Source organism: Arctopsyche grandis, chromosome 8 (genome assembly GCF_051622035.1).
Source record: "Arctopsyche grandis isolate Sample6627 chromosome 8, ASM5162203v2, whole genome shotgun sequence".
NCBI classification, from domain to species: domain Eukaryota; kingdom Metazoa; phylum Arthropoda; class Insecta; order Trichoptera; family Hydropsychidae; genus Arctopsyche; species Arctopsyche grandis.
Window position 1 is genome coordinate 26,776,740 of NC_135362.1, and position 136,832 is coordinate 26,913,571.

At 35.9% G+C, this 136,832-nt stretch overlaps 12 protein-coding genes and 1 pseudogene across 16 annotated transcripts; 7 read left to right on the plus strand and 6 right to left on the minus strand.

Moving 5' to 3' along the window:
* The first annotated feature begins 441 nt into the window (after positions 1–441).
* nAChRalpha7 (nicotinic Acetylcholine Receptor alpha7) lies at positions 442–11,684 on the plus strand. Its single transcript, XM_077436870.1, has 10 exons — positions 442–459; positions 3,517–3,561; positions 5,882–5,991; positions 6,069–6,249; positions 6,326–6,401; positions 7,260–7,454; positions 7,534–7,730; positions 7,805–8,000; positions 8,059–8,198; positions 11,532–11,684. Exons 1-10 carry the CDS (start codon positions 442–444, stop codon positions 11,682–11,684), a joined length of 1,311 nt encoding a protein of 436 aa, XP_077292996.1.
* A 5,108-nt stretch (positions 11,685–16,792) lies between these two features.
* nAChRbeta1 (nicotinic acetylcholine receptor beta1) lies at positions 16,793–20,052 on the plus strand. The gene is made up of 8 exons (XM_077435979.1): positions 16,793–16,864; positions 16,942–17,096; positions 18,462–18,552; positions 18,624–18,971; positions 19,052–19,245; positions 19,328–19,492; positions 19,568–19,787; positions 19,888–20,052. Exons 1-8 carry the CDS (start codon positions 16,808–16,810, stop codon positions 20,050–20,052), a joined length of 1,395 nt encoding a protein of 464 aa, XP_077292105.1. The 5' UTR covers positions 16,793–16,807.
* Positions 20,053–24,490: 4,438 nt separating this feature from the next.
* Positions 24,491–35,428, plus strand: ari-2 (E3 ubiquitin-protein ligase ari-2). The gene is made up of 7 exons (XM_077435978.1): positions 24,491–24,896; positions 29,605–29,884; positions 29,962–30,137; positions 30,228–30,410; positions 30,495–30,680; positions 32,186–32,455; positions 32,526–35,428. Exons 1-7 carry the CDS (start codon positions 24,663–24,665, stop codon positions 32,664–32,666), a joined length of 1,470 nt encoding a protein of 489 aa, XP_077292104.1. The 5' UTR covers positions 24,491–24,662; the 3' UTR covers positions 32,667–35,428.
* On the minus strand, positions 35,145–39,101 carry PIG-T (phosphatidylinositol glycan anchor biosynthesis class T). Of its 3 annotated transcripts, none has more exons than XM_077435975.1 (4): positions 39,042–39,092; positions 38,741–38,948; positions 37,371–38,663; positions 35,145–35,736 (listed from the first exon to the last, which is right to left on the minus strand). In XM_077435975.1, exons 2-4 carry the CDS (start codon positions 38,901–38,903, stop codon positions 35,441–35,443), a joined length of 1,752 nt encoding a protein of 583 aa, XP_077292101.1. In that variant the 5' UTR covers positions 38,904–38,948; positions 39,042–39,092; the 3' UTR covers positions 35,145–35,440. The 3 variants fall into 3 exon arrangements, with proteins under 3 accessions (XP_077292101.1, XP_077292102.1, XP_077292103.1); XM_077435977.1 differs by having other exon boundaries at positions 35,167–35,736; positions 38,741–38,970; positions 39,042–39,101; XM_077435976.1 differs by having other exon boundaries at positions 38,741–39,089.
* Positions 39,102–39,821: 720 nt separating this feature from the next.
* Positions 39,822–42,095, plus strand: Atac1 (Ada2a-containing complex component 1). The gene is made up of 7 exons (XM_077436054.1): positions 39,822–40,068; positions 40,140–40,253; positions 40,323–40,472; positions 41,270–41,473; positions 41,547–41,648; positions 41,717–41,851; positions 41,922–42,095. Exons 1-7 carry the CDS (start codon positions 39,940–39,942, stop codon positions 42,060–42,062), a joined length of 975 nt encoding a protein of 324 aa, XP_077292180.1. The 5' UTR covers positions 39,822–39,939; the 3' UTR covers positions 42,063–42,095.
* A 15-nt stretch (positions 42,096–42,110) lies between these two features.
* On the minus strand, positions 42,111–53,532 carry Polr2A (RNA polymerase II subunit RpII215). Of its 2 annotated transcripts, XM_077436056.1 has the most exons (7): positions 53,207–53,532; positions 48,650–48,919; positions 48,257–48,575; positions 44,456–48,175; positions 44,196–44,378; positions 43,493–44,111; positions 42,117–43,429 (listed from the first exon to the last, which is right to left on the minus strand). In XM_077436056.1, exons 1-7 carry the CDS (start codon positions 53,282–53,284, stop codon positions 42,970–42,972), a joined length of 5,649 nt encoding a protein of 1,882 aa, XP_077292182.1. In that variant the 5' UTR covers positions 53,285–53,532; the 3' UTR covers positions 42,117–42,969. The 2 variants fall into 2 exon arrangements, with proteins under 2 accessions (XP_077292181.1, XP_077292182.1); XM_077436055.1 differs by having other exon boundaries at positions 42,111–44,111.
* A 2,303-nt stretch (positions 53,533–55,835) lies between these two features.
* On the minus strand, positions 55,836–59,308 carry Ccs (Copper chaperone for superoxide dismutase). Its single transcript, XM_077436871.1, has 7 exons — positions 59,174–59,308; positions 58,682–58,759; positions 58,498–58,612; positions 58,266–58,426; positions 58,083–58,190; positions 57,519–57,574; positions 55,836–56,380 (listed from the first exon to the last, which is right to left on the minus strand). Exons 1-7 carry the CDS (start codon positions 59,186–59,188, stop codon positions 56,209–56,211), a joined length of 705 nt encoding a protein of 234 aa, XP_077292997.1. The 5' UTR covers positions 59,189–59,308; the 3' UTR covers positions 55,836–56,208.
* Positions 59,309–60,604: 1,296 nt separating this feature from the next.
* LOC143915357 (uncharacterized) lies at positions 60,605–64,173 on the plus strand. 2 transcript variants are annotated; one of them, XM_077435969.1, is made up of 5 exons: positions 60,605–60,798; positions 60,872–61,626; positions 62,376–62,546; positions 62,859–63,051; positions 63,851–64,173. In XM_077435969.1, the coding sequence occupies exons 1-5, from the start codon at positions 60,652–60,654 to the stop codon at positions 63,965–63,967; spliced, it is 1,383 nt and encodes a 460-aa protein (XP_077292095.1). In that variant the 5' UTR covers positions 60,605–60,651; the 3' UTR covers positions 63,968–64,173. The 2 variants fall into 2 exon arrangements, with proteins under 2 accessions (XP_077292095.1, XP_077292096.1); XM_077435970.1 differs by having other exon boundaries at positions 60,615–60,783.
* Positions 64,174–65,543: 1,370 nt separating this feature from the next.
* phr (deoxyribodipyrimidine photo-lyase photorepair) lies at positions 65,544–73,361 on the plus strand. Its single transcript, XM_077436872.1, has 7 exons — positions 65,544–66,226; positions 67,805–68,166; positions 68,233–68,431; positions 68,500–68,692; positions 68,774–69,015; positions 69,088–69,529; positions 72,883–73,361. The coding sequence occupies exons 1-6, from the start codon at positions 65,767–65,769 to the stop codon at positions 69,252–69,254; spliced, it is 1,623 nt and encodes a 540-aa protein (XP_077292998.1). The 5' UTR covers positions 65,544–65,766; the 3' UTR covers positions 69,255–69,529; positions 72,883–73,361.
* On the plus strand, positions 65,804–67,649 carry LOC143915545 (uncharacterized). Its single transcript, XM_077436242.1, has 3 exons — positions 65,804–66,495; positions 66,617–67,484; positions 67,559–67,649. The coding sequence occupies exons 2-3, from the start codon at positions 67,237–67,239 to the stop codon at positions 67,647–67,649; spliced, it is 339 nt and encodes a 112-aa protein (XP_077292368.1). The 5' UTR covers positions 65,804–66,495; positions 66,617–67,236.
* Positions 71,654–106,916, minus strand: LOC143915913 (uncharacterized). Its single transcript, XM_077436734.1, has 14 exons — positions 106,406–106,916; positions 82,157–82,429; positions 80,192–82,084; positions 79,808–79,938; positions 78,766–78,977; positions 75,520–75,648; positions 75,422–75,453; positions 75,073–75,171; positions 74,509–74,562; positions 74,117–74,266; positions 73,754–73,971; positions 72,068–72,238; positions 71,846–71,995; positions 71,654–71,764 (listed from the first exon to the last, which is right to left on the minus strand). Exons 2-14 carry the CDS (start codon positions 82,407–82,409, stop codon positions 71,708–71,710), a joined length of 3,549 nt encoding a protein of 1,182 aa, XP_077292860.1. The 5' UTR covers positions 82,410–82,429; positions 106,406–106,916; the 3' UTR covers positions 71,654–71,707.
* Positions 106,917–119,813: 12,897 nt separating this feature from the next.
* On the minus strand, positions 119,814–120,330 carry LOC143915915 (glucose dehydrogenase [FAD, quinone] pseudogene; annotated as a pseudogene).
* Positions 120,331–127,235: 6,905 nt separating this feature from the next.
* Positions 127,236–133,196, minus strand: LOC143915916 (glucose dehydrogenase [FAD, quinone]-like). The gene is made up of 9 exons (XM_077436735.1): positions 133,066–133,196; positions 132,960–133,012; positions 132,331–132,423; positions 132,191–132,241; positions 131,710–131,937; positions 130,047–130,268; positions 128,809–128,941; positions 128,542–128,661; positions 127,236–128,472 (listed from the first exon to the last, which is right to left on the minus strand). Exons 1-9 carry the CDS (start codon positions 133,194–133,196, stop codon positions 127,236–127,238), a joined length of 2,268 nt encoding a protein of 755 aa, XP_077292861.1.
* Between the last annotated feature and the right edge of the window lie 3,636 nt (positions 133,197–136,832).

Here is a 136,832-nt window from a genome sequence, read left to right on the forward strand (position 1 = left end):
CCATAAGTATTTTATATACAGTGGAAATGATCCACAGTTTCTTTTTTCAGGCATTAATTCGAACTTAAACCTACATATATATACATGTATGTATATCATTTTTTTTAAATGCCTTAAATTAGAGGACATTACATCCTGGTTATGGAGATGAGACATTTTATGACAGTAGATTTTGTGAGCTAAACGCGTAATACACCGCAGTTACACTATCAGTCAGTTGGTAGTAGCAAATAGTAATCTCTAACTTCTACTGCTAAATAAAGTGTTGGTTGACGATGTTTTGTTCTTATATCTACTATAACTACATTGTATCTTTCAGGTGCACGAGGTGGTATGCACGAGAAGCGCCTACTGCACACCCTGCTAGACCACTACAATGTTCTGGAGCGGCCGGTGGTCAACGAGAGCGACCCACTTCAGCTCTCATTCGGCCTCACGCTTATGCAGATCATCGATGTGGTCAGTATAGTAATCTTGAACCACCCCTAACAACCCTCCCTACTTTTATAAACGTTTACTTAAGAAAGATGCTGTCCTAATGAGACTATAATGAATTCTAGAGAACTTTTCAGAGTAGTGTAAGTTAGAGGAACCTTCAGTTAGCTGCTCATCAACTTCCAATAGAAAAAACGATCAAAATAAAGAGAAGAAATAGCACGTAAAGCTCGAAAGTCCAAATTACGTAAGTCTGTGCCAGGTGCCATATAGCGCCTCGTGTGCCAAAGTGCTCCAAACCAATTTAAGTGAACGACTGAAGAAAGGTGGCACGTGCTCGGTCCTTCTCGCTTTTGAGACTTTATTACTGACGTGCCGAACTGTGTATCTACCCACACTGCCACTTTAGTCTAGCTCTCTTCAAATTTAATTGTAGTAGAACTCATGGGTCGAAACTTGTGTAAGTAGATACATACATACATATAAAGCGATTCGAGCCTAGAGTTTTGGCGAGTTGGCCGCTGGTCGTGCGTTACAAGACCGGATTAGAACACTAATTAGAACGTCGCAAAGGATTAACCGTGATTTCGGGACTCACATGTGTATGTATATTATGATATATACATACATATGTACATACATATGTGTGTTTGCGGTTAAACCATTGTCGCAAAATGGAGGATTAATTTCAATAGCATAAAGTGTGGGATGAAAGTCACCGTATGATTTGATGCTCTCTAGTTTGTAACTGAAACTATGAAACAAGAAGACTTGCAAAAATTAATAGATTTTTGGTAAAAGTATACACAGAATAGACGTATAGTGGGAAAACTTACTTTTTTTAATTAAAAAGCTTCAATAAAATTGACTTGGGTATGTTCTACGGATGAATGTATCAAAATAGGGATCGACGGACTTTTGACTTTTAAAGGAATAAATACAATAATAATCTGCAACGACGTTTTATTTTATTTATCCTTTTTTCATATTAGAAATAAATTACTTCAATATTAAGGATCGTGACCTCCATAAGTTGGTTTGTGGTCAACGACTCTTCTTCAATCTTTTCTGGAAAGAAGAAATTTCTAAATGCATCGACGACAGAACAGCCAAAAGTCGACATGGTTAGTTCACCGTATAGGAGATCTTACTCTTAGAAATAAATTTAAACAATTAAAAATTTAATTCTACCTAAAGTCCGTTGACTAATTTCCATTCGGCCAAAAGTCCGTTGGCCAAGTGTCCATTCGGCCAAATGTCCGCGCACGAATATATATGATAGAAGAACTTGGATGAATAAATTAAAGAAGGAATGCTTTATGATCACATGATCTCAAAAGTGATGCAGAACATGTTCTCCTCAAGAAGACAAGTTTATGTAGGTTGGCGTTTTGAACTACTGACTCCAGTATCATAACAAGATGAATTTGGAGGATATTTAAACTATCCTCATCATCATTTCATGCTGATTCGATGGTTTAAACATTATTCAATTCTATCTAATTCTATCTATTCTATCATAGATAAAACGATTTGTCTGTCGTAAAGATATTAAATGAAAAACCTGCTACTATACCACTTTCTAGTTTGTCACTGTAATAAATCACCCAAATGATTGTCCGACATGTCGTTGCTTTTATGGGCCCTTATCCTGAACAACTTTCACTCTGGTACACATATAATATGTATTTCCTTTATTTCAACCACCGAATGTCCACTTTATCTTCGTTACATTCTTCATGCATCCCCTTGGGCACCATTTGAGTACTTCCTTTGTCTCTAAACTAGCTTTGTATCTAACCATTTTAAACAGACAGTTATTTTTGCCTTAAACATTGAAAATTTTATCTATCAACATGTATCCGTGCAGTGTGTGTTTGTTAGTTACAACTCAATGGAAAGTATCATATGATACTTCCATAAATATACAGCAAGGGTTATGTGATATACATATGTATGTACGAATAAATACATACGATACGTACATATATGTTCTGTGTTTCTCAAAGCGAGTGATAGCACACTTCGGTGAGCGATTTTTCAGCATGTCTGACGAGATGAGAATTACTCTGCAGATAGTCAGTAAACTTGCATTATATTAAAATATTCCCTTTGATACGTGCTCCTCCGAATTGTATTGTTTTTTTTTATTAAATATGGGTTTCATAGTAGTTTTGCCTTTGAAAATTGTCTGGTGCTAAAATTGAGACAGAAATATGGGCTTAATTCAATTTAGAGCGAGCTTTGCTTTTGCACATTTTAACAAATAGTAGAAAGATTTATACATCACAGCTTTGTATAATGAAAAGCTTAATAAAATTAAGCAAATTTTGAACTACTGAGTCTCTAAGAAGTTCAAAATTGTGTAAATGTATATGACACGTTAGTATAAATTTGTTCGGACGTAGCCAAAAGTGAAACGCTACACGTCACGCGCTTGTTTGCACAGCCTCTCATTAAGTTATGTCCAGAGATCCCCGGAAAAGTTGCTTTTGACCACAAAAAATGGTTCTCTATTATTATTTACTATTGTCAACTTTTTTTTGCTCTCTTGCTTTGTAGGACAATACTGAACCATTTTTTGTGGTTCAGTATTTTCCTATCTCTGGTCATGTATCTGACAATAATTCAATAATTAGAATTTGATTAGTTTCACTTTTATTGTATGTGACTTCACTCACCCGGTTTATTCCTTATAATAAAATCAGATGAATTGAACCTGTGATACATTGATAGAAATCTTATTTTCTTTTTTATTTACGTTGAGTAAGTCCCCAAATTGGTAATCTTATTTCATAGCCTCATTTCCATTTGCTTGAATCTTTCAGAGTTAATTTATTTAAAAGGATTTTCTTTGTATATATGTCTCGATGCGGATGGCATACAACGTTTCAGCTGAAAAGAGTCTTGTTTACAATGCATTCGACGAACATATTTGACTGCTTATGTAAATAATGATGAAGACGAAAAAAAATTAAATTAGACGAGAAGCTTTGAGCCAAGATGAAACGAGCGACTCAAATAATGAGAGTACTATGTACAAATATTCCATTTGATTTATGACATTTGTGAATTTTTCAGGACGAGAAGAACCAACTGCTGATTACGAACATCTGGCTGAAACTGGTGAGCTCTCAAAATTGCAATCTTATACTGTACATTATTTATATCGGTTTATATTCGGTGTAAGCACGTTTACACAGGGGCGTGCGACGTATAACGAAAAAATAATCAATATCATATTATTGCAAAATTTTCCTTCGACGTACCGTCGTCTGAGACAATAAGATAGAGAGAGGGGAGTGAGAGAGAGAGCGACAATGTTATTATCTCCAAAACCCTGCAGGGAATGAAAATATCTCTTTTTGGCACGAAAGTCTCCTCGTGAAAATTACAGCGAAAGCTACTGTCGTTGTCGAGGAAGCTCCCAAAGCTCACGCGGAATCTTATTACCTCTTCCTTATTTTTCGCTCATCTTCACCTTTGTCTCGTTTCGGGTTTTCCTTCGTTTACAATACAAATTAAATAGATTTACGGTGGCCGGGGGCAAAAAAAGAGGAAAAGGTGTCAAATTTTCAATCTACGAACGGAAATAATACAACCTTCGTAATCCTTTCAAAGTATGAGAAAAGGGTCGATTATATAGAAAAATCGTCAACACAAAGGTTTATCCAATTGTTTCTTAGGCGCGTCGTGAAAATTATCTATATAAGATAATTTCCTTATCATAGCAAGCAGTTATTTATTCTTAAATGACAACCACTACATTTATAAAAGGATAAGGTTTCTAGTTGAATTGTCTGGCGTTACTTGGCGAAAATTTTGCATTGCACTTCTAATCCATTTAAAACACATCTTCAAATTAAGTTATGTACCATGTGATAGAATATCAAATTAGATGGTCCTTACTTGAGAACTGTAGATTTGCATAGCGCACAAACAAATGCCTATATAAATATTTGCATGTTGAAGAGAAAACCTTTGAAACAAACATTTATATATGTACTTAGTGATGCTAAGTACATATATAAATGCTTCACTCGGAAAATGGAAATTAAATGAAAACCATGAAAAAAATCTTCATTTGTTTTATTATTAAATTTATTTTAATTGAACGAAATTAATATTACTTAACGACCAACCAACCACAAACGCATTTGACCAATCCAGCCAATCAGAAACGACTTTGACGACAGCCAATCAGAAACGACTTTGACAACAGCCAATCAGAAACGAATTACAGACGCCGTTTCAATTTTATATACATATGTACATATAAGATATAATACATAAGCCGCTATATTATAAAGTGGCGGAAGTCCAATTTTCAGTCCAAAAAACATTATTTCTGTTTGACTTAGTTCACAAATTGCTATCACTTCTTTTAATTCGATGTTTCCAGAATCTCGGAAAAGCAGAATAATCGTATCACAGCCCACCGGTATTTTTAAATACCGTAAAACGCAAAAAAATGTATTTAATATTTTGCGAGATACAAAAAAAAATTCAAAGTATTTTATTTTACTTCTTGTATAATTAATGTTAAAATTTGTATATTATAATGTTGATAATTCGATATGCGTGCCATGGCCAATACGGTAACAGTTACTTGTGACGTCTCTCCTCTAAACAATCGATCTTTGTTTTCAACTCTCTGATTTAGATTGATTTTGGACTGAAAGCGCCTATTTGGAACTTCAATATTTTACGAACTTTATATTATACTATTTTATATAATCTTTTTTATTGAAAATTCTTTTTTCTTTTTTACTAGCCTCTTCTTACTTCGCTTTCGATTTTTTCGTCTGATTTCGTCTGACGAAATTTGGGTTATTATCCGATCGTTTTCAAACTTTGCCATTTTGCTCGGTTTGGTCATCAATATATGTGGAAATCAAATCCGCCATTACGATGGTGAAAAATAATCGTAATAGACACGTTTGAAAATACTCCATTCTCGTTCTCGGTGATGTCTATTTTCCGTATTTATCCACGTTGCTGGATTTACCCACACTGTTCCGACCGTTTTTTCCCTTTTCGCCACCATCTCGCTATGTCATATTTTAATTGTTTAAACGCCTATAACTCTTTCATTTTTCACTCTATATTTTTCTTGAAAAGTTTTTCCTGAGCTTAAAAATTCTGAAAAGTCAAACCGATAAATCATTGTGTATATTGACTTAAGCTATATTGTAACAGTAATAATTATAACAATAATTATCAGTAAATATTTCGAGATAAAAGTTGTGTAATAAAATTCGATGCAGAATCGTGTACCCCTTGTAGGCCTTGAAGTAATTGTCAATTTTCAGAAGAAGACAAATGTTTCTGGAGTGTCAAAGTTGTGGTAGCCCTAAAACAGACACGCTCGTACCTTCTTATTTTCCCAATAAATTGTAGAGGTAGATTTATTGTGTTTTCGCTCACGAAGTTTGTAAATCTTCAGGAATGGAACGACATGAATCTTCGGTGGAATACGTCCGACTATGGTGGCGTAAAAGATTTACGAATACCACCCCACCGACTGTGGAAGCCAGACGTTCTTATGTACAACAGGTAGGCAACTTCTAAAAAGAAGCTGAAGATAAATATTATTCAAAAAGAAAAGTTTAAAATTATTAATATGTTTTCAGTGCGGACGAAGGTTTCGACGGCACCTACCCTACCAACGTGGTGGTGAGGAATAATGGCTCTTGTCTGTACGTTCCACCTGGTATATTCAAGAGCACGTGCAAGATCGACATCACCTGGTTTCCGTTCGATGACCAACGCTGCGAGATGAAGTTTGGCAGTTGGACTTACGACGGGTTTCAGGTTCGTTGGGTCAAGGTTACAAGTTATTCTGTCTGAATTTGTGCTGATTGTTTTGTTCGGTGTGTTTCATGTGAAGCTGGATCTTCAGTTGCAAGATGAGACAGGAGGCGATATCAGCAGCTTCGTCACCAATGGAGAATGGGAGCTTATCGGTATTTATTTCATTCTTCCATTGGAAATTAGAATCAATTAGTTTGTCCATATCAGAGTATGTATGTAGCTTTTTGGGTACCATTTAACCATCTCGAACAATTTACTCTGTTGCTTTTTCATATTGAGCTCTCTTCTCAGTTATAGTTATGGATTGTATTGTCTTTCTAATGAACTGTATTATATGTGTATCAGCTTCCTTTGTTTTGTCCTGATTATCTTTGTTTGTATCCCTTTGAACCCAGCCACCTCGAGTGGTTTTGTAACCCAAGCGTAATTGCTCGTGGTCACTCTTGGTCATCCAACTTGGGCAACCAGAAGCGACCAAAGAATCAGTTCACTCATACCTACATATGTATGTATAAGAGTGTTCTCATACATTATATAATTTTGACGAGTCGCGCCAGTTTCTCAAACAAAAAAATCAACGTGACCAGACCGAACGCCAGAAACCGATCACACTGGTCTGTTGACTTACGGCTTGAGTTACCGATGAGTTTCCCGGTGTGGCATGCTCCACATAGCTGTACATTTGATCTGGTCGCGCAACAAAATCACCCACTAAATCATGATCAGTATGATGACATATTTAAAACATTATTATATTTAAAACTCGAGCTGAAGGTATCAGAATTTGAAGGTACATTTTGGATAACTGGTGCATTTTGGATCAAGAATGTGATCATACTGATCATGACTTTAATATCCTTCCTCCATGTGGGTGGAACTCATTTTACATGAGATAAATCTTTGAGAACTCGAGCAAAAATTACCATTTTCCGTGATTTAATTTTATAACATGTTCCAAAACTTGGCACATTTTGATATTTTTACTTAAATTTGGTATTTTTTGGTTTAAGGTGTGCCTGGCAGGCGTAATGAGATCTACTACAACTGCTGCCCCGAGCCCTACATCGACATCACCTTCGCAATCGTCATCAGGCGCAAGACTCTTTACTATTTCTTTAACTTGATCGTCCCCTGCGTTCTTATCGCTTCAATGGCCCTCCTCGGGTTTACACTGCCACCAGATTCAGGGGAAAAACTTTCTTTAGGTAGATACCACCATAAATCTTACACATACTTCATAACGAAAGATTTACATGTGCTTATATCCGTTTCAATCTTTTACAGGTGTTACTATCTTACTGTCGCTCACTGTCTTCCTGAACATGGTAGCTGAGACCATGCCAGCTACGTCAGACGCCGTGCCACTTTTGGGCACATACTTTAACTGTATCATGTTCATGGTGGCCTCTTCTGTCGTCTCTACAATCCTCATCCTCAACTACCATCATCGCAACTCTGACACCCACGAAATGAGTGATTGGGTAATTGCAGTGATGATTTTAATAGCTCCTTTCATCTTAACTGCTCTTTTTTTCTGCAACTTGGTTTATTTCAGATTCGCCTGGTGTTTTTGTACTGGTTGCCGTGTATTCTGCGTATGAGTCGTCCCAACCCCCCGGCGGAAACGACCAATGCGCCGAAGCCTCCAGATGCTGAGATGCGAGAGAGATCATCCAAGAGTCTCTTGGCAAACGTGCTCGACATCGACGATGATTTTCGTCATAATCATCGAGCACCGTACTATCGCACACTCTATAGGTGGTTGTTTAAACTTTTTTAAGGTTTGTTGGGTTGGATTTTGGTTTCAATTTGATGATCTTTGTATTGGTTTTAGGGGGGGAGAAGAGAATGCAGCAGCCCGACCTCCCGATCCACCAGCGCCTACATGCCTCGGAGCAGACTATGAACTAGCGCTCATTCTCAAAGAACTTAGGGTCATCACTGACCAGGTATGCATATTGATTAATTTAACAAAATTATAAAAGAAGAAAGATCAGAGTGAAGGAAAGTAGTTTTTTAATAATAGTAGTAGAAGCAACGGCTGTGATGTGAGTAGTAGTTTAATGAAAATTTTCGGTAGCAAGCTCTCACACCTATCTATCTTTCGTGTTAGATAGAATCGAACTCGTGATGATGAAGTGGTCTGTGCTGACGGATGCTCGCAAGAATGATGTATTGAAAAGTGACTGCAACACTTAAGCAAAGTTAAAAAATTTTAAAATGTGGATATTTTGTTTGTATATTTATTAGATACATATCTACGTTTATGTTAATGGTGTAATGGATTAATGACTATTTATATGGCTACTTAAGTCTACTAATTTTATCTTAACCTACATATATAAATATAATTTAACCTACATACAACCAACAGCGTGGACCAGTAGTTAGCATATTATTCTTGATTATATTAGCAGAGTGGTCACGGGTTCGAGTTACGCTGGTGGCTGCTGGCCAGACCTTGGTTTGTGGCTCCAGGTCGACGAGTTTGCCAATTTGGGAGAGAGAATTTTACCGCACGCCACTGATATATGTATACATAGGGGTTCCAAAAAACCACCCGAAAGATAAAGCCGGTTTTCGATTTTTTTATAAATAAAAAGCCGGTTGGCCGACTTTCACCGGTTTTAGAAAATTAAGACTTTTTTTAAGTTTAAAATTTTATATCGAAAAAAAAATGTAAATATATATTATACATATTATTCAAAAAAGATAGTATTTTATGAATTAAATTGAGTTATAAGCATTATGAACTTTCATAAGATCATTATTATATTTTTATTTTTTTGTTTTTTTTTACATATATACTAGGAAGGCTTTACAGGTAAATCCCAATGCGCCTTCCTGGCCAATTACAAATACAAATGCAGCATTTTTTTATTATAAGTCGTTGAATTGCGAGACACTGAAAAAACTCGCAAATTAACGAGACATCTATGAATTGTACATACATTTTTATTGTACATCCATCAAATTTCAAATATTGGTGACATAGTAGGTAGGAAGGATTTTTAGCCAATTTTTTTTTTCCGGGAACCGTTTCAACAATGAAATCAGAGAAAATTGGCAAACTCTGATAGGAAACGATCAACCTGGAGTCACAAATCCAGGTCTGACCAACAGCATACTCTGAAAAATTCATTTTTCATTCAGGGATAGAACCCGGCACCTTCTTGACGGTAAGCAGAAGCTTAACGTCCGAGCTATGCTGCTGGCTATATATTATTATTACAAATATTACAAATAATACAATTTGTATTATATGTACATCACAGCCGTAAAATGGAAGATCTTAAATACGCACAAATAATTAAATGATTTAAATAAGCTACTATCAAGAATATATTATTAAAAAAATAAAGTGTAACCTCGCAGAAAAACTATAATTGTGGAATCGTGAATAGATATTAAGAACTGCTAAGATTCACTCTGAGGTTCGTTCAACGTTGAAATATTTCCATCTTTCGTTGTTTTTTACGCATCTGCTTTAGCTTAAAAATCCAAAAGCTTTACAAACCGTTGCAAATTTCGGAAACAAATTCATTGGCATATCGATATCACAAACACAATAATAATGTTTTCTATCTGAAGTTGGGTAGGTCATTGAAACTACATACATACTTTCAATAATTCAACAATTATCTTCGTCCATTACAAATCTCAAAGAGACCGCCAAGTACCTTTTTTTTATATTCAAAGAAATATACGCCTTTTACCTAAGAGAGTTTAGATATATATACATTTATTTTGATCTTTCATAGAAATTTTAAATTCGTAATTGTTAATTTTGAGGAAAAAATTATTAATTAAAGAAAACCTTAAAAAGCCGGTTGATCGAGCCAAAAAGCCGGTTTTCGGTTTCTTGAAAAATGGTCAAAAAGTCGGCTTTTCGGTTTCGGTTTAAACCGGCTTGTAACAAACTTCCCTTCAATATCCTAAAGTGTCGGGTCATTTCTTACTCTCGTTCTCGTTCTCCTATTAAATATCCGTATAAATTTCATGATTCTCTTCTTCAGAGAGAATTATTTATATCTGATCTGGGAATAGTCTTCGAAAATAGTTGGAGTTTCAACATTCACATTGAGAATATCTGTGATAGGGCAACAAAAATCCTTGGATTCGTAATCCGTAATTCGTCCGAACTAGGGCTCACTGCCATTCGTCTCTTATATTGTACACTAGCTGTATTACCCGGCTTCGCTCAGTGTTTATAATATAAACCGCTTAAACATGACTAAGCTAATTTAATTTAAAAAAAAACACGACGATAACGACGACCAAGGATACTTACATACATACAAAGTCTCTTTCCAAATTATAGATTAGATTAGTTCGCAGTGTGCTCGAGTTTGGCTCCATTATATGGTCTCCCTATCAACTTCGTTACTCTCTAATGTTGGAACGAGTCAAAGGAAATTCCTTAGATTTTTTATATCTGAAGACATTTGGATTTTATCCATATCTGTTCCCTAGTTAGTGCCTTTGTCTTGGGATCTTTGGGTTTCAACTCCCTGGCAAAGAGAAGAGATTTATTTCTTGGGAAACATTTCGTAAAATTACTTAGAGGAGAGATTAACAATCCCGCTATCCTGGAGAAACTAAAATTCTGGGCCCCGGAATATCATAGAGTTTTAAGAAAACATGATATATTTTTGCCAATTAGGGCTAAATCAAACGTGCTCATGAACTCCCCCCTCTCGAGAGCTGTTCGACTCCTTAACTTACTGGCACATTACTTGGACCTCTTCGATGCCAGTTACGTATGTTGAGTTGGTGGAACACATCCTAAATAGCACGATATAAATTTTTCAATCTTATTTCTTTGTTTTTATTTTGTGTACATATTTTTTACTTGATTTTTATTATTTTTTATCATGTTTTTTTTTATTTATGATTTTTATTATTTTTTTATGAAGTTTTTTTTATAATTTTTATGATTTTTACTATTTATATTATAATCACATTGACGCTTTGGGGCAACCTGTCAAGTCTCTGTGGTATTGATTTTTTTAAATAAAATAAAATAAAATATACTAACCGTTTTTCATATATATGCATGGCAAACGAACATTTTCGATTTTTTGACTGTCGGTGCGGTGACGGTCACCCCCCGATACCTCATTGGCCGTTGAGCGCAGCTCGCTCACTGGCCGTTGATTCCCGATCGCTGATTGGCCGATAAGCGCTGCTCATCCACTTGTCGACGAGCCTCCTTCACGGAGGGATTCCTTCGCACGTCAATGTTATCTTGTCACTTAACCGCTGCTTTTGTTTTGTTGCAGTTGCGTAAGGAGGACGAAGGCGCGGACGTGTCGCGCGACTGGAAGTTCGCCGCCATGGTGGTGGACAGACTGTGCCTTATTATCTTTACCCTGTTCACCATCGTGGCGACGCTGGCGGTGCTGCTGTCGGCTCCACACATCATGGTGTCGTAGCGCGGCGGCCGGAAGGCGGCGGCAGGCGTGCCCGGAAGTCGCGCCCAACACCGCCAACGCCTACGCCATCGCCCTCACCATCGCCATCGTCATCGCCATCGCCATCGCCAACGCCATCGCCTACGCAATCGCCTACGCCTACGCCAACCACCAACGCAACACACGTTGACTATTTCTAGACGACACACCCGCGGGCTACACACCCGCACCCTCACCACACACACACAACAACACATACGACACTCGACACATACACACATACACACATACACATATATATATTATGTATATCTACATGTAATGATTCTGTGATAAAATAACAAAAAAAATGCATACAAACCGGTTAATTGTTAAGTTATGATTTGCAAACAAACGAGCCAATCGAGCGGATTGGCGCGACGTGACTCTAGGTAAGGCTAGTTATGGTAGTTAAGTGTCTGGCGGGGCGGAGGCGCGAGGTCGGCGCCCTCGCCCGCGCCCCCCGACGGCCCATTGGAAGTTGCAGCCGGACGGGGGGCGCAGCCGCAGCCCCCGTCGCCCCCACGCCTCTGCGCCCGCTTCGTCGTTCGCTCACTGCCGCTCTATCACGCCAGTTTTATGGTGTCGCTTCTCGTCGCACGGACAACCATTCATTTACATATATCAATAATCGTTGCCCATGTCGTCCATGGTAGGAAGAAAGTATGGTGTTTCTACCTGGCGTCACTGTATTCCGAAATCCTAAGCTTAAATTTATTCAAACAAAATTTATTCGGTGGAGCCGTCTTTCATGTCAACTCTACATAAAAAGTTCTCAACCAAAGTCTTTTGGGGTAAAATCACATGGGAAGGAACGCGGCACATGGTTTTTTTTAGATAATTTTAAACATGCGAAAATTTGTGGCATGCCTTGCACATATTCATGGCAAGCCCAGCACACACCGTCCTAAAATTACCCCCTGGAGTGTTTTCGGTAATATTTTATCCTTGTATTTAACCTTGCTTGACAATAATCGATAACGGTGTATCCCATATTTTAAGAAATTAAGGAGAATCCTCACAGCGGGGAGCCAAACACACGACGTGCCGTTCTTCCCTGTGTGATTTCGTACATAGACACGGTCCCAGTATGCCAAACCCCTTCCACTATAGACTCGCCCTCGAATAAACGTCCACCAATAGGGCGCTCGCAGAAGCCATTCGAAGATTTATCTCAATTTTACTTTCTTGGTTTATTAACTAGATTTTGAATGCTTCCTCTAAACCTACTAAACAGCTCGTTGAACAGCAAATCTACTGCGTCTTCCCTAAATAACGATACCATATAAACAACATCTTTGGGATTTGAGATTTGATGTCGTTTATTGTCCATATGCTCGAATAGTTTTGATGCAGTCTTACAACAAACTGAACAGATCTGTCTCGCGCACTGACATCCTAACATATAACTACGACAGACCATAGATATAAGGTTGTGTCGTTTATTGCCATTTCAGTCTACATATAGATATATGCATATAATCGAATTTTTTGTCAATTTATCGTAAATAAGCTCCTAGACGATGCAGCCGTGTCTTTCAACTGCACTGTACAAAAATCTGTCATAAATTTTCTACACATAGACGTACTGACCGTAGACTTACTGACATTGTACCATACAGCTGCGAAAAATCGTTGAACAAACGATTGTATCGTTTATGGCCGTTTCAATGTAGAGGTTAACTTAATGGAATAGTCTTTTCTGTCAATTTATCGTAAAGCAACCCATAAACGATGCAACCCCCTCTTCCAACCCCACTGTCAATATTTTCTTCACACAACGAGACCACAAACCATTGTATCGTACGACAAATAATGATATCTACGACAGACAGTTGAACTAATGGTTGTATGGACCGTTTTAGTCAATGAAGACGATTTCTCTCATAATACGTGAATTTTCACTGGGGATTGTTTGCAACATGTTGCTGACAGCACTGCCACCTAAAAATTGACCTAAAACATTTATGTCGTAATTAATCTCTTACGAGTTATTTGGCATTTTTAAGGATATGTATAAACTTAAGTAATAAAATGATTTATTCAGGGTATAAAATAATATATCTAATTCTGAACCTACTAGGTGTACCTACAGACATTGTATATTTATTAAGGATTTCGAAAAAAGAGAGCAATTCGTGGGAAGCATTCATATTGAGCAGTTGCCGCCATTGACGAAGCAGTGATGCTAGGAGAACCAATAGAAGTTTCGATTTGGCCATAAGCAACCGCACGAACACACTTTATCCTTTCTACCATGGCTCCGTTAAAAACCGCGCGGCGAGAAATGCACGTATAAAAGTGGCCTTAATACTACGCCCCATCTACACCTCTCCTCTTCATCCAAAAATCGTGACAATCCCGAAAATAACAACAAAATAAATAAAAAGTAAACGGACGATAAACAAACGGCGTATGTTTCCCCAAAAAATTCATCCCCTTCCCTTCCAGACCTCCTCCCCTCCGTTCGGATCACCCAGGACGAAAAGGGGAGGTCCGTTCCATTTGTGGGCGGATGTGATTCACTCGAATAAAAAATAAATTAATTAATGTGCAAACCCGATTCCGTCCCCGGTGGTGGTAAATTCATAAACGCCGGGGACGCAATCAGAGATGTGCATATTTTATTCAAAGTGTGAAAAAAATCAATTTTCTCTCTCTTTCTCTTTCTCTCTAAATAGATATATTTGTTTATATCAAGGTTGTGATAATTTTTCGATCTCCTAAAAAGTAAAACGGTTAGAAAAAATTGAATTGTTATATCGATGAGAATAATATTTTGCAAATTCGCTAAAGTTTTGGCGTTTGTACGAATTTAAAATTATTAAAAAATAAATAAAAAAGAAACACATTTAATTCGCATTGAATGTTTATTATTATTATTATTATTATTATACATAAATATTAAAAAAAAATTAAAAAGCAATCGGATCTCTTTTTTAGAGGTTCGTTTCAGCAATATACTTGTTATCGCCGAATTCGTTTTTTTAAAAATTTAATGAAAAAAAAAAGTAAAAAACAATGATCAGGAAGTTGATCGTCGTTTTGTACTTTGAAAATTTTTCGTGTTAAAAACACAAAAAAAAACTTGTAACCCCCCGACTCAACCCGAAACGGTTTGAAAGTATTAACAATCGAAAAAAATTAAAGGAATTAAAAAATTAACAAAAAATAATAATACAAAATGATTCTTTCTAGTCGTATATCAGAAATCAAGAACGACCGAATTCAAAATTTGTCGTTCTAGGTGCACAAAAGGTTGTACAAAATATTTTTGAATTCTGTAACGCAATTATTAAAAAAAAATCAATTAATGAGATGAAACAATAAAATAAACTTGTATATAATAATGATACATTAAAAACATACTTTAAGAAGAAAAAAATATGTCAAACCTGTTGAAACGGAACATCATGTTTCCATGGATTGTACTTTGTTTATTTAAATACAGAAAAGCGAAAATATTACATTAAAACTATTTATTTCACCTACCCATTTACAAAATCCCATCCTCATGTAGAAAACTTCAGACGATTAAAATTCCTATTATAATCTTATTGGACTCTAACAAGAAACAATAACAAATAATGTGGATGAAAATTTCTAAAAAAACAAATACTCAAAAAATCCTCAAAATATCACCTCCACATTGAAAGATTTACTATTTATATGTACATACTTATGTATGTATATGTATACGAGTATGTATTAATAAAGCATATTCATCAAATTTTATATAATCACAAAATAAATCAACAAAGCTGTTTTCTAAATCAAAATGAATAATAATGGATCTTTTCTAAACCTTAATCGAAATCATTTTCTATCATTATAAATGTGTATATAAAAAGTAAAGAAATTTAATTCTACCTCAATAAAATTTCAATAGTTTCTTTCCCCTATTTTACTCAATTATAGTAACTAAATTTGTAAGTCCTTTTAAATGAAGATAATTGCTTGATTGATTTTCTAATAAACAAATATACATATCGTGAATAAATAGCCAAATTATATTTTATACATATGTATGTATGCAAATTATATTATATACATACATATGTTAGACATCAAAAAATGTATGTATGTAATATGTACGAGTATATTTTGGTAAACGGATTATTCCGGATTGTTCCGTGATCGAGACTTTGGTGACTTTCGCGAGATTGCTTTTTGCAGAATAATCACCAAGCCGTATATTTTACTACATACATTCATAATGATGAAATTGTTTAATTTTCCATTATGTAAATGTAGTTTTCAATTTAGATACACAAAACTTGATATACGTACTATCTCATGGTAACCGTAGACGGTTTTTGGAAGGGGTTGGTGCCCCATAAAAAATACCCTGCTAAAGTTCCATTTATACATTTTCACTAGCATGGACAATTCGACAATTATCGAATACATACATACATGTAGGAAATGGTATATCCTGATGGTGCCAAGTATATACATACATACGTATAAATATGGGTGTACATGAGCTTATCTGAAATGGTATCGAAACGTGATGTAAGCATTTGCTAATACGGCATCTGTATGTGCTGAAACCGCCGACTGCATTATCTGAAAACCGTAATGGGTCATGGATCGATAGGAGGGTAGCTGCGCCCGAGGGAGGGTCGGGGGCTTGTGGGAGGGCAGGCTTTACAGTTCGCAGAGAGTAGAGGGAGATAAAGTGGGTAAACAGGGAGGACGGGAAGAGTAGGATGGAAAACCAAGGGGGAGGAAAGGTGGTGAAAAGCTACCAGTAACACCCCGAGCGCCATGCTGCGAGGACTGTGTGCCTTGCCGGCGCTCCTGCTCCATCTACTTCTACTTCATGGTGATTTTTCGTAGCCAATTCCTATAAACACTATCTGCTACAATCCTAACAATCCCTAAAACAGACGATCAATCAAAATTTCAATCCGCGAACAATAGAACACTTTGACAATTCAAGTGCCACTCCCATCTAGCCCATCCTACATGCGTACCGATCCTACTATGTACATGCGTTTTATTCGATCGAAATTTCAGGAGGTAGAGGCTCCGAAGATGAGGAGCGACTGGTCAGAGATTTGTTCAGAGGCTACAACAAGCTGATCAGGCCTGTGCAGAACATGACGCAAAAAGTAGACGTGCGCTTTGGTTTGGCATTCGTCCAATTGATCAACGTCGTAAGTGCAGCGTTTCATATCTACCCGAATTAGCCTTTTTGGGATCGATTTTAATTTTTTTATCGATTATCTTTTAGAATGAGAAGAATCAGATCATGAAGTCGAACGTGTGGTTGAGACTGGTGTGGAGTGATTATCAACTGCAGTGGGACGAGGCCGACTATGGAGGTATTGGAGTATTAAGACTGCCGCCTGATAAAGTTTGGAAACCAGATATTGTACTGTTCAATAAGTAAGTTAATTGTTTAATAATTATAAATTAACCTACTCTTTGTTGTATTTCTCCCCTAATATGACTTATCATTAAAGAAAATATACCTAGTTTAAAAATATCATACTACAAATTAATAAATAGCATAGTTATTACTAAAAACCAAAAAAAAATTAATTCATCTCCATATTCACCAATAATCGTTGGTAATTAGACTTCCAACATCAAGCTTTATGATCTAACTTATAATTATAACAATCCATATGAAGTAATCCTGTGCTTATAATACTGAATGAAGATGGGTAGCAGTCGCAGCAAGAAGTTATTTGGCAGAGAGGTACATAAACACGATGACGTAAGGGGGGGGGGGGGGAGGCTGTTCTCATTCTGTACATACATAACAAACAAAACACAAATCCCCTATTAGCTTAAAAAGGACTAACAGTCCCAAGCGCCATTTAATTATCATATCATGTATGTATCTAATATCGCTATTCTGTCTGTCTGTCTGAGATAACGCTCGCCATACTATAATAGTCGTTTCGATTCGACATACATATGTTCGTCACAGCTATATACGAATACGAATACAATAATAAAAGAAAGAAACTTATATATATATACTATTTGCTACCAATGTTTCCTCTTGGCAGAGAATTTACCGCCATCCATTGAAAATTTATTTAATAAATTAATTCTTCTATTGAAGTTTTATATTGTTTATATATAGGTAGGTAGGTAGTTTTCACCTTTTTTTTCATATAAAATAATTAAATATAAATACTAAATGTATTTAAAAATTATTTGAACAAATTCGACCGCGTGCGGATCTAACCGACATATTTCTTTTAATTTTTTTTATTTAATAACTTAATATGCTAACACTCATGCGATGATATTTCATAGGGTACAACACTAGTCATCATATATGTATATAATATCGATATGCTGTGTATCTGTGTATCTGTGATAACGCTCACCGTACTATAATAGTCGTTTCGGTTCAACATACAAATGCACGTCACAGCTAAAACACTGCCAACAAAATGTATGGATATAATAACAAAAGAAAAAAAACTTCTATATATATATATACTGTTTACTACCAATGTTTCCTCTGGGCAAGTCTCTGAGCATTTATCGCCATCTATTGAAAATTTATTTTTTCTATTGATGTTTTATATTGTTTATATGTACATACATAGGTAGTTCATATTAAACAATTAAACATAAATATTAATTTAAATATATTTGAAAAAATACGACCGCGTGCGGATCGAACACAAGACCGACACATGTCTTTTAATTAATAGCTTAATATGCCAAAACCCATGCGATGATATTAAATCGGGCACAACACTAGTATATATTAATCATATTTTACAGCGCCGATGGTAATTACGAAGTGCGTTATAAGTCCAACGTCTTGATCTACCCCACGGGAGAAGTCCTCTGGGTACCACCTGCTATTTATCAAGTGAGCCTTCAAGTTTTTAATAATAATATCCATTCCAACGCATTAATTCACCATCGATAATTTTTTTCCAGAGCTCTTGCACAATTGATGTCACTTATTTTCCGTTCGATCAACAAACTTGCATTATGAAATTCGGCTCTTGGACTTTCAATGGCGATCAAGTGTCACTAGCTCTGTACAATAATAAGAATTTTGTCGACTTGTCTGATTACTGGAAGTCTGGAACCTGGGATATCATAGAAGTGCCAGCTTACTTAAACATCTACGAAGGAAATCATCCCACCGAGACCGATATTACTTTCTATATTATAATAAGAAGGAAGACACTCTTCTATACTGTCAATTTGATCCTGCCTACCGTACTGATTTCGTTCCTCTGCGTTCTAGTATTCTATCTTCCAGCTGAAGCTGGTGAAAAAGTAAGTTCAAAACCATCCAAAAATACTTGGATACATGTAATATGCATTCAAAAGTAATATTAATTCAAATTCTCCCCTAGGTAACATTGGGTATTAGCATTTTACTGTCACTGGTTGTGTTCTTGCTCTTGGTATCTAAAATTTTACCACCGACTTCACTTGTGCTTCCTCTCATTGCCAAATATTTACTGTTCACTTTCATCATGAATACTGTGAGTATTCTCGTGACTGTTATCATCATCAACTGGAACTTCAGAGGACCTAGAACTCATAGGCAAGTGTATTTTCTTCAATACTACAACTACATATGTACATGCTTCAGTAGTGCTTATACTTAATCACTATTAAAATTTCAGAATGCCTCTTTGGATCCGAAGTGTATTTTTACACTACTTGCCAGCTATTCTGTTCATGAAACGTCCACGCAAAACTCGTCTACGTTGGATGATGGAAATGCCAGGAATGGGAATGCCTCCTCATCCATCCTACGGCTCTCCCACTGAAATACCCAAACATATTAGGTAAATGATCGTTGTAATCAATTGCCATGCTATTTTATATTGAGAATAAGATTTTAAATTACAATTTGTTTGCAGTAAAATGGAAGTAATGGAATTGTCAGACTTGCATCATCCTAATTGTAAGGTAAATCGCAAAGTGAACTCGGCTGAATTAGCCGGAGGACTTGGTGGTGAGGGTTGTCGTCGTGAGTCAGAAAGCTCAGACTCATTGCTTTTATCTCCAGAAGCTTCCAAAGCCACAGAAGCAGTTGAATTCATTGCTGAACATTTAAGGAATGAAGATCTTTACATACAGGCAAGGAATATGATAACAAATAATTGATCCACTCTTATCTAATATATTAAATAAAATTACTTCTATTTTATTAATATACATTGTCTTTCTTTATTTTTAGACTAGAGAAGATTGGAAGTACGTTGCCATGGTAATTGATAGACTACAGCTATATATATTTTTCATTGTAACAACTGCAGGAACGGTCGGCATACTAATGGATGCTCCTCATATCTTCGAATACGTCGATCAAGACAGAATTATAGAAATATACCGTGGAAAGTAAATCAAAAGAATGTTACTTTTGAAATTTCATCTGTATTATTTCTCATTAGTAAGGGCTTCCATATACATTTCGGTCAAAAGTAAATAGCCTCATGTGAGTGGTTCTTTGTTTCCCCTGTTTTGTTTTATATTAAATTTTATAACTTCTATATACATATTTATATATGTATATATAGTTACTTACATATTATTATTATATTTAACTAAAATGATTAATTAACTAGATGTTAAATGTGTAATTTTTGTTGAAGTAAAATAGTTTATATTGATTTACGAATTTAGAATGTGGGTAGTGTTTCTGGCCTAATGTACTACCTAGAAAAAATAGCAATGTGCGATTTAATTGCATATATGCAACAAATATGTTTATGAATATGAAATTTTAAAACGTTTAATACGTGTATTTATTAGGTGTGTATCGAGTCATCGATTTTTTGTAAAACAATTATTTTATATATAAATTCTAGACTTAAAGTATCTAATAATAACTATTTGTATATGCATTGGGAATTTAACGTAATGTAATAATTTACATATTTGATATGCACATATGATAAATAGTATTGCAAAAAAAAAATGTATGTCACAATTAAAAACTTTAAATTCTTGAAACAAATCAAAACGTGTACCTAAAATTAAACGAATACTTAATTTTTATTTTAAAGATTTGCATAATAAAAAAATTCACAATCAGATTTATAGAACATTGCATCATGAAAGTATATATATTATAATAATGTAAAGAATAATCGTCTAAAATTAAGTCAAAATATGTTATATTTAGCATAAATAATAAATATTCCGTTCACTGTACAACAAAAATATTATATGTCTAGTTAGAATTATGAGCTTTCTTATTTTTTCAATCCATTTCAAAACTCGCATTATACTGAAAAATTTCAATTAGATTATTTTAATTGTAATTTTTATTAAAAATGCTCCCCTTCTACTTGAAAAATTTAATTATAAATTATAAATCCTGATACCTATCCATACTTATTAATTTATTAAAAAATTGAAAATCAGTTTTTTTTATTATTTATCAAATCCTTACTAATTTTTTAACTAATTAGAGCCGCAAAGACTTCCAAATTGCAATGAAAAAATATTGCTATCATTGAAAATACCTAGTATTTACAACAACTTATCTTTGCAGATAAGGATTTTCAACTTCTATGAACTTAAAAACAAAAGACTGAAATAACTAAAAGACAATTTCTAAATTGTTATAACATCAAAAAGTCCCAATTTTTTTTGTTGTATCAAAAATCGAATGGCATCAGTTTTCCAAAATCTACCATATATGTATAATAACTTGAATTAAACAAAAAAAAATCGGTTAATAGTGAACAAGAACATTATTTTCTGGTGACAAAATAATAATAAAAAGCATTTAGTGTCAAATTGGATTAACCTGTGAAGACACTGTGGTATATGTTTGTTAAAATAAAATAAAATATATGCGACATAAACCGTCATAAGCAGATTGTGAATTATTTCTTCATCTTTTCTAAGAAAGCAACGATGAATGACTCTTCGGCTTGAAATATCTTTCAATCCAACCAACAGATAACTCAAAGAAAAAAATGGATATCTAAACAAAAACAAAAAAAATACTATAAGTAGAAAGATGTCTATACCCTTCACATATAAACACAGATTACCTTAATACAATCTGCTTTGGATCGTCGACTTTTAAGAGTCTTTAGTTTAGATATTATGTTCATATAAAATGTACTATGGACAGTTATAGGAATTTTAAATATGTTTTTAAGCTTTTTTCCTATTATGCTGTACACCATTATAATTTTAAATAAATATTTTTTTATAAACTATACATAGAATGATCACTAAATCAAAAACTATTATAATAGACCTAGATGTGATTTGCATTGTAAACAATAAAAAGCGTTTCAAAATAAAACTACTGTAATATACTAAGGTATATTACAGCTACTTTCTTTGTCTCTTACTAAGAAAGCGTTGATATATTCTTGGACTGCGATACCTGATCACCTGAATCAATAAAGGGCGTGATTTTAAGAAGTATGTAGCCGCAGTCTTTTGCCTCATCACTTGCCCAACAAACGACATCATCAATACAACAATCAAAACGCATATATACTCCATTTGTATTTCTGATTAGTGCTCATAGGAATTAAATTATTATTCTCCTTCAAATGCCGAATCCGTATTCGGACGTAGGCGACTACCATGTGCAGAAATGGTTTATGGCCCCTGCAAATTCTGTCCTATCATGGGATAAGTCGAAACAAATTTTCGAGTCCGAGTCCCATCCATGACCTGAACTAGCGGCGTGGACTAATGGTTAGCATATTATGCTTTCGAGCAGAGATTCACGGTTTCGATTCCCACTGCTGGCCAGACCTTGGTTTGTGACTCGAGGGCGATCGTTTCTTATCAGAGTTTGCCAATTTTTCTGATTTTCATTGAAACGGTTCCTGTAAAATTGTCATCTCCTTTCCTATCTCTCTTGCTAATCTCAAATTGTTCAGTGTCTTGAGGTTCAACAATTTGATTATTAAATGCTGCAAAAATTTCTTCATAGATGTCACTGTGGATGTTTGTATGAATTCGCATTGTATAAAATGCTAATATATTGTATTGATTGATTGACTGTATTTATCTATTTATACATAGTGCACTCGTCGCTTTGGAGCAATCTGTAAAAGCGAGTGTTCATGTACTATGAAATAAAATAAAAATAAAAATCAATATATTTTCTGGAGCCAAGAGAGCTTTTTTCTCCCAAGCCACCGTTTACCTTTTATTTTCTACCCTCTATGATTATTTGTAGAAGGCGATATTTGGGACCGCGAATAGCGTGGCCAAATATTCCATCTTACGGCGCTTTACCGAGTCAAGAAGCTCTTCATTTTTATGAAGAAGCTGGAAGACCGGGAATTGAATTAAAATACAATATTTTTAAGAAACAAAACATTTATTTTATACTACAGGGCTGTAGCCTTATAGATTAAGGTAACTATTCTTACTGTTTTTACCAGTACACTACTGATTTTTTGAGTATTTGTCCTGGTAAGTCGTACGATAAAACCGGTTCTGTGATTACTCGTCAAATGTGAACCGGTCACAAGACAACCGATTGCTCTAGATCGGTCACACGTGATCACCCGTCACACTGAAACTGGTCACGAGAAAACTAGTCACACCCTAAAATTGGTCACGAGAAAACTGGTCACACCCTAAAATCGGTCAATCAGTTTTCTCGTGACCGATTTTAGGGTGTGACCAGTTTTAGGGTGTGACCAGTTTTCTCGTGACCAATTTTAGTGTGACGGGTGATCACGTGTGACCGATCTAGAGCGACCGGTTGTCCTGTGACTGGTTCACATATGACTAGTAGTCCGTTTACCATTTTCATGATATATATTAAATATTTTAATAATAAATAAATTGTCTATAAATAATTTTTTATATTTTTTTACCATATGCATATGAATAAAATTAATAAATTAAATAAATAAAGATCATAAATAATATTATAGAACAGGTGGTCGAGTGAAAGGTTTCGACCGTTTCCCGGCCTATGGAAATTCAGTTGAGTTTGAAAGAGGATCGTTTATTTGCGTTCAATTGGTACAATGGTTATTGTATGTACGAAGAGGTTTCTTCGGAGAAGTGATCTGTTTGAACTCCAGAGGCTCACTCTGCCGGTGGAGGTTGCTGCGTTGCTTTATAAACGTTTTGGGTTGAAGTGTGTCGTGTGCACATCTTTTGTTCTTGGTACTCGCGCTGACCTAGTTATGCTGCGAGCGTGATTTTATGGGTTCATACGCCTGGACGTAGTTCGTGGTTTTTATTGGTTCAGTGTGTTCTTCCTTTGTTTCCCAGATACGTGTCGACCTTTTGACGAGGCGAGCGTGTGCCATGCATTAATGACTTTCCTGGATATGTGTCGCAGTGACCTGATGAGATCATTTCAGTTGTACTATATGCCTACAATATGATTCCTATTAAAACTATTTGGAGCACGAAGCAGAGCTGGAGGGGAGTTGGAGCAAGTACTTTGGTATCGGAGTGGAGCAACTAAAAAAAGTGGTCGCTCCAGATCCCTGATCTTAATATAGATGGGTCGTGGCTGAACGTTGTATCATATATTTCAACGCGTAGAAAACGCTCCTCAATAAATTTGCGCAAATAAGAGGCATATTTTTCAGACAATTTTTGCCATGAAAATCGCGAATACACAATATTTGGCACTCAAGTTCTCGTTACTATGATAGTTATCGTTAGTATGATGGACTTTTCGGTTGCCAGATGTTCCGACTTTGTGACGAGTAATTTGTGACCAGTAATCGCCGAACCATTTTTACTAGATTATGCAGTAGATTGGCGCGCCTGCAGTGACAAGGGCGAGTTGGTGAGATGGCAGCCGTGCGTTTGACAGTAGCGAGCGTCAGTGTGGGTGACGACGAGTGGCGAGTGACGATCGACGAGTGTCGATCGAAGAGTAGGGAGACGAGAGTCGGTGAGGAGGGCGAGGAGGGCGAGGAGGGCGAGGAGGGCGACGAGGGGGACGAGGGCGAGGAGGGCGGGGAGGGCGAAGAGGCCGAGGACGAGGGTGAGGAGATGTCGGAGTCGGAGATGGAGCTGTCGGAGGGTTCGATGGACGGGGGTTCGGCGGACGAGCGCGACTACTACGAGGGGGTCCACGAAGACTGCGAGGCGGAGGCTGCCGAGAGGGCGCCCGACCCTGACTTCTTCCTCTACAACTGCCTCACTCCAGACCTCGTCGACAAGATGCTCAACGAGTCCATCGAGAGACTCACCGACACCTGTCAAGTCACGCCTTCTCTGGCCAAGGTACCCCACACACATACATAACAATATTGCTATCTAATAACAACAACAAAAACCATTTTTTCAACATGCATATCATTTCATCATAACTAGTCAATTCATTTCAGCTTTACATATTAAAATATTGTTCAATTATATTCCAGCTATCCTAGTACTATACATGGCATACATGAAAGAAATGGTAATAGATTTTCAAATTTCATACTATTATAATTTAAAATTTTGGATTAAACCCGGCTCCGGTCGACGGACGACCGCTCAACAGTGCGCAATAGGCCTAGGTGTCGGAGCGGAGCAACTCATAAAGGTGGTTGGTAAACGTAATAATTCTATCGGTAAATGTTAATGATGTGTACTGAATATGATTGTTTAAAATTGTAAATATTGTATAGGTACGTATAATAATTGCAGTTCGGTGCTTATTGGTCACAAAGCGCTCGCCCAAAAGTCACTAAAATATCTATAACGGAACATCTGGCAGCCGAAAAATCCATCATACTAATGATAACTATCATACTAACGAGAATTCGAGTGCCAAATATTCCATATCCGCGATTTTCATGGCAAAAATTGTCTTTGGGGCGATTGTTATGTGACTAATATTCTAATTACCATAATTGCGCACTGTCGACCACGGCGTTTTCTTCTGCACTGGAAATACTTTACACTTACATACAATAGCCACTGTCCCGTGTCTCGGGTTTAACCTCATATATTGACTATCTTACTCAAATGAAACTTCACCTCCTGGATGAAAACCGAATAGGAAATGATTTTAATTTTAATTTTAGAATGGTGAACTTAGAATGAGATAAATTTTAACTTTATTCTGCTGCTTGATGTATTGACTGTCACTCTTGGGGGGTCCTGCAACAAATTGCTCACGGACCTAACACTCAACGACATATCGCTCACAGTTTCACGCGACATTACGCTCACGAGACAAAACGACCACGTGACAAATCGCTCACAGAATAATTCGTACGTACAAAAACGTTACTTTTTACAGCAAGTAATTATGAAAACCTAATCGATTTAATTAGTTATTATTACATAAAACCTTGATTTCGTCATGTTTAAATTTTTCTATAACTTTCTATAAAATTTCTATAAAATTTTTTAAATAACTAATTAAATCGATTAGGTTTTCATAATAACTTGCTGTAAAAAATAACGTTTTTGTACGTACGAATTATTTTGTGAGCGATTTGTCGCGTGGTCGTTTTGTCTCATGAGCGTAATGTCGCGTGAACCTGTGATATCTGTGAGCGATATGTCGTTGAGTCTTAGGTCCGTGAGCAATTTGTTGCAGAACCCCAAGAGTGACAGTCAATACATCAACCAGCAGAATAAAGTTAAAATTTATCTCATTCTAAGTTCACCATTCTAAAATTAAAATCATTTCCTATTCGGTTTTCATCCAGGAGGTGAAGTTTCTGTACTTTGTGATTGAATTGACGTTTAACTGGTTTGTATATATTTTATTTATTTATCTGTGATAGGATAGTGTGTTAATTCGTCACGATGCGATTAATTTAATTGTGGAATAATTCTTGTGTGAAAATTAACGTTTTTATACGTACGAATTATTCCGTGAGCGATTTGTCGCGTGCGCGTAATGTCCCGTGAGCCATTTATCAGTAGGTGTAATGTCTGTGAGTGATTTGTCGTGACACCTACTCTCGGAGTCTCGATGGTAATGACTGACTTATTTATTTATTGAAATATCAACAGGCCTCAAATGTATAAATTCATAAAAATAAAGAATAAATATAACAAAATAACATCTGAGCCCAATTATAGATTTATAAAGAATACATTATATATCTAGTATATATGGACAAACAGATGAAAAAGAAAAGAATAAAAACTAAAATATGACTAAATAGGACAATGCAAAATTAAACATAAAGTGATATAATATAATTGGATAAAGAATATATACATATAATTAGAAATGGATCAATCAATCAAGACTCTCCTAATGGCAGTCCTGAATTGATGTAAGGAAACACCGAATAGATCAACCTCATTCAGATCCTCATTAAGCATACGATAAACACGCTGTAGATAGGAATATTTGAGGGAATTGGTTTTGAAAGGATTAAGTGAAAAGAGTGCAACGTGTCTGGAATACCTAACTGGGATCCTGAAACCAACCTTACTCAGTAAATCGGAACAATCAAGGAAACCATTTAGGAGCTTAAAAAATAATGTAGCATCAGTTAGTCGTCGCCTGACAGAAAGATTGTTAAAGAATAGGATTTTTAAAATATCGGGAACAGTAGTATGGGCGTAGGTAGGAAAACGGTAGCGTAAGGATTTAATAAATTTTAGTTGAACTTTTTCAATACAATTAATATGGGATAAATAAAAAGGTGACCAGATATGTAAATAATTGAGACAAATTCAAGATGTGACCTTACAAGGGAAAAATAAAGTAACTTAAGTAGATAAGGATCATTAAAGGATTTTGTTGAGCGGAGTAGGAATCCAAGAGATTTATACGCTTTATTAGTAATGAAGGAAACATGTTCAAAGAAATCGAGTTTATTATTAAGTATTACACCAAGATCCTTAATAGAAGATGACGCATTTAGAATTGAATGGTTTAATTGATAATAGATTTATTTCTGGTAAAATTTAAAATAGAATATTTTTCTTTATTAAGAAAAAGATCATTATTTAGCAAATCTTCCTGCAGCTTATGACAATCGTCCATAGTGTGAATAGGTTTATAAATTTTTGTATCATCAGCATACAGAAGTATAGAGGAGTGTTTAAAAATGTACGAAATATCATTAATATAGAGTAAAAAAAATAAGGGACTGTTATTTGCAGAGTCCATGATAATGACTGACACTCTCGGAGTCTATGGTAGTGACTGAATAATGCGTTCCAAGCCCGATCTATATTAATGATTTATTATCGATGTTTTGAGCAGTCTGGCATTCCTATGTTATCTGAATATCCTCTTACAAGAATTTTTATTATAGGTTTGCCATTCACGTACATGAGCGTGTGAAAAGTGAATTTGATACTGTGGGAACTAGAGCGATAAGCGAGGTACATAAAAGTATGTTTAGTTATCGAATTTGGTTTTTTATTCTTCTTATATTCCTCAAATACATATGTAGATAAAGTCGTGGGTTGGTCACTTCCGTTTTATTTTTTTTAATGGAAAACACAAATTGATGACTTAGTATGGCTGCATTTTTTGTTTTTATAGTAGTCTTAAACTTAATGATAATACGTTTTTCGTGATTAGTTCAAAATTTTGAAATACAAATACAATATAATATAATACAAATATCGTTAGTATTATACAAAGTACATGAATACACATCAATTAATATCCACAGAGACATCTATGGTCAAATTTGTAAATTTGCAGCATTTTATACAATTCAGTGAAATTCGAGATTGCTGAAAACTTGAGATTTTGCGAGAAAATGGATAAGGTTGCCAATTTTTTGGAACCGTTTCAATGAAAATCAGATAAATTGTCAAACTCTGATAGGAAACGATTGACCTGGAGTCACAAATCCAAGGTCTAGCCATCAGAAACCAGTGGGATTTTAACCCGTGACTACTATGTATGTTCAAAGCATTATATGCTAACCACCGGTCTATTCTGTTGGTTAATTCGATATGTCCAGAATCTCGGGAAAGTATAATAAACGTATTACAGGCCACCGGTGTTTTTAAATTATGTTAAATGCAAAACTAAAAGTCTGTCCATGTAACCTTCACAATGAGGACTTGTCCTCCAATAAAGCTGAACAACGCAGTGATCCCACAGGCAGAGGAGGCAAAATACCTGGGCGTGTACCTGGACCGCAGGTTGACCTGGAGGAAGCACATCTGGACAAAAAGGAAGCAACTAAACTTCAAGTTCCGGAAACACTACCGGCTAATTGGAAGGAGCTCAAAACTGAACACGGAGAACAAACTCTTGGTTTATAAGGCCATCCTCAAACCAATGTGGATGTACGGGATACAGCTATGGGGGTCAGCGAGCAAAACGAACGTCGAAATAATCCAAAGGTTCCAGAACTAAATCCTGAGAATTATACTGGACGCTCCGTGGTTTGTCCCAAACGACATAATCCACCGAGATACAACGAGGATGGCAATGGTCATTGAAGAGTCAAGCTCTGCGATCTCAAAATATAAAGAAAGGCTTAGGAACCACCCCAACAGTCTGGCCGGGGAGTTATTAGATAACAAGCCAATAAAAAGACTCAAGAGAGGTGATCCCTTGGACCAGTAACAGAGAGTGAATTGCCAATGGGCATTTCACCCACAAGCTATATAAACAATAAGAAAGGAAAGAAGAAATGCGCCGAATGTCCCGAGGAAGACAGATAGCTGCATGTAAATTGGAAATAAAAATGCAAAACATTATATCTAATGTATAATTTCGAAAGAGACTTTGTAAGTTTGTAAGTATTGTTGGTTCGTAAATCCGTGACGTCATCGAACAAATAAATATTCAAATAAATTGAAATAAAATACAACTATTCAAATAAATTTAATAAAATGTTTACTGTTATTAGATTGTTTAAGCGGTTTATATTACAAATACCGAGCGAAGCCGGGTAAAAAAACTAGTTTCTTATAATCCTTTCACCGATACCCCATATGTGTAAATTTGTATGGACTTTCAAAGCGAATGAATTTTATCGTATTATTTTGTTTGTACTTCAAGGTGATGCTGCACGCTTACAAGTGGAACGAGCAGGAGCTCATCCAAAAGTATAAGGAGAATGCCAGGGTGGTGCTCATATCTTGCAAGGTGAAGCCGGCCATCGAGAGCAATGCGGGCGGGTCCAGCGATCAGGGTAGTAGCTCCTCCGACACCAATTCGTCCGACATGTGTTCCGTGTGTGCCTCCATTACGCTCTCGTCTTATCGGCGAGCTCTCGCCTGCGGTCATTCTTTCTGCAACGACTGCTGGGCGATGCATTTCGAAGTTCAAATCATGCAAGGTATCTAACAATTCACTTTCGATTCGTTATGCTTTGTAATATAAAGAAAATTGTAATGATATTTGTGTTTGTTTCAGGCGTTTCTACTGGTATAGAATGCATGGCTACGAACTGCGAAGTGAGAGCTCCGGAAGACTTTGTATTAGCGCTAGTGCACAAACCATCCCTCCGCGACCGTTACCAGCAGTTTTGCTTTCAAGATTATGTTAAGAGTCATCCCCAACTTAGATATTGTCCCGGTCCTAATTGTCAGGTTTGGATCAGATAAAATTTTAATCTATAGTATTCTTTCTCATACTACCGTATATTATGTTGGATTTAACTAATGAATGTACACATTCAGGTGGTGATACAAGGTAAAAGCACTCGCGGCGGTCAAGTCGTGTGCGGAACTTGCGGCAGTCGGTGGTGTTTCAGATGCGGTGCACAGCCTCATGCTCCCGTCGACTGTTCTTTAATTAAACGTTGGCTTACGAAGTGTGCCGACGACTCCGAGACTGCCAACTACATCAGCGCTCACACCAAAGTACCACACCGAATATCGCCAATGATGTATTTATTTATGTAACTTGATGTCAATTGCTAATATTATATTCTTCACCACTTTCAGGATTGTCCTGCTTGTCAAATATGCATAGAAAAGAACGGTGGATGCAACCACATGCAATGTTATGCTTGTCGGCACGACTTCTGTTGGATGTGTCTCGGCGAGTGGCGAACTCACGGCTCTGAATACTACGAATGTTCCAGATATCGCGAAAATCCCGGCGTCGCTCATGACTCTCATCATGCTCAAGTACATATATCTCAAACCACACATAAAGGGAAAAGCTCCTGGAAAATTTATTTTGTCTTATAAGCCCTTCTTGTAGTACGATTTTAGCATACATCGTGATTAAAGTTTGCTTAGATTTGATTGATCTTACAGATATGCCTAATAGCAATAACACTCTAAAAAATTCGGATGTGACCAACCCATGACTTTATCTATGTATTGTATTTCATGAATATAAGAAAGTCACAAAACAAAATTCTATAATTAAACATAAACATAGAGCATTTTCTGTGCAAATTGAGCGCAAATGTAGGGAAACTTAGACAAGACAAAAGTTCTACTTCCGTTTGTCAGATTTTGTTCATTTTTTTTTATTACTTAAAATCACTATCAGTATTATACACATTAAATATCAAGAAAATAAAAATAATTTAAAAGGTCAAAATAAAATAATGAAATATTGTTTAAAAAAAAAATACTACTTCCGGTTTACGAATTTTAACCAAAACCTTTTCAGCTCCAAGTTAGTACATAAGGAATACAAATATAAATTTTCAGCTAGATTCGCTCAGGGGTGTGGAAAGAATAGTGGCCACAACATTTTTGACCTTTCTAAGAGGAAAAATTTTTAATTTTTTTTTATTTTCATCAAATTAATACATGATTTTTTTGTCAAGAGCACACATGTTTAAGGGGTGGAAAAAAATAGTGGAAGAAAAATCGAACAAGAGTAAACTGCCACTTCCGGTTGACGGATGCTTACCAAAATTTAAACATAACTTGATATTAAGCTTATACTTCTAGATATGAAATTTTAGTTCAATAATACAAAAGATTTCTGAAAAAAACATAAAAAAACCTCGATCCTCTAGAGTAAAAGTACTACTTCCGGTTGAGGTTAAAATATTTTATATAATCTAATGCGTCACTGTAACCAGATATATAAGCATAATGCAATATTATAATACTATATATATGAGAAAATTAGCGAGACATCTACATATGTTATAGATTTTAAATTTTTGAAATCATATTCAAATAGTGGCGACATGGTGGGTAGGATGGTTTTTGCCAATTTGATGGAGTAACCGCTTCAATGAAATCAGATTAATTGGCAAACTCTGATAGGAAACGATCGACTTAGAGTAACAAATATCCAAGTCTGACCAACAGCATTAAAGATTATACTCAAAATAAATTCTTTTCAATCGAGGTCAGCTCACGGGATCGAACCCGGCGAGCTCTCGGTGCTTAGGATCAATGCAACCACCGAGCCATGCTGCTGGGTGCTGGAATCTTACGCCATGCACATGCTCGTGGTTTCCATCTGGGAAGGGTGTTTCAGGTCATTCAGACAAGTTCCTCCTAGATTTCTACACCTTAAGCTTTAGCTATCGTTTGCACTGTTATTTGCTTATTAACAGTATATACTTTCTTCAGAAGTTAACAGTCTTTCCAGGAGTTTTTCCAACACAACTTACAAAATACATAAACATGAGCTTCTAACAATAATACCGTCCCAACAGGCACGCGAGGCTCTAAAGAAATATTTGCACTACTACGAACGTTGGGAGAACCACGCCAAGTCTCTGAGGTTGGAAGAGCACACTCTGGAGAGCCTCCGGAACAAGATCAACGAAAAGGTATCGAGTGGAAACGGCACATGGATCGATTGGCAGCCGTTGTTCGACGGAGCCGCACTATTGGCACGTTGTCGCTACACGTTACAGTACACGTATCCCTATGCTTACTTCATGGAGCAAGGACCCCGTAAAGAGCTGTTCGAATACCAACAGGTTCAGTATACACCGCATTCCGTGTAATATCCCGTTCCGTGTATTAATCTTGGTGCGACTTCGATTGCAGGCTCAATTGGAGGCCGAGATCGAGAATCTGTCTTGGAAGATCGAGCGTGCGGAGACCACCGACAAGGGCGATCTGCAGAACCAGATGAACATCGCAGAGAAGAGAAGAACGACATTGCTCAAAGAATTCTTAGAATTGTGAATTATGAATACTGTATAAGTGTGACGTTATGTATTTATAGAATATATTTTTTTTTCGATAAGTGTGTGCGTAGTTGTGTATGTTTGTATGTAAGGAGAAAATTGCAAAATGCTCGTCTCGTGTGTGGACGTGGCCGTATGTTTAAGCGAAATTGGATCTTATTAACCGTGTGATTTTTACCGTATAATATATATGTATGTATGTATATTATGTTATGTACGATGATATCAGGATACGTTCGCAGTATTCGTTTTGAATTTCGAATATATAAAATATGTACGTTTGTATTACATATTTCAATTCTACATTGGTATAGAATTTTATTCCTCGAATGGCAAGCAACTTTTAGCACTCCGATACAAGTCTACCGATTGCTAATATAGAATACGAAGAACATACTATCTAACGTCAACCGACTCTCAAAGAACAAGTGAGCACTGATTCCAGCAGCTCATATCTGCCATTTTAATATAAATGTACCTTATTTGCCTCAAGCTGGAAATTTTCAGTCAAAAGTTGTGTGTTATGACCTTTAAAACTTCATTTGTTCCGTATTGAGTATCATGATATGGTGTTGTGTGATTCTTTGACAGTCTTAGACTTTTCACTCCAAAAGTTTTGTGTTATGAATTTTCTAATATAGGAATATAGCACAACTTGTACTATCCCGAATCGAAGTCGATGGTTTCACCTATTTCCCCATCGAACTCGAGCTATACAATTACATCATCGCGTCCTGTACGAACACGTTAAGTCAACCTTGGCCGAAATACCCTCGTTCGAACTAGGCCAAAGTCACCACCAGCTCGCTCCAGATACGCAATCACGAGTACACGGAAACCCCCCGAGACGATGATCTCACTACATAGCTATGCACCAACCAAACCTTGAGGCACAAAGGATAACCTCGACCCCGTAGGAATCTTCCAGAATATGATCTCACCAGCCAAGCTACGCGTTGCACAATTAATTAGTATATAAACCAGCGCATCATCCCCAGATGCCAGAAAGCTTCAGGAGCTCAGCCTGCTCACTCCTCCGAAACAACTACACCTGAATTAACTGAGCAATAAAGATCCTCTTCCAAACACACACGTGTTTCTATAGGCTGGGGCACGGTCAATATATCTTCCCTGCCTACAGTAACTCCATTTGTTCTGTAATAAGTATCATGCTATGCTATTGTGCGGTTCTTTGAGAGTCATATAGAACTAAAGCGGTATGTGATGCCTTTCAAACCTCCAACTTTTGGCAAATTCTGTCGCTTTAGTTCGTCTTGAGATGATCCAAGATCTTTTAATGTGGCAATACGTATTATCACAGTAGTCAATACATAGAGAAGCAATCGGTAGCCTGTCGTGCATGCTAAAATGTGGACCTTGCTAATATGTATTTATATTTTCCGTTATGTTCTGTTCACTCCAATAAATATATATATCTATCTGTCTTTATCGCAATTATTAACATTAGGACATGTTTAATATTGTGCCATAATTAATATTATAGCAAATACGTACGGCTAGAATGTCGGAATTGGTTAGAAAAGAGTATTGTCGTGAGATGTTATTGTGTAGCGTTGTGATGGATGATGTTTTTAGATACATAACGGCTCAAATGTGTCTTGTTTCGAGTTGTTAAGACGTATGATACCATCACGATTGTATCCCGTGAGGTTTAGAACTGTCGTTGCACTCCTACTTAGGGGCGAGACCTTCTAAAACTAAGTGCTATGAGTAAAGCCTTTGTAATTATACATACAAAGTCTGCTCCGATACGAGAACATGTTGAATAGGACACTCGCACTCAATACAATGCAGGCCCAATTTATTATCTGTTTTTATTTTGTTGTCGTTAGATCGGTAAGCGTCTGATGAATGGATCCAATCTGACGGTCCGCTTGGTCTTCTTCGATTCTGCACCATGTTAATCTCGCCGTATGTTTCTTCGATGCATTTTTTTTTTGTTTGTCTAGCAAATTGATCTGTGATTGGTAGATTGTAATATTTTCTCATGTGCATATATGTATGTATGTATTATTATGATTTTCTGAAACCGTTTATTTATTTATTGTTACATTGAGGCAAATGATTAGTTCTTATTCGAGGCGTATAATATTTTGGTTACGATTGAAGCGGTGTAAAAATTTCTACAAATACTTATTGTATGTTAGTCGTAATTATTCTAACATTAAATTCAATATTGTTTTGTGATAGATTTAGATTAAATTTACTTACTTTAAATTCTATCATACCTATATAATGATATAAGTTAAATATATTGTTTTTATATTATACATATATAATAATATAAATGAGATGACTATTGTCATAAGTATGCATTTTTACTTTATTTTAAATGAATGTGTATCTGGAAATTTTATAGTTTGTTAAAAAATATCTCTTCAAATTTTCTTTTACTTTTCAAATCATTCCAATTATAATAGATTTCATTTATTAAAAAAAAAAAACAAAAGAATTTAATAAAAAACGATATATTTTTTATTAAATTTTATTTTCAAACCACACATACAAAATAACTTAACACTAAACACTTATAATTTACACGAAAGCTGACTCAGTTCACTCTTCAGCACGAGAAAATTTTCACCGCCTCTTTGTTCACCCGAGTGTGTATGTGATTATGTTGTGTGTGACGTGTTTATTTGCAAATTGTGCGAAATCTCACTACTCGGTATTCACACTACTATATATAATATATGTAAATAGTATTGTATATGTAATAAATATTATTCACAAAGCATTCTCGGTGCATTTTCATTTCACTATCTTTGGACTGTCGCTCTCGACTCTCAGCGCTTGGTCAGTGACCTCGGGCTCGATCTTCTTCAGCTTCTTGCAGAACAGCTTCTCCTTGATGATTTGAAACATGCTTTTGTCGCCGTCGCTCGTGTCCAAACGCAAGTATAAAGACTTTGTCGTGATGTTGTGCAACGGGCCGAAAGCGAGGGCCACTACGGTGCACGCTAAACAGATGACATTATACGGCATGCTGAAATCTGGAGTCGGCAATGTTATTATCATGTTTTCAGTATGCATTTGAACGATGTAACCTGTAAATTAAAATTTTATTATAAAAACCATTATAGAATTTTACCACTTTTATGAACGATGTAAGTCAATTTTTCAAATTAAAAAAGTTATTTAGTAATTACAAAGTTAAATTTCGAGATTTTATAAAAAAAAAAAATTAAGGTCATCGAGCTTTTAATGAAATTTTCAATTAAAAAACAGCCATTACTAAAATAAGTCTACTTGTTTTATTTTCTCGGATTTAAAGCTGATACAATTACATCTGCAATAAAAGATGATTGCAAATATGTACAACGATACGTCTCATCAACTATTGGGTCTGGTATTGAAACGACTCCTTTTACTAAGCATTATATATAAAAAAAATAGTTAAGAAGTTGAAAATCCGTCTGGTAATATGCAGATATGGACATTTTAAATGCCTTTGAAATGTAGTGGACTACAATAAATACAAACGTCTTCTTCCTCAAAGAGCTGACAGTTTCAGAGAATGCACAATGTGTAGAAAAATGATCCTTTCCTACTTTGGTCATATCGCGATTAAATCTGGAGTGCCCTAGGGCAGTGTTCTTGGCCCAATTTTGCAAGTCGTTTTGAATGCCCCGTAGTTTGTCCCAAATTGTATAATCCACAGGGATATGAGGATACCGACAGTGACAGAAGGCAAGAGTCGCAGTCTCCAAGTATATAAACAGACTGGAGATTCATCCCAGGGAGCTTCTGGCCAGGGAGATGCTAACCAGTAAAGCTACAAATAAGCTTAAGAGATGGGTTTTGGATCTCTAATACTAGGTGAAGTACTAATGGGCACTTGACCCACAAGCCAAGAGGAAGGAAAAGAAAAAAATGCGCCAAATGTCCTAAAAAGGACACATACTTAATATGAAAAACTGGTCATATTGCCAAGAAGAATGTGGAGACTCGACAAGCTGGTAGTCACCGTAACATTAGAGGGAAGACAAGCAAGAGGACAGTCTCCCACAGCTTAGTACACTGATAGATCTATTACATACCAGTAGAGATCGTGGGTTCAAGTGCCGGATAAATATGATGCTGGCGAGATCTTGTGGTTATTAAAACACAGATCGACCATCTGTTAGAATATTACGATTTTTCTAGCTTAATTATTGTGACGGATCCAATAAATCAGTATCCTCCCGCTCAGTTTATCGCAAATTCGAATTATTATCATCTGGAATTTGTTGAATCTTATAAAAATGCTGCCTAGATAATGTATTTCTCGCAAACTTGTTGGTTGTTCATAGATGTCCAGTTATGTTTGGAAAATTGTTAGTACTTATGTACAAAAGTTTTGGGGTAAATACTGTCATGGCACATACTATGTATGTACATATGTAATGAAAAATAAAATAAAATGGTCGGATCAAATTAAAGAACTGACGGGATTGTCATTAAACGCTGCTTAAATAAGACTGGAAGGAAACGAGGCGGATTATCCACCGAATCCAAAATGATGGAAATCACCATAACGCTCAGCATTGAGCAAACGAGAAAAAATAACATAATAATAAGCTTAACGTTAAATTTTAATTGTAAGATTATTATATGTATATGTAATATGCAAAATAAATTAGATATTTTAATCAAAAATTGACTTTTATCCCAACTTTATTAAGAAACGGTATTAATTTACCAGGTCTTGGAGTTTTGATCGAAGAGTTCAAAGTATCAAAGTACATGAATGAACTTGTAAAATTCCTAGCCACGGGCAGCATGGCGGTTACGACTGCAGATCCAATGTAAAATCCATGATTAGCATCCGGAGGATACTCTTGCCATTTCATGAAGACATAATCAAAATCTATAGACACTGTGGTGGTGCTTTTTGGCGGCAGACGTAAAGCCAACTCCAAATAGTACGGACGACTCTTCCCCTTACCCGGAATGTAGTATTTCGCTTTTGGAATTATTTTCTGGACGCTATTCTCAATGGACAGAGTCTGCAGATAAACGGGAAGGAACCACGGAATATTTTCCAATAGTACGACATCGATCGGCTGCCAATGGTTGTTATACATCTGTGTGACAATGGCGCTTATTTCTTGTCCGTACCCTGCAATGTATCTATTAACGTGTAGTGGAGGAGGGATCGGAACTCGGACCCGCTGAGGCTGTGAATGGATGGCAGCTATGTTGAACACTTGCGTCTTCCTCTGGTTCAGATCGAAAATGGCCAGATCTACTTGGACACCACCCCGCACCGACGTATCCAATCTATCATAGCTCGGCACCAGGGTAAACGGTGTAGTGTCATTGGAAGACGTGTCTACGTATATCAAACTGGTAACGGCTAAAGGACATGGCCCCATGATTCCTTGTCCGAAGAGCTTTTGGACAGACCAGTCGCGGCTGCCGATTATCTCAGCATCGTAAACTAGCGACATGGTCTGTTTCAACTCGTAGGATTTAGTCGTGCATTTATCATCGCCACAGACTGATCTAAAATGAATGCCTAAAGAGTGGTAGTTTGTATTGTGCAATCTTCCGGAATTGAGAAGCATCGCCAGACCCTTTTTAGAATCGCACGGCAGCAACTTCTTCCACGGAGTCAAGTTTTCAGTGCACACTATCTCTCTCGGAAGTGTTGCGTATCGTACAAATGAATTGTTGCTCTGAAAGTTTTTATATACACCTGACGGCCTGAAAGATAATTGAGGCTGCAAAGAGTTTGATAGGTCTATGAAATTCAAAGAAGCGCAAAATAGTCCCGACATGCTCTCCGTAAGAAGCTTCCATTGTGTATCAACGTCCTTTGTATCTGGAGAAAACCAAGCATACATTTCAGCTCCGGATGGAGCGTCTACTACGGGATAGCCCCAATGTAAATGTTTCCATAGGCCTTCCGTTAAACTCAGATGCAACTCGTCAATTTGGTATCGTGCTATTATTTCACCGAACGAACGAGGAAATAGATGGGTGTGATGCTCTGAAAGTATAATGCAAGTTTTGGTAAGTCATGTTTTATGGGATTGTAGTTTTAAATGGCTGAATGAATTATCTCACGTAAGGCGTCCGTTGACCACGTTGTTGTAAATTGAAAATAGGTATACACGTGATTGTTGGAGAGTGGTTTGATTAAAAGTTCTTCCGTAAAGGAGTCTGCATTGCCTCGGACATATTTCAAGAATAGTACGGGAAGAAACAACGCCCAAGCAGGTGTCAGCATTTTGAAGTTTCTTTGCTACCCAGCATATGATTAATAGTATATAGCCTTAGAAATAAATGATATTAGACTGATTAGGATTTGGCTATACGGTTCTATTGAGAGCGTATTTCATAGTAAAATCGAACTGTGCAAACCCACTTCTAAATGACAGCCGGTAATCGCGCTAGTGTTGCCAGCACTGACTGTGACATTAGATATGTATGGCATTTTTATATAATGGAAACATTGTAGTTTCTGACTTTTCGGAAAAAATGTTGATTCTGTTTTTCTGGAAAAAACTACTAGTCAATAATTAAGTTCTACTATATATCTTGCATTAAAAATAGATATTATGGATATTGAATATATATCTATGTGGAAACTGCGTGCTGCCAGTTGTATAAAAATAGAGCAAACATGTATGTACACCGGAGAGAATGATAAGTTTAGTGTAATTTTGAAGTTGTTTATTGTTAAATACACAAGTTATACACGTACATATGTGTATGTCTAGCGAAGGAGCGTACCAAAAATAAGTAGCTCGACTGGTGGTTGAATAGAAACTATAACGGATAACATACATATGTTGAAAAACATATCCTGTGTTCCCTAAACTCAGGCTTATAAAGTTGTTAATGCTGTACACGGTTCGATGATTATTGCTCACAAAATGCTCGCCCAAAAGTCACTAAAATCTCTATAATGGAACATCTGGCATCTATCATACTCAAGTGCCAAATATTCTGTATTCGCGATTTTCAAGACAAAAATTGTCTTTTAGGCGATCGCAATGTGCGTAATAATCCAAAAACCTTTAAAAAATATGCGATATTGGTCAATAACTTCTTCTAAAATTCCAGGGCATTTTGATTTCCAATCGATATCCTGGATAAGTACTTTTATTTCAGGACAAATTCTATTTAACCCGGAACAGTTGGTAACTCTAGTTGGGGCCAAATATCAAGGTTGTTAGTTTTTTTCGTATGGCAACATTATCTTAACCTAAATAAATCCCACTAAATGTCACACTGACATTGAAAACAACAAAAAAAAAAAAATGGAAGAGGATGAAAGTAGAGAGTTTTACTTCGAATCAGACCATTTAGCTTTGCGAAACAATGACGATTACAGAAGCATGCTCAAATATATCGTATCGCTCGAATCTCAAAAACTTATGGTAATAAAGGTAAGTGACATGGTTCCATGCACACTCTTTACAATAAATCAGTTCCATTAATTTAAAATCACCATTTATAGGATATTGAAACATTATATACGTCCCAAAGAAATGCCCTCGAAGATCCGCTAAAATTCTTAGACGATTTGAAAAGCGGCAACGTGGACTTACCTCAAACTTACACCATCCCCGAAGTGAGTATGTTTTTCAACAAGTTCTTGACAATTTTCAGTATATATTTATTTAAAACTATTCTATTACAGCTACCTTCTATAAATTGGTCTCAATATGGCATGTCGCAACAAATTCCTAACTCGACCAAAGAGAAAATGTCCGACTCTGAATCGGAAAATTCAAATATATTCATCAGAGGCAGACCGTTCAATCAAACGAAACCTCAAACGTTCAACCAGGTAATGAAATCTTAACATATAACATGACATATATTTTATTTCAATCGAACATACAATAATACTAGCATTTTATACAATGCGAATTCATTCAAACATCATCCACATAGTGACATCTATGGAGACATTTTATTATATAGAAATTGGCGATACTCAAGACGCTGCATAAGTCACGATTTGCAAGAGAGGTTGGAAAGGAGATGCCAATTTACAGGAATCGTTTCAACGAAAATCAGGAAAATTAGCAAACTCTGATAGGAAACGATCGACCTGGAGTCACAAACCAAGGTCTGGCCAACAGCTACTAGTGGGAATCGAACTGTGACCACTTTACTCAAAAGCATAATACGCTAACCACTAGTTCACTAGTGCTGGTTATATTATATAACCAGCAGAATAGATTAGTGGTTAGCATATAATGCTTTGAACAAAGTGGTCACGGGTTCAAATCCCACGGGTTGCTGCTGGCCAGACCTTGGATTTGTGCTCCAGGTCGATCGTTTCCTATCAGAGTTTGCCAATTTATCTGATTTTCATTGAAAAGGTTCCAACAAATTGGCAACCTTACCCATTTTCTTGCAAAATCTCGGGTTTTCATCAATCTTGAATTTCGCTGAATTGTATAAAATGCTGCAAACTTACAAATTTGACCATAGATGTCTCTGTGGATGTAAATTGATATGTATTTAATTTGTATCATACTATCAAATGTACAATTTCTGGCCAGGAAGGCTCAGAAGGTTCTTGGTATAAATTAAAAAAAAAATATATATGGACTAATTAACTAATGATTGATGCAGCTGTGGACGTGCGAGGAACAAAAGCGTTTAGAAGAATTGCTGAAGGAATTCCCGGAAGAAGAAGTCGACATGAGACGATGGGCCAAGATCGCAAACGCTCTAGGGAACAGAACTCCGAAGCAAGTAATGAGTCGCGTTCAAAAGTATTTCATCAAATTACAACGAGCTGGTTTACCGGTGCCTGGACGTGTCCGATTCTCGAAAGTATGCTAGATTAAAATATGCGTTGGAGTCCATTATTTCGCCTATTTGTATTCAATGCGATTTTATTCTACAGACCAATCACAATAATCGAAATCCACGCAACAATAAAGTGCTACAAAAGAAATCCACATTCTTCCCTCATCAAAACGTTCCTGTTTTAATGGACGAAAGTCAGGTATACAATGAATGATACGATATAAATTGTATGTGTGTATCGAGTTTACATTTGCCGTTTAATTTTAGTTTGATTCTAATGTCAAAATGGAGTACGGCGAAACTAAAGAATGGACACAATTAGAGCTGATGAATGCCGTCTATGAAAGAAGAAAAATTGAAGAAATGTCCGACCAGCCGTTGTCTGTTCATAAAGGAATATCTGTAAGTTGCCGTTATTGCCGAGCAATCCTTGGTATTGCATATATTATATTTCATCTTGAAATTTTTTCAGTGTATTAGTTGTAAATCCCTGGACATTGTCGGAACTCGATGGGTAGACGGAGTAGGAGGCGACTGGTGCTCGGATTGCCTGGTCGAATATCAACCGACGACCAGAATGATTCCGGTGACGTCAAACGATACAGACATTTGATTATATACGTATGTAATTGGATTGAATATAAATAAAAAAAACGAGAATAAATTTACATATTTTTTATTTATTTATTAATAAAGAAAACAACCCTTAATGTTCAAAAAATATACACACAACTTAAATATAAAAAAATCCAAGTCATTTTGATAAATTGTGTGTTTGGTTCATCGTATAAAATAACTGTACATGGGGTAATACTACGTAATAAAAACAGTCACAAATACTGTTATCTGAACTTCAAATATCATAACGTTGTAAATGGTATTCTCGTGTTTAATCTGACGTGGTATTTGTATATCGGACCCAACCCTCACTTATTTATAGCGTGAGTAATAATCTACAATTTCATTTTTATACACAATATTGCTTGTATCTATTACAAAACTATACAATTTATTAAACAAACACAGAGGATTAGGTCTTTGATGCAAAAATTCATATTGATGTTCATGTAATTTTATTTGCAATTATACATTGTGTAGGTTTACTTATTAATTAAAAAAATGCAAATGCTTATACTTTTATATATAAGTCAATCTCTTTTAGAAGTCCTACAAAAATAATACATAAGATCATTTTCCGACTTTAAGTAAAGTAATTGTAGTGAATATTTATAAAAGAAAAAAAAAAGAAAAAAAATCACCATTGTTTTTGTATAAAAAATGGAAATTAAATATGTATATATATATTTATTTAATCATTAAATAACCTTACATTATTTTCTAAGTGAAAACATTTCATAAATCTTAAAGACGAAAGAAAAACAATTCTAGCACTGATACAAAGTGCGAAGACAAATCCAGCACTGAAATTGAGACAGCATCAGCGCAAAGCAACTGTTGAAATATAAAAATTCACCTACGCTAAAATAAAACATGTACGAATTGAACTACACAGCACTCGTTCAATCGTCGGTCTCGTCATATGGTGGAGAATCAGGTGAATACGTCGGAGAAGTTGGAGAGTATGTAGTCGGACCAGTAGGTGTAGGAGAATAAGCTGGAGAAGATGGCGAATAGCTATGCGAAGCTTGAGTGAAGGTGGGAGAAGTAGGCGAGTATTTCGTCGACGAGGGAGAATACGCGGGAGACGACGAGTAAGTCGGAGATGACGGTGAATAGTTTGGAGACGAGGGCGAAAAGTGCGTGCTCGTAGCATGCTGAGGAGAAGATGGCGAATAACCCGGACTGGAGAGGGAGTACTGCGGACTAGTTGGCGAATACTGAGGGCTGCTGTTAGAGTATGAAGGACTGCCTCCAGCGAACGATGGGGACGTCGGCGAGTAATTGAGAGACGTTGGAGAATAGTTGGGCGACGACGGTGAGAAGAAACTCGGCGAAGCCGGAGAGTACCTAGGTGATGAACTCGTCGAATATGAAGGACTCGACGGTGAGTACGAGATCGACGCAGTTAAATTCGGCGACGACGGTGAATAACTTGGCGAGGTAGGACTGTATGCAGGACTGACGGAGTAAGCTGGTGACGACGGCGAAGTCGGAGAGTAGTTAGGAGATGTCGGCGCGTATGCCGGACTTGTGGGAGAATATCCCGGACTAGTGGGAGAGTAGCTCGGCGATGTGGCCGGGAAGCTAGGAGATGTCGGTGAATACCGAGGAGACGTCGGTGAATACGACGGGCTCGAAGGGCAATACGACGGGGAATACCTCGGCGAAGTAGGAGAATACAACGGCGACGAGGTGGGTGGATAGTGTGGCGACGTTGGCGAGTATCCAGGTGAAGTCGGGGAATATAACGGTGACGCCGGCGACAAGCTGATGGATCCAGGAGAGTACATTGGACTCGTCGGCGTGTATGTGGGTGACGTCGGTGTGAGACTCGGCGATGCCGGTATGAATTGAGGACTGCTTGGCGAGTAGTGGGGTGATGCACCAGCGGGAGATGGAATGAACGGCGACATGGAAGGTCCTGGAGATCCAGGCGAGCCGGGTTGCGGTGAGAATGCACCGTATGCTGGAGAGAGGCCTGACGCGTCCGAAGCACCCGACGGTGAGAATGATGGACCGCCTGGTGTCATGCTGCTGTTATCTACAAGGGAAAAACAAACAAATGTGAGCCACTTTGTATTTTTGTTAATATGTACATAATATGTTTATAAGTAGTAATGCTTACATTGAGACGGTGACCATGCTATGCTGCTGTAAGCTGGTGTTCCTTGTGCGTTCCACGGACTGTGAGGAGTTAGAGACGGCGTTCCAAAGTACATAGACGTTCCTAATCCTGTTCCGACGCCAAGTCCACCCATTTCCATGCCGTTTTTGCATTTTTCAGCATCCAAAAGCAAGTCGAAGCAACCTATGTATATATAAAAAAAAAGTATTCACAACAGTTCAAATATGTATCATATCAAATAAAATTAATAAAAGCCTTACCAGTGCCCATTCTTGGTAGCTGTCCCATGATAATGTTCTCGGACACTCCTCTCATAGGATCGACTTCAGCGTGACTGGCAGCGTCCATGAGTACGTCCACAGTTTCCTCAAAGGAGCATCTCATAAGGGCTCCGGTATCCTGTCTGTTGATACCGTGCCGAGTGATGGCCATCAAGTGACCTTTGGCAGTCATGACGTCGCACAACAACGCGAGATGCCGATAGTTTACGTACAGCCCGTAGAACTGCAACACAGTGTTCATTTCCTTCTCGACAGACTTTCGGACGGCTTCTATTCCGAGCACTTGGAATATTTCGCAAATGTCGTTACTGAACGTCCTCACCGGATCGACGTCACGTTCTGACAGAACCTTCATCATAGACGTACCGTCAGTTTCCAGCAGCCACTCAGCAATGGCTTTAAATTCGCCAGAATCGGTGATCACGATGCGCTTCTTAGCGTCCGTCTGCGGCAAATGCATGTACACCTTGCCGATGGCTTCGATACCTTGCAATGTCATGTCAGAGAGCATGTTGGCTTCGATGCAACGCAAGAACATATCGTCTTCCATTTTATCGACGGTCTCTTCTTCGTTGTCTTGGAATTTATTCTCTTCGCTGTTCATGATACGAATACGCAGAACCAACTTTTCAGCGTTGTCGTCGTTGAAGATGCAATTCAAATCGTCTCCGAATCCGGCGTTGATCTTTTCGGCGATCTGTTCCATAGTCAACTTTTTATCAGTCATTCTCTTCCTGTCTAATTCGATACGCAACAACCACGGTGATATTTTAGTCGGATCGAAGTCAGGCATTTCATAGTAGACGTTGACAAACTCTTGATCTTCAGCGATGACTGTATTCTGTGGATCCGGATCGTAATAGATGGCTGTATTCGCTGTGACTTTGCGTAGTGTAGTGTGTTCGAGTCGACACAGTACGTTTTTGGCCTTCTCGGCATCACGAGCTGCTCCACCGGTCAAGAATACAGTTAGAGACGGAGCTTTCGGCTTTTTAGATATGTTGATGATTTCCTTGAGACGTGGCACACCGAGTGTTACGTTCTTCGAAGACACACCGGCGAAATGGAAAGTATTCAGTGTCATCTGAGTGGCAGGTTCGCCGAGACTCTGAGCGGCTAGAGCTCCGACCATCTCTCCGGGATTGCATTGGGCTTGCTGGAACCGCGTTTCGATCTCACCGATGAGCCATTCGAAGGCTTCGGTCGAAAGACGGAAGTCTTCCGAGACGTATTTCGTGCATAGCGTCGAGCGCACCAAGCATTGGAACAACAGTGTGGCGTTCTCGTTGGCCTGTTTGGAGAGGCGATCGTTTCCGGCCACGATGATGCACTTCTGCAGCAAGTCCCTGACTCCCTGTATGACTTTGATGGGGCTCAAATCGGTCGGCATCCTTTTGTTGATTCTGAAGATCTTCTGCACGTTCCAGATCATCCGCTGTAAATTGCACGGCAGTACGACTTTAGACTCGCCACCGGGGAAGATCTGCCGGAGCGCCTCTCGATCTTTGCACAGCTGGTCCCATTCACTCTCCAAATCGGCTATGACGTAACCGGACTCAGTCAGCTCTTTGATAATGTGCTCATTGAATATTCTACGCAAGTATCGTTCATTCGACGGATCGAACTTGAACTTCTTCTCAAAAGCCTTATTAGACAATTTGATAGTGGGTAGATTCTGAAACTCGACAGTTTCCCCACATAAGCCGTCTTCTCCGTACCGAAGCTGAATCAACTGCCCTACAGAATTACGAACAGTTCCATCGTAATGTACCATTACAGACTCCATAGCCTTGATGAGACGACGCTGAATATACCCAGTTTCGGCAGTCTTTACAGCAGTATCAATGAGACCTTCACGACCTCCCATAGCGTGGAAGTAAAATTCGGAGGGCGTCAAACCGGCAAGGTAAGAATTTTCTACGAAACCTCTCGATTCGGGACCGTAATCGTCTTTGATGAAATGTGGTAATGTTCTCTTCCTGAAGCCGAACGGAATACGTTTACCTTCAACGTTCTGCTGACCTACACAAGCAATAACCTGAGAGATGTTAATATTGGACCCCTTGGAGCCGGACACGACCATAGCCTTTAAATTATTATATTCAGTCAAAGACTTCTTGGCCGAGCCGCCGGTTTTATCTCTGGCGTCGTTGAGGATACGATTTACTTGATTTTCGAAAGTTTGACGCAACGTATTACCGGGAGTTGGCTCCAATTCCATATTGTGAGCCTTTTGAATGACCTCTATTACATCCTCTTTGGCTTTCTTAATGGCCTTTTGAATTTCCAAATACGTCTGAGGATCGGCGATAGTGTCACCGATACCGATGGAGTGACCCTCCAGCAGGAGCCAAGTGTTGACGACGGTCTGAATGTTTCCGTAGAACCTACCGGCCGTCTCGTGTCCCAATTCCAACATGCAAATATGAAGAAGCGAACCGGCCGAAGTACCCAGTGTCTTTTTGCATAAAATTCCCATTATAAGTTCGCCGTGTTCTACCATTACTTTGGTATCACCTGGCGAGATCCATTTATAAGGTCCATCGTCTTCTTCGTCAGGGTGAGTGGAATGCGTACGGATCATGTTAACGTTGCCGGGAATGATCAGCGTGAATACTTGTTTGCCGGTCCACAACGGTTTCGGTTTGAGAATGCAGGGTTTGGGCATTTTACCCCCCCAAGTCGGCAAGAACATAAGTATGTTCATCATTTGCTCTTTCTCGATGAAGACATCCCTCTTTGTCATCTTACGCACGGCTGTCAGCGTGTCTTGCACAATACCCATGACGGGTTTGTTCGCCTGAGGCGTGATGATTTGACGTGGGGTGATGTGAATGTTTTCGACTTCGGCCCTCGTCTCCATGGATTGGGGCACGTGCAAGTTCATTTCGTCGCCGTCGAAATCGGCATTGTACGGAGATGTGCAGCTGAGGTTCATGCGGAACGTGGACCACGGCAAAACTTTCACCCTGTGTCCCATCATACTCATCTTGTGCAAAGTCGGTTGACGATTGAAAATAACGAGATCATCGTCCCTCAAATGCCTCTCCACTTTGTATCCACACTGTAAATGCAAATCGGACGGCTTCGGATGAAACCTCAAATCGATACGTTCGCCGTTGTCACGGACGATGTATTTAGCGCCTGGGTATTGAGAGTTACCACGCCGCACTAGTTTCTGCATTCGTTCTATGTTGAACGGTGTGACCAGTTCTGGGAAAGTAAGATTCTGGGCAATCGATCTTGGTACTCCGACTTGATCGATACGTAAGTTGGGATCGGGGGTGATTACCGTACGGGCGGAAAAGTCCACTCGTTTGCCCATGAGGTTACCTCGGATGCGACCTTCCTTGCCTTTGAGGCGAGCTTTGACCGCTTTTAAGGGTTTGCCTGATTTTTGAACGGCCCTCGGCATGCCGGGCATATCGTTATCGACGAAGGTTGCCACGTGGAATTGCAACATTTTGATGTTTTCTTGTATTACATGGGCGGCAGCACCCGCTTGTTCGTTTCTGAGCAGTTCATTGTTTGTTTTTATAATATCTGAAAGTTTGTGAGTCAAATCGTCTTGATTTTTGGCAGCACCAAACATGACGACAGCCGGACGCACCGACAGAGGAGGAACCGGCATCACAGTGATGATCATCCAATCAGGTCTAGCGAATTTGGGATCCATACCCAAAATGAAACACTCTTCATCTAAAAAAAAAGAAAAAAAACAATGTAATTTCATAAACATTAGAAGTTAGAACAATGTGATTTGTTAGGAAGAAATAATACCTGTAATGTGTTTCAATATTTCCCACACTCGCTCGGCACTGATGACTATCTTTTTCTCTTGCGAGTCTTCATTTACATGTTTCCACTCGGCGGTCAAATCGAGTCCGGCTCTTCTGATGCTCGGCTGGTAATGACCACAACCGCCGTGACCTGCAGCACCCTTCTTAGCACCTTCTTCGGTACCGTCTCCACCGCCCAAATCCATATCTTCACCACCCTCGCAAATTTGCTTACCTTTACACAAATCGTACACGTACGCCAAACGCTTACGCGGCTGACCCTTTGACTTCATCACGACTTCTTTGATTTTCGGATTCGTCTGAAACATGGCAACGTTCGATTTGAGTACAATTTCACTCTCAAATATGAAAACGACGGTCGAGTGATGCATACCGGGCTGACTAAGAGCTTCGAGCAGTAGAAGCAAACGCATCGGAGCGTTTTTATCGTTTTCGTGATGAAGCCGATGTGGAACACTGGCTTGGCGAGATCGATGTGACCAAAGTGACCCGGACACTCGGTCATGTTTCCGGCACATGTCTGGCAGCGAGAATTACGGTCTATGACGCCTTGTCGAGGATCCATCAAGCCTCCGAGCTTCGGCCTGCCGCCTTCCATGGTTTCAGGAAAGCGGATCCCTCCATCGGTGACTGACATGCGGCGCTGAAAAATTGTACAAAACGTTTTCTAAATAACAGTATTTTTATTCGTGTCACAGAAAGGAAATGATAGTGAAAGCACTTTGGATTGAGTGTTATTAAAACTTAATTTACTAAGCAATATTTAAATGTGATTTAAACAATACGATTATTCATCCAGTTTTTAATCTTTTATTTACATATATACTAAGTATTAATAGATGTAGTATTTTAATTTAAAGAAAATTCGACTTCAAAATTTTTATCGATGTGTACTCGGTATTAATCACCGATCACGTGTTTTTTGTGTATTTTGAAGATAATTTGAACATTATTAATCCTATCACACTGAAACTTTGTATTTTATTTAACGAAAAGCTAATCGTCATTTTTTAAACTCGAATCCGTACAAAAGTTTCTCTTCTTTTTTTTTAAAAAAGGCACGTTATGTTAGGTTAGTTTTGGATTTCCATTTTTTTAATGACATGATAGTCGATTCAATAATGCCAAAATTTGTATTTTACAATTCTCATAAGTGCAAGTTCAATCTAAAGCTCTGAAGTCAGAGAATAAAATTCATAATCGTCAGCTTTTTCGAACAGATTGACTTCATCTGTGTGTTTCAAGTCATTTGAGTAACCTCAACAATCTTGTACCTATCAATAATGTAAAAAGAAGCCTTTCTGTGTTATAATGTGCCCCAATTAGTTCTAAAGGAAATTTCTCTTTCTTGCATCATTAATTTATACAACTGAAGGCTGAGATCTCACAGAATTGAAGCTATAATAATAATAAGAGTGCTGTTGATGATTCGTCTGAAGACTGACTCTTTGGACTAAAATACTTTTTGCCCGCCAGTCAGAGAAGAAAAAGAAACGGTATCTAAACAAAGACAAAAAATCATTACAAGTTGACTGTGGATATAAAATACATTCGCTCATCCGAGCCGAAAAAGAGTACGATTTTGAACAAGTCTGGTATATAGCCATCGTCACTTACCCAACAAACGACATGTGATTTAATTCGTACTACTGTTTAGGACTCGAATCCGGATGATTCGAATGAGTGAATTTTCTTATAGATTGTCAATCAAATATTTTAATTTTTTAAAATTGGAATCTGCATGAAGTAAATTACTCTGTAATGATTGAGAAAGTGCAAAAAGCACTTCTTCATTTCCTATATAGGAAAGATTATGTTTATTACCCATATCTCCACCCTACTCCTTTCTTTTTGGGTATGCTTGTGCATAATTCCCATGAAATTGAAAGAAACTTCTCATTAAATCGTTTTACCCGTCGTTGCTGGAACAGTTGGTATTTTATGTCCCTAGTAACTATGTATGTGCGTGGTAGACATCATCATTTGATAGTCCTACCTCCTGTTCGCACAGTTCACTATCGAATAACTCTTATTCCAAGAGCTACCCGACTTATCAATGAAATCGCTGCTGCCGAGCCTGCGTGCGATATTTTCCACCTCAGTGAGTGTAGATTATTTTAACCTATCTGTCTGATCCTTATTTTCATAATTAAATGCGATGTATGAGTGGAATTTTGATCTCTCTTCCATTTGTTTGTATTTGCGGCAGTTTATATATATATATATATATATATATATATATATATATATATATATATATATATCATCATCATCATCATTTACAGCCATTCGCCATCCACTGCTGGATGAAGGCCTCTCCAACACGCTTCCACTCGTCTCTGTTTTGCGCAACACTCATCCATCTCATTCCGCACATTTTCCTAATTTCGTTCACCCATCTTCCTTGCGGTCTTCCTTTTACTCTTTTGCCTTCTCTCGGGTACCATTCAAGCACTTCTTTTGTCCACCTTTCGTCCATCCTCCTAGCTACGTGACCCGCCCATTGCCATTTCAATCTCTTCACTCTATCCACTATGTCCACTACCCTTGTCATATTTCTCACCCACGTGTTCCGCTTCCTGTCTTTCCTCGTTATGCCAAGCATACAGCGTTCCATACTTCTTTGAGTGCATTGGATTTTATTTTGCATCTTGGCGTTCAGTGTCCAAGTTTCACATCCATACGTCATCACTGGCAAAACGCATTGATCAAAGATCCTTTTCTTCAGGCAGAGTGGCATTTTTGATTTAAAAACAGCATTCATCCGTCCAAATGCACTCCACCCTAATTTCATACGTCTCTTTATCTCTTCATTTTTACTACCAGACATGTCAATTATTTGACCTAAATATAAATAATTATTTACTACTTCTACTGGTTTATCATCTAAGGGGATGCTATCAGGCATGCAATAACTATTGAACATTAGTTTAGTCTTATCTACGTTAATTTTTAATCCTACTTTTCTACTTTCCCTGTCCAGCTGTGTTAGTCTGATAAGTAGGTCAGCTGAATCACGAGCTACTAAAACTATATCGTCTGCGAACCGAAGGTGACTCAAAAAGCGACCATTGATGCTTACTCCGGCTGTATCCCAATCCAATTTCCTGAAAACTCCCTCAAGCACCGCATTGAATAACTTGGGCGAGATTGTATCTCCTTGTCTTACTCCTTTTCCTATGCTAAATCTATCTGTACCTGAAAAAATTTTAACTGAAGCTGTGGCATTCTTATATATTGTAGCTAACAGTCCCACATAGGGTTCCGGCACTCCCTGTGTTTTTAGAGCGTTAAGTACTGCATTATGACTAACTGTATCGAAGGCTTTCTCATAATCGACGAAACCTAGGCACAGTGGCCGTTGATATTCGTTGGCGCGCTCGATTAGTTCGCCAACTACTTGGAGGTGGTCCATTGTGCTGAAATTTGCCCTAAACCCTGCCTGCTCTATAGGTTGGTTCTCGTCGAGGATATTCTTCAGCCTTTCTGTAATAACCTTCGTGAAGAGCTTGTAGACCGCTGAAAGTAGACTAATGGGTCGGTAGTTCTTGATATCGCTTTTGTCGCCTTTTTTGTGTATTAAAATGATAGTTGCGTTATTCCATCCTTCTGGTATAGCTTGGTTCTGGATGCATTTGCTGAAAAGCCTAGCTAAGATATTAATTAGGGGGGGGCCGCCACATTTTAGTAAGTCGATGGGAATATTATCTTCCCCTGGGGTTTTACCATTCTTTGCAGTTTTTAGCGCGGCCTCTACTTCGCTAGGCAATACTGCAGGAACCCTTTGGCCGTGTGTCGATTCCAGAATGGGGAATTGGCCGTTGTCGTTCTCGTATAGTTTTGCATAGAACGTGTAAACTCTGTCTATGATATATATATATATATATATATATATATATATATATATATATATCGGTGCAGGTGCAAGACATTCCCTACTTTGTATTTAATTATTTGATAGTTTTACTTTACCTGCTATCATTATAATGCTATTGTTTGTTTTTGGATTATGTATAAATGTTTTTATTTTCTTCCAATTTAAATGCAGCTATCTGTCCTCCTCGGGACATTCGGCGCATTTCTTATTTCCTTTCATATTCCCTAGCTTGTGGGTGAAATGCCCATTGGCAATTCACTCTCTGTTACTGGTCCAAAGGATCATTTCTCTTGAGTCTTTTTATTGGCTTGTTATCTAATCAACTCCCTGGCCAGACTGTTGGGGTGGTTCCCAAGCCTTTCTTTATATTTTGAGACCGCAGAGCTTGACTCTTCAATGACCGTTGCCATCCTCGTTGTGGATTATGTCGTTCGGGACAAACCAGGGGGCGTCCAGTATAATTCTCAGGATTTAGTTCTGGAACCTTTGGATTATTTCGACGTTCGTTTTGTTCGCTGATCCCCATAGCTGTATCCCGTACATCCATATTGGTTTGAGGATGGCCTTATAAAATCAAGATTTTGTTCTCCGTGTTCAGTTTTGAGCTACTTCCAATTAGCCGGTAGTGTTTCGGGAACTTGCAAGTTTAGTTGCTTCCTCCAAGTGAACCTGCGGTCCAGGTACACGTCCAGGTATCTGGCCTCCTCTGCCTGTGGGATCACTGTGTTGTTCAACTTTATTGGAGGACAAGTCTTCCTCCTCATTGTGAAGGTTACATGGACAGACTTTTGTTCAAATGTATTTTTTGGACCATTGTGGTGCATTAGGTATTTCTGTAATGCCACAATGGTCCAAACTTAAACAAATAAAATATGATACGTTGCTGAAAGTGAAACATGAATCGATCAAACCGAATGGTGTAGAAATGAAAGCGGGTTTTGGTTGAAATGAAAGAACGTGTTGCAACACGAGCGCCATATTGCGCGAAGGTCGTGGTGGTGGTGGTGGTGGTGGCTGGGGAAGGGGGTAGAGGTGGGGGTGAGGTGTGCTTACGATCTCGTCGGGAGCCAAGATGCCGAACTGCACTCGCTTGACTTGGCGCAGAGGCGCCTTCGAGTCGTTGGTCGCCATTGCTGGGGCGGGGGCGGGGGCGGGGGATGGGGGCGCGGGCGCAGCTGCGGGGGCAGGTGTGGGTGCGGCGGGGCGGGGCGGGGGCGACCCCACTGGCCGGTGGCCGTTCGCCGACTGCTAATCCACTCGTCCGCTCGTCCGTGGATCCGCGGCTACACTTGACAGGTGGTCGCACAGTTCTGGCGAAATGGCGGCCGCGACTCACGACACGCAGAAGCCCCGTGCCCGCGGCCGAGGCGGACTGACGCGCGATTTGGTCCAAATCTCTCTTCTCGCACGTCCCTCTTCGTGCTGCCTTTTCGCCACCAGCAAACACGAGCCCAAAAAGAATTATAGTTTTGGGTCTTCGTGAGGAAGGGGGAAGAATTCCGACATTGAATATTCCTCTTTTCCAACATATTAAGTCTAAGCCCACTTTAAAGGTCAAGGAATTTAACCCTTAAAGCCCTCAATATGAGGCCACCCCCCCCCCCCCCCAACGAATACAGTCTAGGAGACTCTTTCGTCGGAGAACGAGACGGTTGTTCATGAATATCGCACAAGAACGACCGCACATCACTGTTCTAATAAAAAAACCACACTGTACATAACCAAGTACAAAATAAACAACAACGCATGAATACATAAAGCCCGCATGCGTTAGGAGACAATACCTGAAATGTGCCGTGCGAATGCACGCACACCTCAAACATACATGTATGTATGTTTATACGTGCATAAACACGCACACACACACACACACACATTCACAGAATAAAAAATAATAAAAATAATAATACTAAATAAATAAAAATGAACTCATAAATGCTTATGCAATCAAGTGGACTTTCATTCCGCGAACATTCCGCGAACTTTTCGAAGGCTCTAAACGATGCTTTAACATATTAAGTTATGGAGGATGAACGAATGAGACGACTGGCATGTTAATGCACGTGTTTATTATATGTCAGCTGAAGACAGAGTGAGTAGCGGCTCTCCGAACCCAGCCGGGTTGGTCCCCACTCGCAGGAAGGCAACCAAACTCGACCATGTCGTATAAGCGAGCCGCCACAAAGTAATTACGAAAACGTAAACATCATGCTGTTACTTGCAGAAAGAGGATGGATGTGTAGCACGCGGGACAGGTGTGTTGACTGTATCCCGGGCTAAAGGCGCTCTTCCACCGAATACGTTGACGCCATTGATGTATAATACACTAGATCCACCCTCACGTCTTATACTGGTCTCCCTTTTGGCGCATGCAAAATACATGAAGCATGCACAGTTTCTCTTAGAAGGTAGGTAGGTACCGCTGCGTCGTAGGGAAAAAACCCAACTTCCCCGCTAGTTAAACCCCCCGCACCCCTCAGTTAGTGAAGACAAGATCTCCGACCAAAATCACACGCCAGGGCCCATCTATGTATATTATACATCAATGGTTGACGCAGACGTATCGTTTTTGCCCATACGAATGCACATACGTCGCATTGACGTATGTTCTGTCGCGGTCGTCAGTTGCGATACGTCTGCGTCAACGTATTCGGTGGAATGACGGCTTAAGTCAGGCCGCACAACGAAACAGCACGCTACAAATATTTCAGGATGCATTTTTTGAACACATATATTTGAATGGTAGCACGCACACCGGGCAAAACATTTGCTGCACGGCGTAGTATGAAAAGTAAATTCTTCCTTTGACAATTGTAGCGTGCACGTTGCGTGCTGTTTTGGTGTGCGGCCTGACTAAAAGTCTGACCGCACTAAGCGTCTGCAACACGAACGGCAGCGTGCGGCAATATTAGGTAAACCGCACTTGAACGACACCGATGCGTCACTCTGCAGTAAATTATGTCAATCATTCGTTCGATACCCTGGAGCGAGATGGACGCAACAGACGCAATCTTAGTATCGCTGATATGCGAAGAAGAAGAACAGCCCAGAAAACCCAAAAGATTATGGCTGCATGATATTTCTAAGTCACGATATGAAGAAGGAGAGTACCATAAACTTTTGCCACGGTTTAAGGAAGCTCCGACCAGATTTAAATACTCGCCGACGCTTAAAGGCGTGATAACACAGCGAGGGATGCCTTATGCTGTACGCGGGATATATTTTTTAATAGTTTTAAACATACAAAAAAACACGCGTATACGGCGTCAAATACGCGGTATCGTGTGGTATATACATCGGACCGTCTATTCATTGAAGCGGTCTCGTTGAAATTCTATAGAATTGTTTATACTAACTTGACGGTGATATATGCCAATTCGACCCTTCGGACGAAGCTTGACAGTGATCGATAACGGTGTATCCCATATTTGACATGTTCTGCTATATATTTTTGCAAATTTTGTAGTTATATGATGGAGACCGACAAACGACCGTACATAGTAGTTGGCCACTTGGATTTAGTTAAGAATAATTTTATTGGACATCGCTTGTATCCAAAAAATGATACTCTTGTTTGACCGCCATGTGTAGACTGGCCAGAAGGTGTGTTATAATTTATTAAATAAATTTAACTGTCGTTTATTGTAATTAAATGGATTGGACTGTATAAAAAACAACACAATATAAATACATAATATGTATTTTTTCAAAAGTAGTTTTATTTAAACAGAAAAATACATTTCAAAATCAGCACATTATAGGTAATATTGGATAAATTTGAGATTGCTGTATGAATAGGTATATCAATATCATACATTAAAACTGCAATGTTTAATACAAATGACTGATAAAATGATTAGAGTGAGGCATTATGATTTAACTATATTCCCTTCACCTTTTGAATTCGTATCAAAATACATTTAAAAATGTTGACATATAAAATTAAATAACATATGTACATTTAAAAACGTAAAATCAAATAAAGAATGCACAATCTTTAAATGCTTCATAGGCACGAAAAACTACTATCCCAATAAAAAACCTAAAATTATTTCTCATCGCATCTTTTTGTTTGTTTGTTGGGAGGAATTGTTTTGGAATTGCTGTCGGGCTAAACCAGCAGCCGGCAGATAGTGCTCATCCCATAAAGTTACACCGTCACAAGCGCAAATCTTTTTATTGTTCTGAAAAAGTCCCGCAGAACGAGCTATCACGCCGCAAGCATACCTGAAACAATAAAATGTAATACATTAACTGAATGCCTAAGATAGTATACTAAACTAAGCGAATAAATTCAAAATTGTGGATTTGCATAGTAGATAAACAAACATTCAGCTTTGTATAAGACAGAAGATCCCAACCATTTCTGCTCCATTACCCATTTCACCATTATTCGAATGGTAAACGGATTATTCCGCAAAAAGCGATCTCGCGCACGTCACTAAAATCTCGACCAGAGAACATCGCTTTTAGCGGAATAATCACCGAACCATTCAGAATATAATCTCCCCCTTTTTTTCTTCAATCCATTTCTCAACACAATTTATATCATTTTGGGAGCATAGGGTTGATCAAAGTATTCCCAATTGTATATGGTTTTTTCTGTTTTGCTATCTCTAGTGCTACAACATAATAATCTTCAATAATATTTTCGTTTTTTCCTTGAAAATGCCCTGTTGAAATTTTTTGAGTACTTCCATGGCGTTCAAAAAAGCTTTTTTTTATTTTTTTTTGTGTTGTACATGAACATTCAGTAAATGTTGTTTCAACTTATCTGGTTTTATATAATCATTTGACAATACTTTGATACAAATAATACATCGAGGTCTTTCTTCTCCAATTGGGCATACTACACTATCAATATTATTGACAGTTTCATGTATCAAGATACGTATTGATCCCTATTGATAGTGTAATAGCTTAGTATCGTGATAATCAGTAGTATATCCAGGCTAATTTGAAATTCACGAAAATAGAATCACGATTGGTATGAACTGTGTAGCATGTCCTTTGGCGCCGTCCCATATTGCAACCTGTGGTTGCTATTTAGGAACTGGATATGGAAATATCGATAGTAGATATCGTGTGTGTGGACGACGCCATTGATAATATGTTGTGGCTTTTGGCCCAAGTACATCAATTATTATGCTGTGATTTTCTTCAATTTCAATTTATTTAATGCATTAGTGAAGTGAAAATGTATTTGAGAAAGTATGAAAGCTTGTAATATAAACTTTTATGGGGAAAAAATAAGAATTCAGTAATCCACCCCCCGGAATTCAAAAAATCTCCCCCTGGGAGGAATTCCCACCATTTGAGAGCCCCTGGTATAATAGAATGTGATAATATAAAATAAATAAAAAACCTTTTCTCATCTTCTGGGGTAGCTATGGCAATCGAACGACCCACTATTGCATCCACCTAATAAAACAAAAAATATAAATAAGAGTATTACAAAACATTTTTTTAAATAAATTTAGATAAATCATCAGTATGGCTTGGTAGTTGGGTTTATGTTTAGCACCGAGAGATTACTGAGTTCGATCCCGTGCTAATCTTTAATACTGCTGGTAAGACTTGGATATTTGTGACCCCAAGTCAGAGTTTGCCAATTTGTCTGATTTTCATTGTTCAAACGGTTCCTCAAAATTGGCAAAAATCATCCCACCTGCTGTCACAAATATCTGAATTTGATTTATATACAAAATGTAAAAATTTATGTACAAGTCTAAATCCATAGATGTCTCAACAGATTAATTAATTAATTGTTGATTTCGTGTTCTTCAGCCTCTCAAAAAATACAGTTATTTATGTAATAAAAATAGTACAATGTTTGTAATTAATTGTTTAGGAAGGCGCATTGGGGTCTACCTGTCAGGCCTTCCTGGTATATATCTATGTAAAAAAAATAATAAAATAATGTAATCACCTGTAGATCAGGAATGTAAAATTTGAAACTAGACCGGCCATTCGATTCAGTTTTGATTTGGCCTAACTTTCCATTGGGTTGGTAAATAGGTCCTAAAGATTTGCATCCCTACGTTAAATAAATAATTAGTACAAATAATGTGAAAACAATAACATGTACATATTATGTGAAAAATAATAATACTTCTGATACATCCCCAGCGACGTGTATTTGCAGACTGTGTTCTCCGGGAGGTAAACCATCCAACGTTCCATCAATCAGGCTGCCTTTATCTCTCGAAGTACCCAATCTTATAACACCGCGTACTCCACTACCTTCCATGATAGCGACGGCTGCATTGCTATCTGCCAATTTCAATACAAATTAACTATATGCATTTTTATGTTCATGCATATGATTATTGTGCTATTTTTACCTCCGAATCCCCAGAGTATAGCAGTTCCACCGGTTTCGCGTTTAAGCAATTCGGAGGCTGCATCACAAGATAGAGATGATTCTAATACGACTGATTCTTTTCCAACAATTTCGACCTATGATAAAAATATATCAGTTTCATGCGTACCCAAAAATGTTAGTGAAATACCATAGAAAATACTCACTCGGGATACAGCTGGTTCTTTTAAGAGTTTACTTTTTAAGTCATCTTTATTTAAAATGTTTTCAACCATAAACTCCATCTATAAACAAAACGAGGAACAATTGAATAAAAATAAACAAACAGCATATATTATTGATTTTGTTAATATTTTTCGTATAATATAAAAACAAACTTAAAATTTAGTAATAGCAAATCACAAAAGTAACTACATTACAAAAGTATTTTACTGTCGTTTAGTATCATTAAATTTTCCAAGTTTAATTTTATATTGTGCAAGAAAGATTCTAGATGTTTTGTATATTAAAAAAAAATTACATTTTTGATCAAAAAATATTGTTTTTATAACATACAGTATTTTCTGAACATTAAACGAATCGCTGACGCTTAGGAATAATAATGAAATGTACATGAATATACAAAATGGAAATGCGCAATAAATATAAGCATGAAAAATGGGTAAAGTATTTAAATGATAATTAAAATATGTATAAACCTTAGAAGAAGCCATCGTGAATGTATTTTATAAGAATATCAACAAAACAAAACTTATAAGCTATCCAAATTGTGACAGCTGTCAAAATCATTCCGGATAAAACATAGCGCTTATAATTATGGCCATATATTATATGAAAGAAACATTTGGAATTTTCAAATAGGGAAGGCGTTACAGTAGTTGACCACTGTACAGTTATTAGCCAGTTATACTTAAAGTATACCTATAGCATTAACTGTAGTTGTTGGCTAATGAGTGGCTTTGGCCGTTTAAATTTAAAATCATGAACCAAGTTTTAATTTTTCTGGTTCGTTGATTACTGGTCACAAAGTCACTAAAATCTCTATAAAGGAATATCTGGCAGCCGAAAAGTTCATCTTTCTAACGAGAACTTGAGTGCCAAATATTGCGTATTCGCGATTTTAATGGCAAAAATTGTCTTTGTGACCACCGCAATGTGACTAATAATCCAATTACCAATGTTTCTTATTACTTATTTAAAAAAAATTGGACATAACAACACGCACGGACATATCAACGTGCGAAGTTCATATGACTAGTCGATAATAATAAAAATCTCGTAAAAAAAGTATTTGCGAGCCGTTTTCTTGCGACCAACTTTCCTGTGCAAAACAATTTTCGTGCGACGAGAGATCCGCGCGAGCGATTTTCGTAGCGGCGGTTATCCTGTCAGCGATTCGCATTTGACAAGTAATCACCGAACCTGTTTATATGTATTTAGGTAGGTGAGTAGTTTTTACCATTTTTTCCAGAAGGTATTTGAAAAAAATTCGACCAGGTGCGGATCGAACACAGGACCGACACATTTATTTTAATTTTTTATTATTTAATAACATAATATGCCAACACCCATGCGATGATATTTCATCGGGTACAACACTGGTATTTTATAATAGTGTAGCGTATGTTAAAAGGAGCTGACGTTATAATTGGTTTCGAGGATTATTTCCAGGCTTAAGTGCAAGTCGGCTTAACAATGAATGCGATAGCGGTACTCGGTTGCATTCCCACGGAGTTCTTAGAACTGACAACGCCAAAGTGTGGGACTGCACATCCGAGTACGTGACTAAATAATGGGGAAGTAACCGGACGTCGAAGATGCCCTTCGCGACCCGTCCTTTATAAGGGAGGTACTTATACCATATCAAGACATTCTGGACGGAGCACTGCCAGTGCGTGTATCTCCTTAATCACCAATAAATGCTGTGACACGACTTTGGCCTTTTACTTGGATCCTCCACCCACCCCTACGCAACAATAATTACATCTGAACATTTTTTTAACTTTCAACATGGATATTTTAATTATATATTAAAATTTGTGCACAATAGAATGCACTCTACTAATAAAAACAGTTTATATTTTTATTTTGCATGTTTTTTATTAGATATATAAACTGTGACATTTGTGCAGTGTTGTTTGAATGCCATTGGTTTGTTTTGACACAAACTGTCAACATGGATTTGGAGTTGTTGTGTCGTGTTTGTTCTATCACTGTGTGCAAAGAACAAATGGAAAATATATTCTGTTCTGAAAAAGAACATTCAAAAGACACAAGTAGCTTGCCTTTAAATATAATGATATTAAATGTGTGTGGAATACAGGTGATCTAATACATTGTTTTACTAATTTGTTTTTCATTTGATTTATATATAATGTTACTGATTTTTTTTGTAGGTTTTACCTAATGATAAATTGCCTCCAAATGTGTGTAAGCAATGTAAAAATGAATTGGTAAATGCTGCAAATATTGCCAAAGTGTGTCGAGAATCGGACCAAAAATTTAGAAGATTAATTTCTCAAATTGTGAGCAGAGATATATCAGATGATAAGTCTTTACACATTTTCAACGGTAAAGCTGAACTTAAAAGTGAAAATAATGCCGATGGAATATTTTCCAGTGATTTGTCGTTAATAGAGAATAAACATAACGGTGAATTGTTTGTTAAAAGTGAAATCAATATTAGTAATGAGGTCCAGTTCGTTTCCAAAAACATTCTCAAATATGAAAAAAACTCGAACGTTTCATTCGATGAAAATTGTGAATCTCCGCCAGGTCGAGATTTAGACTTTTCTTCAGAGGAAGAAGTTGAATTGATCCCAAAAAATAAATCGTTGAAAGTTAAAGAGCTCTTGACGAACGTCGAGCTCAACGTTTGTAAGATTTGTGGAGTCACGTTATGCTCAAAGAGTTCTTTGCGAGCCCATCAGGTGACGCACAGCACCGAACGGCCTTTCAAATGCGACAAATGCGAATTAAAATTTAAACTTAAATCTCACTTGACTGATCATCGTCGTAATATCCACGAAGGTTTAAAGAATCACAGATGTAAAACGTGCAACAAACTGTTTTATGGATCTTCCCAATTGAAAATACATATGATGAAACACACTAAAGAGTACCCACATCTGTGCACTCAATGTGGGAAGAGGTACTTGTATATTTGTATTAACACAATGATGTTATCTAAAGAGTTTCCATAGGTTTTTCAAGAAATTGGATAATGAGAATCCTTAATCATTTGCCCGCGGCAATAAATATAGCGACCAAGACCTGTACTCGGCACCTTTTTCGCGAATTTGGTAATCGAGTTTTCGACTTTCAATACAGATTTTAATATTTACTCAAGTAACCAGATATGTTAATTAACACATAAAGTATTATTTTAAACAATAAAATACATAATATATCTCGTAGTTTTGGCTTAATTGTCAAATAATCATTCTTCATACAATTGAGACGTATCGTCGCCATTGTTCAACAGACGTGACGTCACATAAACGAGGTTTCAATATGGTTCCACAAAAAACTAATTTTGACTGGTATATATGAATTTTAAGCAAATTGAATAGATGGCATTCAACTCTCAGTAATATATTCAACCAATTTTGAACCTTAAAACAGTTGGAATAGGCCCATATAAGGCTCAAAATCCCGTGCAAAGTTCAGAAATTCTATGGAAGACAGCCGCGCTACAGACTTGTCGCGCAAAGCTTCCATAGAAGACGGCCGCGGGCAAACGGTTAAAAGTCTTCACATGCTTGTCCATTGTTCCAGGGTTATTAGAATATATCGAAAAATAATTTGTTCGAAACCTGTTGTTATAAGAAGACACCACTATTTGTATGTAAATTATGCAAAAATTGAATTTTGGAATGATTTTCATTTTCATTGTTATAGATTTGCTCAGCAATGCTATTTGAAAGTACACCAAAAGATTCATTTTGGTGTAAAAGACTTATCTTGCACACATTGCGATTATGTTAGCGGAAATAGAAGTGCTTTGAAGATGCATATTAAAGGAGTGCACGATGTGGATAAAAAACATCAGTGTGCTGATTGTGGATTGAGGTAATTATTAGATTTGGGAGTAGTATGCTTGATATAACATGTTCTATTTTCAGTTCTGGATCCAGATTCTTTTTTCAGTTCCGGATCAAAATTATTTTTTCAGTTCCAGTTCCGGATTTCTGCTTCAGTTGCGGGTCCGGATACCTTTTTCAGTTCCGGTTCCGGAATCCTATTTCAGTTCCGATTCTGATTAATTATTTCAATTCATATTGTAACTTTATTTTAAATCATATATATCAATTAGTTTCCGAAACCACCCGTTGAAGCACTAGTTATATATGTTAGAAACAATGTCTTTTTATCTCTTTTCAGATTTTTGTATCCGTCGGGTTTGGCTGGACATATGACAACGCATACGGGTGTGAAGAGATTCCAATGTTCAATTTGTCAAGCAAAATTTCGCACAAATTCTAGTTTAAAAGAACACAAAAGGATACATTCAGACGAAAAGCCTTACAGTTGTAAATACTGCGATAAATCTTTTCGAATTATAACGCATCGAACGGTAGTTATATTTAATTTTATTTTATTTTACATAGTATGTTTACCAGGAAGGCCTAACAGGTAGACCCAAATGCACCTTCCTAGACAATTAATTACAATGATTGCAGCATTTTTATTACATAAATCGCTGTATTTCGAGAGGCTGATGAACACGAAATCAACAATTAATTAATTAATCTGTTGAGACATCTATGGATTTAGACTTGTACATATTTTTTTACATATTGTACATAAATCAAATTCAGATATTTGTGACAGTGGGAAGGATGATTTTTGCCAAATTGATAGAGAAACCGTTTCGACAATGAAATCAGATGAATTGGCAAACTCTGATAAGAAACGATCGACTTGGAGTCACAAGTATACAAGTCTGACCAGCAGTATTAAAGCTTAGCACGCGATCGAACCCAGTAACCTCTCGATGCTCAACATAATCGCAACCACCGAGCCATACTGCTGGCTAATATGTGTATCATCAGTGAATATCGGGTCTGCTTTATAGTACAGTCGATCATTTGCTCGCAGGTTTAAAAATATAAGATCAATAGCTAACAAGAATTATTTATTTAGGCAGTTCGATCACAAGTAATTATGTCTAACTAGTACTACATAGATAATTACTTTGTGATCAAACTGTCTTACATGTAACTACATAAATAATTACTTGCTAGCAACCGATCTCATGTCTTTAAACCTGCTAGCAAACGATCGACTATACTCTCAAGCAGACCTGTGGAAAATCAATCGATGTTTAATTGTATTTATGTATGTATTTTATAATTATATTTTTTCATTGGCAGGTTCATGAAAGAATTCATACTGGAGAAAAGCCATATTCTTGTGTAGTTTGTGATAAAAAGTTCCAAACGAAAAGTAATCTCAATGCTCATGCGAAAATTCACGATAGAACTCTGTAGTATTTGTAACCGATTGTCGATGTCAGCAAATAACGGCTGAAAACTCTCAATAAGTTCAATTAGCTTCAGAACCTATCGATCTCAAATGGAACTTTTGAACTTGTGACGGAATTGATATAATATTATTTGATATTTCATAATGATCTGTTTAGAATTGTAACAAAATACTTCTAATAAAAATACTAAATTATTGTTAGTTTCTTTTTACTTATTGCGTTTTCTCTGTTACAAATTTATTTGTATAAATTCGAAATTCTAATTACTGTGTTTTTACCATTGATATATAATGTATAGATGCGCCTTAACATGCTAGAAGCGCTACCTGGAAAATGATTTAAAAGTAGCAAAAGAAAAGTGTTTGGTTATACTCCCTTCACGTTTAACTCTTCGAGCCCCTCAAATCCCCCGCCGTATGGCTCGTATTTGATCGACAAATTTCTATGGAAGGGTCTATCCAGGGGCGGTACGTATTTAAAGGCAACCAGGGCATTGCCCCACACACATTTCTCCTAACCAAAAAGGAAAATAAATTTTGTGTGTTGGTGACTCATCAATAGTTAACAAGTATTTTTTTTATCCCGCTCCAGCAGAACCGTTTCGGTTCTGCCGAAGCGGGAACCGAAATTCCCGAGCAGAACCGTTTCGTAATTCAATTCGGGGCAGTCGCTTATCTTTCGTGGTCCCGTGGTCGCCAACTTCAGTTTTCCTGCTACTCTGGCACTTGCGAATGGTACTGTGTGTGGAGTATAGACAGTCATTCAAGGCAAAAAAAAGGATCCGTAGTTCTGAAGGTCGTTTTTGGTAGGCTGTATAGGGCGGGTTATAGGTTTGGACCGTTTCCCGGTTTATGGAAATTCAGTTGAATTTTGAAGAGGATCTTTATTACTCGATTGATACAGGTGTATTTGTATGTATAGCAAAGTATGTAGGGTATTCGCTGGAACGAGCCAGGTCGAGTTCCTGAAGCTCACTGGCATCTGGGGACGATGCACTGGTTTATAAAGGTGTTGCTTGAGCAACGTGTAGAAGATTCCAGAGGGGTCGAGGTCTTCCTTTGTGTTCTATGTTTGATGCGAAGTTGCGTAGCTCCTTGGGATTTCCCGTGTACTCGTGATTGCATATCTGGAGCGAGTCGAATCGCCTTAATGGGTAAGCTGGACGAAGTATTTTGACTTTCGTGTACGAGAACAGGACGTGATGATGTCATTTGTACAGATTGAGTTCGATGAGGGAAATAGGTGATATCATCGACCTAGTTTCGTATGGTACAAGTCGTGCTATATCCCTACAGCTGCGTAAAGGTCTCATTGGGGCAGAATAAGCCAGCCACGGTCGTTTATATTATATATAAAGTTCGAAAGAAATTCAACACCGTCAACGTTTATCGACATTTCAACTATGTATATTTTCCAAGCTATGCTTAAATTTTCAATTTTTATCATTAAATATTTTTTATCAATTACATTATTACTTTCTTAGAACACAGTGAATCGAGTCGATAATTTAAAAGTCTTTTTAATTAAGTTAATTTTTTATAATATATAGGGGAGGGGGGGGGGGTGGATTCAGACTCTTCGTGCCCCACCTGTTTTTAATGTCACGAGCCGCCCCTGGGTCTATGGTTTTTACGGTTCGTACAGTTTTAGATGTTCCGTGAAGGAGATTTTAGTGACTTGCACGAGATTGTTTTTTGCAGAATAATCCGTTTGTCGGTTTTTACAAGGCTTTTATTAGGTTTATTACACATCCGCATATAAAAACGGGGAAATGAACCGATCATGGCCGCTCAATAAGTTGCTATGTTGTGTTTGACAGTTTTCGCGCAAAATTTACATCGTCCGAGGGTTATTTCGAACAGCTCCCGGTTTGGAATGGCTTCGGCTCCGAAGAAACCGAGAGTAGAGGCTCGTCGTGGAAAGGGCACAGCCTCTAGTTCAGGGAAGGGGAAAGAGGATGGGGGGTTGGCCGAGGAAGTAAACCTACCAGCAACGAAATCGAAGACAGCTTCGGTAAGCTCTGTTCTCGAATTTCCACTGAACAAGAAACGAATTCGTGTACTGTCGAAGGCCACCCTGGTGAAGGAGGATTCGGCTGCCATACTCTACTGGTGCAGCCGAGACCCTCGCGTTCAGGACAACTGGGCAGCCCTCTATGCCCAGAAACTGGCTCTCAAGAATAACCTACCATTACACGTTTGCTTTTGTCTACTGCCACGTTTTTTGGACGCCACGCACAGACACTTCCATTTCCTTTTAAAAGGTTTGTCACACTATATATTTTTTGGATTGTTTACTTATCACTTTGTGTTTCCGATTACTTTCAATGATACTATGTCAGTGGCTCTTAACCTTGTTGGAGATACTGAATCCCACCAGTTTCATATGCGCATTCACCGAACCTTTCTTAATTGGAAAAATAAAATATGATTTTTTTCAAATTCAAAACATACATAGGTATATATTTTACTGGTGCACAAAATGAACATCACTAGTGTTCAAAGAACAAAACCAGTTCAGAAATCTTGGCAAGTGCCACTCTCATGTCATTTTCGCAACAAAGTCTGTTCCTTTTCTTCGTTTTTATGTTCAGCATCCTCGAAAAGGATTGCTCGCAAAGATATGTTGTAACAAACGCTATGAAAATCTCCAGAGCTTTCTTAGCAATAACAGGGTACGTTACAATTTGTTGACACCAAAACGTTGAGAGCGTTGTTGTTCTGAAGAGTTGCTGTTGAACCTGGCTCTGCTGAATTTCCGCCGAACCCCTGAGACTGACTCACCGAACCCCTGGGGTTCGATCGAACCAGGTTAAGAACCACTGTACTATGTATGTATAGGACGGGTGATTGGTTTCGCCCGTTTCCTAGCCTATGGAAACTCGGTTGAGTTTTGCAGAGTATCTTTATTGTATAGTTGATACAAGTGTTTAGCAAGTACAGTGTAATAGCAGCGAAGAAGGCTAGTTGCTTTTCTTCTTTTTCTGCTTTTCGGCGAAGAAGGCTATTTGGGTTAATATATTGCAGTCGAAACACGACCATGTGAAAATGTCATTGTCTGAAGGTCGTGATGTGGCTGCATCTTGGGTTCGCTCATGGTTCCGGTTGAGTTTCCAGGAATTTAGAAGGATGCACTACATCGGTGTGATGGGGTAAACATCTAGAGGTAGTTCATTGCGGCTGCAGTTCGATGGGGGAATATATGAATTCCTCGAACTGGGTACTTTCTCAGGATCCAGATGAATTAACGCATGTCTAGATCCATGCTTTTGAGATGTGGGTCTATAGGCATATGCTGAAGATTCCGTGGACCAAAAATATATCAAACGAAGCTGTCCTTGGCATGATGGGGAGAGGCAGGGAACTTGTTTCTGTCATCAAGCGGCAGAGAAAGATGGAGTACCTCGGACACATGATACGGGGTCCAAAATACGAATTTCTCCGTTTGATAACAATGGGGAAAATAGAAGGAAAAAAATGGATTGGCAGGAAAAAGTTATCTTGGCTTCGAAATATGCGCATGTGGACCGATATGAGCGCCGAAGAGCTGTTCCGAGCCGCTGAAGATCGATGCAGATATTCAAATAATTGACGAGGCGGTCGCAAACGTCCGGATGCGGACAATGCATTAACAAGAAGAAGAAGAGGGTCTATGTTTTGGATCGACTTTTAGAGGTCGTCGTGTAACTCCGGATGGTTTTGCACATTTACCGTTTCTTTCCGAGAAGGGTTGTGTGCTTAGGTTCACACATCTGGGTGTGTAACTGGTACATTGCAAATACAATGTATGTCTACAATGGCTGTACTGCCTTCCTACAATACTATTCTTATGTGTATTGCAGGTTTGGAAGAAATCGATGCTGAATATGCAGGCCTCAATGTTAATTTTCACCTGCTAGAAGGGTCTGCGGCTGACACCCTACCTAAATTTGTGCAAGATTTCAATGTCGGAGCCGTCGTCTGTGATTTCAGCCCTTTGCGAGGGCCTGTGAGTTGGGCCGAAGATGTCAAGAAGACTTTGCCCAAAGATGTACCCCTCATGCAAGTCGATGCTCACAATATCGTTCCATGTTGGATAGCATCAGATAAATTAGAATATTCGGCTCGCACTATAAGGAATAAGATAAATTCGAAACTTGCCGAGTATTTAACAGAATTTCCGCCGTTGATTAAGCATCCATATAAATCAGAGCGGAAACCAGAGGTAGTTTAAATTTATATGTTGTGTTATTTTTATGTTGAATGTAGATTAATTTGATTTTTATTGTAGAAAATAGATTGGGATAAGGCTTTGGAGAGTCGCGATGTTGATAAGAGTGTCGGGCCGTGTTCTTGGGCTGAACCTGGTACCAAAGCTGGATTGAAAACGCTTGAGGAATTTTGTACGAAGCGTTTGCGGTTGTTTTCAACGAAGAGAAACGATCCAACCGTGAACGCTTTGAGTAATCTGTCACCATGGTTTCATTTTGGTAAACATTGAAAAATGTTTTTAAATATATTAATCAATGAGAGTTACATGAATTTGATAATATTTTAGGGCAAATCTCTGTTCAAAGAGCTGTTCTCTGTGTGCAAAAGTACAAATCCAAATACGGTGAAGGCGTAAGCGCTTTTTGTGAAGAAGCAATTGTGCGGCGGGAATTAGCTGATAATTTTTGTTATTATAATAAAAATTATGATAGTATTGAAGGAGCTAGTAATTGGGCACAGAAGACTTTAAATGATCATAAGTATGGAAAAGTACATAGAAATCTTTTAATCGTGGCGTTTAGTGAAAGAATGCTTCATGATTGGTTAAATTTATTTTCTAGAAAGGATAAGAGAGAATACGTTTACACAACGGAAGAACTTAGAGATGCGATCACTCACGACGACTTGTGGAACTCGGCTCAAAAGCAATTAGTCACTGAAGGAAAATTGCATGGATTTTTGAGAATGTACTGGGCCAAAAAAATCCTTGAGTGGACGCCTACTCCAGAAAAGGCGTTGCAGGATGCGATTTACTTAAACGATCGTTACAGCTTAGACGGAAGAGATCCAAACGGTTTTGTTGGTATGTGCATATACGCAACTGTCTTAACGATGATATATTAAAGATGGGCGATTAAATTTTGTTTCATTTCAGGTTGTATGTGGTCGATATGTGGTGTTCATGATCAAGGATGGGCCGAGAGATCTGTTTTTGGCAAAATTCGTTATATGAACTATGCAGGCTGTAAAAGGAAATTTGATATAAATGCGTTCATAGTCCGGTACGGTGGAAAATGTCATAAATATGTACCGAAAAAATAGAATTTGAAGATGTTGTATTTTTCAGTATTCAAATATTGTACAAATTTTACAAATTATAATAAAGATTCTTTGAAAATGTTTTTTTTTTTTTTTTAAAAAGGGTGGAGGATCCAAGTAAAAGGCTAAAGTCGTTTCACAGCATTTATTGGTGATTAAGGAGATACACGCACTGGCAGTGCTCCGTCCAGAATGTCTTGATATCGCCTAAGTACCGCCTTATAACGGATAGGCCGCTCGGGGCATCTTCGACGTACGGTTACTTCCCTATTGTTCAGGCATGTACCCGGATATGTATTCCCACGACACTCAGTCCCACGCTATCGGTCACTTCTGAGAAAGGACCAATAGCAGCCAATTCGGTGGCCATTGTTTAGCTTACATGCACTTAGTCTGGAGATAATCCTTGAAACAAATTATAACGGTCACACAGTCTCTGGGATGCTACTCGGCCAAATCCGATTGTACTTACTCGGCGGTGTACGTAACAATATTATATAAGATATGTGATATGGGTGATGTCCAATATTCCAAACAAATAATTAGTAATTGAATTTAATCTTTTTATTTTATCACTATGACAAATTTCAATGTGATTGTTAATAAAGATTATTATGATTCAAATTTTGTTGAGCTGAATTTGGTTGTAAAATCGATATAAATTTTTCTACGATCATATCAAGAAATTATTATAAGTAAATAAACAGTGTTCATCTAACATTCCAGGTCAATATATTTTGATTGATCATTTTGTTTTTAGCTACCGTGAGTTATGGTTGATAGGGTTTCCGGAAAAATGCATTAAATTTCACTGAATAATGGCGCAGTTTCGAGAAGTCCTAATTTTCAAAGGCCACAAAAAAAGGTTAGAACCCTCGGATAACATACAAATATCTCTTGACGTTTTTTTGTGGAATTCTATTGCGTTAGTTCTCCTTGAGCATCTTTGAAAGTTTGGATGTCTCGAGAGTGCAACTATCTCGAGTGCACTTTTCCACTCACCGGTTCATAGATTGGTATCCTACTTCTAAATAAGCTGGGTTTTCGTTTCACAGACGACGAGTTCAAATTTGTATCACGTCTTTTACGTTTATAATACAACAGTCACCATAAAATTTAAGATGACCATTCGTAGTACTGGTTTTTTGGTTATCTGTCCTAGCAGAATCCTCGGGTTGGGTCTGTTTATGATTATTGAAATCGTTTTGTTTTATTTTCATAAATGTCCATTCATGATTTTTTAAGGTTCAGTAACGTTTTTAATAACTCAAGTATTTAGAAACATTCTTTTGAAAAAAATGTCCTGGTTTTGTCATATAGCCTAAAAACATGTAAAATGGTCACCTTACCGTATATATATATCTTCTATATATATACATATATAAACTTGAATTTCTGTCTGTGTGTCTCGTATAGGCTCCTAAACCACTGAACCGATTACCATGGAACTTTCAGGATTTGTTGTTTGCATGTCCGGGTAGATTAATGTGAAAAAAAATTGCCTAAAGACGGGAAAAACGGGAATGAGTGTCATTGCAATGCAATAATTTCAAATGTGTTGCTGCCTGCGTTTTTCCGACAAATGGGAACGGGAACGAGAACGGGAACGGAAACGGGAACAGGAATTGCATGCGTTATTGTGGCATTGCAACGCATGCCGGGTTCAGCTAGTATATACATATAGGTTGTGGCTATTTGTAGGCACTATATCTGCGAATTATTGGCTATTTGTAGGTACTACATCTGCGACAGGTGCAAAGCCTTCTGCGCATGCGCGTGAACTTATAATCCGATTATAATTTCTTACATTTAATGTATGCTAGACTTGTTTAATCAATCGTTCATTATTTTAATATTATATGCTTAATCAATCGTTCATACTACGTCACTTTACGAGTTCGAACTAAAATTTAAGAGGTTTAAAACAAAATTTTATCAATAAACACGCTGACAGTGACAATTAACGCGCATGCGCAGAAGGCTTTGCGCCTGTCGCAGATATAGTACCTGCAAATAGCCAATAATTCGCAGATATAGTACCTGCAAATAGCCAATAATTTGCAGATATAGTACCTGCAAATAGCCACAACCTATACATATATATGTACATATATATGTTGGGTTCAAAAACATTTAAAAATAAATAAACATTACATAAATTGAGATAAAATAATTTTAAATAATAAATATTATGTAAATATATACAAAGCTTAATTGATTAATTTGGTACAATTATAATTTTCACATTTTTAAAAATATATTATTTACAAGTGAAATTGTTAAATATGTATGCATATAAAAATTTTAAACTTGAAACAGAATACCACATGTTTTTACAATACTGCGAGAAATATTATCACATCCTTACTCACTAATTATATTGAACGCACTATAGTTAATTTAAAATATCTCAATCAATAAACGATAACTTAGAAGAGTGATTCAATACTTCACCGTTAACAACAGCAATGCATCCAAGTAGTCGATTTTTCATTCACAAAGTAAACATATTCCTGTAAATGAATGTATTTATATGTAAAATTTCAAAAAGATATAGTATATTCATATGTAATAGCATATTTGTGAATATTTACTATTAAGAGAGCCGCTCCTATTATCAAAGCCTTGACTTTTGGATCGGAAGCTGTAGGCGGGAATGTTATAACTGTGTTAAAGTTCATCGCTTGTATGTCCCAACCATGAATGATCGATCCGTGTTGTGTCATATTATCAGCACTGAGGATCTGTAATAATATAATTTTTTCATTGAAACGATAGCAACAACATCTTATAATATAAGAAATTTTATATCACACCTTAAACTCGACTTCCATTGATGTACAACAGCACATATTTTTATTCGGTCCTTCGACGACGTAAATCACATCGTCACTGAAATTTCTAATTAGAAACAGGGGCACTACTATCGTCCACTCTTGTTGAATGCTTCCCAAGTATTCCCCCGGTGGAGATATCACTTGTATTTCCTTGATTTCAACACATAATTTAAGGTTACAAATAGTGACTATATGTTTTATATTCTATAACGTCTAGTCACATAAGATTGGGTTGAAAATTCACACGATTGATATCACTGGAGTGAAAACAATTACACGATTCGTATATTGAAAATGAACACTTAAATTGAACTAAGCTAAATATCAAGTTCGTTACTCTCTGATGTTGGAACGAGTCCAAAGGAATTATCTCAGATTTTTATATTAGGATTTTATCCATATCTGTTCCCTAGTGCCTCTGTCTTGGGATCTTTGGGGTTCAACTCCTTGGCAAAGAGAAGATATTTATTTATTGGGAAACATTTCATAAAATTATTAAGAGGAGAGATTCATAATCCGGCTATCCTGGAGAGGCTGAAGTTTTTGGCCCCGGAAAGTCATAGGGTTTTACGAAGCATGATATCTTGTTGCCAATTAGGGCTAAAACAAACGTGCTCATGAACTCCCCCCTCTCGAGAACTGTTCGACTTCTTAACTTACTGGCACATTTCTTAGATCTGTTCAATGCCAGTCATGTTGAGTTGGTCGGTATAATTATCATTATTTGTTTTGTTTTTACTATATATATTTCTTGCTTTTTGACATGCTTTTTATTATTCTTGTTTCATGTGTAGGAATATAGCACGACTTGTGCTATTACGAATCAAAACCAGTGATCTCATCATCGATCCTGTACAAACATGCATAACTCAAGGGCAACGTCTCCTTCGACCATTCCAGAAGAAAGAGTTCATCGCTTGATCGTAAAACGAACGAAACCCAACAGTGATGTCATCAGGCAACCGCGACACATGTCCTGAAAAGTCGTTTACGCGTGTCACGACCCCATTCTCAAACGAACGACGTCCTGGCGCTGACCCCAAAGCTATAAAGCACGCGCCTCGAAAATAGGTCAACACGTGTCTCTAACACACGTGTCCTGGAAACGAAGACAAAGCATCTGCACACGGCACGCTTTATATAAAGCGACGCACCAGCTCCCAACACCAGAGTGAACCTCTGGAGTTCAACCAGATCACTTCTCCGAAGCTCAACCTCTTCGTACATACAATAACCATTGTAACAATTGAACAAAAATAAACGATCCTCTTACAAACACAAACGATGTTTGTTCTTAGACCGGGGCATGGTCAACACATCTGTCCCGCGTACTAAACATGTATACTTATATTTGTATTATAACCACAGTGACGCTTTAGGGCTAATTGAATTAAATATCTATCGTTGACCAAACCGCGTAAAATGGCAAAGTTTCAAAATGATTGAAAGAATGTAGGATATAATATAATATGTTGTCAGACTAATTAGCGAAGTGAAATATACATAGAAGAGCCTTGTAATAATAAAAAAGAAATGACTAGTATATGTAATGCTTTATGTACTATTTTTATTTTGCTACTGAGTATTTACTGTTCAATTAGTGTTTATTTTCAAAAATTTCAAGAATTGCATGAACTAATTGTATCATTTTTGTTTTATATTTACCTGGACTATGCAGGGTAAACACAAAAATGAAAATGCTGTTCGACGGTTGAGAATGAGTGCCTGTTGTCGGGTGTGATCCATCAGGCTCATATTAAAACTCCGTTTCGATCCACATAACAGTCTCGATAGTGGTGTCGAATGTTCATTTGCCATGTACAATGTTTCACCTTCGGGTATTTTTAATATGTATCTATTTTCAGGCTCTATCGAAGATGACACTGGAAACAAGTCGGTGTATAATAATAAATTTTGAAAACAAGTAAATATGACCGTATTTGTTCTATAATGTTTCCAGTTTAGCATTATTGTTTTGTTTGTGAAATAGGTTGTCAAAAATCAATAATAATGTTTTCTATTACTTACTATCGCTCAGTTCAATAGTCTGCTGAATTATAAGGGTATTAACGCCGATCAGAAAGTCCAAACCGTGCACAGGTATAAATTGGGATTGATCTGTGGATTGCCAATCTATCGTTGATACTGGTATGTGTCTTCTTGGTCCTGGGAAGTTCTCTGAATTAAGATAAGTCATTTGAAATTCTTCGATTATACTTTGAACAAAATTATTCTGAGATCTACCTAAAATCGTTATAGTTATTCATTTACAAGCAAAAGTAAACGCTTAATTCAAAAATATGTTTCTTAAAAAACCAATGATTTAAATTTACTGTCATTATTATTAAGATGATTACTACTACTTTAAATTTATGTTAATTTTTTTTTCAATATTTTTGTAATAAGTATTTAAAACTTACCATTTTGTGGTTGTTCTGTTATTGTACGTTGTAAATTTCTCGATCCACTAGTATCTGGAAATTTTAATTTTACAATCAATGATTTAGTTTATACTAATTATTATAATATTCTATATCAAGAATTCAGATTGAAGATATAGTTTTCGAGGTTCGGTGATTACTAGTCAAATGTGAACCGGTCACAGGAGAACCGGTCGCTCTAGATCGGTCACACGTGATCACCCGTCACACTAAAACTGGTCACACCCTAAAACCGGTCACGAGAAAACTGATTGACCGATTTTAGGGTGTGACCAGTTTTAGTGTGGCGGGTGATCACGTGTGACCGATCTAGAGCGACCGGTTGTCCTGTGACTGGTTTACATATGACTAGTATTCCGTTTACCAGTTTTCGAGTAATAATGTTTGGCATACATAAGTATTGAAATATTTAACCATCGAATCATAGTCTTTAATATGTACGTTAGTCATGATGAGTCATATGTAAGATAGTATACCTATACATATTCCAATGTGTGTAAGATAAATATATTCTTATTATATATCAACATAGTATGTACTTACTGTCATTCATACCGAAATTTCTAAAAACCAAATCGTCGTCTTCATCCGGTCGGTTAATGGTATTTGCTGGTAAGGACATGGTCAGATGTATAAGCAATGCTTCTCGATGTTCTCAATTCGCCAATTATCTTAAACTGTGTGTTCGAGTCTTCAACTATTCAGAATTATCTATATTTTGTTATCTGAATTATCAGATAACATTGTTAGCTATATATTTATCAAATATTGATTTCAATATTTACACAAATGTGAAATATGCCAAAAATTTCTCATTTTATTTTTTTTGCGATACGCTTTACGATGATTTTTTTTCTACTAATTTTTAAAGCAGATAATAAGCTACAGTTACCTTGCCCCATATTTTGCTGAAAACTTATGCTTCTAGAAAATCAAACCATCAGATTTTTATTATGATTAACTTATTGGAAGATATAAAAAAACGATCACTCTGGTACACATGTTCCCAATCCATGGGTCGTGACATCCAAGAAGGTCACGAGAAGTTTTTTTTGAGTTGCAAACATATGAGCCATTAAGGCGAGATTCCACCAGCGTGCTGAACTATGCGGCACAGTGCTACACAGCGTACGGCACAAATATTTGTTTTGGTCGACTCACTCAAGCGAACAATAATAATAAGAACTGTGCACTTGTGTGCGCGCACACGGGTACCGTGTGGACTCGCGTCGACGCGCACACACTCGCTTTTCGCGAACTCAATCTTGCTTCCGCTACCAAAGCGAAAACATTTATTTATGAGCGTACTTTGTCAAGTAAATTTCGGATTCAAAATCTTCAGGTTCTGGGATTTCAGATATACATATATACATATAAGCCAAAATGGTTTGGTTATGCATATTTGAATTTCTTTCATGAAAGGGACGAACCGAACGCCACCATGAACTCACAAGACGAAGTAAATGAACAGGTACGTTTTTTTATTTTTATTTTCAAACCTCTTCTTTGATTAGTTAATATGCTTTTTACGCAGAAAAATGTAATATTAATAGAATCGCCCTTTGACAACAAATTTCTTGTTTCAACACGTTTCCGTTTCCATAACTACGCAATTGTTGTGCTGTAGTTTTGCACAAAATGTTTGTAAACAAATGTGCTGTACACTATTTTGGTGGAATCTTACCTTTACAATTGCAGGTGGCATAAGTCCATTTTTCTTTATTTTGAGAAATATCTCGCAAAAAATTAAATATAATGTTTCGCGTTTAAAAATATTTGAAAATAATGGTGGTCTGTAATATTTTTATTCTGCTTTTCCGAGATTCTGAACATATCACATTAAAAAAACTTCATCTATTGTTACTACGTACATAGATAAAGTAAAAAGTGATAGTAATTTGTGAATTCAGTCAAACAGAAATAGTGTTTTTGAACTGAAAATTGAACTACCGCTACTTTCAAATATAACGGCTCATATATAATACATCGGTCTCCGTGACGAGCCAGAATGTTAAATTACAGAAAACGCAAATATCGGAAGGCAAAGATCGAAAATCGAAAGATTTCATGTCGAAAGATAAAAAAAGGGTGCATGGTAAACGGTACATACTCACTTAATTTGCGCGAGCAGAATACAACAGGAACAAGAGGAACAGGCTTTTCCTCCCGTATTAATGTGCGCGCGCAGAATACGGGAGGAAAAGCCTGTTCCTGTTGTTCCCTGCTCGCGCAAATTAAGTGAGTATGTACCGTTTACCATGCACCCTTTTTTTTGATCTTTCGATTTTCGATCTTTGCCTTCCGATATTTGTGTTTTCTGTAATTTAACATTCTGGCTCGTCACGTAGACCCATAATACATACATACATATATGTATGTATATATTGGTTGATGGAATATTCAAAATTAAAATTTGTGCTCAATTAGTTAAAGGAATTTGAATCTGACCTCAGAGAGAATTTGAAAGAGGAGATTATTGGTCACCTTGAATTCTTTGACTAGGGTTTTCTTGAGCTTTCTCTGCGTCTCATGATTGTAGCCAGGACTCCTGATAAGTTTTAAGTATGTGGAACTTACATACATATATGAAAAAATGCTTACTATCAAAACAAAGGCAATAGACAGGTTGTGTGTTCATTTTGAAGCTGGTTTCCTAAGTGCTAGTTCAATGTTGGAGTAATAATGTATAATCGGGAAAATAGTTTTTAATGCATTTTATTCAGACTTCTTCATATGTTATTGTACTATTATATCATAAAAGTGAGTAATGATTCGAAAAATGTAAAGAATGTGTACTACATTGTTTTAATTGATTTTATTTAACTCATGGTTTTTATGATTTATAGCTAGAAAGTACTCTTGTTTATAACAATAGACACATTAGAGGGTAATGGAAATAAAAGACTTTATGCATATAACAACTACATGTTATTTGTATTTAATGATTACATCAATACATTTATATCTTTGATAACACTTAACGATGGGCAATACATAAAATTGCCATTTTTTATTGTTAGAATAATTTACAAAATATATTTTTATTCGTGTAAAATAACAAATAAATATTTCAAAAGGAAAACAATCTTTAAGAAATTTGATTTATGTATGTGATTTTTAAATGTATACATAATATACATTTATCATATGTTTAATAAGCTTTCGACCATTACAGCGTTGAAACAATTATTAGTTAAGCGATACGATAATTTTCCAATTTAGTTGCTTGCAAAACGTATAGAAGAAGTACACACATACATACATGTATACTAGATTAATTGAAAAAGTAAAATTTAGACATTCTGACAGTTATAAATGCATTTAAATTCTATCTACCTATAGAGTATAATATGTATATATACATATATGTATATATACATATATGTATATAGTAATAATATTTTTAGTAAAATAGTAGACAAAATTTGTATATCACATATCTAAAATGAAAATGTACACCCCCCGAATAATATTTTATCGCATTTTCACCGTCGTCAATTTTAAATATCTTATTTATTTATAATAATAAAATGGTTACAATTTAATAATATAATAAAATATATACTTTTTTTTGGCGTATGTGTCTATACGTAGAAAATTGGAAAAAAAAAAAAAAAACAATTCACAAATGTAGTAACATACGACAGTCAAAGTTTTTCTTTAACAATATATGTATGTGTTTATGTATGTATTATATATATGTGTATATATATATATATATATCAACTAGTTTATTATCATCATCATCTTATCACTAACAAGTACATTTTCTTTATATATAAATAGGGAATGCTTCGCGTAGACAAATATTTTCCCAATTGTTCTTTTTTCAATAGACGAATAATACCAGATTTTATATATTTACCTACAAGAACAACTTTCGTATAACTAAAATTTAAACTTTTCAACAGCAATGATTAAAACAGCAATGATTAAATTTCAAAAAATTTAAAACATTAAATTCTTAATCCATGTTTAGCTTCTCGAGTATGTACTAAATTAAAATACATGACTTCTTTGTATTGAAAGGTATAAAATTCAATGCCACCTCACTGTTTTTGTGCTTACTGGTTTCAATTTTCGTTTTAGTTATACGAAATCGTTTTGCACTTTCAGCATGTGCGGTTGTTAGGTTACATGTGGGTTAGGTTACATGTGGTTACATTGTCACTCGTTAGGTTACATGTGGGTTAGGTTAGTTTGTGTGTGGTTGTTTTATGCGATTATCGGTTATACGAGTGCAGCCAGGCTTTGTTAGCACGTAGGGGTCTCGCCAAGCAGGATTCTCTTGAGCACTCTCCTTCTAAGTGGTCAGCAAGAGGTCCATGGAGGTCCCTGAGTGCCATGAGAGCTGTCCTGGCTGCTCTTAAGCACGCTGATCGTCCCTCACATACCCCATCGGCCTCGGACAAGAACATCAAGTCGCATCCTGTCGCTGAAGATGGACCCTGGAATACATAGTTTAATTGATTTAATATGTGTAACTTATTTCATAAACCAGTGTATGTAGATGCTAGTGGAGTAACCACGTACATTATAGCTGAAATATGCAATGGGGGTAGTAATTATGAAAAGGGAATAGTCCATTAATCAAACCAAACTTGACTAGCACAGCGAGGGATGCAGTATATTGTACGTGGGATATATTTTTTAATAGTTTTAAACATACAAAAAAACACGCGTATACGGCGTCGTATATGCGGTATCCTGCAGTATATACATGGGATATTTCTATTCATTGGAGCGGTCTCGTTGAAATTCTATAGAATTGTTTATACTAACTTGACGGTGATATATACCAATTCGACCCTTCGGACTGGGCTTGACAGTGATCGATAACGGTATATCCCATATTTGCAAAAAAATAAAGCAGAACTTGTCGAAATAATAAGATCATAGAAAATAACAATTATCGATCACTGGCAAGCTCCGTCCGAAGGGTCGAATTGGTATATATCACCGTCAAGTTAGTATAAACAATTCTATAGAATTTCAACGAGACCGCTCCAATGAATAGACGATCCCATGTATATACTGCACGATACCGCGTATATGACGCCGTATACGCGTGTTTTTTTTGTATGTTTAAAACTATCTAGAAAAATATCGCGCCCTTACAGTTGTTGGGCAGTGTACACTACTGAGAGCCTTTTCAATACTAACCAATGACTTGTTATTTTACTATCAATTGGTGTTATGTAGTTTAAGTGGTCAATAACTATATCTCGGTTAAAATATGATAACTATACTAGCCGTTTTGAGATTTGATTATACTTACACAAAGGTAGCAAATCTGATGGAGGCTGCAGAAGGGCAAGAACAATTGACCATGATCACCAGCCAAGATGTCAATGCTGTGACATCTTCTCACAATATTGTCCAAAATTGGGCAGGATCCGTCCTCATTATCTAAATTTGTTTTAACGATCATTAAAAAATACATAATTATAGTTTACGAAACAGATATTTTTTTAGGCATGTATAGTCTTCGACAGTTTTCACATGTTTGTTTTTATTCGATCAAAGAATAGTCCAGCAAAGCCTTAGATTTACAATAAGAACGCACATTGATGATAAAACTTTTTTTTTTAATAAAAGTTCATTCGTTGACAGAACTTTTAATACTTACTAGTGCGTTGGTTAGAATTATCCAGCATTCCACTTCCACCCATATATCCTTCAGACATGATTTCGACTGGTCCGTTCAGGAAGTGTCCTGCCCCTTGCTCGCTCTCAAAGTAGCCGTCTTCTATTGCTTTGATGTCTTCAGGATCTAATTTTTGCTTAAATTCATGTTTTTGAGGCGTTGGATCAGCCAGTAAGCGTTTCTCTTTATCTTGACTCAGATCTGGTCTCGGTTGCTTGTTCTTTTGAGATAAACTTTGCTTGAATTCTTTCAAAGCTTTTCGCATTTTTTCCAAGCTATAAGCGGCTGCAAGTCGTGAAAGTATTTTCTCTTTTATTTCTTGCTCTTCCTTTGTATCCAACTCTTCATTGTCGCTGGAGTATTCCAATGCATCGTCTAAAATCAACCCTTCCATGTTCTTTAGCTTATTATCCATACTGTCTAATTTCAACGGATCTATCTTTTTTGGGCTTCGCTTTTCAACGGAATCGTTTTCTGGGTGAGTCGAACTTTCTTTTTGTTGAGGCAAATTGAATGAGCTCATGAATCGTTTGGCCCTGTTCATTTGAAAATTGTAAAAAGGCGACGACTTCTTCTTGCGTTTATCGATTCCAAAGTACTTCGACCAATCTATCGACTTCTTCTTCAATATAATCGGATGCTCCAGCTTTATATGGGTCTGTTCGGTGTCTTCAAAGTCAATCTCCTTATTTTCTTGACCCTCATGTGAATGATCAAAATCGGCATTGGAATTTGTCAGAAGTGGTGGCTTTGTTTCATGTTCGTGTCTGGAATGAGGATGATCGTGGTCTTCGTACTTATTGTTGTGGTCATTATCATTATCCAGGTGACTTTCATGAGAAGACTGGTTGGATTCATTGGAATGATGATGACTTAGAGCTGCTATAGCTGGAGATTTAGATTCGTGAGAATCGTCATCAGGATTGCTACTTCTTTTCACCGTCTTTTGTATGGTGGATTGTGAATTGAGAAGTTCATCAGTTCCAAAAATACTGCTCAGATCTTTGGCAACTCTAGGATCGTTCACAGTGCTTCTGATTTGTTTACTATTCCTTTTGTTGAAGCGTCTGACTTGAAAGTTGCTGCTTCTTTTAGTTACTGGGTAAAGGTTTTCGCTGGCTATCGGTGTATCAATCGGCTCTCCTCCATCCGGAAGGAACACTTCATCAGATGGTGAATAGTTTAGTGGTTGCATTGCTAATTTAGAATCATCTTCTAAATCCATTTGAGGCGCAGATACGCCGTATGCTGAATATCCTAGATTTGGCTCGCCCCCATTGAGTATTTTAGATATGTCGGGATCTTCTTCTTCGTCCATGATTTTATCGTCTTTTAAATTTTCCACGGCAGCTGGATCCGTCTGAGATACGAATTTTAACGAGTACAGAAAGTCTGGAGTATCGTTGTTGTCTAAGCGTTGATTTGAACTACGCTTCTTCTTGAAAGCAATCGGACCCCAACCTCCAGCTGGTGAATAGTCACCAGGAATTTGTCGCTTCCTTATATTCCTTTTGGTAAACTCTTCTTGTTGTTGGCCTCCATATTCTTCTGGATGCGTATTCATGTACTTCTCCCACAGCTTTCTCAAAAGCTCAGCGTATTCAGCATCAGATTCATACTGAGCTTCTTCCTTCTCTTTTTCAGCGAGATTCTTCAAAAAGAGATCCTGTAACTGTTCGTTCTGATAAACATGCTTGGATTCACGTTCTCGAAATGCTGATGGAACCTTTTTCAAATTTAAGCTTTGATGATGTCCTTTCATTTGTCCCGTGCGTTCTCTGAAAGCCGTGTTCTTATATTCCGATTCGAGATCCTCGGAAGGGTAGTCATCAGGTTTGTCCAAGTATCCGAGGAGGATTGCCTTACCGAGTGGTCTATCGTTCTGATCCAACAGGATTGGAGAATCGTCTGAAATGTAAACGAGATTCAGTTTAAATAGATCTAAATAATTATCGAGACTGATGGAAGTTTTTTGTTTACCAGTTGGGTATTCGTTTTTGGAACCCAAGTATTCTAGTAGTTCCTGGGGATCTTCTCGATCTTGATAGCTCGCCAGGGGATACGTTCCCATGGGAGCTCGTCTGCGTCTCTCGAGTGCCCTCAAAGCCCCTCGCAAGGATCCTTGAGATTCTCCAGGGGGGCTAGTCTCAGTTCCCGCACGATGAGTTGCCGTACTCAAAACAGGCACTGATAAAAGGCTCAGCATCATCAGCACAACCGCCAAACTCTTCATCTTGTATGATTATTCCTTTTCTGTGAACAAAAAAAGAATAGTTGACTTCCGTTATCCTTAAAGCAAGTACGTTTAACCATTCAAATTTCAAACGACATGTGTATCATTGTTTTGCAGTTTAGCTCATGACTGCCGATCGCATCATCGATTTCGTTGCAAGTACAGGAATCAAAATCACTTTTTGGGAAATCTAATATATAATTTCGAAAGAGACTTTGTATGTAAGTATTTTTGGTTGGGAACTGTTGGGGAAGTTTCTATGGCGATGATTCGATTTTTTTCGATTCAAATAAATAAAAAAAAAAACAACAAATGAATATTTAATATTATATTCGCCATGTTTAAGCTGTTTATATTACAAATACTGAGCGGAGCCGGGTAAAACAACTAGTATGCTATATTAGTGTTTTGGTAGTTTTGGAAAGGAATTGATACATGAACTACACCCAAGGCTATTGTCGTTAGCGGCTTAAGCATGTACTTAACCCCTCACTCCATCACCGGTAGTACCCCCACATTCCATCCCCGCAAGCTCGCCCGGCCGTCCACGTACAAATAAGCATGTATTCTTGCCAGTTTTTCAATTTCTAATGAATTTCTGATAATTGTTCATGCAAAAAACATACATATATATACACTTATTCTTTCCGTTTATATACATATGTATGTATATATACATACATATATATTATACTATTTTTAGATTGTTAAGTTTTTATTTTAATATTTATTTATTTATATGAACATTAATAATAATAAACCAAATTCTCCGGGAAATTCGCTTAAATATAGCGGAAACTAGGATAGTTAACATATTTGCTTTAATTAAAAATAAAAAAAAATCTTTTAAAAATTAGAACAAAACCCAAATGCTGCATAAATTGATTAAATAACTGAATGTTTATAAAAATCAACAGATTTCAATAATTTAGTACCACCAAATTTGGAATATTATCTCATGGTGATTTCCATATTTGAAATCTTCTCGAAATAATAAGATCGTACGAATTAATAATGACATAAGACACCCCCATTCACAGCGGGATTCTACCTAGGCATTCCGTGTCATACGATTCTATGTGTCTGCGCCTTTAAGACCGTAAGTGCGAAAACACACTGAGTGGTATGGGACGTCACGTCCCTGGCTTGTAAACAGTGAGTGCTCCGTGACCGTAAACAGTGGATGTTCCCCAAACCGAATTCGGGTGTAGTTGCACGTGCAGAATGCATGAGTTTGGGAGGTCATACGTGTATGCATATCCATATGCAACCAACAATAGGTTTTTGAGCTCTTTTTCTTATTACGCTGTACATATTGTTGCGTAGGGGTGGGTGGAGGATCCAAGTAAAAGGCCAACAGTCGTTTCACAGCATTTATTGATGATTAAGGAGATACACGCACTGTCACTGCTCAGTCCAGAATGACATGATATCGCCTACGTACCGCCTTATAAAGGGTAGATCTCTCAGGACGCCTAATCTGTTTACCTGTTGTATAGTCACGTATTCGGATATGTATTTCCACGACATTGGGTATCCCCGTACCGATTCTGAGAAATAACTAATAACGGTCATTGTTTAGCCTAAATGCACTTAGAGTCCAGATATAATCCTTGGAAGTAAGTGCATGCACTTAGTTAATCCGATAACAGATATCCGTTGGTCTAAGTGCAATTCGCTCAATCCGCGGCGTACGTAACAATATTAACATTATAATGATATAATACTATGATTACTAACAAAATTAATTTAAAATTGTAAAATAGAAAATGATCAGTAGATCAGTAGCTATTAAAATAGATATAAGATGTATTGTGAACATAATTTAGTAATAATAAAAAGCTAATATGCAACAAAATATGCAACCAACAAGTTTCTCCTAAATTTCTTTAAATATGGGATTCATTGTTATCGATTACTGTCAAGCAAGGATAAATACAAGGATAAAATATCACCGAAAACACTTCAGGGGGTGATTTTTGGGACTGTATACCGTGTATATGGGCTAGGGGTGTTGCGTTTTTTTCGCATGTTTAAAAATATTTAAAAAAAAAAAACACATACCACTCTGTGTGTTCTCGCCCTCAACGTGTTTTGGAACGAGTCGGGGTATTTGAAGTGTTTTTTTTTTTTTTTTTTTACTTTTATCCTCCCGAGCAACATCAGGCAACCATTAGTACTACAACGAATCGACAATATTGGATGGGGACTTGAAAAGTCCCTCGACAACTGAAGGTTTGAATTTATTTCTAGAATTCTTTTATTCAAAAGGTAGGTACATATGTACATATATCTCTTCGTGATCCATTTACGGTCCCATTGAGTTATTCAGGTCATTTAATTTGCATTCGAGTGTTTAGTGAGACGGAGATCCGTAATTGATCCCACTGAAATTGCTTTTCTGGACACGGACACGAGTATCCCTATCCCACATCTATCACGACAATACAATCTATTTCGATGGATATCAAACGCTGACGTGGAAATATATGCACATATTTCAAATTTGATTGTAAGCGATATTGTAAAATGATCTTGTATTATATTATATGTATGTATGTCTGTATGTGTGTCTGAGGTTTGGCAATAAAGGGCGCATGTTAAATTTATGTAGACGTATATTTGAAATACATGCTGTGTAATGATACTTGATACCTTCATGTAATATTCATACACAACCTAATAACTTCGCGATGTTTTCACGCCCAGGGATTTAATATAGATAAATAACGTTGACATTAGAGTGGCTCCTGAAAATAAATGCAAATTTGAAATAGTTCATTGTCCGACAAAATATGACTCGGAACGAATTGCATAAATTTCAAAACTGAAGGGAAAGCGATGTCAAAGCATTTATTTAAGTTTAAGTTACTGGTTGGTTCGGTGAGCAATCTTTACTTTTTAGCAGATTTGAGCTTCAATGTTCTCAACCAATTTATGTAGGTACATAAGATGCCGCAATTTGGTCTCTTTTCCTGTGGCACGTACCAATTTGATAGTTACGTCGCCTGTTGCAAATGATATTAAAATATTAAATTACAATAAATCCTATATGTCCTAAATATAAAAGCTTGGGGCGTATAAATTACCATCAAATGATGTCCTTACGCCCAAATTTTTATATTTTGGACATACTTATTTTATTTTTATTTTATTGTTACAATCAATATACACTCGTCATTACAGATCGCTCTAATGCGACGAGTGTACGATAACGGCCAGAAATACAATAATACATATACAATCAGAATACATAGCATATAACAATTAATCAGTACAGAAATAATAATCATAGAGACATCTATGGATTATTTTTAAATTTTTGTGTACAATTATTATTACAAATTTAAACATATAATAAACACGAAATTATAGAGATGTCTAGAGATATCTATAGATTTCAGATTACTGTGCATAATTTTTACAAATTATACACACAGATTTTGTGACAACAGGAAATGATCTAATACCAATTTTCAGGAACCGTTTCAACAATGATCAGATAAAATTGGCAAACTCTGATAGAGAAACGATCGATTTGGAGTCACAAAACCCCCAAACCTAACCAGCAGTTTGACGAGGACTCGAACCTTTGACCTCAGTGGTGCTAAATGTATACGCTACCATTAAGCCAAACTTATGTAAGAAGAAATATTTAACTATTAGAAATATTTTAATATCCGGGGGAAATTTGCTAGGGAGAAAGATTATTTATTTAAATTAAATTATTAGAAATATTTCATGTTTAAAATCTGTTTGGCAGAAATATACGAAAGGAAACTTAATTTTTTCTATTTTAGTGCATTATTTTCCCCATTTCATTTTTGCGTGAAATTCATACACATACATATATACATACACTATGAATGTACTTATTTATATATTTTTTATTTGTCCCTATTTCATTACTAATAATTCAAGTAATTGGGTAAACCGGAACTGAAACTGGAATTGGAATCGATATAACCCTTTATAACTCTTAATAATTGTAAAATTTGTGAAATCTCCATACTTGTCGATGCAATCTTACATATGTGCATTCATATATGTACATATATACCATAGTTTGCATGTTGAAGAAAGAATAAGATGTACATAAGTGCGAAAGCATGATTGGCGATGTATAATTTGGATTTAGAGGAGGATTGGGAACAAGAGGAGGGTTTTTCTGCATGCACGTGCTCCTGCAAAAGTGTAGGGAATTTAAATAGAGGATATACATACGTCTGTTTCATCAACTTTGGAAATTCATTCGACAGAGTGGAACATGATGGATTAATCCATGCACTAAAACACACTGGAATAAATGCAAAGGATATCGCCCTTTTGAAGAATACTGGAATCAATCTGCTGTCGTGAAGGAAGTTCGTCGTCCATGCTTTTCAATATGTATTCGGAAATGGTGTTCAACCACGCAGTCGATATTCGAATAGAAGTGCGAATAGTAATTAATAATATCCGTTTTGCTGATTATATGGTAATACTGAATGAGAGTGCCGAAGACATGCAATCGTTATTTATTTTTATTTTTTACTAGCTGAACCCGGCATGCGTTGCAATGCCAGAATAAGGCATGCAGTTCCCGTTCCCGTTTCAAGTGATGGTTGGAGATCAAATAACGTGTCTTCAAAGCCGTGACGTCATAAACCAACTGGTAACGTGGTTACCAACGAACAAATTTCCTTGACTACACAATGGCGCTTCAAACTTTCGCATCGGTAAAATCGTAATTAATTTAAGCTAAATTAATCGTAATTAAGTTCCCTCTCCCGTTGCGTTCCCGTCCCGGTCCCGTTTCAAGTGATGGTTGGAGCTCAAATAACGTCTCATCAAAGCCGTGTCGTAAAAAACCAGCTGGTTATCGTCGTTGCCAACAAACAAATTTCCTTGACTACACAATGGCGCTTCAAACTTTCGCATCGGTAAAATCGTAATTAATCGTAATTAATTTAAGCTAAATTAATCGTAATTAGGTTCCCTTTCCCGTTGCGTTCCCGTTTCAAGTGATGGTTGGAGCTCAAATAACGTCTCATCAAAGCCGTGTCGTAAAAAACCAACTGGTTATCGTGGTTGCCAACAAACGAATTTCCTTGATTACACAATGGTGCTTCATACTTTCGCGTCGATAATACGAATTACGTATATTATTATTAAGAGGTTTTTTCCCGTTTTTTTTTCTTTATCTTCCCGGATATACAACAAATCCTGAAAGTTCCATCGTATTCGGTTCAATGGCTTAGGAGCCTATTCAAGACAGACAGACAGGCAGACAAACATTCAATTTTATATAGATAGATTATATTCAATCATTCTATGTACACTCGTCATTACAGATCGCTCCAATGCGACGAGTCTACTACACAGATCAAGAAACACATCAAATTATCTACATAATTCGAAATTATACATGACATCTATGGTCATTATTGTTCGCAATCGACCAATCGTGTCAAAGTGGGATCTGTTCATTAATATTAAAAAGACAAAATCAATGATTGTTTGCAAAGAAAAGACGGACCCATTAAACTTGAGTGTGCGCGGACGGACATATTATTGAACAGGTCGAACACTACAAATACCTAGGAGCAATAATCAATACGGATGTCAGTTCTGAAATGGAGATAATTTTTTGAACAACGTTAGTCCTATCGAACTGAAACTTAGTATTGGTTACTGAAATTCATATCGATACGACGTAAATTTTTTTCAAATTTTTAAGTTGACCGGAAATGGTACCTACCCTTATAGATGTACTTTTTTTTTAAGTTTTTGAATTCAACTATCACCCAAAGCGCTAACCGAATCATACTGTATTTTTACTTTTATAAATAGAAATTATAAATTTAAACCTTAATATTTTTTTTGTTTAGCCACATTGAAGACTTGGAACTACTTTGTAATGTCAATATGCCAAAATTGTTGAAAAAAAAAGAAATTTTTTCATGTTCTACTTTTTAATGCCACTTTTAATATATTTTCATCAAAAATAAGATATTTATTTTTATACTAGCTGAACCCGGCATGCGTTGCAATGCCAAAATAACACATGCAATTCCCGTTCCCGTTCTCGTTCTAACTCCCGTTCCTGTTCCCATTCTCATTCCGGTCCCATTTGTCGGAAAAACGCATGCAGTTCTCGTTCCAGTTCCCGTTCTCGTTCCCGTTCCCATTTTTCGGAAAAACACATTGGTCGCGACGCGAAAACATTTGAAATTATAGCGTTGCAATGACACTCCCGTTTTTACCGTTTCCGCTCCAGTTTTTTCCCGTTTTTTTTTCACAGTAATCTTCCCGGACATGCATACAACAAATCCTGAAAGTTAAATCGTAATCGTTTCAGTGGCTTAGGAGCCTATTCGAGACACACACACACAGACATTCATTTTTATATATATACATATATAGATACGACGATTTGATAAGCTTAGAAAAATTGTCAAAATTAATAATTCATTATGTTTTTTGTATAAAAAATATAATATATAAAATGAAAAAATATATGGTGAATAATTTTCATAATCAGCAAAGGTTAAACGATTATTATATACAAAAAGCAACCTTTGAACATTTTTTCAGCCTTTTTAATGAGCAAAAATAATAATAAAATTATAATGAATAATGAATTACATTATCTTCCAGTACAGTTTTTCGATGAATATTTTACACGAATTTTTTCCATCATATTCGCAATTATTAATGACGACCTTTCGTAATGACGGCTTATATTTTCTCGTCTGGAAAATGTATCGTATTTTTTTCCACGACACTCACGCTATGTATCTTGGCCGAAATTAATTTTTCCACATCGAATTTTCCGTCGGAAAATTCTCTCCGCCTACTACTTGACACACACGTTTTTTCATTTCCAAATAGCGTTTTGTATATAGCAGACGTATTCAATTGAGCTGTATATTTTTTATTCCAGCACTTGTACGTGTGGGTATAGCCATCAATTTCATCGAGGCTTCGGTATGCTGATATTAAATTCCAGCGTTCACGAGACGTTCGCCATTCAGAGGAAAATTCACGACCTCAATGAAAATTATAGGTCAGACCGATACAACGGAATGTGGTGAAAGAATACGCACATGTGTACATATATGTACACCAAAATTAAATACCTCACTCGTTATATAATTATGGCGGTTACGCAAAATTTTCCGCTATGTTACCTTAATAACAACCTGTTGCTCGTTCCGCTCAACGTTTCCCCCTCTCAAATTTTTCCTGGAAACGTGCCTTCGCATGAATTTTCATTTGCGTAAGCCTTCAGGTAACGCTCTCTAAGGTTGAAAGGACGTAAATGAGTTTCATATTACGCCAGTCGAGCCTTCACTGGATGAGAGTTGAGCTCGCCAGTGAATTAATGGGACAATTTCATGGGCCGGGTTTTGTATCGTACATATACAATATAAGTCGCTTAGTCGGCTATAGTGAATACATACATATGTATATATGCAGGGATGTAGAAAGAGGGGGGGGGGGGTAAATGGTATAAAATCCTTGGGCCTAACTACTTTTAACTCTTGCCTTACTGTGCTAAGAAAACCCGCTAGCTACTGTGCCGGACTCCAAGTGTCCAGTTGAAAATGTGAGTTCGAGCAGACGGCGTACGGACAACTTGTGTTCCGTACGCTCCGCTGAACCACCACGTGCAAATTTTACATTTCAATAAACTACATCAAACCATTATCGAAGTCTTTTCCATGATGGTCACTTCGAACCGGACACCAGTAACCTAGGCCACAACACCAAACGGACAAACCAATAGGAAAAAACGTGGTCGAGAAAAAATGGATGTCAATTAAGAAATCGGTATCGTTCCTTTGTTACTATCCATACCTTTCCAATACTAATAACATGTTTGCTTCTATTTCAGCAATATATTGATTGATGTACAGAGGTACATGACCGCGTGATTGACGCAGAAAATATATAAATAAAAACATAACCTACAAAGACGCATGGGACACAGAGGTAATCCAAAATTATCGGAACGATCACATAAACATCGTAAAGGATATTCAAGTAAGTGAATGTATTCAATCTCAGGCAATCTGTTCAAAAGGCAATCATGTGGGTAGGTCAGTTTTAAAATATGTTTTAAAGTATAACAATTAATTAACGCGATTGTATAAAATAATATCGCGCTACGAAGGAATGTTTCATCGGTCGCATCGAATTTCGTATTAAAAGTGTAAAATCAGATGTAGTGTAAAATTAGCAAAGCACGTGGAGAATTATACTTGTAGCCCCAAAGTGGATTAAATCAAGTACATACCGGTATATTCATATCGGTAGATCTTTGTTTCTTAATGTGTGTAGAAACACCCTCCCCCCCCCCCCTTCCACGATAAATGTGGAATTATACTTGTAGCCCCAAAGTGGCTTAAACCAAGTACATACCGGTATATGCATATCGGTAGATCTTTGTTTCTTAATGTGTGTAGAAACACCCTCCCCCCCCCCCCTTCCACGATAAATGTGGAATTATACTTGTAGCCCCAAAGTGGCTTAAACCAAGTACATACCGGTATATTCATATCGGTAGATCTTTGTTTCTTAATGTGTGTAGAAACACCCTCCCCCCCCCCCCTTCCACGATAAATGTGGAATTACACTTGTAGCCCCAAAGTGGATTAAATCAAGTACATACCGGCATATTCATACATCGGTAGATCTCTTTGTTTCATAATGTGTGATGAAACAGTGGTGATTTAAAATAAATCACAAGACTTGTAGCCCCAAAGTGGTTTAAATCAAGCACCCACCAATTTAGGGTTGTAATTTCTTCCAAAATATGTTGGATAGATTCTGGTGATAATAGTTAAAGTAGAATATTAAGATTCACGGTTAATCATTGAATATTATTACCTTATCTCTACGAATAGTTCAATTGACAGCTATAGTAGAGAACAACTGTATTTATGAGACGAAATAGTGCAACTTTCTGAAACAAATGTCAAGTGCTGAAAACGAGGAAATAGAAGCTTCGACTTCCAAGTCGCATAAAGGTCGAAATCCAACTAGGGACGTAGAACCTATTAGAGACAGGTCAAGCTCTAGAATACATCAGACTCGAAGTCAGACTCAATCGATAGAAATATTAGCGAAGGAAAATAAAGTAGAAGTTATAATGACGTCAATAGAATTAAGGTATTCAGGCGCGGTACAAAGACTAAAAGGAAAAATAGATAAATCCTCCGAATTAGATGAAGGACAGTATCAAACCATTAAAGAAGCATACGATTATGTCCGAAAACTCCATTACGAGTATTTAGATAACCTTACAGACATACCGAAAGCGGCCAAAATAGACGAAGAGTACGATGCAATTACAATAACAGTTAAAAATCTTAAAGCAGCATTAGATTGCCAATCCTTTCAAGATAGTAAACTAAAGGTAGAGCAAGCAACAATTAAATTTGCTAGAGATAAGTTACCGACGTTAACCATTCCCACATTTCAGGGAGATCCATCTGAATGGCAATCGTTTCAACAAGCTTTTAAGAATATAATAGGAAACAAAACGGAATATTCGAATGTCACGAAATTGCAATATTTGCATCAATCCTTAATCGGTCCCGCTTTGGCAGCTGTATCAGGTTTAGATATTAGCTCAGACAATTACGAAATAGCTTGGAGTATTTTAGACAAGCAATATAATTTACCAAGACTTAATCTCAAAACTAGGATTAATTCACTTTGTGACTTAAAATTAATCACAAGAGAATCACATATCGAATTGAGAAATCTATTGAATCAGGTAACAGTGTGTATTAAAAACATTGAATCGTTGGGTTACGCGAGAGAAATTTTAGATCCATGGGTAACATGTTTAGTTCTAAGGAAATTACCTTTTAATATAGTAAGAGACTGGGAAATATCGCTGGTTAGCAGAGAAATGCCACCATATGAAAGTTTAGAGACATTCTTGCAGAATAGATGTAATGTATTACAATCTACTGCATCTGTAACTACGGTGAAGGAATTCCCTCATAGTCGTCAAAGAATCATGAGAACTCATGTCGCGAACAAAAACCCATCAAGTAAGGTAAACGCATGCGCATTCTGTCGAAATAATCATTTCATAGGCAAATGTGATAAATTCAAAGCAAAATCCAGTATGGAAAGAAATGAATTCGTTAAATCTAATAACATGTGTTTTAAATGTTTAAATTCATCGCATAAGATAACAAATTGCAAGTCTAACTATAATTGCTTAAGGTGCAAACAAAACCATCACACTTTGTTGCATCAGGACGATACATTTAGTTCCAATAATACGGGAAGGAAGTCAATTAATGCTCATTCTACTCATTTCTCTCAAAGGGAGATAATTTTACCGACGGTACAAGTAGACATTATAACGTCCAATGGAACGGTCGTTAAGGGTCGCACATTATTAGATTCCGGCTCACAAGTCAACTATGTTACCACATCTTTCGCTAAGAAGAATAACTTCAAATTAGAGAAAATCTCTCAAAAAATTGTAGGTATCGCTAATCAAGAAAGTAGCATTCGTCACATCACCAAGGTGACCATAAGGTCTTCAACCACTAATTACTCAACCAAAGTGTTGTGTTTGGTATTACCAGAAATTACTGGCGAAATTCCAACTGTGAAACTGGATCAACAGTTAATTTCAATACCAGCGGGAATTAAGTTATCAGATCCCCTTTGGAATAAACCGACGCCAATCGATTTCTTGCTCGGCGCCGAGATTTGCGTTCATGCTATGAAAGCAGGAACCATCCAGTTAGGAAAAGGTATGCCTATCTTAAAGGATACCGAATTCGGATGGACAATAGTTGGTCCATATCCCGAAGTAAATAATGCTCCAGGGAAGAGCCACATAGGCTTAAGTCAATTAGACAGTCACATTCAAAACTTTTGGATGATCGACCAGGTTCCTATGGTAAAACATCAATCTCTTGAGGAGAAAAGATGTGAGGAACATTTCCAAGCACACACATCACGAGATAAAAACGGTAGATTTTGTGTAGCTTTACCATATAAAAATTCCCCGGTAGTATTAGGAAGTTCATTGCACATTGCGGAGAAAAGACACAAAACTTTGGAAAGACGTTTTTTAGCCAATAATAATTTAAAAATGGAATACAATAAAGTTTTAGAAGAGTACATAAATTTAGGACATATGTCAGAGTGTGAACCTCCGGAGGCACATGAGGTTCATTGTTATTTACCTCATCACGTCGTGGTTAAGGAGTCTAGCCTTACCACTAAATATCGTGTAGTTTTTGATGCGTCCGCAAAGACAACGTCTAATATCTCACTAAATAATATTTTGATGGTGGGACCTAGTGTCCAATCAGATTTGTTAAGTTTACTACTCAACTTTCGACTCCATAAATACGTGATTACTGCGGATATTAAGCAGATGTACCGACAGATTCAAATAGCAGAGAAAAATAAAAATGTACAATTAAATCATAATTCGTTATGGTGGGACGGCCCTAGTTGGTTGAAATTAGATGAATCACGATGGCCTCGAAGACCTCCTGAGATCACAATAGATCTTCCAGAGAGAAGGGTAGTCACTAACGCTACCCTTGTGAGGGAAAATAATTAGATAGATAAATATTCTCATCTTCCAAGACTCCTTCGAGTTTTATCATATGTTCGTCGGCCACTAAGGAATAAACAATTAAACGTTAAAGAAAATAACGAACCGTCCGCTTTAGAATTAAAAGATGCTTTAAATAATTTGATAAGGTTATCGCAAATGGAATCATTTCCATTGGAATATCGTTTGCTGAGCAAGGGACATCCAATTCCCAGTAGCAGTAAATTAGCTAAATTGTCCCCTCTATTCCACGAGAATTTAATTTGTGTTGGAAGTAGACTTCCTCTGGGAACAACTCTATCAACGTCACCCATTATCTTGTCAAATAAGCATAAACTTACACACATGATTGTCCGAGATGCGCACTTGAAATATATTCACTTGGGTACTCAAGCCTTACTGTCGTTATTGCGGCAGACCTATTGGCCATTGGCCGGACATAATACTGTCAAAGGAGTGGTGCGTTCATGTGTCATTTGTTTCAGAAATAAACCACTGTCACACAATAGATTAATGGGATTACTCCCGCTTGAACGTACCACTGCGAATTTTCCTTTCAGTCATGTGGGGATAGATTTCGCAGGACCTTTTCCTGTGAAGAGTGGTTGCAATAAGAATTCTAAGATAATTAAGGGTTACGTTTGTGTCTTTGTGTGTTTTTCCAGTAAGGCAGTTCACTTGGAACTTGTCGGAGACTTAACGAGTTCAAATTTCTTAAATTGTTTAAGAAGATTCGTAGCCAGACGTGGCAGGCCCAATACGATATATTCCGACAATGCTACTAATTTTGTCGGTGCAAGTCGTGAACTCGTTAATTTAGTAAAATTAATTTACGAACGTCCTCATGAGGAGAAGCTACTACGGTATGTAGCCTCCGAAGGGATTCGTTGGAAGTTTAACCCGCCAAGGGCGCCTCACATGGGAGGGCTGTGGGAAGCAGCGGTTAAATCCATGAAGATTCATTTAAACAAGGTGTTAAAGGCCACCACCTTAAATTTCGAATCATTTTGTACGGTATTGACTCAAATAGAAGCTTGCATGAATTCCCGTCCTCTTAGTCCCTTGTCTTCGGATCCACTAGACCTTTTACCCCTCACACCTGGACATTTCTTAATTGGCAGATCCTTACTCGCTCTTCCAATGGAGGTTAAATATAACACTAATGTCCATGCCAATCTGCTTCAGATACAATTGACCACAGCAGCATTTTGGAAACGTTGGTCGGCGGAATACTTACATTCTTTGCAGTTACGACACAAATGGAAGAAGGACTCGAGCAACAATCTGAGTGTGGGTCAAATGGTCCTGTTAAAGGAGGAACACATGCTGCCAACCCGATGGGTCTTGGGTCGAATCACTAAATTGTATCCCGGACCAGATGGCAGAGTTCGAGTCGTCGACGTCTTTACTGCCAGCGGAGAGTTTCGTCGGTCCAGTCATCTAGTGGCGCCATTGCCGATTCTACCACAAGGACCACTTGACAGGAAGGAAGATCAGCAAGAGGGAGGAGAAACAGCAGCTTCAATTCCGTCAACTTCGGTAGCTTAGTTTAACCCGAAGACACTACCCCCAACTCATATTACTTATTAGATGTAATCATGAGTTTAAATCATTCAATGTTAATAGTAGTACTCCGTAATTCACTTTAATTGTGTTGTGTGTATAATTTAAGCTATTTTCATTTTAACATTCGGCAGTATATATCTCCGAATTTAATCTAATCATTTTGTCTTTATAATATAAGACTTGTCTCATGTCATCACTCGGAAGGATTATATCCGAGTTTAAAATAAACTGTTCAAATTTGACAGTTAAAATTAGATTCATGATTTGTTAATGTTAGTCTCCAAGCCACACTTAATGGAGCATCTTAAATTATTTCATGTCTACTTAATTATAACCTGCCGGGAGTCATCCGCAGGTCTTATGTTTCTTGTTATGAAAACATAAGTTAACTCTTACTGTTTATAGTATTTATGTGAATCATAGAATAAGTAAATATTATAATACTGAACATTTCGATGTTTAACGTAGAGACATCTATAATCATAGTTCGCCTTCATTTCCTGCTTGTAGGAATGAATGAATGACTTTCCAATTTACTTTTAATTTAGCAATGTTTGTGCTACTTGTTGATGAAATCAAGTTAACTTAGGAGCATTACACTCACTAATCAAGTTTAGTTGATCGGTAATAGCTGATCTGTCTTGACAACTGTAACAGTGTCAACATTGTATTGTCTAAGTTAACATCAAGATGAGGAATGCTTAAGTTTTAAACCATATACAGTCCACTCTCTCTTCTTTAAAGTAAACTTATCTTGTAATGCTTATTCACAGCTTCAAAGGAGATTTCAAAAATTTTAATGTAAATAGAAACAACATTCACCAGAGGTATACCTATAAGTTGAAATATTACTGAACCAATAAATTGATTTTATCCTCACACTGGATGAGGCAAAGGTTTCATTATTCACCCTCTATTTAATTATTTTAAGAGCTATGATTTATTGTAAACGACTCGTCAGTAATGCTGTAACTCTGTAGAATAACTGTATTGTTCAACAGTTTTCCTATGTGGGACTATGTTCCGACTTTTGTAATGACGTGTGGCAAACAGTCTTATTAACTGATTGTCGATTGGCATTATTGACGAGTTGGCATTAGTGTCGGCCCAAGCGGAAATACGCGACGGTCGACAGAGTCAGCGAGCAGACGGCGTTCGGACAGCTTGTGTTCCGTACGCTCCGCTGGCCCACCACGTGCAAATTTTACATTTCAATAAACTACATCAAACCATTATCGAAGTCCTTTCCATGAGTTAAAATAATGCAAAATCAGCGAGGTTAATTATTGTAATTAGCCATAAAAATCATTTTATCGTGTATAATAAGTATACGAATAAGTGCAAGAAATGGAAAAAAAAAATACGGCTGTAACACAGATGTCGTTCCAAGGCGGATATCATTCTCACACTGGCCGTTGAGCGTAGCACGTACTGAATTCCTCTTCTCTCTCGCATCTGTGAGGCACGTGTACAAGAGAATTTCCGCAAAAATATTTATTTCTGTTGATGTTTTTATTTCGTAATGGCATAATTCGAATTATAGACGTTTTGACGAGGAATTCATAAAATATGAAGACCCTTGTTTCAGTATATTTGGAGAAATAAAATTAAGTATAAGTCCTGGTCACTTTTTATCTATCACAGTGCGACAAGTGTTAAGGGCCTGGTCCCAAATGGTCAGCGGTTAAAGCGAAGCCTGCTAATTCCCGCCTGCCCAGCGGTGACGAATTCGTCGACAAAATTTCCCATGAAGAGTCAAATATATGACCGACAAAAAAAAACAAAACTTCATCTATTGTTACTACGTATGTACATACATAGATAAAGTAAAAAAAAAAATATATATATATATATATATATATATATATATATATATATATATATATATATATATATATATATATATATATATATATATATATATATATATATATATATATATATATTTGCCCGTCAAATAAATTAATTTTGGAAAATTTTACGGTTAATATAACAGCATAGATAATTTTAATTATTCTTTTTTTTGGTCACGAAATTAAATTTTCCCCCGAGCCAGAATTTTCTCTCGGCGCCTATATATATACATATGTACATACATATATATCTGTAAATGTTTTGAGAAAAAAATAAATCTAAAATTATTTGAGACAAAAATGTATGTACATACATATATACATACATATATACAGATATTTTAAATCGGTTTGATAAATTATATGTAGGTACATTAAATATAATATAATTCATGATCTTTCAAAGAAAAGTTTGTCATTTTAATTAAACTTTTACTGTATTTCGACTAAAAGAATGGAAAAATTTCTTGAATTATTATTAATTTGTTATATTATATAAAAAAATATCTGGCAAGAATTATAAATTATGTGAAAAATATGAATTTTCCTTATAATGAACTTAAAAAGAAAACTTCTAATATTATGTCTTGAAAATATTACACGTTCTGAAACTTTTATAAAATTTTCAGTACATATTGAGTTTTTCTTCAACTAAAAACATACATACATACATATGAATGTATGCCTCAAGGTATAGGTAGAAATTAATGAGATGTTCCATTTTCTCTTCATTAAACTGTAACGCTTCTTTATTATCTATATATTTTATATTTATTGTACCTCAATATTTGTCTATGTATGTAATTACATAAAGCAATATACATACATACCTACATTCAAATCTGTATCTTTTGCCCACAATTTCATTAGAAAACGACCTCCAGACAAATATAAATAGCATTTCAACAATAAAAGCAACGAAAAACCAACCGTCACCTTTATATAAGAAAAACTAAAACAATTCAAACGTTGGATAAAATTATAATATAATAGAAAGCAGAAAATGAAAACAGACCCCGCACAGAAATATAATGTGACAAACGAAAAAACTACACGTCACATTTAACCAAAACATTATAGGACACTTTTCGGGCTTTGAATAGCACATATTCCTCTTTCCAACAATGGCAGAGCACGATTACTCGTTTTGTCCACTCATATTAAACCCTAAAAGTGTCACATTTGTTGGAAAAAGTTCCAGAAACACTAATTTTGACACATCACGTGTAATGGGCAAAATACCATAACGGAGATTCGGTTAAAATATACATAGCCAGCAGTTTGGCTTAGTGGTAGCGTATATATTTAGCACCACTGAGGTCAAAAGTTCGAGTCCTCGCCATCTGCTGGTTAGATTTGGGGGTTTTGTGACTCCAAATCGATCGTTTTTCTATCAGAGTTTGCCAATTTTATCTGATCATTGCTGAAACGGTTCCTGAAAATTGGTATTACATCTATTCCTGTTGTCACAAAATCTGCCTGTGTATAATTTGTAATAATTATACACAGTAATCTGAAATCTATAGATATCTCTATAATTTCGTATTTATTATATGTATAAAAATGGTACACAAAAAAAAATGTAAAAATAATCCATAGATGTCTCTATGATTATTATTTCTGATTAATTGTTATATGCTATATATTCTGATTGTATATGTATTACTGTATTTCTGATTTCTGATTTATATATTCTGTATTTCGTTAACGTACACCCGTCGCATTGGAGCAAATCTGTAATTGATTTGTAACAATAAAAAATAAAAATAAATAAAAATATTATGTATATAAACAAAAGCATATTTTCACTCAACTTTAATGAATTGAATGACGTTGTCCAAGTTGGTGAAAGGATAGGAAAAAAGTAGAAAATAGAAACTTTATAGAAAATTTTGCATGATCTCAATGTTATATGTAGTAGTATGATATAATATACTGAATTTTGTGGTTCTTAAACGAAAATAATTGATTTCAATAGCGGAAAAGCAAACAAATGTCCATTTTTTATATCGTGAAATATCCAGCGATGCCCGGCGTTGCTTGGGTGGAGAAAAACTTTAAAGGAAAAATCATTCAAAGAGTTCTTCCGAAACTACATAATGCCAGCAGCATAGCTCGATCGTTGAGCTTCTGCTTAGCGTCGAGAGGCGCCGGGTTCGATCCCATGAGCTGACCTCGAATGAAAAGTATTTTTCCGAATATATATGTAGTGCTGCTGGTCAGACCTGGATTTGTGACTCCAGATCGATTATTTCCTATCGATTTAATTGTTGAAACGGTTCCTGGTAAAATTGGCTAAATATCTTTCCTATCAACTATGTCACCACTATTTGAGATTGATTTACAATAAAATTTATGTACAATTCATAGATGTCTCGTTAATTTGCGAGTTTTTCAGTGTGTCGTAATTAAGCGACTTGTATAATAAAAAATGCTGCAATGTTTGTATTTGGCCAGGAAGGCGCATTGGGGTTACCTGTAAGGCCTTCCTGTTATATATGTAAAAAATAAATAAATAAATAATACACGTTTTAAGTTAAGGTACCGCGGAACAGTATACCAAATTCGGAGGTCGTACTCATGTTGAAAACTGTTGATTTTGCACAGCGGATAAATCTTTCATTTGTATATACATAGGTGCATATGAATGTATGTGAGACTTAGTTTTAATCCAGAAGAAGGCACGCATGAATGATTAGGTTGCATGCATGAGTTGAAGAATGGACTATGGTTAAGTTGCCGTTTTGTACATGTAACGACAGTTCTTTGTGGCGCTCCGTGAAATTGTAAATAATGTTGTAAGCCGCCCATGGAGTTTCATTTTACACAACTGTCTATGTCTCCTGACAACCAGATCCAACATTTATAAGACAACATTTACATATGTAGATTAGTCGAATTGCCCGTTGTTTCTCGGGCTGGTGAAAGTTAAAATTTATACGAGATAGTATGAAAAAAAAGCAACTGTTATAAGTAGAGCCCGGAATCTGAAGGGGCCGGAAACGTGCCACCTGTTCAATTGTTGTAAATGTTCAATTCAATTCAATTCACCTATTGTTCAATTGTTGTAAATGCTTTGTAAAAAAGGTTCGGCAAACCTTTAACAATGCATTTACAATCTTTGAACAATAAACAGCCCCTTCAGATTCCGGGCTCTAGTTATAAGTTATGATAGTTGCTTTTTTTTCATAATATCCCATATAAATTTTAACTTTTAACTACGTAAAATTTTAAGTTGCCAATTGGTGCCAGTTGTCATCGCGTCGATCTAACGGTCGATTGTAATGAAATTTTGATGATATCGTTAGTGATTAAATCTATTTAGCGTCATGACGAAGACATTTACTTGCTTTAATGAGCGTTAACCCTTCCCTCCCCCCCGTATGTGGTTCCAATGGTTCGAAATCAGCTGCGAAAACACATTTAGTTAAACTATGTAATAATAAATGAGAGTAAAAATAGTTACTGTTAGAACTGTTTAATTATTTAGCCTGTAATATGTGAAGGGGCGGTAGAAAGACGTGCTTAGATAGCTAGCTGTTATGGCTTTGATCTGATACAAGATTTTGATGTAATTTTTAATGATTTTTTGATGATTACATTACTTTAGCTTCATGTCAGAGAAATTAGCTTACTCGAATGTTAGCTAAACCCCGTATGTCGGTAAGATATCAAAGCGACCTGAAGAGTGGATGTGATTTAAAATCGTCCATCCAATCCTTTCCAAAACAATTTTATAATACGAGCTAAGCTAGAGTATCCTCAAATACATGTATGTATATATTATATACTTATATATAAGATAGAAGGTTCTGTGATTATTCTGCAATTGTACAATATGATCAAAATGACGACAATATGGTCAAAATTATAGCATTTTTTAAACTCGTCTATTACGATTATTTTTCACCATCATACTGGCGGATTTGATTTGAATATACATATACATATATTGTTGACCAAACCGCGCAAAATAGCAACGTTTCAAAACGATCGGAAGAATGAAGGATATAAAATACAAATGTTGTCAGACGAACGAGCGAAGGCAAACATAGAAGAAGCTTGTAAAAAGCGATTTCGCACATGTCACTAAAATCTCGTTCATGAAACATCTGCCACCTGAAAATTCCATCTATCATACTAACAAGAACTCGAGTACCAGATATTCCGTATTCGCGATTTTCCGTATTCGCAACGATGTAATCCGTTTACCAAGATATATGTATGATAGAAATGGATATGTAGAATGCATGTTTCAAATTAAATGAAACTGTAAATTTACATAGCGGACAAACAAACACATCCCTATTTACATTTTAGAATTACCCAGCATTGCTCAGGTTGATGAAAGTTGAAAAAAAAAAACCTATCCGAGGACTTCGAGCATTTCCGAAACCCGTCTAGTATGAATTAAAAACAGTGGATTTACAAAGAAACATGTACCTAGATAGTTCCACTACAAGGAGAAAACTTTTATGTAACACATATGGTTTATATTACATGTTTCAAGTACATATAATATGTATATGGATATGAAGGCTTAGTGCTAGTTACATAGTTTCGTATCCCTGCCACGTAATCGAATACGGTTTACGGGCTTCGGCTAATCTGTTTATCGCGAAATATTATTATAACCCGAAACGCTGAAATGACATTACTCTGGGGGGATGTTATGTTTATCCGTCGTTTATGATCGTTTTCGTTACGTATAATGTAATAAAGGGTGTGGGGTCGTTGCGATAATGTCAAGTAGTGGTTATTCGGGATGAATAATGATGAGAGAAATCATGTTTGTATGGAAATAATATAAAAAAAATTCCAGTAATTTTCATTTCGACAGTAACCTTTCGCAGGCTTTTATATTATTTGAGCAAATTGTTGATTTTCCGCAGAACGTTAGCCCGGTTAAATATTAATCTTTCTCATCAAATAATTGTCCTTTCTTTCATTTTTTATGTCTCGTTGAAACAGCAGACGTAAAACCACTTACAAACTCACCCTTTTGAAATAATGAATAATTACACAAAGGAAGTCGAATAGACGATTAGTAACTTAAAAGTGAACATTTAAAATACTAATCGTCTATTCGACTTCCTTTGTGAAAAATTTAATATTCATTCTTAAGAGGGCTGTACACCCGAAACCTTAATTTTTTTGCCGTCCCTTTCTTCGATATATATATTGAGTGAATGCGACAATATTTATCAATATATATATTGAGCGAATGCGACAGTTGCGCTTCGACCAGATAATTCGTATTTTAAATCGACAAAATCGAGGTTTCGTATTCTCCAATTTTCTCCTCTGAAACTGGACCAATTTTTAAAAAAATTTCATCATCGGTATGAGAAAGATATTTTCTATGCAACTGTGCGCGTATTTTTTTTTAAATCGACCGTTAAATAAGCACGCTGGACTATTTTCGTGGGTGTAAGAGGCGATTTTATTGATGTTTGGCGGCTCCTAGCTCCTATAAAAAATAACTAATCAAAAAAATAAAAGCACAGATGTATGCCAATGGTAGATATCCATAGCATTTTAAAAAATAATTTCTCTAGTGCCATAATTGAGGAAGGAAGAAGTGTAATACGTTTGTATGGACAAGGCGCTGGTGTCCAGCCCTCTTAATATTGTTTTTTAAGCTAATTTTAATTTCTAGAACGTGCTTCAAACAGATCCTTATCAATTTTTGAAGACTTTAATATATATTTATAAAACCAGCAGCGTGGACTAATGGTTAGTGTATATGCTTTCGAACATAGTGGTCACGGGTTCGAGTCTCACTGATTGCTGTTGGCTAGACCTCGGTTTGTAACTCCAGATCGATCAGTTTGCCAATTTATCTGATTTTCATTGAAACGGTTCCAACAATTTAGCAACCTTTACCCATTTCTCGCAATTTTCGAGCTTTTAGCATCTCGAATTTTGCATATTCGTATAAAAAGCTGCAAATTTGTCCATAAATGTCTCGCAAATTGCGAGGTTTTCAACATCTTGATATTTGACGATTTATATATATATAAAAAATGTAAATTTATCCATAAATGTCTCTATGAAGCATTGTTAAAATTATTCTAAAACTTGTACATATATCGATGTTTGTAATTGGCCAGGAAGGGCAATGGGGTATACCTGTTAGGCCTTCCTGGTATATATGTATATGTACGTAAAATATTTTTAATACTCAGATTAGTAGCAGATTCACTTAAAGAGTTAAGCTGAATTTATTTTCTTATCATGATTTATGTTGATGAAATATTATGAAACTGAAAGCTTTTGAAATCATAATAATGAAATGAATGAAATAAAACGAACAGTGCACTGGTAGAGCTATTGAATGCCAGTAGAGAGGTCGTGGGTTAAAGTCCCGGCCAAATACGCTGCTGGCGAGATCTTGTAGTTGTTAAAACACAGATCGACCGCCTTCTGTTTGAATTTTCCAATATTTCTAGCTTAGTTGTTGGGATGGATCCAATAAATCGGTATTTTCCCCATTAGTTTAACGCAATTCGAGTTATTGGCGTCTCAAATTTCTTATAAATATTATACCTACATAATGTATTTCTCGCAAATTTTATGTGTATCAAAAAAAAATGTTGATTATCCAATAGATGTCTCTATTGTTTGTCCTGTTATGTTTGAAAATTGTTGGTACTTATGTACAAAAATAATCTAACCACTGGGGTAATTCCTGTCATGGTACATATGATGTACGTATGTAATAAAATATGGATAAAAAAATCTAGTTGAATATTCTATATATGTAGGTATCAGATTATATTGTCAGATTTCATTTGAATGCCCCAAAAAAAAAAGTCAGGAAAATATTGACATAAAACCGTAAAAATTAATTATATTATGAATTGCGTCGCAATATATTAGAATTCGTATATATAAAGTAATTTTATCAGTATGTGTTGGTTTATTATAACATGTATGTATATAATCTTAACAATGCTCTCGTATTATAATTATACTGTGGTTGAGTTGATTTTCAAAATTCGACGGTATATTAAAAGCGTATATACATACGTATTTGATGGGTGCGTGGGTTTTGGCTTTGTAACAGCTTAAATTAGTCCCTTCTAGAGAGATACAGATTCAAAATTCGGATTAAAAGCTAAAGTAGGCCTAATTGAGTCGTCTGCGTGCTGTATAATTTCTGTTAAATTTGTTAGAAGCAATTTAAAGCCTTTTAACTGGATTTAATAATGAACCCTTGAAGCCGAATTGTAGTTATTATAAAAGAATATAATGTGTAAGTGAAGGCTTCGGGGTACTTGGAGTAGAGACTCTCTTTAAAATTTGTTTTTCATTCTGTTCTCAAAGCTCTAGGGGGGTTTTACCTACGGCTTTTCTTAATTAAATGTAAACCAAGCACATCTTGGGATAAGGTAAGGTTTAATGTCGAGCGCTCTTAGTCCTTTTTGTATGAGAAGATGTTTGTATATTTGAGATTTTCTCCACTCGCTTTGTATTTGAATAGTAATAGGATTTTTCACAAAAGAAAAATGTTTTTATTTCCAAGTCTCTTTGTTTAAGATTTAATTTTTTTTTAATACGAAATATTTTAAACGGAAAAATTGCGTAATAAAGATTGGTACGTTGAAAATTTATTTTCTCATTTTTCCATTTAAAATGAGCAAGGTGTGTTCGTTCCCATCGCAAATGCTCTGCTCTATTGTCTCTTTGACAATATGCTATTATATTATACGTCTCCAATTATATGTATGTGCGTATTGTGGAATATTTATTAATCAAATTAGTGAAACCTTTCATTCGATTCAATAGACTCACGCTGGTTCAATTAAACTGTAAAAATCAGAATACATACGAAATTGAAATTCAAACATATAATTTGAGTATAAACCAATTATTTTTCCATCTGAATTCTTTTCAGCAGCAATCTATTGTATATACATATTTTGTTGTATACAAAAGCGCCTTTCTTACTTCAATGTGCATAGTAAGAGTAGCCTTCACAGTTTGTACATATTTGAATTATGATTTCAAGTGATGGAATATAGGTCAGCAATGTTTGGCTAATGTCCAAAGGTTACAATTATACTATGCATGTACGTATGTACAATTAGATGAATCTTGAATGTCTTCAATATTTAAACAAACACTGATAAGAAAACTTTTCATATACAAATTCACAGCTTTATACCTTTATTGTATGAAAAAACCAAATAATATATCGATTTAACAAACACAGCCAGTGATAAGATACGCCAATAGATAGGACAAAATTGCAAACGAAATATAAAAACCTGTGCATATATTAATTATAATAAAAGAGATATGAAGATGATTGGAGTTTGTTTGTATTTCGGTTATTTAACAATTAGAGAGAAATTCGTTGTATTATATTTGAAAATGGAACCAAACAAAACGGATTACCCTAAACCTAAAGTAATTATTAGAATATAGTAAATAGTCGTACTTGATTCTGATGAATAATATTACGTAATTATTATATTATATTATATATATTATTTTTGATGTATTGTAAATTAAAAGATTACAGAATTTGAATTATATATTGGAAATTAAATGTAATAAATGAACCGAATGAAATATAAAATTTTCTTTTGTTATTTTTTTCAACGAAATGCGTCTTCTTTTGTCTTGAACCGAAATTTGAATCAAAATTGTATTATTTCATTAGAAATTTGATTTACAATAAATAAACTAGTAATCATTTCAATAATTGGACAAAAGCTTTTTCTAAATTTTATTACAGTGATACCTGTAATGAAATTATGAAAAATATTTTAAACAATAAACATTTTTTAAAAACAACTATCCAAACATTTTTTAAATCTATTATAATAACCGTTTGAATTAAGTACTTTCAGTTGTATAATATTTCGACATGACACGGACATTAAAATTGTGCAAAATATTTGTTTATAAAATATCTAAACGCCCGTTTAACACGCCTTGCATATAAATTCCAAAGATTGTATCAACAATAATAACCTTACCTCAAAACATGTAGAGGAAAACTCGCTTTATTTGTAGTGGAGTGGCGCAGCGCACCCACGCACTCTGTCTAGCTTTCTGGTGGAAAAGCGCGATCCGATCCTCCGCTCTTTTTTCCGGATTTCGACTGATCGATAAGCGAACTGGAAAATATCAAAAGTTTTCGACGCGATGATCGGGAAAATCGCCGGGAAATCGCACTCGCTTGTCGCGCAGAAAATTTCCGAATCGGTGCCCCGACTTCGGACCCGCACTTCGCGACGATGTCGGGATATTTTCTGGATTGTTTTTCCGGCTTTTCCCCTCTTCCGGTGTCCGCGGTTCGCACCCCTCGAGCGCTTGTGGGTGTGTGGCCCGATCGGGGTGGAGGGGCGCCATTATATAAGTCTCTCCGACGGATCGATATAATGGAGCAGGGCCGAGACGTGCCACCCTGTCCGCGGTCCCATCGTTTGGGAAGCCGTGGCGATGTTTATGACACGTCTATCTCATCACCCGTCGTTATTACTCTTTGTGATTTTTTTCAAAGATTTATTTATTATTACATAAATCGCTTATTTTATCACGCTGATTGTTCGTACAGACGTATCACCAACAAAGCACATGCACAGTCTGTTAACTGACACCACACTTCAAAAAACAAACTAAAAAAAGGGGACACCTATAAGGGGAGGTCCCATTTCCGGTCAACTTAAAAATTTGAAAAAAAATTATATCGTGTCGATAAGAATTTCAGTAACCAATACTAAGTTTCAGTTCGATAGGACTAACGGTGTTCAAAAAATCCCCAAAATACACAGACACATTTTTTCTAGATCATGAAAACGTGATCAGTGATCGATTCCGAGTTCGAATTTTTGCATGATCACAAAAATTCATCTATTGTTACTACGTACATAGATAATGTAAAAAATCTCGAGTTCGAATTTTCGCATGATCACAAAACTTCATCTATTGTTACTACGTACATAGATAAAGTAAAAAAAGTGCACGAATACGTTCACCTGGCTGCTAGTTCTTATTCCAATATTATTATCATATGTTTTAAACCGGTCTCCGTGATTTGACAGAATGTTAAATTACAGAAAACGCATATATCAGAATGCAAAGATCGAAAATCGAAAGATCTTAAGTCGAAAGATCAAAAAAAAAAAATGGTGCATGGTAAACGGTACAAATTTGCGCGAGCAGGATACAACAGGAACAAGAGGAACATGCTTTTCCTCCCGTGTTAATGTGCGCGCGCAGAATACGGGAGTAAAAGCATGTTCCTCTTGTTCCTGTTGTATCCTGCTCGCGCAAATTAAGTGAGTATGTACGTGAGTATGTACCGTTTACCATGCACCATTTTTTTTTGATCTTTCGACTTAAGATCTTTCGATTTTCGATCTTTGCTTTCCGATATTTGCGTTTTCTGTAATTTAACATTCTGTCAAGTCACGTAGACCCGTTTTAAACATAGAACTACACGATCTAAATTCGTGAGTCTTTTATTTTTACATAGGAAGGCCTAACAGGTAAACTCCGAGAGGAAAAGCGCCTTCCTGGCCAATTAAAAACATATACATATATACAATTTTATGAATATAATAAGGCATCATAGCATTTTAATAAGGCATCATAGGATTTTTGGAGATTTTTTTTTATATTATATAAGTCTACAAATTTCGTACTGAGGAACTTGAAATTTGCGAAGGATTTATGGAGAAATTTGCAGCATTTTTTAAACGAAGCAGCGAAATTTGACATGCTGAAAACTCTCGAAAATTGGCAAACTTTGATAGAAAACGATCGATCTGGAGTCACAAACCAAGGTCTGGCCAGCAGCTCATTTGTACACAGAATAATATTTACAACAGTTTGACGTGCACTGGATGATTCAATTCATGCATTGGTCTATTTTTTATTTTTGCTCTTTGACAAGATAGTTATAAAATGGTACAACATATGAATAGCTTATAAATATTTTCAAAGAAGTACTAAAGCATTCTATCAAAGTGCAGGATTAGCTCTTTTGAACGTCAACAAAAGCGGTCCTTCTCGGAAGATACGAGCACTTTTCAAAGGCATGAAATATAAATGAAAACAGTTGGATCAACAGTTTTCCGCTTTGCTGTTTTGTTTATTGAAAATAATCATTATTATTACTGAAGAAGAACGCGCCGATATTATTTATGATTTTAAATGAGAAAGTTCTCCGACTAGCGTTAATTTTAATTATATAATAACATAACCAGTTCAAACGTAAATATATTCTAATACAAAATTCGTCCCTGTCGTCAAGATTCAACATCTCTTTTTTGCTCAGATGAAAGGAATGGAAATGTCGGCAGAATAAGATTCATTAAGATAGGCAGTTGATCCTGTTGAATGTACACGGCAAAATAATTTGTGTTTTCACTCGATTGGTCAAATATTGAATAATAATAAAATATTTGCTCATCATTTTATTTTAATATCCATGAATATATGTACGTACAAGTATACATATGTACATAAATACATATACCAAGTCAAATATATATTTTTTAAATAAACAAATAGTAATAATTGTGTTCAATCAAATATTCATATGATAAAGTAATAATATAAATAATATAAAGTTAGTAAAATATCGCCACTCTAAGTCCAAAATCAAGCCAAAACCAGAGAGCTTAAAACAAAGATCGACTGGTTAGAGCAGAGAGACGTCAAAAAGTAACCATTAGCGTGTTGGCCATAGCACGCATATCGAATTATCAACATTATGATTATATAAACATTTTAACATTCATTATATAACCTATTAGTGAAGTAAAAATATATATGAGAGATAATGAGAGCCTATGTATAATGCAAATTTTACAAGATATAGTGTGAAAAGATATCTAATTTTGTACCAAAAATATTTTTGAAAGCTTTCTATTGTTTACAAACATCTTACGTCTATTTTAATAGCTACTGATGATCTACTCATATTTTACGCATTATTTTTCTTATAGATATTTACAGTATTGTAATCAGGTGATTGGTGTCTTACTAGCATTGATCACCTGATTGTGTTCCCACCAAAAAGTAACCAATAAGGTCTCGCGACCCATCCACCAATGATCTGAGAGTACACGCTGTGTATAAATAATCGGCGAATCTGTTCCGTAGTTCATTCGGAGCTGGATCGTCGACGGACCAACAATAAAAAACCTCTCCTACACTGCTGCGTATTTCACTCCGATCTCGGAAATCTCTCTACACGTCCACGCTACAATATTATCTTATTTTAATGATAATTTATTTATTTATTTACATATTGGCTACTGTGACATCACAGCATATGTACTATGACGCGTCACTGTGACCAAACATATACGCATAATACAAATACTATATATAAGAAAATTAGCGAGACATCTATGTTAGAGATAATAAATTTTTGAAATCACTATCCTAATCATACTGGGTAGAATGGCTTTTGCCAATTTGATAGAGGAACCGCTTCAACAATGAAAACAGTTAAATTGGCAAACTCTGATAGGAAACGATCGACTTGGAGTCATAAATATCCAAGTATGACCGGCAGCATTTAAGATTATACTCAGAATGAATTATTTTTCAATCGCGGTCAGCTCACGGGATCAAATTGGCAAACTCTGATAGGAAACGATCGACTTGGAGTCATAAATATACAAGTATGACCAGCAGCATTAAAGATTATACTCAGAATGAATTCTTTTTCAATCGCGGTCAGTTCACGGGATCGAAATCGGCGGCCTCTCGGTGCTTAGTATCAACGCTACCACCGAGCCACGCTGCTTGCTAGTGCTGGTTGTATACAGATACTTGTATACAGCATAATAGGAATATATGTATATATGTAGCTCAAAAAACTATTTACAATTCTTATTTACATATACATACATTGTTTACCGGTAGAGAGGTCGAGGGTTCAATTTCCAGCCGGAATCGAGTTATTATTCGGTTTATATACGCTTCTGGCAACATCTAGATGGTTATTAAATCCTGTTATGAGACCGACTCCTGTTAAGGGCAGTTAGAGTTAGCCATTTTATCTAACTCAATTGCTGTTACGGATCCAATAAAAACGGCATCCTTTCCTCTCCGCTTCTTGCAAATTCGTTGCAAGTCCGAATTTGTTGTTTATTAAATATTATATACACACTTATCTACATACATTTTAGAAGTTTGTCCACAGGTGTCGCTTTGGGGCAATATGTTATGACACATGAAATGGTTTTATATTTTGGTAATTTGTATTTTTACCTGATGGGTATAGACATTTTGCTGTAGATATTTTGAAATATGATAATATAAACAGATATACATAATTGAGCAAAGTTAAAATGTTAAAGGTTAAAGTTAGAAAATGTTTCAAACATACAACATCTTCATAATCATATTAAAACTTTACCGGTTACAGTTTGAATATACTTACTTTTGAATATACCTTATATTGAGAAAACATCTAACTATAAAAACACACTCAAAAACTACATTAACATTAGAATAATATAATACTATGATTACTAACCGAATTGAATTAAATTGTAAAATAGAAAATGATCAGTAGATCAGTAGCTATTAAAATATATATAAGATGTATTGTGAACATAATTTCGTAATAATGAGTACGTGGACTCCGCGTATGTTCATGTCGTTATTAATTCATACGATTTTATTATTTCGACAAGTTTACCCTACATTTCTTCAAGTATGGAGATCACCGCTATCAATCACTGTCAAAACTTTGTCTATATAAAGATAAAATTTCGCCGAAAATATTCCAGGGGGTGAGGCTCGTGGAGGGACACTGCTGTATAGATTTGACGTACCGTAGTACGCTTTGTGTTTTTTTGCATGTGAAAAACTATCTAAAAGCATTCGGATGTGACCAACCTATGACTTTATCTATATTTGGGGAATGTAAGAAGTACAAAAAATAAAATTCGATAGTGAAACATATTATACATATGTATATTTTTATTACATATATATTCGTTCACGTATACCGGCTATGGGATGGAATGGTTAATAATAATTACACAAGACAAAATTTCTACTTCCGGTTGTCGGATTTTGTTCAAAATCATTTCACTTCTTAACATTACTATTAATATTTTAAAACTAAAATATCGAAAAGATCAAAATAATTTAAAAGGTCAAAATAAAATAATGAAATATTGTTTTAAAAAAATTACCACTTTCGATTTACGAATTCCAACTAAAGCCTTAGCAACTCCAAACTAAAATGACAGCACGCCCAAAAATAGCAGCACGTGGCAAATACTGCTTCCGGTTTATGAATTCTGACCAAAACTTCGTAAACCCGAAGTTAGTACATAAATAAAAACAAATATAAATTTTCAGCTTCATACGCTCAGGCGTGTGGGAAAAATCGTGTGGTCACAACATTTTTGACATTTATAATACGAAAAAAATCCCACTTCCAGTTTATTAAATTTAATTATTATATTTTTATTTTCATCATATTGACACAAGGATTATATATATATATATATATATATATATATATATATATATATATATATATATATATATAATCCTTGTTATATAGGTATATAAAATTAATTAATACCAAGTTATATAGGTAAATAAAATTTGGTGAGCATCCGTCAACCGGAAATGGCAGTTTACTCTTGTTCGATTTTTCATAAATATGTGTGCTCTTTACGAAAAAAAATCAAATATATATATATATATATATATATATTTGATTTTTTTTCGTAAAGAGCACACATATTTATGAAAAATCGAACAAGAGTAAACTGCCATTTCCGGTTGACGGATGCTCACCAAATTTTATATACCTATATAACTTGGTATTAAACGTTAATTTTTAGATATGAAATTTCAGTTCAATAAACCAAAAGGTTTCTGAGAAAAACATAAAAAACATCGATTCTCTAGAGTAAAAGTACTACTTCCGGTTCAGGTAAAAATATGAAAAAAATATAGGTGTATAAAATTTATAATTTTTATTACATGTAAGAAAAAAATTCAGTCTGATTTAGTGAGCGACTTGGGAGATAATTGAATTTAAAAGCTTAAAAAAAAGAGGACACCTATATATATATATATATGTACATATGTTTAAGGGGAGGTACCATTTCTGGTCATATTGATAAGAATTTCAGTAACCGATACTAAATTTCAGTTCAAAAGAACTAGCGGTGTTTAAAAAATTGCTGAAATATACAGATACACAGACACACACATATTTTTTTTAGATCAAGAAAACTCGATCAGTGATCGACACTGAGTTCGAATTAGTCAAAATCTCGAGTTTGAATTTTCGCACGATCACAACACTTCATCTATTGTTACTATGTACATAAATATTTACATAGATAAAGTAAAATGATAGTAACGATACAATCTAATCATCAGTTTATTAATTGGATTAGGTCTAGTATTTTTTGGTCGCACCTCGTACATTAGAAACATAATATTTGTTATTGTTGTCATCATTTTGATCCCTATTGTCACCACGGGTTGACCCTGGTCGACGACTTGGTAATTGATCGGGTTTTTCCATACATTTTGTGTCATTCGCCATACACATAGGATACCTTTCAGGCTAAATAGGTCACGTATATTCCATGCCACGTGTTGCCATTTTTCACGTACCGACATGTGAAAAATGGCGTTAATTACATATACAAAATATTAAAAACACGTACGCGTGAAAAATTCGACTCGGATATTATTCTAACGATGAAACTTTGAAAAAGCACTGAAGTGACGGGTAATTAGGCGGATTATCCATCACTTTTGTAACGAAATGGATTTTGCGGTTTAAATTTTGAACCGATGACGTATTTCGCACAGCGCTGAAAAATTGTTCGCTCATGCGAATTAAGTAAAATCGAATTTTTTGTATATACATACATATTTTATTTTTGTATTCGGATGTAATTGAATGTAATCGGATTTTTTTTTATAGATTAAAATTTGTTTTTCATATTATTTGGAGAGAGATTTGATCGTTGTTTGTGCTTGCGAATTGGATGCAATGAAAAATGTCAAAATCTGATAATTATTATATTACTACTATTGTATCCGATCAAATATCATCGCATGGTTGTTGCAGTATTAAGTTATTAATTAAAAAAAAAATTTAAAAGATATGTATGTATTTAATTTTAATATGAAAAAAAATTTTAGTAACAACTTTTTATACCACCAAAATCTTCTTAATTTCGCTTATATCACGATCAACGTTTACAACAATATGAGTGACCTAAATATATAAGAGAGATAATGAGAACCTTTAGAGCAAATTTTATAAAATATAGAGTGAATTATAGGCGTTTAAACAATTAAAATCTGATATTTTATTTTATTTTATTTTATTAATTGAAAAATCAACAGACAGGATGTACATAGATATGTATAAAAAAACAAATAGTAAATAAATAATATATGTAACATCCGAGTCCAATAATAGATTTTTACAAAAATGAAAAAGATAAATTTGAGGAAAACAAATTAAAAAGTAAAGAATAAAGGCATGACAAAATATGTAGAACATTGCATAATTAAACTATAGTATTAAAATATTTGGAAAAGGTTATAAAATAGAATGTAAGAAGAAATTGAAATTTACAAATATAAAACAAATGAAAAAGGTAAATACAAAATAAATTTGATATGGCCAGATCACGGCGAACAGGTTAGAAGACAAGTGACAATAGCCTGCTAGATGAATAAACGTCAAGTAACCCGAAAAATCAGAAATTTGAAACGCGTTGTATACAATAATTTATCTCCAACGTAATGGTAGACGATACATTAACGTATATTGATGACCAAAATGGGCAATATGGCAAAGTATGAAATAGAAATAGAAAAAATAATAATATAAATTTTCAATAGATGGCGCTAAATGTTATAATGTATATTTTGACCCACTTCTCAAGCTAAATTTTCCAAGGTATTAATGGATTCGTAATGATCCCATCTCTGCCACCATTGTATTGTTATAATTTGGTGATACGGTATGTATACAAAAATCAAGGTTGTCTAACTTTGTTAATACAAGGGTCACGTTTTTTTAAAAAAAAATATATGAAACGTTTCTCAATTGTCCTTCACACTTGTTTCAACATTTATTTGAGACGAAAACGATGTTTCAAAATTGTTCATTTTAAAACGTGTTTTGCAGTTTAAAAAACCTAACCAGCAAATATCACAATGCAAGAGCAAATTGGCACTTGCTACGTATAGTCCGACAAAGAAATCTCGCAAGATTTACGATGGGTCGGAGATGTATTGGTTTTTCGTACGATATATGTATGTTATATATACGGCCACTTTTATATAATGGATCTAGGGCCAGAGTGGTTTTTCAGTAATAGTCAAGTCTTTATGAATAATTTGTGATGGAAATTTTATTGACTTATAGTTTTGGACTATTATGGCATTATATAAAGAACCTGATGCGCCACAGTGGTCTACATAAGAAAACTGTAGACAGTGGTCTACAAAATAAAAAAAAAACATAAGAATAAAAAAAAGGCAAAGGCAGAAAAATATGTTAAAAAACGAAAGAATCTATCTACATATATGTATATATAAAATTGAATATCTGTGTGTGTGTCTCGAATAGGCCACTGAACCAATTACGATGGAACTTTCAGGTTTTGCTGTATGCATGCCCGGGAAGATTACTGTGAAAAAAAAAGGGAAAACCTCTTAATAATAATATTCGTAATTACGATTTTACTGACGGGAAAGTGAAGCTATCCCACCTTCAAAGCATCACGCTGCGAGTGTGACAATAATCGCGCCACGCCTACCTCGCACTTGAATGTACTGACCATTCAGGGCTGTACCACAAACACACAGAGGATGGCCCACGTCAGAAAATATATCTATACCTATATATAAAATTGAATGTCTGTGGAACGGGAATGAGAACGGGAACGGGAACGGGATCGAGAACTGTCTGTTTGTCTGAGAACTGTATGTGTCTCGTATAGGCTCCTAATCCACTGAACCGATTACGATGAAACTTTCAGGAATTGTTTTATGCATGCCTGGAAAGATTATTGTGAAAAAAAAATCGCCCGAAAATGGGAACGGAAATACGGGAAAAACGGGAATGAGTGTCATTGCAACGCTATAATTTCAAATGTTGTCACGTCGCAACCAACGTGTTCGTTGCCTGCGTTTTTCCGACAAATGGGAACGATAACGATAACGGGAACGGGAACGACAACGAAAACGGGAATTGCATGCGTTATTGTGGCATTGCAACGCATGCCGGGTTTAGCTGGTATAATAAATAAAAATATCATTGAAATTTTAGAACGATTTGTGCCAAATAGAAGGTTTTTACTTCCAATACATTAATCATGCACATTTTTACTAACCTCTTCTTAGTTCAGAAACGATTTTTTGTAACATCAATTTTGTAATACATACTGATAAAGTTCATTTAAACAATAATACATCGATAAGCGCATTTTATCAATTTATTAAAACTTTTATCCGTTGATTGTTTATTTTATCACTACGATATATCATGAGTAATCAAAACAAGTGGGGACAATCAGTCATCAAAAATATAAATATAACTTCATTAAATGAAATTTTTCATGAAGGTCTTATTTTATTTTCATTGAAACAATTGAAATACAGAATATATCGATTTTATGTTTGTCTTTTATTTTTTTAAGATACTATTTGACTGAAGTGTTCTTTACCTCACTGAAATTTTACTTTTTATTTAGTTTTCCAATAAGTTTAAGTCTTCTAGTTACATTTTTAAAGTCTAAATTTCTAGTCTAGTTATAACAGTGATTCCTAAAGTGGGGCAAATGCTCAACTGGAGGGGAAATTTGAATTTTTTGGTGGCGCATGAACAAATCATTAATATTCGTTACTTATGTTTTCGGTAAGAATTCAATTTGCCGATATGAATTTTTGATACAATTGAGATATTTGAAAAAAGATCAACAATAAATTCATTATTAGCAAAAGTCGTACTTTTGCAGTTAGTTTTAATATTTTAATTTTCTCATACATCTGAAAAAAAATCGTAGCATAGGGGGAGGATTTACTTAAACCAGTCATAGCAGTTTTTCTCAAATAAGTTCTAGAAATAGATGTCAAAGAAATGCCACTGAGCAATAATACTGTTTGCAATAGACTAGATGAGATGGCTAACTTATTGAAAAGTTGAGAACAAGAAAATTCTCAATTCAGATGGATGAATCAACCACATATGTAATTGCACACAGATATAAGATACAGTGAGGCTTACGTTAGCTTATGATGGATTATGGTGACTGTATTAAAGGCGTTGGATGGATGTTTTTCAAATAACAATAGACCACTCCATTAGTGTTCAAAAGCAAGATAGAAAAAAGCATGGTTTTTCTAAGAAATTAACAATAGTGAACCATTTTTTGTGCGAAAAAATCCACCCAACAGCAATTTCTGGCTATGACCTTCATTAATTTGGTAAGCTATATATTTATGATGAATGACATGGAGATTTTTGAGTCATTGAAGTATGGCGTGGCTCAAAAAAGGTTGGGAAACACTGATCTATAATACTAACCCTCCAGAGGTAAGAGATTTTGATGGAATATTGTGCTCGTGAGATTTTTTTCTTTTACATGAGTTGTTACTATATTTTAACGCTCCTTTTAGTTCCCAAAAAGAAAAAAAATAAACTAAGACTGTCACTGATTGACTTATTGGATAGTAGCTGATTTTTTTTGGGAAACTGGTGACCACTGTAATGTAAATATACGTATGTTAGAGTGTAGGAGTTTAATTAGTTCCGCTTATAATGGCACAGAAGGTTCATAGTTTCAGCTGAAATTCCGTTTATGCCTCCAATTTCCTAACTAAATACATTAAATCGTATTCACACAGGAAGCCAATGTACGATAATTTAAACTTAATCCAAACACAAGCATGTGTACGATAACTATTCCAATCTAAATCGGCCCAACGGAAGCGGAACACCACTCGTCGACCAAAACGACCAAGAATCAATACATTTTCATTCGGAAAAATATATATGTAGGTACAAAAGCAAATACACGAGAGTTTTTCATTATTTTTCACAGCACTTTAGGATGAAGAGGTCGTTCAACCGTGAATTGATTTCTGGTCTCGATTTTTGGGGATTGAATAGTGTGCTCAAGACGCGATTTGATCGATGGCAGGGTTGACAAGGAACGCTCATAAATTACCATTTAAAAAAATGTCGTTTGATATCGTTCCTAAATTGCGTTTGATTTATCGCAACTGCCGAAATTTATTAATTGATAATACGAATTTATCGCGCGTCTGTATGTATGTAGTAACTAATGTAAACAATGCTGAAAGGTAACCCTATAACCTCGGTAGTTTTTTTTTTGCTGTCTTTGACTTGGGGGTAAGTAATTGAATGCACTTTAAGGATAAGTTTGTTGTTCTTTTTCACTCACGTCTCATCGGTTGGATGGCAATGAAAAAGTTGCACAACAAATCTTGTTTTTATCTCACAATTCGTACTACTTTCTCTCCATGGAAAAAATCTTCATTGAATTCCATATACATATGTATTATAAACATACAAAAATTCTACACTTATTGTACCTGACTACTGAAAATATGACAAGTGAACACACGACTGTTGAACAAAGCTACGAGTGCTCACAGTAACAAGTGAACTTATAGACAACTGAAAAAAGTCCAAGTTTGAAATAGTATGAAATAGAAATAAAATAATTTATAATACACTCATATTCTTTTGCGGTGTGCTCAGCTTTCATGGAACCTTCACTAATATATGTACATGTATGTAGCAGTGGCGTGTCGTGACTTTAAATACAGGTAACAATATAAATACTAGGTATAGACAAACAAAATATTTTTAATTTTTAAATTATAGTAATCTATCTTGAAGTGAGCAGTATAATTTTTCATTTTAGTGCTAGCAGAAATATCTTAAGTAGCATAGCTTTCTTAATAACATCTTGTTTGTTGTCAAATCTTTTGAATGATTTGTCGAACAGTCGATCGAGAATGCAACATTCCAAGGCCTCATTATTTGTTTCCAAGCGCTCCGCACTGATTTGTTCTGAAGGAGTCGTTTCTTGAGACGAGTCCTTTGCCATAATTGTACTCAAGAATTTCTGAGTAAATATGTTTTATTTTAATAAAAAAAGTTCAGAATAATGTTTGATAGATTCAAATCGCAATATTTTTAGTGAAAATTCCATAAATGAAAAATATTTTGTCTTCGACGGAACACCTGTACATAAAAATTCGCCAGTATCGTGAAGGGAACAGAATAGAGACGGCGAGTCCGTGCAAGCGAACGACACGGGGGACCATACTATAGCATTCCACGACGCCAGATAGGACCGATTCCGGTTTCTAAGCTTCGCTAATCCGAGTGAACAATATCAATATGGACAGCGATTTGAATTAATTGTAATTCGATTATTGAATTTTTTTTAATTCTAGGTAAAATATTTTTGTGGACAAGCCTAGTTCCTCTAGTCCAATTTCGACTCGCTACTGACTATATAGTTAAATTTTTATTTTTATTATATATGTACATATGTACCAGGGAGGCCTTATAAATGTATTCGTACCTTCCTGACCAATCGCAAACAATGCATCAGAATCGAGACACTGAAAAACTCGAAATTAACGCGACATCTATGAATTTGAAATCTGTACATAAATTTTATTATACACAAATCATACTCAAATAGTGGTGACATAAAAAGTAGAATGGTTTTAGCCTATTTAATGCAGGAACTGTTTCAACAATGAAACTAGAAAAATTGGCAAACTCTGGATAGGAAACGATCGACCTGGAGTCACAAATATCCAGGACTGACCAGTGGCATTACAGATATACTCAGAATAAATTCTTTTCAAGCGAGGTCAACTCATGGGATCGAACCCGGCGCCTCTCGGTGCTAGGCAAAAGCCCAACCACCAAGCCATGCTGCTGGCAATAAATACCCCATATAGTAAATAAAATACACCTTCGTGAGATAAAACACTATCTTTAGATATTTTTAGTCGTTTTTGATTATGATATAATAATTGAGAGACTTTTATAAGCTAATTTATTGCTGAATCAATTGGTCGCCGATCAATTTGTCGCCGTTTGAATTGATAGAAGTATTAAATCAAACTGTTACGTAGCTATGAAGTGGAGTTTCATTTTAATTAAAAACTATTGATAGTTTCAGAATTTTACTATATTGAATATAACATATAAACGATTTATTAATTGTCCTTGATATTACCACATACTTATGAAATATGTTTAGTGAATGTGTTGTAATTTTAATTTTAAAGAATAGTACCTCTGATTTTGTAAATACAAAAATACAAATTCTCAAATTTCTCAAATTTGCCAATTTATAACAATCATTTCCAAGTTGCTTTTAAAATATCAGCCAATTTCTCTCCGACCATTACAGATGGTGCATTAGTGTGGGCAGTTATCGGCAAAGGAATAACGCTAGTATCGGCGACTCGAAGTCTCTTAATACCGTGTACTTTGAGTTTGTGATCCACCACAGCTTCCGGATCGGAAACCGGACCCATTTTGCAAGTACCTATCTGATGCTGAAGAGTTGATGCTAAAGTTTGAACAGCGCAAGCCCAATAATCATCGCTTCCAAAAGTGTGGGAGTAACAAGTTGGAAAGTGTTTGTTGTGTAATATAGACCCAAAGCTTCTGAAAGAATTGGTTTCAGATAGTTTAATAGCGTATTTGATGCCTTCGAAGAAAGCTCGCAAATCTCTCTCGTCTGAAAAATAATCGTAGTAGAATTTGGGCCAATGGAATGGATTTCTATCCTTCAGTTTCAGATTTGGATTCCTTTAGATTTGGGGGTCAGCAGCATTGGAAATATTGTCCAGCACTCTTTTTCAACCACATCTCCGTAGACACTTTTATAAAATTGATCTGATATTCCAAATCCTTTCCGGACCTTTCAAATAAGCTCTTTCAGACTTTAAAAAGTAAGGCAGCACCTCATCATATGACCTGAAATATATTACAGAATTACTAAAGAACTTTAGCGTAGTACGTTTCAGAATTTATCTATGAGCTGAATTATATAAGTTTTGCATTATGAACTACTGTTGTATTATTGGATCTATCATGGAAACAATTCCTAACAAAATTTGAATACCATCCAGGATTTCCAGCTTGCGCTATTCTGTCCCAGTCTAATTTTCTACCTCGCGTATGAATCATGTAATTTATTACATCGGATCCTTCCACAGCTTTTCCTCTGGGCCAACTGCATCGCCGGTCGTCCATACCTTAAATAAATCATTAAGAAGTTTTCAGAACTACATAATATGTATACGTATTCGTGCTAATTTTAGTTTAAAAATTAAAAATGGCGTATGAGCCAAATTGTTCTGAAGTGGTTATTTATTTATATATAAATTTTTTTATACATATATAAAGGTATCTAAATATCAAAAACAACAATGAAAATAAAAATAAAAGAAGAAAATTTAATAATGGTGGATATGGGATATATTTACCTACATACATATGTATTACTAAGAAAAATTATGAAACAATAGAAATTTAAAGTGAGAAAAGGAACAAAAAAAGGATCAATATGAGAGGGAACATTGTCAAAGGAAGAGAAAGATCTATGAATACAAAAGGAATTACAGGAATAGTTGGTAGAACAGGCATTAATGTGAAATAATTAAGAATTACGAAGGGATATGATTGGATATTGGAATATGATTGGACATTTACTTAATAAATAAGGACTATATAATTCAAAAGCTTAAATAAAAAACATAAATCATTAATTTTTCTCTTAGATTGTAAGAAAACCAAATGATCATTGTGAAGAAATCTGGAAATTGCAGATGGATGGATTTTTTTAAATTTAAATATTATTAACATATGAATGTATGTATATATGTATGAACGCGATAGAAAGGATACCAAACAGTACTAACAAATTCCAAATGAATTGAAAAGCAAGGCAACAGTACTATGGGATTTAAATGGCTTGGATGGTCTTGAAATGAAACCCAAATTCCTATATGCATTGCTTATTTTTAAATCAATATGCAAAACGGAATGATGATTTACTATCAATTAAAACGATAAGGTCTCTCACACGATCAATCCTAAGTAATTGTTTAGTATTGATTAGAAGACTAAATAATATGGGGGATATAAGTCTAGACTCTAGAGAATACAATGTGGAAACACTTGAGAAACACGGAAACACGGTAGCATTGATAAATAACTGATTATTAAGACAGTACTTAGCGAAGGAGTCTTTTTTTCGTAAGAATATGCAATCTTCAATAGAAAAGATTTTTTTTAACTTTAATGTCGTCAGCAAATAGCAGAAAATATGAGTTATACTACATTTGCACTCACCCATACATATGCCATCGATTTTCTCCATTCTGAAGGCCCAATTGTAGTCGGTGCTTATTGTAGTCGGCTCCGATTATTATAAAATCATACTTTTTCAAAGGACTATCTAATCCTGGAATGAAATCAATATCATTATGCAAAAAACAACATGCGTATGACAGACCGGTTTTTGCAAAGACGATAAAACGGTCGATCCGTTATTTTGACCGCAAGTTTCCAGTCCAGCCGGGTTTAGGATCGGTTTATTTATTGTCAAATACTAATTGTGATGAATGTATGTTTGGATTAAAATAATATAAACTTCTGTATATTCGTGTGTAAACTGATATAAAAGACTTTTCATGGCAGTATTAAATACATACATATTTTAAGTTTGGATATATGCAGGTTTTCCTACTGTGTAAATAGTATTTTGAAGTCATTAATATTGATGACTTAATAATGACCTTTTAAAATTGAACTCGCAAATATTACTCCCATTATCGTCTCAGAGTTGTTGACTAATTATTCGATTAAAAAATCATTACATTATTTGTTTCTGCATTTTTCCTCAGATAGTTGTTTAACCGTGTAACACTGAATCCGCATAAAAATAGCCCACATAAATAGAGGAACTATTTTAAAACGAAGCCATATAATGGAGATATCTAATAAATTTCATTCGGAATCGAAATGTAAACGTTTTCAATTGAAATAATTTTCAATTGAATATAAAGCATAAAATAAATATTAATTAAATAGTACTTCATTTGTTTTTTTAATGTTCGTATTTTTCAATTACATACATGATAATTTTTTTTTAATAAAAATAGATTTGATTTGAAACCGGTGGATATATAAAAAATCAAATCATTAAGATGAAAATCATGTATGTTCATTTTCAGGATAAAATCGTATTATCAGGTTGAAAATCACCTACCTGGATAAAGTCACATTTTCGGTAATAAATTGATATTTTTCGAATAAAATTACACCATTTATCATTTACCCAAATTTCTTTTTATATGGTCAATTATATGTATTATATTTATATAAACTATATGTTTGTATATGTGTGAAAATATAAAAATAAATCGAGTAATGGACACTTTTATTTTTAGATCAATAACGATTAATTTAATGCTGAAAATCGACCATGACCTAAAACAATATTCAGAAATTGAAATAGAGATGCATTTAAAATAATTGACGTATTCAGAACTTACGCACGGAAATAGCAATTTTCCAGGTCGATCCGTTTATAAAATGCATTAAATTTATTATTTTAAGACAGAACATATACCTATACAAAGCTTTAAACTATGCACATATACATATATGTATTAGATCGTTTCTACGAAAATAATCCAAGCATAAATATATGGCGGGAATTATTTTCATACCATTACGCTTGAATTATTCAAACCTTATTTATACAGTATGTGTGTTATGTATATTATGTAATTGAGAGGGATACCTGTTCGCTCATACGTGTGACTAGTTTAATCTACATAGGTAATGTAAACACTAAAATAGAATAGAACAAACTTTTCAGCAAAGGATAGCTATCCCTGAGGAAGTCAAATGGATCTCCGCTGTCGGCGGGTATATAGTTAAAAGCAGGATTCTGCTTCAAGAGAGAAAACACAGGAAGATTCCTGAAGGAAAACAATCTAGCCTCCTTGTAAAATAATCTCGCTTCATCTCCTTCGTCGTCTGCGAATTCCGTATAAAGCTCCCCAACGCTCTCTGCAGACTCGTCTTCAGCACTACTAACTTTTGCGTATATTTTATTAATAATAATAATCCACATTAACAGACGCATTTTGTATAAGAGTTTATATTATATATTATTTAATTTATTTTCGCAGTATTCGAACGTACAAACACGTGTTACTGGTGTTGCGTTAATATCACAAGTGTTGTTTCCATAATATCACATTGGTGATCGGACGCGTCAGGATCGTTAGTCGTTCGTTATAAACAAATTCGGAAAAAATCTTAATCATACGCAAAATGAAAATTAATCATTATGTCGTTACAGTTTTATTTGTCAATTTTTTATTTATTTATTAAAAGTTTGGAGTAATGTGGCATTACGGGATCTCTTAATGCGCCAGAATGGTTGAAAATATGTAGAACAAAGGAGAAGCAAAGAATATGTTGTAAATTAAACACAAAAAAAAAAATTAAAAATAAAACAATAGCAACAAAAGTTCAAACAATAACACTGTTCGACACGAAAAATGCTTTAGAGACGACATATGACTTTTCTTATAGATCTATGCCCAGTAAATACGAATCTGGTAATAAAAAATGTTGATTCGCTCGAGATTCGGAGATATGTATGTGTTTTTTAAATCGCGCGATTTTTCTATATCTTGGTGTTGTTCGGTCGATGTATCAACATCTGTCAATTTTCTGTTCAAAATAAATATTGAAATATATAGTCGGGTATTTTATCTTTTATTTTTAGTACTTTTTAGCTTTCAAATCTCTCTAAGTAGTCGTCCATTTCAAATCAAAAGTCAAAAGTACGTATTTTCATTTGGGATTTTTTTCCTATGTTAATACTATTTTATATAGAGTATTTTCTATTGAAACATGTTTATTGAGATAGTTTTTATTTTATTTTTTGTTTTCGTTTGAAAGGGTTAATTGGAAGTGTACTGAATTTTAAATCGGTAAAATTGCGGGCTAAAAGTTCGTATTAGTATTTTCTCGTATTTACACGAATCTGAATTTAATTAATAGTGATAATATATTAAATTGTCTTTATATGAGAATTAAATAAAATTCTACTTAGAAAAATCATATATCGACTATTCTTGTGGATTAATAACAAAAATTCTAATGAAAACTGGCTTACCTCGATAAAATAAATGACATCGACCGAACAACAAAATCGCGAGATTTAAAAAACACGTATGTATATCTCCGAATCTCGAGCCAATCAACATTTTTTATTACCAGATTCATGTTCACTGGGCATAGATCTATAAGAAAAGTCATATCTCGTCTCTGAACCAAAAAAAAGTCACTGGGCATAGATCTATAAGAAAAGTCATATCTCGTCTCTGAACCAAAAAAAAGTCGTCATTTGTCGAACAGTGTAAAAAACATATACTAATAGTAAAATATATGAAGAAAAATTGGGAATGTCTTGCATCAGCAGCCAGTACCAATATTTATAACATAGATGTATATGTATCAACAAGAACCAACTGTGAATACAAAACATCACCGTGAGGCCCAAATTTTATTTTAATTCAAATAGATAAAGACCAGGAAGACTACCAATGCGCCTTCCTGGTCAATTACAGACATTGTAGCATTTTTATTACATAAATGGCTGAATTTCGAGTTGCTGAAAAACTTTTAATTAAGTATTAATTAATCCACATCTATGGATTTAGACTTGTACATACATTTTACTGTACATAAATTAAATTCAGATAATGACGACATAGTGGGTAGGATGGTTTAGGCCGATTTGATGGAGGAACCGTTTCAACAATGAAATCAGTAAAATTGGCAAACTCTGATAGGAAACGCAGGCTACCAGACATATATGTAGGTTAAAAAGTCTTTGATAATCTACGCTCTCTGAGGTGGAAAATATCACATTCAAGCACGTCAGTAACGATTTCATTAAGAAGTCAGATAGCTCTTGGAGTAGGAGCCATCCGATAAAAAACTGTGCGGGCAGAGGTACAACTATCAAATGATGATATCTAACTTGTACATATTATTTAATTGAGTTTTGGAACGTTCTACATATGTAAATACTATTTTAAGTCTAAATTTCGATGTAAAATCTATCTACCGATGGCATAAACTAAATCACAAAACTTTATAACGGCACTTGTTACGTCGAAAAGGGATATAATTTTCTTAATTAAATTTATTATAGCTTCGAATAATTAATTAGCACGTAGTTTCACGAGGCCGCTATCGATAAATATCGAAGTGGTTGAAAGGAAATAAAGTTGTAGACTTCCAGATCTCCTTTGTGAACAATTAGATAGGATATTACGTCTTAATGCGAAATTTAGGATAGTTTTTTTTATTGAAAACACTATTATTTTATTCATTTTGGGTTTCCGTACTTTGATCTTTCTACTTATTTATGAAGTGTTTGTCTAGGAAATGTTAAATCAAACTGATGTGCTTTTGGTATCTTAATTTTATTTAATTATAAAGCTTCAAAACATTTTTTATCTTTTTAAATTACAACACTCATATTTTTGTCACACAAAAATATATTTAAAATAATAAATAAACGATTTATTAATTTTCCTTAACCCTTTGACTGCTACAACAACGATAAATCGTTGTTTTGAAATCGGCGAAGATTGCTACGACGATCGTCGTTGTCGTCATTAATTGTCGTATTTCAATACTTTCTTTGCCAGCGCATCAGTGGAACGAAACATTTTTTTTATATACGTATTTATATTTATTTTTCAATCAAGCTTTATAAATATTTATCAATTTTTTAAAAGCTCTTCAATTTCGGGTTCATCATCAAAGTAAATTTCGGGTTCGTTGTCAAAGTCATATAAGGAGTTATTACTTGGGAATTGATTATTGTCGATAAATTCATTTTCAGAATCAGTAGAGCTGCTGATTTGTCGAGTTCCTCGGCGAGGAGCTATTATTTCGCTTTCGTCACTTTCACTGTCCGATATCATTTTGCAGAATTAAAATAAATGGCAAAAAACAATAGAAATCCGCTTTCAATTATATAGGTCACGAGACGTCACGAATTCGTGCAATCAATCAAATGCAACTGAAATGCATACAAAATGTTTATGATACATGTTGAAAAATTATTTGATTATTAGAAACTTCGCATCCTTGTTTGTCTCGCTCACACATACACAATTAAAACCAAGAAAGAAAGAGAGAAAGACCGCTACCTGTTTCAAATGTATCGCTTGTTTTGACAACGACAAATACATCGATGTCTAAAAATAGATTATTGAAAAAAATAATGCGTTCGAAACAATCGTCAAAACTTATTTAGTGTATATATGTAGGTATCTCTTTCGCACGCACGCATGTAAAAGCAAGACAGAAAGAGAGAGCGCGAGTCCACAACTGCTTCTTAAAATTGTATATAAAGTATTAAAAAAATTACGCGCGTTCGGCGAAGCAAGTATGTAAAAAAATATATTATATTTATTTTTTTATAAAGTAATTACAAATGTTAGCATTTTTCGCTTGGACATTGAAAAACCTCGTAGCAGCCAAAGGGTTAATATTACGTCATATGTATGTACTTATGCAATATGTTCAGGGCATGTGTTGTAATTTTAATTTTAAATAGTACTTGTGTTTTTGTAGTACAAAAATACTATCTTTGAAAACCGAATATGAATAGGAAATAAACACAAATTTTTCCAGTACCTTTGAAATTTCCCAATTTATAACAATCATTTCCAAGTTGCTTTTAAAATATCAGCCAATTTCTCTCCGACCATTACAGATGGTGCATTAGTGTGGGCAGTTACCGGCAAAGGAATTACGCTAGTATCGGCGACTCGAAGTCTCTTAATACCGTGTACTTTGAGTTCGTGATCCACTACAGCTTCCGGATCGGAAACCGGACCCATTTTGCAAGTACCTATCTGATGGTGAAGAGTCGATCCTAAAGTTCGAACAGCGCAAGCCCAATAATCATCGCTTCCAAAAGTGTGGGCGTAACAAGTTGGAAAGTGTTTGTCGTGTAATTTAGACCCAACACTTCTGAAAGCATTGGTTTCAGATAGTTTAATAGCGTATTTGATGCCTTCGACGAGAGCTCGCAAATCTCTCTCGTCTGAAAAATAATCGTAGTAGAATTTGGGCCAGTGGAATGGATTTCTGTCCTTCAGTTTCAGATATCCTTTAGATTTGGGCGTCAGCAGCATCGGAAACATTGTCCAGCACTCTTTTTCAACCACATCTCCGTAGACACTTTTATAAAATTGATCTGTTATTCTGAATCCTTTCCGGACAGCATTGCTGGCATCAGATATAATTCCACCTGGAAGAAATATCAATTCCACGTCTGGATGGTCTGCAGTCTCTTCAGAAACGTTCGTTTTAATAAAACCAAGTCCTTCCACGCCTCCAGTGAGAGTTAAAGGACCGTCTCCATAGTTGAACAAACTAGCGAAATTTTTCAAACTGAGCATTTTACTTTCAACGATGCTCGTTCCTGTCGTATTCGAAAAGAATATCAATCCTGGATAGCATAAATGATCGTACATAGTCTCTCCGACCTTTAAATCTTTAATGACAGGTATGCCCAATTCCTCTAAATGTGGCTTCGGTCCTATTCCAGAGAGCATCAACAGCTGTGGAGATGCCAAAGCTCCTGCAGATACTATTACCTCCTTTCTAGCTTTAACTTTATATTGCAACCTGTTTCTTATGTACTCTACAGACTTTACAGTCTTTGTTTTCCTGCTGATGTTAATTTTAGTCACTCTGCTGTGAGGAAGGATATGTAAATTGGTCCTATGTTTGAAAGGATGAAGAAAAGCTTTGGCCGCACTGTGTCTTCTGCCGTGAAAGATGTTCGCTTGATTGGTTGCAAATCCTGTGCCACTGCTTCGCTTATTATGATCTATCCTTTTTTGACCCAACTCTGAAGCAGCTTGGAAAAACAAACTCAAAAGAGGGGACCTGAAAAGTTACACCAGATTTAGCTTAAATTATAAATTAGAACTGATTTGAATATGGTGGAATAATCACTTGTATGGTAGATCGCTAACACTCAATAGGCCATCTCTATTGTGATACTTAGAACTTTCCAAGCCTTGCAAATTAGCTCTTTCAGACTTTAAAAAGTAAGGCAGCACCTCATCATATGACCTGAAATATATTACAGAATTACTAAAGAACTATAGCGTAGAACGTTTCAGAAATTATCTACGAGTTGAATTATATCAGTTTGCATTATGAACTACTGTTGTATTATTGTAGTAATCATCCAACTAATTCTTAGCAAAATTTGATTACCATCCAGGATTTCCAGCTTGTGCTATTCTGTCCCAGTCTAATTTTCTACCTCGCGTATGAATCATGTAATTTATTACACTGGATCCTCCCACAGCTTTTCCTCTGGGCCAACTGCATCGCTGGTCGTCCATACCTTAAATAAATCATTAAGAAGTTTTCAGAACTACATAATATGTATACGTATTCGTGCTAATTTTAGTTTAAAAATTCAAAATGGCGTATGAGCCAAATTGTTCTGAAGTGGTTATTTATTTATTTTAAGAAACATAAACAAAGAGCATCGAAATGTATGTACAAATGTATATAAAGGTATCTAAAGATCAAAAACAACAATGAAAATAAAAATAAAAGAAGAAAATTGAATAATGGTGAATGTGGGATATATGTACCTACATATGTATTACAAAGAAAAATGATGAAATAATAGAAATTTAAAGTGAGAAAAGAAACAAAAAAAGGATCAATATGAGAGGGAATAGTGTCAAAAGAAGAGCAATATCTCTGTACTTATATAAAATGGAATTACAGGAATGCTTGGTATAACAGACATTAATGTGAAATAATTAATAATTACGAAGGGATGTGATTGGACGTTGGAATAAGATTTTACTTAATAAATAAGGACTATCAATTATATAATTCTTAGACGAATAAAATAAATCATAAATTTTCCTCCTAGATTGTAAGGAAACAAAATGGCCATTGTGAAGAAATTTGGAATTGCTGTATGAAAGGATTTTTTTAATTGTGTTCTAAATTATTAGCATACATATACGCGATAGAAATCATTCCAAACAGTACTAGCAAATTCCAGATGATTTCTTACAAATGTATTTAAAAGCAAGACACCGGTACGATGGGATCTAAAGGGCTTGGATAAAGTCTAATAATGAAATCCAAATTCCAATATGCCTTGCTTATTATTAAATCAATATGAAAACAGAAAGATAATTTACTATCAAGTAAAACGTCAAGGTCTCTCACACGATCAACCCCAAGTAATTATTAAGTATTGATAAGAAAATTAAACAATATGGGGGATATACATATGTAAGTCTAGAGACTTTAATGTGGACACTTGGTAACATTGAGAAACAACTGGTTATTAAGACAAAAGTTAGTGAAGGAGTCCAAGTCTTTTTGTAAGTTTATACAATCTTCAATGTAAGAGGTTTTTTTAAACTTTAATGTCGTCAGCAAATAACCTAAAATATGAGTTATACTACGTTTGTACTCACCCATACATATGCCATCGATTTTCTCCATTCTGTAGCCCCAATTATAGTCGGTGCTTTGAAAACTAGCTGCTATCAAAGGAATATCGGTTAATAGAGACTCTGCACCACCTGCTTCCAGAAGCAGCACGGACCAATTATTCTCTTCGCTTAGTCTGTTTGCCAACACGCAACCGGCAGCTCCGGCTCCGATTATTACAAAATCATACTCTTTCAAGGGACCATCTAATCATGGAAAGAAATCAATATCATTATGCAAAAAAAACATGCGTACGACAGACCGGTTTTTGCAAAGTCGATAAAACGCTCGATCCGTTATTTTGACCGCAAGCTTCCAGTCCAGCTGGGTTAATTTTTTTTTTTAGGTTACTGATTTGTTTATTTATTCATAAATACTAATTGTGATGAATGTATGTTTGGATTTAAATAAGATAAACTACTGTATATCCATGTGTAAACTGATATATGTATAAGACTATTCATGAAAGTATTATATACATATATATTTTAAGTTTGGATAAATGTATGCGGGTTTTCCTACTGTGTAAATAGTATTTTGAAGTCATTAATATTTATGACTTGATAATGACCTCTTAAAACTGAACTTGCAAATATTACTCCCATTATCTTCTTAAAGAGTTGTTGACTAATTATTCAATTAAAAAATCATTACATTCTTTGTTTCTGCATTTTTCCTCAGATAGTTGTTTAACCGTGTAACACTGAATCCGCATAAAAATAGCCCACATAAATAGAAGGACTATTTTATAACGAAGCCATATAAGGGAGGTATCTAATAAATTTCATTCGGAATCGTTTTCGAGAAAAATCTGAATTAAATGTAAACGTTTTCAAATAAAACAATTATTCAATACATAAAAATGAATATTAATTAAATAGTACTTCATTTGTTTTTTTAATGTTCGTATTTTTCAATTACATACATGATAATTTTTTTTAAATAAAAATAGATTTGATTTTTAAAGCAGTGGATGTATAAAAAATCACATTATTAAGATGAAAATCATGAAAATCATGAAAAATATGTATGTAAATGTTCAGGATAAAATCGTATTATTTGGTTGAAAATCACCTATCTGGATAAAGTCACATTTTCGGTAATAAATTGATATTTTTCGAATAAATTACATCATTTTCCATTTAGGCGGAGTATATGTCCTACCTACATATATGTTTGTATGTGTGGAAAAAATATAAAAACAAATCGAGAAATGGACAATTTTATTGTTAGATCAATAACGATTAATTGAATGCTGAAATGCGACCATGACCTAAAACAATATTCAGAAATTGAAATAGACATGCATTTAATATAATTGACGTATTCAGAACTTACGCACGGAAATAGCAATTTTCCAGTTCGATCCGTTTATAAAATGCATTAAATTTATTATTTTAAGACAGTAAATATACCTATACAAAGCTTTCAAATATATAATCATATGTATTATAGCGTTACCAAAATAATCCAAGCATAAATAAATTCTGGGAATTAGTTTCGAACCATTACGCTTGAACTATTCAAACCTTATTTATATAGTATGTGTGGAATATTGTGTAATTGAGAGGGTTACTTGTTTGCTCATACGTGTGACTAGTTTATACTACATAGGTAATGTAAACAATAAAATAGAATAGGACAAACCTTTCGGCAAAGGATAGCTATCCCTGAGGAAGTCAAATGGATCTCCGCTGTCGGCGGGTATATAGTTGAAAGCAGGATTCTGCTTCAAGAGAGAAAACACAGGAAGATTCCTGAAGGAAAATAATCTAGCCTCCCTGGAAAATGATCTGGCTTCATCTCCTTCGTCGTCTGCGAATTCCGTATAAAGCTCCCCAACGCTCTCTCCAGACTCGTCTTCAGCACTACTAACTTTTGCGTATATTTTATTAATAATAATAATCAACATTAACAGACGCATTTTGTATAAGAGTTTATATTATATATTATTTAATTTATTTTCGCAGTATTCGAACGTACAAACACGTCTTACTGGTGTTGCGTTTATCTCACAAGTGGTGTTTCCATTGCAAGATAACTTGTTAAGGTTGGATGAGGATCTTCGTAACTGTTAAATTTAAATTTTGTTTTTTTTTTCAATGCAAATTGTATGATAATTTTATACTTGTTTTACACCTGCCCACCAATTGAGTTTTGATTGCATGATAAGTCATACCTATTTGCGGGTATGTTAAATAATATTGGAGGTTTGAAATCATTTAGAAGTTGGGGCTCAAATTGTCGGTGCAATATTCCGTCATCTACCTGAATATTTCGAAATAAGTATTTTTAGCGTGGTTTGCATATTGGAGCGACGCGTGATGATCTTTAGTCGCTCGTTATAAAGAAATCTCAATCCTATGCATGATGAAAATCATTATCTCATTACAGTCTTATTTGAGGGGTATAGAAGCAAAGGTGTCTATGTCAACACATACACAAAAATTAACTGTGAATGCATGTTTTTCCATTTTGTTCCCCTTTTTTAATATTAGATCCTTTCTTAGTTTTATTCTATTCATAAGTAAAAGCATAAAATTCCGGCTTCCATTCTAATCAGCATAATCTACTTCCATTTTAATCAGCATATTTATTTGAATCGAAAAGAAAAATATCGAATCGAAACCTTATAGAATCGTCAACCAACATTACCTTTTTACATACGTAGTAATTTCAAAGTCTTTTTCGAAATTATATATTAGATAAATTTGAAATCATATTTATATAGTGATGAATAATACATAGTGTGTAGGATGGTTTTTGCCAATTTGATGGAGGAACCGTTACAACAATGAAATCAGTTAAATTGGCAAACTCTGATAGGAAACGATCAGCTTGGAGTCACAAATATTAGAGTCTGACCAGCAGAATTAAAGTTTAGCACGGGATCGAACCCGGCAGACTCTCGTTGTTTAACATAAACGCAACCAACGAGAAATTGTGCTGACTAGATAGAATATCAAAATTCACTCATATATCATATCCAATTTTGAAAATAACAATGAGCGCAGACTACCAGACATATAGCTTAAATAGTTTCTGATAATCTCTCTGTGGTGGAAAATATCACATTCAAGTACGTCAGTAACGATTTCATCAAGAAGTCGGATAGCTCTCGGAGTAGGAGCCATTCGATTAAGAACTGTGCGGGGAGAGGTACAACCATCAAATGATGATATCTACCTTGCACATAATTATTTAATTGAGTTTTGGAATGTCCTACATACATACCAGTTTAAGTCTATATTTCTATCTATCAATCTACCGTTGAAATAAATTTAATCACAAAACTTTATAACGGCACTTGTTACGTCGAAAGGGGATATAATTTTCTTAATTAAATTTACTATAGCTTCGAATAATTAATTGGCACGAAGTTTTACGAGGCCGCATTCGATAAACATCAAAGTGGTTGAAAGGAAATAAAGTTGTAGACTTCCAGATCTCCTTTGTGAACAATTAGATAGGATATCACGTCTACGTAAATGCGAAAATTAGGAAAGTTTTTTTTTTGAAAACACGATTATTTTATTCATTTTGCGTTTGCGTACTTTGATCTTTCTACTTATTTATGAAGTGTTTGTCTAGGAAATGTTAAATCAAACTGACGTGCTTTTGGTATCTTAATTTATTTTAATTATAAAACTATAAAACATTTTTTATCTTTTTAAAGTACAACACTCATGTTTTTATCACACAAAAATATATTTAAAACAATAAATAATAATAATAACATAAGTTTCAAACATGAATATTTTAACTTCTGTTCAAATATCACAATTTATAACAATTATTTCCATGTCTGCTTCAATATATCAGCCAACTTCTCTCCGACCATTATAGACGGTGCATTACTGTGGGCAGTTAATGGCAAAGGAATTATGCTAGTATCAGCAACTCGAAGTCTTTTTATACCGTGAACTTTGAGCTCGTGATCCACTACAGCTTCCGGATCAGAAATTGGGCCCATTTTGCAAGTGCCTATCTGATGATGAAGAGTCGTGGCCAAAGTTCTGATGGCGCAAGCCCAATATTCGTCGGTTCCAAAACTGTACGCGTAACAGGTAGGAAAGTGTTTGTCGTGTAATTTAGACCCAACACTTCTGAAAGCATTGGTTTTGGATAGTTTAATAACGTATTTGATGCCTTCGATGAGTGTGCGCAAATCTCTTTCATCTGAAAAATAGTCGTAGTAGAATTTGGGCCAGTGGAATGGATTTTTGTCCTTCAATTTCAGGTATCCTTTAGACTTGGGCGTCAACAACATTGGAGTCATTGTCCAGCTTTCTTTTTCAACTATATCTCCGTAGACGCTTTGGAAAAACTGATCTGATACTCTAAATGATTTCCGAATAGTGTTGCTGGCATCACATGCGATTCCACCTGCAGCAAATATAAGTTCGACATCTGGATAGTCTGCAGTCTCTTCTTCTTTGTGGCTGCGTTTTAACGATAGTTTATAGGGTAGTGACACTCCCTTAACCTATCTATCGAACGAGTTGTATGGGATCGGACTCTCGGTGATGTTTGTGGTGCGGGCTGGCGGCTGCTCGCTTGTGGAGTGTTTGTCGATCTGGAACACTAAGCAAAATTAGTGCAACATCTGTGGGATACTGTCGGGGTTAGTGTGTTAGTGGGTGGTTAACGGGTATGGACCGTTTGGAGGTGGTTGAGTCTGGTTAGTTAAATGGATGCTAATTTTAGCCTATACCCATCTTCAGAATGTCGATGGGCCTTTGGTTAATTATTATTTTAGTCTTGCTGAGGGAATTTATTAAGGGATTGTCTACCTTGCCGAGAGACTTGAAGTAGTTTACGGCAAGTTTGTGTACGTGTTTGTCAAGGTAGTCAATGTTTAGGTCATTGTGAATTATAGTGTTTCTTGTGTACCAGTCGTAGTTGCCCGCGGCACGCAAGAATTTGTTTTGTACTGTCTGCAGTCTGAGTATGGATCTGTTGGAGATGGTAGTGTGAGCCCACACGGGGCTCGCGTACGTGATTTGTGGGCGGATGATGGATTTATACAGCAAGCACTTGTTTTTAAGCGAGAGTTTGCTGTTTGGTTTGCATAGTGGGTAAAGCTTTGACGCAACTGCCCTAGCTCTACGCACCGCGTTAGTGATGTGGGGTTTCCAGGTTAATTTGCGGTCGATTATTACCCCCAGGTAGCGAGTAGACGTGGTCCAGTTGACTGGTTGGTCGTTTATAATTACTGGCTTGGCTGGTTTGCACCGTTTTTTACGTCTGGAGAAGAATATTGCCTGACTTTTGTCCGGGTTGATTTTCATCAGCCATTTATCGTACCACGCTACCAGTTGGTCCGAGTACTTCTGGAGGGCGAGCGAGACACCCTTGGGGCTGACGGAGCTCGCTAAGATGGCAGTGTCATCGGCATACTGTGCGATGTTTGTGTACCTATGTGTAGGAGTGGGTATGTCGTGTGTGTACAGGTTGAATAGCGTGGGGCCGAGGATGGAGCCTTGGGGTACCCCAGCGGAGATGCCTCGCTGGGTTGATATGTGGTCCTTGAGTTTGACCTGAAATTTCCTTTCCCTTAGGAAGGATGCGATAGATCGTATTGAGTGGGGAGTGATGTTGGCAGCAATCATTTTGTAAAGGAGGCCAGAGTGCCAAACTTTATCGAAGGCTTTGGAAATGTCTAGGAAGATTGCTCCAGTAGACATGTTGCGGTCGAAGCCGTCTATCACGGTTTCAACGACTCTGTGAATCTGGTGAACGGCAGAATGTTGGGGTCTAAAGCCAAATTGTGTTTTGGGAAGAAGGTCAATTTTTGTGATCTCGCTATTGAGATTTGAGATTAAGATCCGTTCCAGGATCTTACTCAGTGAGGATAGTAAGCTGATGGGTCGGTAGCTTGTTGCGAGGGAGGGGTTCGAGTAGGGTTTTCTGATGAGAATGACATTGGCGAGTTTCCATTGACTCGGAAAGTAGCAGATTCTGTTGGTGGCATTTAGTATAGCTGTGAGTGCAGCGATGGCTTTTTGAGGGAGTTCTTTTAGAGCTTTGTTGGAAATTCCGTCAGGGCCAGGGGCCTTTTTGGCAGCGATGGTTTTGATGATGTTTAGGACTTCAAGCGGCGAGGTGGCGACAATGGGTACTGGGGCTGGGTTTTCGAGGTAGCTATTGACGGAGCTTTCAACCATTTGGCAAAAGTCGCTTTGCAGGTTAGAGTTTGAGAGAGAAAATTGGTCCTGGAGACTGTCAGCTAGGGCTTCCGCTTTATCGGCGGTGGAGTAGACAAACTTGTCTCCAACTTTGATCCTGTCGATCCTATTGCCGTTGCTTCTGAAGATTTTTGACAGTTTCCAGAAACCGTTATGTCCGTCTTCTAGCGCTCTGAGTTTGGTATCCCAGTTGTCGTTTCGTAGTTGCCACAAGGCGTTTTTAACGTCTTGTTGAAGTCTGTTCATTCGCTGTTTGAGGATTGGGTCCTTGTTCCTTTGGAATGCCTTCCTAGCTCTATTCTTAAGGCGAATAAGATCGCGAATGTCGGGGGGTAAAGCTTGCGGGTGCAGGGGAGAGTGGGGTGTGCTGGTGGTGCTGGCTTCAAGGGCTGACTGTATTTCGTCAGTGAGTACGTTAATAGCAGAGTCTATATCTTGGGTGGTGTGAATCGAGTGGGGGTAAGTGACGGTGTGATGAAGGAGAGTTGAGAATTTCTCCCAAGATATGGTACTGCGGAGGATGGGGTTTATAGTTACGGGGGTGTTGGTGAGTTCTAGTATGACCGGGTGATGGTCGGAAGA

Bases quoted from the DNA above. Each gene is read 5' to 3' on its own strand.
- nAChRalpha7 (XM_077436870.1), top strand. The intron at 6,402-7,259 runs GTATTTATTTCA...TTTTGGTTTAAG, and splicing joins TGGAGAATGGGAGCTTATCG to GTGTGCCTGGCAGGCGTAAT. The intron at 8,199-11,531 runs GTATGCATATTG...GTTTTGTTGCAG, and splicing joins TTAGGGTCATCACTGACCAG to TTGCGTAAGGAGGACGAAGG.
- nAChRbeta1 (XM_077435979.1), top strand. From the start codon at position 16,808: ATGACGCAAAAAGTAGACGTGCGCTTTGGTTTGGCATTCGTCCAATTG. The intron at 18,553-18,623 runs GTGAGCCTTCAA...ATTTTTTTCCAG, and splicing joins TACCACCTGCTATTTATCAA to AGCTCTTGCACAATTGATGT. The intron at 18,972-19,051 runs GTAAGTTCAAAA...ATTCTCCCCTAG, and splicing joins CAGCTGAAGCTGGTGAAAAA to GTAACATTGGGTATTAGCAT.
- ari-2 (XM_077435978.1), top strand. From the start codon at position 24,663: ATGTCGGAGTCGGAGATGGAGCTGTCGGAGGGTTCGATGGACGGGGGT. The intron at 29,885-29,961 runs GTATCTAACAAT...TGTTTGTTTCAG, and splicing joins CGAAGTTCAAATCATGCAAG to GCGTTTCTACTGGTATAGAA. The intron at 30,681-32,185 runs GTACATATATCT...CCGTCCCAACAG, and splicing joins ATGACTCTCATCATGCTCAA to GCACGCGAGGCTCTAAAGAA.
- PIG-T (XM_077435975.1), bottom strand. From the start codon at position 38,903: ATGCTGACACCTGCTTGGGCGTTGTTTCTTCCCGTACTATTCTTGAAA. The intron at 38,664-38,740 runs GTGAGATAATTC...TTATACTTTCAG, and splicing joins GTGGTCAACGGACGCCTTAC to AGCATCACACCCATCTATTT. The intron at 35,737-37,370 runs GTAAATTAATAC...TTTAATTTACAG, and splicing joins GATCAAAACTCCAAGACCTG to GTTACATCGTTCAAATGCAT.
- Atac1 (XM_077436054.1), top strand. From the start codon at position 39,940: ATGGAAGAGGATGAAAGTAGAGAGTTTTACTTCGAATCAGACCATTTA. The intron at 40,254-40,322 runs GTGAGTATGTTT...ATTCTATTACAG, and splicing joins AAACTTACACCATCCCCGAA to CTACCTTCTATAAATTGGTC. The intron at 40,473-41,269 runs GTAATGAAATCT...TGATTGATGCAG, and splicing joins AACCTCAAACGTTCAACCAG to CTGTGGACGTGCGAGGAACA.
- Polr2A (XM_077436055.1), bottom strand. From the start codon at position 53,284: ATGGCGACCAACGACTCGAAGGCGCCTCTGCGCCAAGTCAAGCGAGTG. The intron at 44,379-44,455 runs GTAAGGCTTTTA...ATATATACATAG, and splicing joins GCTACCAAGAATGGGCACTG to GTTGCTTCGACTTGCTTTTG. The intron at 44,112-44,195 runs GTAAGCATTACT...TTTCCCTTGTAG, and splicing joins AGCATGGTCACCGTCTCAAT to ATAACAGCAGCATGACACCA.
- Ccs (XM_077436871.1), bottom strand. The intron at 58,427-58,497 runs GTAAAAATAGCA...TGAAATTGGCAG, and splicing joins TATACTCTGGGGATTCGGAG to ATAGCAATGCAGCCGTCGCT. The intron at 57,575-58,082 runs GTGATTACATTA...TTGTTTTATTAG, and splicing joins TTTACATTCCTGATCTACAG to GTGGATGCAATAGTGGGTCG.
- LOC143915357 (XM_077435969.1), top strand. From the start codon at position 60,652: ATGGATTTGGAGTTGTTGTGTCGTGTTTGTTCTATCACTGTGTGCAAA. The intron at 60,799-60,871 runs GTGATCTAATAC...TTTTTTTTGTAG, and splicing joins TAAATGTGTGTGGAATACAG to GTTTTACCTAATGATAAATT. The intron at 61,627-62,375 runs GTACTTGTATAT...TCATTGTTATAG, and splicing joins TGCACTCAATGTGGGAAGAG to ATTTGCTCAGCAATGCTATT.
- phr (XM_077436872.1), top strand. From the start codon at position 65,767: ATGTTGTGTTTGACAGTTTTCGCGCAAAATTTACATCGTCCGAGGGTT. The intron at 68,693-68,773 runs GTATGGAAAAGT...TTTATTTTCTAG, and splicing joins AAGACTTTAAATGATCATAA to AAAGGATAAGAGAGAATACG. The intron at 69,016-69,087 runs GTATGTGCATAT...GTTTCATTTCAG, and splicing joins AGATCCAAACGGTTTTGTTG to GTTGTATGTGGTCGATATGT.
- LOC143915545 (XM_077436242.1), top strand. From the start codon at position 67,237: ATGTGGGTCTATAGGCATATGCTGAAGATTCCGTGGACCAAAAATATA. The intron at 67,485-67,558 runs GTGGACCGATAT...ATAATTGACGAG, and splicing joins TGGCTTCGAAATATGCGCAT to GCGGTCGCAAACGTCCGGAT.
- LOC143915913 (XM_077436734.1), bottom strand. From the start codon at position 82,409: ATGAAGAGTTTGGCGGTTGTGCTGATGATGCTGAGCCTTTTATCAGTG. The intron at 74,267-74,508 runs GTAAGTTTTAAA...ATCTTAATTCAG, and splicing joins AACAGAACAACCACAAAATG to AGAACTTCCCAGGACCAAGA. The intron at 71,996-72,067 runs GTGTGATATAAA...ATATTATTACAG, and splicing joins CAATGGAAGTCGAGTTTAAG to ATCCTCAGTGCTGATAATAT.
- LOC143915916 (XM_077436735.1), bottom strand. From the start codon at position 133,196: ATGGCTCCTACTCCGAGAGCTATCCGACTTCTTGATGAAATCGTTACT. The intron at 131,938-132,190 runs GTATAAAATTAT...TATACGCAAAAG, and splicing joins GGTGGGCAGGTGTAAAACAA to TTAGTAGTGCTGAAGACGAG. The intron at 128,473-128,541 runs GTGATTATTCCA...GTAACTTTTCAG, and splicing joins GTTAGCGATCTACCATACAA to GTCCCCTCTTTTGAGTTTGT.